General features: G+C 35.8%; 5 protein-coding genes across 11 annotated transcripts; 1 reads left to right on the top strand and 4 right to left on the bottom strand.

The window, feature by feature from the left end:
• The first annotated feature begins 16,772 nt into the window (after nucleotides 1-16,772).
• LOC133312097 (jasmonate-induced oxygenase 2-like) lies at nucleotides 16,773-20,359 on the top strand. Its single transcript, XM_061513246.1, has 3 exons — nucleotides 16,773-17,375; nucleotides 19,089-19,422; nucleotides 19,795-20,359. Exons 1-3 carry the CDS (start codon nucleotides 16,825-16,827, stop codon nucleotides 20,041-20,043), a joined length of 1,134 nt encoding a protein of 377 aa, XP_061369230.1. The 5' UTR covers nucleotides 16,773-16,824; the 3' UTR covers nucleotides 20,044-20,359.
• Nucleotides 20,360-38,914: 18,555 nt separating this feature from the next.
• LOC133312106 (PHD finger protein ALFIN-LIKE 1-like) lies at nucleotides 38,915-42,847 on the bottom strand. 2 transcript variants are annotated; one of them, XM_061513257.1, is made up of 5 exons: nucleotides 42,553-42,847; nucleotides 42,433-42,465; nucleotides 41,451-41,673; nucleotides 40,094-40,214; nucleotides 38,915-39,384 (listed from the first exon to the last, which is right to left on the bottom strand). In XM_061513257.1, the coding sequence occupies exons 1-5, from the start codon at nucleotides 42,641-42,643 to the stop codon at nucleotides 39,133-39,135; spliced, it is 720 nt and encodes a 239-aa protein (XP_061369241.1). In that variant the 5' UTR covers nucleotides 42,644-42,847; the 3' UTR covers nucleotides 38,915-39,132. The 2 variants fall into 2 exon arrangements, with proteins under 2 accessions (XP_061369241.1, XP_061369240.1); XM_061513256.1 differs by having other exon boundaries at nucleotides 40,088-40,214; nucleotides 42,553-42,776.
• A 9,879-nt stretch (nucleotides 42,848-52,726) lies between these two features.
• Nucleotides 52,727-57,737, bottom strand: LOC133312086 (uncharacterized). 5 transcript variants are annotated; one of them, XM_061513233.1, is made up of 4 exons: nucleotides 57,414-57,737; nucleotides 56,467-56,714; nucleotides 53,413-53,497; nucleotides 52,727-53,295 (listed from the first exon to the last, which is right to left on the bottom strand). In XM_061513233.1, the coding sequence occupies exons 1-4, from the start codon at nucleotides 57,576-57,578 to the stop codon at nucleotides 53,056-53,058; spliced, it is 738 nt and encodes a 245-aa protein (XP_061369217.1). In that variant the 5' UTR covers nucleotides 57,579-57,737; the 3' UTR covers nucleotides 52,727-53,055. The 5 variants fall into 5 exon arrangements, with proteins under 5 accessions (XP_061369217.1, XP_061369215.1, XP_061369216.1 ...); XM_061513231.1 differs by having other exon boundaries at nucleotides 52,734-53,483; nucleotides 56,414-56,714; nucleotides 57,414-57,734; XM_061513232.1 differs by having other exon boundaries at nucleotides 52,734-53,497; nucleotides 57,414-57,733.
• A 3,318-nt stretch (nucleotides 57,738-61,055) lies between these two features.
• LOC133312088 (uncharacterized) lies at nucleotides 61,056-111,860 on the bottom strand. Of its 2 annotated transcripts, none has more exons than XM_061513234.1 (27): nucleotides 111,544-111,860; nucleotides 111,296-111,455; nucleotides 107,889-107,981; nucleotides 107,701-107,806; nucleotides 107,410-107,596; nucleotides 106,550-106,724; nucleotides 102,486-102,614; nucleotides 93,864-94,418; nucleotides 93,093-93,707; nucleotides 86,074-86,142; nucleotides 85,708-85,824; nucleotides 85,374-85,625; nucleotides 85,060-85,107; nucleotides 84,839-84,976; nucleotides 84,548-84,709; nucleotides 84,397-84,459; nucleotides 84,199-84,306; nucleotides 84,029-84,112; nucleotides 83,905-83,952; nucleotides 83,604-83,678; nucleotides 77,402-77,497; nucleotides 77,240-77,320; nucleotides 77,084-77,155; nucleotides 76,745-76,789; nucleotides 76,580-76,663; nucleotides 61,778-61,881; nucleotides 61,056-61,686 (listed from the first exon to the last, which is right to left on the bottom strand). In XM_061513234.1, the coding sequence occupies exons 1-27, from the start codon at nucleotides 111,759-111,761 to the stop codon at nucleotides 61,542-61,544; spliced, it is 4,029 nt and encodes a 1,342-aa protein (XP_061369218.1). In that variant the 5' UTR covers nucleotides 111,762-111,860; the 3' UTR covers nucleotides 61,056-61,541. The 2 variants fall into 2 exon arrangements, with proteins under 2 accessions (XP_061369218.1, XP_061369219.1); XM_061513235.1 differs by having other exon boundaries at nucleotides 77,402-77,476.
• Nucleotides 111,861-116,229: 4,369 nt separating this feature from the next.
• On the bottom strand, nucleotides 116,230-117,606 carry LOC133312082 (uncharacterized). The gene has a single exon (XM_061513225.1). The coding sequence runs from the start codon at nucleotides 117,604-117,606 to the stop codon at nucleotides 116,230-116,232; it is 1,377 nt and encodes a 458-aa protein (XP_061369209.1).
• Between the last annotated feature and the right edge of the window lie 8,789 nt (nucleotides 117,607-126,395).

The following is a 126,395-nucleotide window of genomic DNA, read 5'->3' as shown; positions in this document are numbered from 1 at the left end:
TAGCCCATGTTATTTCCAGAGTATTCACCATCTTCAGATGTTCACACACATATCCCTGATTATTGCTTATCGGACTTTTGGTAGGAGAGACTGGACCATACCTTGCCAGTTACCTCTGCGATTATTTCGTAGATATAATTACTATCTCTTTAGCTAGACACCTTTATTCAACATTTGAATTAATTGAATGTAGAAAGATTGAAGAACTTCATTGGGAAGAGGAGAGTGAATTTTCTTCTTTGTATCGTGCATACCATTACAGATGAGGACTAGAGGAGATACAACTCCTAAGCAATTTTATAAAAAATCGGACCAATCCGGTTGGGTTGACTCAGAAATCAGTCAACTAGTTTTATAATCAGTTCGGTTTTCATATTGAATCGGCCATGTAATGAAATCGGTGCGACCCTGTCATTTTTTGTAAAAAACCAGTGACACCCGGTCGGTTCCACTGGTAACCTAACTCAGTTCATAAAAAAAGCTTCTTATTCTTATCAATTGATGCCTTTTTTTTCACTCTCTCACACAAATGGTTGTTTTCTTTTGAAATATTTGAGTAATCTATGATTTATTGAATTATATAGGTTATGTACCTACAACACTAATTATTATCTTGGTTGTTTTCAATAAATAAATAAATTATTATCTTGGTTATGTAATATGCAGCGAATTTTGATTTGATTTATAGTTAGAGATATCGTCTACTGAACCTGAAACACCAGTATCACAAGTATTATATGTTTGATTGATTTTTTGTTAGATAATAATGTGTAATTTATTGTTTTTCATATTAAAATATTTGGAATTAGTATCATTTTTAATAGGTATTTGAATATATTTATATTTTTAATATATATATATATATATATATATATATATATATATATATATATATATTTACATGTACTTATCATGTCATGCGATTGAACCATTAATTCACTAATTGAATCAGTAATTCACTAATTGAATCAGTAATCCCACACCTCAATCTTATCAATAAACGAGTCAGGTTTAATAACATTGACCCTAAGTGAAGTATGTGACACTTGAACATTGACATCAAATCAAATTAGAGTGGTTTGTATTGACTGAAGACGAATATTCGTATGAATATTTATTTAAGGTTTATTTTTTTGGAAAACAATATTTATTTAAGTTTAAACAAGATAAATATGGCTTCAAAATAAAGAAAGATTATATTTATAATTTTTTTTCGTTTATAAACTCTTACCATCAAATCTTAATCGTTGATTTCGATCAATTTAATGATTATAATTTATTGAGTTAACTTATTAATTAATTTTTAATTCTCAATAAATTATAATCATCAAATTAACATAAATCAATGATTAAGAATTTACTATAAAAATTTATACAGAATTTTTTTTTATAAATATAACATTTCTGTTCTAAACATAAATTTTAATTTAAGAGGTGATTACGTACGAAAAGATAATTTTCATTAAATGGACAAAAAGTGACATCAACGTTTCATTGACTTGATATATAGCCAATAAAGTTTTTGTAGTCACATAAATGGAAGAACTGATGCTTGTTACAAGTGTCTGGTTTAGAACTGCTAGATGAAGATAACTAAGGTGAGACTTTTATCAGTCCAATTGCATTTTATTTGTGCGTTAAGTCCGTTACACTTTTATCAACTTTTTTTTTTATCAGTTTAACTGTAAATTTAATTTAAAAAATTCAAGTATATTTTATATGGGTCTAATAAAGACATAACTTACTTGGTTGAGGAAGGATATTTCTATAATTTTAATTTATTATGGGCTATAATACTAGTTTTTATTTTTATAAAAAAGAAATTCTCCCAAATTCAAAACGAACCAATTTGAAAAAGTAATTATGTCTCAATAGGAGAAATATTAAACTCAGTTTATAATATGACATAAATGTTTCAAATAACCTCATGATCTTTCAAATTGAGGATATTTTTTTTTTTGGATATTAACTCTTCGTGTTAATGAGAATTTCGGGACTATATCAAATTATAACTTAAAGAAGAACACCAAAAGATTTAAAATGTTTTACAATAAACCAAAGAAGATTGTATTAATTAGATGATATTAAAAGGTAGCTTATTCTATCTATGATCTGATGCCGAATCTATTATATATACCTTATTTGTTTGATGCATTAAATAAGGCATAAATGACATTTTGACGAAAACAATAAAATACAAAAACTATTATTTTTTTTCTATTTTTTTGAACAAGAAGTAGCATATTAAGAGTTTCATCATATGCCTTCATCTTTTTAATTCATCTCGTACGCTTCAATTAATATCTATACTATTATAGAAGCCACTAATAAACAAATAATCTGAAATATTAATACATAGTTGATTTTAATTTATTTTTTAAAAAATACATTTTTAATAATATTTTAATCATATAAAAAATAATTTAATTAAAATACACTAACATTAATCGGTTTTAGCAAGTGTGATATCCTCCATATTGAAATTCTATATTAAAAAGAAAAAAAGTGAATAAAGGACCAAGTTAAAATACTTTTTACAAAAAATAAAATAAAATAAAAAGATATTATATCTTCTTTTGATCTAGTTCACTAACCACTCTATTATACAATGAAGTTAATAGTGATAAATTGGCTCCCCTTTTTAACATACCAACTGATGTTTGAAATCTTAGTGGACTTGATTAATCTTATTTTAGATTTGAGCCTCTTCAACTTATTTAGAAATTATGACTTTCATGAATCAAATTCATTATCCTTTGAATAGGTCGAATCCTAGAGTTTAGCTAGCGGAGTTGTCACTAAACCAACAACTCTGGAATAATTGGCCCCTTTTTTATGCTAAATGAATAATGGGTTTATCATTTCTTCTAATATTTTCCATATTTCAAATTTTTTTTGATTGTTTCTAATAAATATTTCTTCCCCTCATTTTTATTGTATCCTTAATCTTTATCAAGTTTATTCGTATTATCAGATGAAGAGGGAAGAGAAACTTGTAATCAAGATCATCATAGTGGAAAAACTATACAAGTTACTTGTAGTACTTGTTCACAACTGCAGAAATGTGCCCAGACTTTTTGCTTTTGGTGGCAGACATGTGAACTGACTTTTTGTTTTGGTAAACTACACATGCTTATTAACTTCATTGAGAAATTTCAAATCAAAACAAGAAACTTGGATACCTATCATGTGTTACCTGTCCTCATCATCAAATGCATTAAGTTTTGGATAAGTAAGGGGCTGCATACATTTCAAATTGCATCTCAAGGTCTTCACTTCACAAATTGTATCGATATATATGACCAATAAATTTTTGCAAAAACATGTCTTAGAGACCAGAATTGATGGCTAAAACATATTAAACCATTTATATGGTAACAGCTTGCATTGTGTCTGGAGGTTAGACAACAATATTTGGTGCTATCCAATTTTTATGTCTATAGCTAGATAATGTCATTTCATTATATTGGATAAGCTCTTAAATTAGCCAAAATAGACAAGTACTATATGAAATAAAACATTTTATTGAAGCGGCGCCTCTAAACCTACAGTGTTTTAAAAATAAAATAGCATGTGCTAGAAATAATAACCTCTTAAGGTAGGGGGAAAAGTCCTTCGATTTTAGCTTTCTCCCAAGGAGAAATTCCTTTCCCCATCAATCACCAACTTGCAGTACTAATTGACCTAGGCCTAGGAAATGGTCTCGGTTCTAGGCTCGTGGAATTTGACCTCCCAACCATTCTAGAAAATGCAGAATAGAGATGTTCGTCACACATTTTTTCAAACAATTGTACTACGTTTCTCAACTTAGATAACCCAAAAACTTGGAGACGAAGAAATAAAAAATGCAAAACCTAGAAACCCGAGAATATCCAACACTACTTCATGCAGAAATAAAAAAAAGCAAACAATGAAAGACTCAAACACTCAACTAACAGAATATTACCAAAAATGCAAAGCGAATAAAGGTAAAAGTGAAAGTTTATACCTGATATTTATACTGGAGCTTTTGTTGAAATTCAACAAAGTTCTTCAGGGAACACGAATGCAAGAGTAGCTTACAACATGTCAATCGAATGAATCAAAAGATGAAGGAAAAGCGAAGAATGGAGGCAAGTGAGTTTTCTCAAAACATGACTCAAAGTATAAACATTTTCCTCCAAAGTCTTCGGTAATAAGAATACGAAAAGCAACTGAAAGGCATATGCATAAAAGCATGGCTAAGGTGAAACAATTTGAGTATCAAGTGGGATGAGTGTTGAGTAGAGGCCAACAGATTATTACATTAACCCACACGTAATAAGACTCATATTTAACGCTCCTGAAAGTTAAAATCACATCAAGTGCAAAAATTATGAGGACGTGGCAAGTATTTCACCAAAAGTGAAGACAAAAGAACTTCAAGTGAATAAGGATCTTGCATGAGGAAAGGCATTTCGCGATAAGAGTATTTCGCATAGAGAATGTATCTCACATAAAGACTACTTCTCGATCATCATGCTTACAGCATAAGCAGCAAGCTGGGGGACTTCTGATTCGAACCTATTATACACGAGATTGAGGCCTAATTCTAAACAAGGCCCAATTCACCTCTGTGACATAGCCTAAAAAGCAGACCATCTCACCGAAAAGGCATGCATCTCGCTAAAGTACTTGGCCACCAAGTCAACATAACTTAACCTAAAAGCAAAGGGCAGACCAAAGGGGGGCTAGGGTGGGACGCCCTCCCCCCTAAAAATAAAATAAAAATGTAATAAGTAATGGGTTGATGCCTGACTTAGATTTGTTTCTAGCTTAATCTTTTACCATCACTTTTCTAGCTTAGTTTCATGAAGTTTAGGCTTTTGGTTGAGTTCACAGTTTACACTTGTTACTTCTCTTATCATGGCAAAATTGAGACTTTTGTTTACTCAGAGTTGCGTCAATTCATTGGAATTACCATTAGCCATCACTTTTTTTTTTCTGGAAGCAGTTTTCTTACTTATTATAGTCATCATGCACAATTACATCCTTAACTTTTTAAATTAGTGGAGTTAAAATTTAATCTATGCACTAACGATTTAAACATTGGTTTATCCCTTCAGGGATTTATTTCTAAATTTAAAATATTTTTATCATATGATAGATGAATTGGTGCTATTTGATTGGTTGATCCTGCGACCAAAGTGCCAACAAAGGTTGCAAACAATATGATCTATTATATATGTAACCACATAAAAATTATAGGATATGTATTTTAATTTTTTTTAATTATGAGCAAAGCATGTCTTAAATTAGCTACATATAACAAAGTTAAAGAAATATATGAAAAAGATTAGTGCACATAACAGATTATTCAAACCATTCAAACTTAGGACAACTTCATGAAGGAATTGAAAATAAATCAAGTGGATCCACATCAAAGTAATATGAACCCAAATTTGTTCATTGACTCTAACCACACTGAGTCACCAATCCTCCAATGGCATGATTCTCCAGTATAAGAAGTTGCGGTGCTAACCCCATATTAGATAACCTTTATTGCTTGCTTTCTCTCTCTTCTCAAATTCTTCTAGAAAACCACCCCATCTCCATTTTCTTCATTTTTCCTAACCACCCAAATGAAATAATGAACCTAATCTTCAAGTGCTTATGCAATTTCAACAAGCTGAGAATAAGGGAACTTGTTCATGCTCTCAAAACTCACATAAAGAACAAAGCTCTCTGGTTTTTCGACCCCCATAGGAAAAAATCCTGGGTCCACCGGTGCCTGAAAGAAACCATTATTGTCGAGGTCAGCAACTCAGGCAAGTTGGCCACCACCAAGAACCAGTGAAAAGATGGCAGCTCTTGCTTGCCACCATGTCTATAGGATCTACTTAAACTTCATTGGATATTAAAACTGACTTGAGCGTTGGAGTGCCTTTATAGGTATCCCCTAATTGCTCTCATACTACCCAGAGAAGCACAAGCACTACCCAATCATGTGGCGTATGCATTCAGGCAACAACTCGTTAATCTTTCCTTCTCTTCATCAACATCCTCTACCTTCAATCGTGTGTGGTTAAGCCCAGACCAATTGGTTTTGGAATGATCAGTAGTATTAAAATTAACTTCATATATAGGTGATATGGTAGGGGGTAGGGGTGTAAATGGGCTAGGCTGACCTACAGGGGCCTAGCCTATATTAGGCCAGACTTGGCCTATTATAAGTAGTAAAATAGAATAGACCTAGGTTTTTAAAAAAACCTATTTAGAAAACAGGCCATAGACTTTTTTGTACATGTCGGGCCTATAAGCCTACAGGCCGGCCTATATCATATTATTTATTTAAAATATAATAAATAAAATTATTATTAAATAATTTTGAATAATAAAATAATATTATTTTAGTTATTCATTTAATTGTTGAATGTTTAATAGCTTAAACAGGCTAACAGGCCTATATGCCAAGGCTTTTATTTTTTGATTATAGGTCAGACCAGACTTTTAATTTGGAGTCTACACAGGCTAATAGGCCAGGCCATACCCAACATTTTTTACACAGCCTCGGCCTATTCAAGCCAAAGCCCAGCCCCCAGCCCATTTACACCCCTAATAGGGAGCCATTATCAATGAGTTAAGTTAGATGAATCACATTAAATGAGTCTGACACCATGTCTCAATCCAAAACTTTAAGACTATTGATCTAAGGGTCTCTTGCATTTATATTATCCTTATTTTATTCATTTTTAATCAATACGAGACTTTACCACTATTCATACTTGAACATTTCAAGAGAAAGTAAAAGTGAAAGAAATTTCTCGAATAGAATTATTACCCATTTAACTTAAAGAGGGTGATTACCCATTTAGAGAATTGGTACAATTTGTTATTAACAGAACGTCTAGAAATTGACATAAACTGTAAAATTGCATAGATTTGTTCTTGTTATCTTTTTGGTTGGGCTTTAAAAGGAAAAAGTTCCACCTATAGTTACTGCTACTTAAGAGCCCCTAGGCCTCTGTGTATGGCCTCTGTGTATGGTTGTGGCACACAGTCATGCTGGGACCAGTGATGTAAACCATGCACATGGATGGCCTATAGGCTGTGGAGTTTGAAGTGATGTAAACATATCACTCTTTTAAATGTAATTTGAGTTTTCTGAAAGTATTCAAAAACAACTTTTTTCATAAATTCACTTTCAAACTGGAAGCTCAAAAGATGATATCAACCAATCAACCAGAAAAATTCATGTTGGAAACATTATCATCTGATCTAAGAAATAAAATAATTAATGAATAATTATTAACTCAAATGACAAGAAAAATATCAATATTCTGACTCAAATTAAATTAAATTGAATATTTATTTATTCAAATGACAAGAAAAATATAAAGTCTAAATTAAAGCGGTTCGTATTAAAAATTATTTGGTTGCTATCATATCCATGCATCTATGATTTAAATAATATTTTTTTTAAATAAATCACATGTATATTTCATTAGAGACAATTCTATTTTTTAGCGGATCAAAGATTAAGATTTTAAACCTTTTTCAAATATGATACTGAAAAAATTGAATATATACTTTCATCCTCACATACTCAACTTTCACGTATAAACTGAGTAACTATTATTTGACAACTCAAATAATATCCCCTGTCGGATAAGTAAGAAATCCAAGAGAAAGAAAATTGGGGGGAATAATAAACTTTAAGGTGGTGTTTGGTTGGGGGTATTCTTGAGAATGTCTATGCAAGTGAAAGTGGGAAAGCAAAACAGCCATGTTTGGTTCATGGTTTTCTTCAATTTCCCCATCTAAGTGATTTGCATAGATTTCAGCATTTTGTGGTAGATAGCTAGGAAAATCTACTGTTAAGAATGCCAATTTGTATGTGGTTTTTCAAAGATAGCTAGGAAAATGAAGCAAAACACTCAGTAAAGTTTTTCCCCACCAAACAACTTTTTTTAACATTTTCCTGTCTATCTCACTTTATCTAACTTTTTTACCATTTCCCTATCATCCCTAGTATGCAAAAAATTTCTCCTCAACCAAACACCCCTAAAGGAGTGCAGCATTTAGTAGATGGTTAACAGCTATGATGCACGGACACGGACACAGGACACGACACGACACGCCGACACGTTAATTCTAAAAATGTCATATTTCGACACGTTGGGACACATTTTGATATTAAATAAAATTTTTAATATATATAATATAATTTATATTTAATACATTAAAGTCCATAATAAGTCATATAACCAATCAAATATTTAAATTTCATAACATAAATATAAATAATTTTTCGTACTTTGTTAATTTTTCATGTCAAATTTTATAAGAGAAAAAAATTAATTTACAAATTATTTCTTTTATATTTAGTTAACAAAATAAAATTAAGATTTCTTTTAAAAAAAAAAAAATGTGTCCGAGCGTGTCCCAGTGTATCCCAGCGTTGACCGCGTGTTGGAAAAAGTTGACTGCGTGTCAAAAAAATGTGTCGGAACGTGTCGGAGAGTTGACCACGTGTCCCCAAATATTGACCGCGTGTCAGACGCGTGTCCGACACGCAATTTTTTTTGAAAGGGACGTGTCCGTGCTTTGGAGGTTAACAGTAAAAGTCATCTCATATAACTGTTGTTAATAATTTTGGTCCTTTTCATTAATTTGATGCCTTTTTTGGAAATATCTGTGATACTATACATCAATGTTATTAAATTCGGCCCGGTTATCGAACCGGTCGAGGTATTGGGTCACTGGTTCAATCGCATAACCCGATAAAATATATGTAAATTTATAATTTATATTAAAAAAATTATAAATATACTTAAATACCTAAAAAAATACATTAATTTTAAATATTTTAATATGAAAAATAAGGGAAATGTTATACTTGCTACCTCTTTTTCTTACTACCTATTACTACCAAATCTTAACCGTTGATTTCTGCCAATCCAACGGTTATAATTTATTGGAAATTAATAATTAATTAATAAGTATGACTTAATAAATTATAACCGTTAGATTAACGGAAATCAATGATTAAGATTTGGTAGTAAGAGGTAGTAATTATAACATCTCCCGAAAAATAATAAATTACATATCATTGTCCAACAAAAAAGTAATCAAACATATAATATTTGTTATATTAATGTTTCAGGTTCAGTAAATGATATTTCTAACTATAAATCAAATTAAAATTCCCTACATATTGCATAACCAAGATAATATAGTGTTGTAAGTAGGGGTGTAAATGGGCTCAGCCTACAGCTCAGCCTATATTAAGCTTGGCTTGGCCCGACCTTTCAGAAAATTAGAGTAGGCTTAGGCTTTTAAGAAAATTTTTTTAACAAATAGGCCGTAGGCCATTTTGTCAAGTCTGGCCCAAAGCCTTGTAGGCTGACCTATTTAATTTATTAAAAATAAAATAATAAAATAATATTTATTGTATGTGGCATGACAAAGTACCAATACCAACCCTAATTTTTAGATGAATGACATTCTCTTGTAGAGTTTATTTCATCACTCAATAATTGTATTTTTCTTATTTTTCCCATTTCTTTGACTCTATTCCTCTATGATATACATTCTAAAGCTGGGGTATTATGTTGTCTCTTTCTTGTTTGTTATTTTTTTCTTATGAGAAGTACTAGTGTATTCATGAATGAAACTTTCTTTGCTTTATACAATTATTTTCTTTGCTTAGTATTTACAGTGGTAGGCCTACAAGCCATGTCGGCCTTTCTTATTTTTAAAAATAGGCAGGGCTTGGCCTACAAATAAAGCCTTTGATAGGCCAGTAGACCAGATAGGCTGAATTTTTTTTTACATGGGCTTGGACCAGGAAGGTCAAAGCCCAGCCCAGCCCAGCCCATTTACACCCCTAGTTGTAAGTACATAATCTATGTAAATTAATAAGCTACAAATCGCTCAAATATTTCAAAAGAAAACAAATCATTTGTGTTTGAGAGTTAAAAAAAGGAAGAAATCAATTGATGAGAATAAATTAGTTTTTTTTTTTTTTTTCAAACCGGGCCGGGTCTCTGGTTGAACCGACCGGGTCATCGATTTTTGCAAAAACCGGCCGGGTCGCACCGGTTCTGTAACATGGCTGGTCCAATATGAAAACCGGACCGGTTACATGACCGGTTCATCGATTTCCGGGTCGACCCGGCCGGGTCGGTCCAATTTTTATAACATTGCTATACATCATATACACCCTTTAGCTTTCTTCACATGTGCTCAATCACAACTCTACTTTTTAGAGTACTTTTTTAGTGTTACTTACAAGAACGTTTTGGGCTCATTTGGATGAATTTTTTTTTTTCAAAAGTCATTTTTTTAAAAGAAAAAACACTTCTTACTTTAAGTTCATTTAGATGTCTATTCTTAAAAAAAGCAAAAATCACAAAAAAAATTAAAAATCTACTTTTTTTAGAAGCTAAATATTTTAACTTCTAAAAAAAGCTGAAGTCAAAAGTCAATTTTTTTTTCAAAAATTAAATATTTTTATAAAAATATAAATAACTTTCGCTTTTATAAAAAGTATTTCTGAAATATGAAAGAGATAAAAATTACTTTTTCTAAAAAGTAAACAAACGGCTCTTACTCTATTATAAAAGGAAAAGGAAATAAAATATGATTAAAAATAACCACAAAAATAAAAATAGTATAAATATATAATTTTTTGTCATATTTAATAAATGGGGTTATATTTATAATTTTTTTTTTACAAATTATACTATATACTTTATGTAACTCTGAGAATACATATATAATATAATTTATAAAAATTTATAAAAAAAAATAACTGTAAACAGATACTGCCTTTTTGAGAAATAATATACTATAACACTGAAAATATTTTTATATTTTTCTAGCTCAATTCCCTTTCTACGTGCTTACGTCAGTATGTGCTTAATTTCACTCTTTCGGTTCCATTTCATTTTAATTTTTTGTTCCCGCGCGTGTGTTGTCACATAATCATGCTGTAAAAGAAAAAAAAAACTGCATTGGTTGTTCAATAGTAACTTGTAGTTTTTCAATCATATTGTTAAATTATAATGGATAGACTATACTAATTAATCATTACAATTAACAAAATGTTGAACTTCAACGTAAACTTTCCATTTTCGTCCTTAAGGAATTATATTAGAACATTAATTTATTTTTATTTTTATCATACAAGTAAAAATTAAACACATAATCTAATACAAATTACTTAAGTCCCCAGCACTATACCAAACCTAGTGACTTTTTAGAACATTAATTTAGTATTCGAAAGATTAGTATATTAATTTAATGTTAAATTATAATTTTTTTTACATCAAAATGTAGTCTAAAAGCACTGGTTTATTCTAAAATTTATAAAACCTAATTATTATATTAACATAACGTATATAATTTTATTAAAAACACCTGTGCTCGGAGCCACGTTATCATAAGTCCGATACAAAATTAATTTCATATTTTAAAAATATCAAGACCCCTAACGAGATAGAAAATTATAATAAAAGCCATAACATGTATATATAGGGAAATTCTCCTAATTTATATTACTAAATACCTGAACATAAAGAACTTCTACACAAAATTATGCTTCTTATCCACATTTTATTAAAAGTAGACCATGATAAACAACTAATAGCGAAAACGAAAAAATATATCCGCAAATAATGATATAAAAGTAATCCATTAATATAGAAAAAAATGCAGTAATAAAAATTAAAATAAATCCTAAATTAAGAATATCAAATTTAATGCGAGAAAAACTTTTCAATATAAGAAAAAAAAATAAGACGATAAAATTTCCATAATAAAAAAAATAAAGGTACAAGGAATTTTACTAGTAACAGATACAGATAATCCTTCCACAATATCAAATGGTCACTCACAAGAGACCAAAGACATCAACAAGAAGAAATCATCAAAGAGTTAAAAAAATATCGCTAGAATAAAACAACCTCTATTCACAAATTTTCTAGAAATTTTAGAGTGATTATATCGCAAATTGCACCATCCACTTAAAAGAATTATGAATTGGGAACAAACCGTAAAATTTTAAGCTCAATCAAACATCATTTGACCATCCAATATTCGTTTCATGAAAAATGTCCTGTGCTATGATATTGTGCCCCCTATTTCTTTCTCTTCCTTCAATTTTGCCAACATTCACTCTTAAATGTTTTAATTTTAATCTCTGTAAGAATATATCAAATCAAAATGTTATAATGTTGATGCATGGAAGGAATGTGTTTTTCAAAAGTAATTTTAGGTTTAAAATTAAGCTTACAAATGCATGAATTGTGTATATTAAATTGATAAAAAAAATTGCATAAATAAAAGCACTCAAACTTAAGTTGTTAAGAATAGACTATTAGACTAATGGCAAAGAGACTTTGAAAATTTTACATGAAATTATGAATTCGTACCTTAATGTCATTATTGTGCTAAAAGGAAAAAAGCACTCACATTTATTTAAGTGAAATGTGAATAGTATCTTGACCAAAAAGAAGTGGTGAGAAATATAATTCTTGCTAATTTTTTTGTTACATATATTTTTTGTTGTTTTAATTATATTATTATCTCTGTATGTATTCTCTGGTCAATTAGGCTTGGGTTTGGATTTGGGTTTCCCTTGTTCCCGTAATAATTTTATTAGAGTCAATGGTGGTTAACTGGGTGTTTAGCTAGGTTGAGTATATTGATATGATGGTTGGTGTTTGGGTTTGTGTCTTTCTCGACTCATGTTGTGAAACTAAAACTTGATTATTCTTGGTTGGTAATCTCATAAATATTCAAAGAATTAGTTTCCATTTGAAGGGAAACAAATGTTGAGACTGAAACTTATACCGGAGGGAAAGAATGTTGGGAGTTTAAGTATGAGTGATGAACTTTATTGATTGATGATGGACTAAGTGAGGATCATATAAGTGAAATGACTCATAAACATAATAGGTTAAGGGTTTGAGATAAAATGTGACGTGGAATCTATTTTGTTGGGGTGGATTATCATTTAGCCCATTGATAATAGCTTCCCAACCATGGGCTTCCATTGGCCACATAAGAGACTTTCCGTTATAGGAGAAAAAAGTGTTGCCTGATCATTTTTGTTATTGTCACGACCTAATTCCGTGTCAATTCAATCCTAAGTTGTGGCTAGAACACATGTTAAATTAACTGAAACACCAATTAGTAAGGCAGCCAATCTAATATATTTATACATTTTGCAAATAAAATCTCAAATCAAATTCTATAAACTTATCAATAAGATACCTGTAGAAATAATGGGGCGACTCTTAAGAATTTACAACTTTTATGATTCCATACGAATAATAATCAATTGATAATTAAACTTTGCCTACATGAACTATGTTTCAAGTTCACCAATGGTAAGTTACCCTCTTCACCAAATTGGAATGGTGAAATTAAATGTTATTTGTCTGCCTCTATATTAAAAATATGTTATAACCACAATTTGTGTGTTTACAACTCAGTAATAATTATGGTGAATATAACGAGTGGACTTGGTATCATAGCATAAAAACTATGTTTAAATCAAACGGAAAAGCTGAAAGAATCTAAATTCCTCAGTTGAATCGATATTATAGTTTTATATTGCTAAAGCAGAAAATAATACTATATTAAAACAAGGGTTCATTTAATCTTATGTTACATGAGAGATCTTCTCTCATGTTGTAGAGATACATATGGTGGGATCCGTCATTTAAAGAAAATAGAAAAAGAAAAAAAAAAGTGTCACGATTTTCGATGAGTGTGTAGAAGATAAAACTACTCTTATGTTGCATAAGAGTAGTTTTTTTCCTTAAAACAATATGTATAATGAAGTGGGGGTAACTCAAACAAGACTATGAAATGGGCTCCTTGCGTGAAGGGTTTTCTCACATATGTCAACATGAGGCTCTCCGACCTGGAATATTTTAACAATAGGCTTTCTGCATTTAATAAGTCATAGTACACTAAGATGAACATCTGTTGTTATTAATTACAATATTTTGACGAAGTCCTTTCCCCAAAACAATTCTTAAACATACTTCACTTATAACTAGTAGAGAGTTTAAGCTTGAGATTTCAATTTCACTAGCATGATCTCCTTATATTTCCCTTTTTAAAGTTAATTTAGGAATCTACAAATTACCTTCTAGGTTTAAGATTGTAACTTTATTGACTTGATCATTATCCCAACTTCTAAGGTATTTAAAAGCATATTTTTATGTAGTTACATCTATTTATTCACGTGTTCATTGCATGTCTCAAATCAATACTCACTAAATAAACACATGAAGGTTTGTTTGGTGGTCAAGATAGAAAGGATAGGATAAGATAGATTATTATGTCGTACTTTATCTATTGTTTGTTGAATTAACAGGAGATAATAAACTTACCATGTTGACTTATTTTATACTGTTTATAACAGGATAAACTATTCTAAGGGGGACTCGGGTTAGGAATGGGCAAAATATGATAGAAAATGTCACATCTCTATCATTCTAAATATGCACCTATGCTCATTTTCTACGAACTTTGTTAAGTATCTGAGGGTCAGCCCCACCCCTAGCAGCAATCGGCCACCTCTACCACCCACTGTCGCCATTGTCCATCACCATGAACTACTAGCCACCACCATTATCACTAGTTGCCTCCAACACCATCATTGATCAACCCCCATAATTATCGTCAGTCATCGTCGATGCCGCCATCATCACCAATTCAATCGACCACCAGACGTCAACCATCACTGCCACCTTTAACCACCAGACACCAACCATCATTGTCATTGCTGCCGCCATTAGTCAGCCACCATAATTATCACTATCAATGTCGTCACCAACAACCATTGCCCCCCCAGCCCTCACAATCGTCGCCACTACCTACTGCACCAGCTACCATCACCACCAATAGCCATTATCATTAGCCACTAGCCATCAATATTGATATTCAATTTAAAACATTTAAAAAAAAAAAATTGGTTAGGATATAATTTTTTTAATTTTAAGCTTTGATCCTCTCAACAAAACAATTAAAATTTTGAAAAATTACTGTAATATCTTATTGAAGAGGTTATATTTACAATATTTTTTCTCTTACAACCTCTTATAATTACTTTTATGGTTGTTGGATTAAAATCAAATTAACGGTTATAAAATGATATTAAATAAGAGTGGTTGATTTGATTTTGATCCAACAACTATAAAGTGGTTATAAGAAGCTGTAAGGGAAAAAAAATATAAATATAACCTCTCTTGTATTTTATTTACAGAAAGATTTTATTAATTTTGAACACCATAATCCAAATTTTGAAATTTTTAATTCCGTATTGATAAAGGAAGAAACAAATGTTATCAATACTTATATTAGAAAAATTTAATTTTATAAGAAAACACACTCCCTCTTTTTCTCTGGTATAATGATTATTTCCAATTGAGAGAGATAATCAAAATCCCTTTAATCGTGGGTGCATTAATTAATATAATCTTCCCCATTTTTTTAGTAGATATAATCTTTTCAATTTTTTGTTTAGGTGGATATAATCTTTTTAATTATTATTATAGTGAGAGACGTGGGAATAGGTTTTGACTTCACATAGCACACACTCTTAGTCACTGCCATATATATAGAATTAACATGCCCCATTTACAACCGATGCATTGAAATTTATTTATTTTAGTATACATAGGTAAATTTTGGAATTTTAAAAAGGATGTAAGGTTTGTCATTTTAAATGACACACCTTACATCCTCTCACTCTCACAAAAAGATTGGACCTGCATCTTTAAAACTTTTTCTCTTCATTTTTTCTTCCATGATTTATCTATTTCTTTTACTTAAAATGACACAATTTTACGTACTTTTTAAATCATACACACTTTTTCCTTTTAAAAATTTGTACAAAATTCGCCTGCGGTATACTATAATAAATAAACTACCAATGCACTCCACAGGTGAATTCTGTAATTTTAGAAATTTGCACAAAATTCGATTACATATCTTAGAATACAAGGTTTTTCCTAGTGGACCCTCTATGGTATTTTGTCAGTACCCCCTCTTCATTCGGGGCAAGTTAACACACATTGCGGGAGTCGGAACACTCACTAAAGTGTTACTGTTGGATAAAAAAAATACTAAAATGTCACGCTAACAGTTTATTTTGTCAAAATGCCACGTAACATATTTCGCTACACTGTGTAGCGAAATAGATGTGCAAATAATTCGCTACACGATATAGCGAAATATGCCGCATCAGAATGCACAGAACTAAAAATGCCACGTGTCAGACAGGGAGAATTTCGCTACACTGTGTAGCGAAATTCTCCCTGTTTGACACGTGGCATTTTTGGTTCTGACGTGGCATATTTCGCTACACCTTGTAGCGAATATTTGCACACATATTTCACTACACAGTGTAACAAAATATGCCACGTGACATTTTGGCAAAATTTACTGTTGGCGTGGCATTTTGATATTTTTTTTTGCCAGTAGTGGCACTTTGGCCACTGTTCCACACATTGCTGCGTCCATTTCACTTCCAACAAAACCAACCGAAGCTCACACCCTCATATCATGGAGCCACAAATTCTATGTTGTTTGAGTTTATCAATTTGATTCCTTTTGATAATATAGAATATCTATTAATATTAATGCCATGAGCAAATCAATTTTATCACGGCGCCGAATTCATGGCCATTTGATGTACCCAAAAATAAATAAAGTATATGACATCTCATGCTATTGCTATCTATATATAGCCCTCTCTTTGTTGCTCTCAATCCCACAATAACAAGCCACAAATCACACTCACACTAGCTAGTAGAGTTCCCTCTTATACTTCTTTTTTCTTTCATGTGCTTCTTCTCTCTAAAACCTAAAACCCAAAACACACGCACAAAAAATATTAAGATGGCATGCCAAGATTGGCCAGAGCCAGTGGTTCGAGTCCAAGCCTTAGCTGAAAGTGGCTTAAGTTCAATCCCTGAACGTTTCATCAAGCCTATGTCACAAAGATCTCCAAACCAAGGTTCCAACACTGAGAACATCAATATCCCAGTCATTGATCTTCAACACCTTTATGGTGAGGACCAGAGGCTTAGAGAGGAGACACTCAAGCTTGTTTCTGAGGCTTGTAGAGAATGGGGGTTCTTTCAGGTGCTGAACCATGGTGTTAGCCATGATTTGATGAAGCGTGCGAGGGAGGTTTGGCGTGAGTTTTTTCACCAACCAGTTGAGGTAAAGGAGAAGTATGCTAATTCACCAATTACTTATGAGGGTTATGGAAGTCGTTTGGGCGTGAAAAAAGGTGCCATTTTGGATTGGAGTGACTATTTCTTTCTCCATTACATGCCATGTTCTCTTAGGAACCAAGAAAAGTGGCCTTCCCTTCCAACATCTTTGAGGTACCATATCCATCCTACCTATGTAGATATGATACCCCTTTTACTCTCTCTTTTGATATGCTCTAAAAACTAGGACAGATTTGGTTGCTTAAAATTTTTTATTCTCTCTCTTTGTCTCGTTAAGTCAAAGCTTCTTTTCAGATTTTGTCTCGTTCGGTAAGATATGGATGTGTATTTACTTATTATTTTCTGCTAAGGGGGTTAACTAAAGAGATCATTTTGTTTATTAGTTAAGGTGATATAAAGGGGAGTGATGACTCTATGATATGGGATAGTTGTTAATAGACAAATTAACAATTATTTCTTTTTTACTTTTTGTTCTAATATACTATCCATAACCGTTAATTTATTTATGGACTGCTCCTTATCACTAGAAGGTCATGATTCGGGTACGGGAAATAATATTCTTATTATAAAAATGTAAGAATAAGATTGCATACAATTGATTTTTATCCTTATTCTCACAAATCGAGAAACGTTATCCGGTGAGATTTACCCTTTATCTCATATCACATAAAAGGATCTATTTTCTTTTCTTTGTAAGGGGTTGAACGAGGGCTTTAGGCACAAAAGTGAAATTTTGAGATGCTTGGATTGGACCCATCAAGTTGGAGGGTGCCTCAAAAAGCCGTGTTGAACATGAAGATGATCTTCAATTTTTTAGTATAGATTTGCTCATATAAAGAGTAAAGGGTTATGAGTTTCAGCCATGCGATAACCCACCAGTGGGGTAGTGCCATTTCATGTGGTTGGGTAATCAACACTTCTTTGAAGGATAAACAAGAAGTAGCAACGTAAACCCATATTTAAAACGTGACGGTATCTTTTGTCAAAGCCAGATGTCAACATAATATTAAAAAATTATTAAAATAATGGAGGAGAAAAGTGAATTCAGATAATAGGCCATGTGGAAATAAAATACTAGTAAATGGATGATGGCATAGTAGGAGCATATTTGTGTGCTACCGGCCCAAAATTTTTTTTGATAGGACGGAAGGGAGAGAAAAAGAGAAAAAATTGAGGAGATAGAAGAGAGGAGAGAGAAAAAAAAAATTAATAAATTTAATTCAGGTGTCAATTTTTTAGTGAAAAGATCACGATACTCCTAAATCATATTAAACAAATTCCTCATATTAGATTATAATCTTTCCATCAATTCACCTAATCTTAACGCACTTTCTGCATATTTATATTTTAGCCAAAGCTCATTCAAACCTTATTGCCTCATAAGTATGATCATTAGGAAATATTTCATATCTGAGTTGTTTCAGGTCTTCGTGGTGATAAATGTATGGAGGACTTTTGCTTGTGTGTCGTTTCTTCGTGTAATTTTATCTTTGGAGGGCACAACCTTATCACTATCTAAAATGCATAATGTGTACAAACAGTGTCCACATAAAGAATGTAAATAATACATGCATGAACTTGACTATGGTCAAAAGCATATCGGGTGTAAAACAACTATTTTTATATTTCTCTAATACACCTCTCACACAAGAGCTTGGTCACAAAGACTTTAATATCATATAAAACAATTGATTCAATCCAATAGCTTAAGTTATTAAGTGATTGATTTTTCATAATTTTATGTTATATCTTTCTAAAATAAGGTTCTACTCTCCTTTTTCTTTCTTACTTTTTTTTTTTTTTTCGTTTTGCCCCAAGTTTAAAACAATGAAAACCTTATTACCTAAGTTTCTTTTGTGATAATAGGGATGTGATTGCTGAATATGGTGAGCAAGTTGTTAAACTAGGAGGAAGGGTACTTCAATTATTGTCAATAAATCTTGGCCTAAGAGAGGATTTCCTTCTAAATGAATTTGGTGGAGAAAATGATGTTGGTGCTTGCTTAAGGGTGAATTTCTATCCAAAGTGCCCTCAACCTGATCTCACTCTTGGCCTCTCCTCTCATTCAGACCCTGGTGGCATGACCATTCTTCTCCCTGATGATTATGTTTCTGGACTTCAAGTACGCAGGGGAGAAGATTGGATCACTGTTAAGCCTGTCCCAAATGCTTTCATTATCAACATTGGAGACCAAATTCAGGTCTATATCTAGAATATTCAATCATTTTAATTAGTCAAGTTTTTATATCATGATTTCTTATTTACTTATTTTTTAATGATTTTGTACATAGTCTTTTTTTCTAAAAAAAATACAAAATAAAGAGGGCGAGGTTGGAGTAGAAAAGCTACTCTTTTGCAACTAAAAGATCATATGATCAAATTCGAAAAATAACCTCTTTATGTATATACAGGAATGAGGATTGTCCTCACCCTATCCTTGTTAGTTAGAGTTTAATACAGAGTAAAATCTTGTACATAGTCTTTTTTTTAATGAGGCACAAAATTCAACAATTAATGATTGTTAATTATGCTACTCAATATCTGATGTGAAGTGCCTTGTTTATCTTTTTAGGTGCTGAGTAATGCAATATACAAGAGTATAGAACACAGGGTGATTGTGAATTCAAACAAAGATCGAGTTTCATTGGCTTTCTTTTATAACCCCAGGAGTGATTTACTTATTAAACCTGCTAAGGAGCTTGTGACTAAGGATAGACCAGCACTCTACCCACCAATGACATTTGATGAATACAGACTTTATATTAGGACAAAAGGACCCAGTGGAAAAGCTCAAGTTGAATCTTTGACTCCCCAAACGTGATTAATTCCACTTGTGTCATTTGCAATGGACACTTGATCACTCTTCATGAAATATATTTACAATTATTGGAATGTTAATTAAAGCTCTTCATCTTTTTTCTCTTTTTTTTGGTGCAATAGTTGAAGTTTAGAAAAAAGAAAAAAAAGAAGCTTGACTCACATGTCAGACTTCCCCTTTTATGTATTTTCTTATCTCAAAATGAGTTATTGCCTCAGTCAATTCAAGAAAGAAAATGAATAATGGGGAGTGGTAGGGTTGTAACTTTCTATCTAGTTGCCCTAGTGGGATGCTAACTAAAGCTCACCGCAGCTTATGCTTAAGGAAAAAAGATATAACCATGTGCCATGAATTTCATGAGCTATTAATATGACACCACTTTTATCTTATTCGCCTTTACTTGTTGCAACCAACTTGTATAGTTGTTGTCTCGTGTCATATGTGGAAACAATGAGTACTAGTACTGTGCAATTTCCTTTTCTTTTCTTTTCTTTCATCCAACTTTTTTTAATATGGGAGTTAGTGCTTGACCCGTGTGCACCATTGTCCCCAAGGTTGCTATTCTCCATTAATGGGTTCTGTTTGCATGCCTTTCTTTCTTTTTCTTTTTCTTTTTATAAATCTCATGTATCCTTCGTTTAAAGCAATTTTTTTTCGAATTGAGAATATGATAGGACTAACCTTTTTTTAAAAAAAAATGTTATATTCATAAAAATATGGACTCAAGACTTTACTTAGTCGAAATCGATCAAACATGTATCACTTGAATTAATCATCTTTAGTTGTTTGCATGCCTTTCTAACAATCGAAGTACCAAATAGAGTGACTGAAATATTACAAAGCAATCCGAGGATAGGCCAAGTGATAATATGAATCCCGAGACGAACAAATTATAAAAAGGATAGGGATTCACATTTTAGAGAGATAATTACCATGTGAGGGTTAGATAATTATCATATCTATACAGCCCTTTTCTATCTCAGACGAATATTAGACCGTAAAAAATCGTGACTTTTCTAATAATACCTGCTGGAGTCATGAAAATACCAAAAAACTTGACTTACCCAAAAAAATAATAATTATAGAATAATTATCTTTTTCGGTCCTCAGCAAATTTTACGATGCTCGTTTTAGTCCCTAGCAAATAAAAAAATTATTCGTGGTCTCTGAGAAATTCAAAGTGGATCTATGTTAGTCCTTTTAAGGGACTAACATGTGTCTTATTTGAATTTGTGAAGGACCACGATTTTAACTAAATGAATCCATTTTAAATTTCTTAGGATCACGAATAACTTTTTTATTTGCTAGAGATTAAAGTGGACATTGTAAAATTTACTAAGTACCAAAAATAATATTTATTCAAAATTATATTACAAGTGCTTCCCTCACCCACTATCATTAGTCTTGTGGGGAATAAAAACGTGGCCGAAGACTTCATTGATATTTTATTTCCCTATTCAAGCCACCATAGCTTGATAAAACGCACGTTTTTAATGCATCTTGTCAAATATTATTTTATGTAACTAAACAATTTCAATTCAATCACGTCACCAATTGATAAATGCATGACAGGACAATCAATTGTCATTTCAGGGAAAGACCTTACACATTACGCGTTTATGGGGTGTAACTATCAACTTGTAGGAAAAATTTAATAAGCTTGATGCCCACCATTTATTCAATAGTTTCTTTTTATAAATAGATTTTTTTTTATTTCTACCTTTTTTTTAATTTTTTTTTCCTCCGTTCCTTTTTTTTTTTTGTCATTTTGAGAAGCGATCACCATGATCCCGGCTCATAAAAAATCTTCTCCACCTTGTAATTGAGACAGCCATACAATTCAATGGATGAAAGTAAAAATCATGTTTTATTTCATTTTTTCTAAAAGGAAAAAAAAAACCTATATTAAGAAGGCCACACCAAAGAAATTTTGGGATTTGAAACTTCAAAGCGTTCGATCTTATGATAACTTTTACAAATTTATCGACTCCTTCTGTCAATAAACAAATAGTACATTTTTTTAACCAAAAGTAAGCGTTAATCACGGTTTATTTTATTAATTAGGTCTCAAACATAAATATCATCAATCAAATGGACTTTATGATATTCCGGTAAAGTGAAGAACTTGTAGCGTCACATGTTGATTAGTTTATTTTTACAGTCTTATTGTAAAGAGGCTACTTTTGCTTATACAGAGTTTTGTAAAGATATTTGTTTCTCAATTTTTTGGCATAATTATTATTTAAACAAGTATGTGTATAACTACTCACAAATCACACATACGTACTTATTTACTAATAAACCTATCTTTGGAGTTATACGTTTAATTAGTTACAAAATTGTTTCAGTAAACCGATTGAATTAGAAAGACAGAAATCATAATATGATTAAATAAATCTATATTCGTATGTGGATATTTTTCAACAAAAACAAATGGAATTTTATTCGATGGGAACAACCTTTATGTTTAATATATTAACAAAAAGTTTTTAAAATACTCATGATTCAAATAAATGATTTAACTAGATGTTAATAGTATCAAACTATTAATAGGAGGATACTAAAGGGAGAAATTATTCTCATGCTACATGAGATAAGTTTTTCCTCCTACACATTCTTCGATAATTGTGTCATCTTTTTTTTTTCAGGTGGTGGAGTCCACGAGTTTATTTCTATGACATGAAATAACTTATCTCTTTTAACATTAAGAGATTAATAAAACACATACTTAAATTACATAAACAGAGTAATATATATAAGAAAATTGTCAGGCGGGTCCAGGAGAAGCCCGTGGCGAGTGGCCACCACCAATGAGCTAAGTTACTCCAAGTACACCAAGTGGATCCGACACCATGTCTCAACCCAAAACCTTAAGGCATTGGGTTCATGGGTCCTTCCACTTTTATACTCTTCACTTAGCTCATTACCAACCAATGTGAGACTCATCACACTTGAATATTCCAACAATCTCCCCCTCAAGTGTGAAACCCACCATTGGTATGCTTCCCCTCAACCGAGTACCCGAAGCGCAAAGTACTCGATCCGCCTCCTAGCCAATCACATGGCTAGCTCGAGCATAACCCGGCTCTGATACCACTGTCAGGCGGGTCCAGGGGAAAGCCCGTGGCGGGGAGCCACCACCAATGAGCTAAGCTAAACCAGCCATATCAAGTGAGTTCGACACCACATCTCATCCCAAAACCTTAAGGCATTGGGTTCATGGGTCCTTCCACTTATATAATCTTCACTTAGCCCACTACCAACCAATGTGGGACTCATCACAGATGAATATCCCAACAATCTCCCCTTCAAGTGTGAAACCCACCATTGGTATGCCCACCCTTAACCAAGTACCCCAAGCGCAAAGTACTGACCTGCCTCCTAACCAATCACCAGGCTAGCTCGAGCCCAACCCGGCTCTGATACCACTGTCAGGCGGATCCAGGGGAAGCCCGTGACGGGGGGTCACCACCAATGAGCTAAGTTACTCCAAGTACACCAAGTAGATCCGACACCATGTCTCAACCCAAAACCTTAAGGCATTGCGTTCATGGGTCTCTTCCACTTATATACTCTTCACTTAGCTCATTACCAACCAATGTTGGACTCATCACACTTGAATATCCCAACAATCTCCCCCTCAAGTGTGAAACCCACTATTGGTATGCTCCGCCTCAACCGAGTACCCGAAGCGCAAAGTACTCGACTCGCCTCCTAGCCAATTACCAGGCTAGCTCGAGTCCAACTCGGCTCTGATACTAATGTCAGGCGGGTCCAGGGGAAGCCTGTGGCCTACAAAAATTAGTTAATGATAATCTATTAAAACGCAAGTTGTGTAATACTAAAAATTTCTTATTTTCCAGATACATTATTAATATTATAAGTCAGTTATAAAAATGTTTTTAAACAGACTGAAAAGTGTTAAACATCAATAGTATTGATAAATCTGGATCGGACGGTCAGGTTGATCCGGTAACCAATAAACCGGTATGGGTTGAGTAGTGGATCCGCTAAGCATTATAACAGGTGCGAGCTGGTGCAACTCGATTTTGGTAAAAGTTGTTGACCCAGTCGGTTCAACTGTTGACTCGACCCAGTTATAAAAGAAAATAAAATAAAAAAACATAAAGGATATAATTTTTTAAAAATTCACATTCTCTTGAAATATTTGAGTGATTTATTGTTTATTGACTTACATAGGTTATATACCTATAACACTAATAGAATCTTGGTTATGCACTGTGTAGGATATTTTGATTTAATTTATAACTAGAGATGTCGTCTACTAAACATGAAGCATCAGTACCACAAGCATTATATGTTTGTTTGATCCATAATAATGTGTGATTGATTATTATTCATATTAAAATATTTGAAATTGATATTATTTTTTTACATGTATTTGAGTATGTTTATAACTTTTTTAATATAAATTATACTTATCGGGTCATATAGTTGAACCAGTGATTTACTAGTTAAATCAGTGACTCAGTATCTCGACCGAGTTAGATTTAATAATATTAATGAGATAAAAAAAACGTGTCTTCTGGTCGAGTGCAATTATTTGAGAACCTGAATTATGTAAGAAAATAATTAAAGGAATAATTTTTTAGTTTTACTAATTAATAAAAGGGATTTGCATTCATCATGCAACATGACAACAAAAAGTTTTCTACACACACAATATTTTGTGAGGCTCGCGTTTTTTAAAGCAAAAAAAAAACTATGACACGAAAAACAAATCTCTATAATATAACACAATCACTTTTCCTACAACATAATTTTTATATAACCCTTAATAAAATTACGAAAAAGACAAAATATCCAACTTTATATATGAAAGTAATATAAAATATGAAGAGAAAAAAACGCATGATATATATGCCTTAATTTTTTTTCAATTGACTAATATTATTAAAATAGTTTATTAAATTTTGGGTCCTTAATTTAACTGACAAGTTTTAAAATTAAGAACTTTAATAAGTTATCAGAATAAAATTACGGCCATTTACAATCTGAAGTGGCATTACCATTAAAATTAGCGATATGGGAACATTGAATGTACTGTTCTCTTTCTTAGCATAATATATCTTAATGTCATAGAGTGCAAATTTTTTTTCAAACTGCGATGATATCATAGTTGCTGAGGTACTTATCTATTATGGACGGAACACGTGTCACACTCCCAATGGCTAAAAAGCTTTGGAGGCTTGTTGCATCATAATCGTTGAGGTACTCAGCTACTTTTCCAACCACTGGAAATGTGGCACGTGTCCCATCCATAGTAGCTAAGTACCTCAGGGACTATGATACTTTGGTAGTTTGAAAAAAAAATTATACTCCGTAACATTCAGATATATTATATTGAAAAGAAGGCAGAACGGTCAATGTCCCTATTATATGCTCCACATAAATAGTACTACACAATCACAACATTTCACACCAAATTTGAATAGAATCCACCACAGTTTAAGGATGGTTATTACATATATGATATAAATGATGGGTTTTATAAGAGTTATGTTGTAGGAAAAATGATTGAGTAATGTTATAGAGATTCGTTTTACGTGCCGTAGTTTTTTTTTTTTTTTGCTTGAAAAAGTGTGGGTCCCACAAAATATTGTGTGTGTAAGAAATTTTTTTGTATCATATTAAATGATAGATGCAAACCTCATAAATTATTGTATATATATCTAAAGGAGTGTAGACTGTGTAGTTCAGTTGGCAATTCAAGTTGAGTAGGTGGAGAAGAGAATCTAGATTCGATTCCCTTCAAATACATCTTTGAAAAAGGATAAAAATACCAACTCAAGATTAATCTGATAGCTAATTCAAAGAATTAGAATTTATAAAAATATCACGAAACTGACTCACTTAAAGGAATAATTAAGATCGTCTTCCACAATGTCACTCTATTAATGATATATATATTTTTTTAGTAGACAATTAATGATGTTTTTAACTAAAGGAATTTTACCTTGTCCGAATGTTGAAAAGCCAAAACCTTTTGGCTAAAGTGAAAAAGCACTACGAGAGAGAGAGAGAGAGAGAGAGAGAGAAGTTCTATTAAATCTTTAGGTAATGCAGGTGATTTGCCTGATCCAAATTCCCTTCTTGACCTTATGCAAAAAAAAAAAAAAAAAAATTCCCTTCTTGACTTAATTATGATAAAGACGGTAAATCCGTTGAATAAGGAGGAAAAGGTGGCATTCTCACCAATCACCATAGTATATTACGAAGAAAAAGGTAGAAAAGGAAGTTCAAAGATTAGCAACAATAGTAAACCATGAATGGTTCAGAGGCTATAGAAGGCACAATTAGATTCTTCTATTGATGCATTGAAGCTATACTTTCAATTTAAAGATAATTTTTCATTAAAATATTCATTAGTTTCATACCCTTTTTGTCTTGTATGGTTTTTGTGGCATAAATAGTTCTGTTTTGATTCCTAAATGGACAACATTACTAACACATTTCTTTCATTTGCATTTGTTAACAATGTTATAAAATGAGATTAATATCTCTTATGTAATAAGAGATAAAAAAAAATTTACATATAATAAAAATATATGAGATACATATTTTTTTTTCAATTTTTTTATATGATCCTACATAAATTTCATATATATATATATAGGAGTAAACATTTCTATAGCAATTTTAGATAAGTTTATCTACAGTTACCATTTATAATTATGTTCTCCCAGAAAAACATAGTTATAACATTAAACTTACTTTTTTTCTCTGTTCTCCACATCATACAGGTTATAAAATAGAATACATTTATCCACATTCGTCTATTTTTATATTATTTTTGTTGTCAATATCAGCAGTGCCCCACTTATAGTTACAGTACAAATAGCCTTCTACATATATATGCCAAAGATGTGTCGTGTCAGCTGATGTCGGCAAGCAGATTCTGGAATTTCACGAGAGAGTTTTCATTTCCACTTACCTAACCCACGTGTATTATTTTGTTTATTCTTATCTGAACAACCGAAAACATATATTAAAAAAAGAAAAAATATTTTCATATTTAAGAGATAAGTTTTTTTTCCAATGCACACTTTGATAATTGTATTATATTTGTTTCTTTTTATTTTTTTAGACAGTGGAGTTCACAAATTTATCTTTATGACATAAGATAACTTATCTCCTTTAATTTAAAATTAATAAAATCCATTAAAAAATTAGTGACATATTACTCATATTTTGTATTCAATTAATAATTTTTATTGGCGGAATAAGTTGAGAGTCAATTAAAATCCCACAGCGATCTAGTATTATTATGAGCACGCTAATTTATTATAATTTTTCTTTTAGTAGTTTGAGTTTGGGTCTATAAATAATTGGCGTTAGAATTTTTTAAATTTTATTTATATTTTCTTCTAAATTGAGTAACTTATAACAAGTTATGGTAAAGTGAATATAATATAACAAGCTAGATGTAACTTATATTAGATCAACCAACATAAACTTTTTGTGTGAATTTCTCTTCTCCTTTCTCTTCTCTGTTTTTTAATTTGTGCAATTTATGTGTAGTTTTCCAACAACACTTTTTTTGTGTGTGTGGAAATAATATGAATTTTCCAACAACACTTACATAGTATATATGTTGTATTATAAATTTTTTAAAAAACTGATTAGTGATATTTATTTAATGGGATAGTATTATTTTAACCAATGTAAATTATATTTTAAATTTTAATTATTAATCTCACTCGTATATGGTAATTCATGTCCGAAAAACTAAGGTAACTACTGCGAGTATGACTCTCTAGTTTAATTTTTTAGTTTATCTATTTTTATAAGGGAAACGAATTGTCATGTTACAGGAGAATTCTTTCTCCTACTAATGATACATCGAAATATGTGTAATAATTTTTTTTTTTTTTAAGAAGAGGTGGGATCCATTACATTTTGTGTCTATAGTAGGAGAAAGAATTCTCCTACAACATAAGAAAAGAAAGACATTTTTTATAAAGGAGTCTATGACATAGTATAGTAAAAAAAAAAACAGATTATTTACAGAAAGAAAAAAACAAGTATATTAAATTTTAGACAAATTAAAGCGTCACAGTTTGAACCCATAAAAATTGGACCAGATATATTTTATCGAACTAAATGAAAAATTATCATAACCAAACATGAATACATGATACACTTAAAATCTTAATATTAAATTTGAGTGTTATTACTTGATCTTTTATTTAGTTGAAATTTTTCTTTTACCATTACTTAAAGGATTTTTTTTAATTAACTTGACAAGGAAAAGAATTACATTCTGTAGTTGATGCTTCCAGATGAAATTCTTCCATTACTAATAATATAGATTTACTATTATTTGTACAAATTCATTGTAAGGGATAAAGTGAGTACCCACCGATCACTAACTTTTATATTATCTATAATTATTGGGCATTGATGCTTCCTTCAGTCAAATCCTTACTGTTATTGATAACCAACCTGATACTGCTGTTATGGAACAAATTCATTTTTGAAGAATAATAACTTCATTTAAGATCACGATCAGGAACAAATTTTCAGTGGAACGGATGTACGATACATCTGTTCAAAAAGAAGGAAGGTTTTTAGGATTTAGATGGTAATATAAATTAAAAGTTGGGTTCAAATGAATTCTTTTTTTCACTTTTAGAAAAAATGAGTACCTAAGTGGGTACTCTAGCTGCACCAAAAATTTATTCCACGTGAGATTAAAGTAATTATGAGGTCATCCTCCACCTGAATTATCCTGATAACTTTTAGTTGGGACGATTCTCACTATTAGTGTAGAAACAAACAGACATTAACTTGGTACTTGTAAGATCAATTTATTATCTACAGGTTGACTGTTGCGACTTCGACAAATGTACCGGTCGTACAAGTAATAAAGGATAAAATAAAGTTGTCGATTCCACGAGATTTGATGACCAATCACTAGTTTATCTATTTAATTAAAGTTGGATTGATCGTGAAAGGTTTCAATGAGAATATTTTAATTTAATCAGAACATAATTTTTAAACTTATTTTTAGTTTTCAATATTTAAGAAATTAAATTCAGAATTAAAAATGCTAGAAAATTGGTTTTAAGTTTTAATAAAAGACGTAGCTATGACTCAACTTCTCCATTGTTTTCAGTATACCTATTCTTATAATTATATTCAAGATCAAGTTATTAAAAGTTCTTTCTATATTTGATTAGACCTAAATCCCTTGCTAATCTGATCCTTTATTTCACTCAAAAGATCCCTCAGTATTTTTTCATAAAATAAGCATTAACGCAAGAACCTATAGTTATAGAATTCATAAGTCTATCCCTAGATCATACAAACTCTAGCAATCAACCAATCAGAAACAATACACCAACATCTCTATTGTCATACACGACTCTAATGCCCATTCAGGATTGGCCAGATCATACACGAGACTAAGAATTTAAAACAGATTAATTGCATAACTTTAAATCAAGAATATAAATCATAAGAAAGGTAAACAGCGTTTAAGAACCCATTGGTTCCGTCTCACTCTAACTACTTAAATAAATTTAACTTTGCATAATCATAATAACAGAATTAAGAGATAAAAAGAAACTAAAATTCATAAAAAGGAAAATAAAACTCGATCTCCACGGTAAAGCTTTGACCGTTCCTCCACTCCTCTGCCTTCTGAAAGCGCTCCTCTGCCTCATCTTCCCAATGTATGAGTCCTAATGTGTGTTTTTATAGAAATAAATTGGGCTTTTTAATATTTGGACCAGCTCGTTGAACAAGAATTAATATTGATCAATTCTTTATTTTTCTTGATCTTTATCATTTGCAACTGCCTTTATCCCTTAGAATTGGTGATTTGTTATTTTAAACATGAAACAACCTAAAAAAATATGAAAAAAGATTATAATCTTATCCAGTTGTTGTTATTTTAATATCTTTTAGATTTATTAATTAACACTATATTAATAAGGGTTCGCTTTCTCTACAGTCAATGTAGATAACTTAACTAAATTAAGCCCAAAACGACGTCGTTTTGAGGCAGAAATCAAGGTATTTTTGTAATTATAATTTATTTCAGGGTTATAATAGTATTTTTCATTTAATTTTTTTAATTTTTCAATCCAAAACGACGTCGTTTTGGGAGCGAATGTAGATAACTTATCTACATTCACTTTAGAAACGTTAAAGCCTATTAATAATCATATTATTCATTATTTAAAGTAATTTTAATATTAAAAACATAGTGTCTTTTACACTTATCATTGACCCAATAATGCAGTAGCACAAAAATACAAAAAATGACAAATGGAGAGAAAAGAAAAATAAATACACAATGTTTTTAATGTGGTGAACCTCTCGTAATGCACAAGAGTACAAATCACATTACCTAATACAACAAAAAAAAACTTTCACTATACGAAATGATGGGATTACAAGAGATTCCTTCCCTAGTACACACTCGAGATACACCCAATTTCTTAACCTCACAAAGGGCAATACAAATTTCTTCTCTGAAAGAGTTCAACAACTCTTGAATTCTTACTAACTATCTAACCTTTCATTATTGATTTTTATCCCACTCTATAGATAGGGTAAAACAAGCCACTAGAATTGGTCTAGTGGTGAGGGGTTTAGGTAGATTATATTAGGATATGTGTTCAATTACCACAATCGTATCCAAAAAAAAAAAAGATGGGGTAAAACTCTTCTCCTCCTTCTAGAATCTTCTCATTAATGGGGAGTAGTTACATTTATAGGAAAGGTTGTTCAAACATTGAGTCATGCACTACTAAGTGCCTTGCATGCTCAACCACCAGTTTACTAATTTTTTTCCTTTACGATTTTCCCTTTTACTATTTTTTGACTTTATTATTTTTTTTTGTATTTTTCCTTTTAAGTTTTTGTTTATTTATTTTCCCTTTCTTTTCTCATAATCTTTTCATTTAGGTTCATTAACAACCTGTTAGAAATGTGGCTTTCAAACAATTATAGAACATATATTAGCAAATACAAGATATCAAAGGAACAATCAAAGTGCTATAAATAAAGAGTTTAGAGAATTGCAAACACAAACTTGTGACCTACATCTAGAATAAAGCCGATCGATTGATTCTTGCAATATCTATCAAGCCTCGCGAATGCTTAACAAATCATTACAACCTCTAAGCTTTACGAGTTCTTGAGACCTACAACAACCTCCAAGCTTTTGGGTGCTTGGAAATCTTATAACCTTTCCCAAATTTCTCTAGGAAATGGGCAACCTCTTAATCTCTTAGGGTCTCACAATCTTTTAACTCAATAATATATTGGGGAATTGTTTGAATACAGATTTACACTCTCAAAGTGTAGACAATACAAGTTGAAGCACTATACATATATGGTTTTTCAAAAAAATGAACTCAAACATGGATGATCTTTGGAAATTAATGCACAAATATAAAATATAGTGCAAATACTCTCAATGTATCCTTACGATGTGTAATAATGATGATCAAATGGTTTTAGAGTCTTTGGAAATGCATATATAGTGATTCTATTAAAAACTAGTCGTTTATAACCATTATTTTATTTTTGGTGAAGGGAGGAATCGATTCATAACCAAGAGGAACTATTCCTAACCTTCCTAGTATTAAGGGATCTATTCCCATCAAGAGGGAATCAATTCTCTTCAAGGAGGGAATTTGTTCCTAACATGTGAGAATCGACTCACAACCTTACTGAAAGTTAAGAACTTTGGCCAAACTCAATTTTGTCCATCCAACTATGTTTCTAACACATAAAAATATAAAAATGGCTCTTACAAAGAAATTTATATAATTAAAACATGTTAAACATATTTCTTCTATGCTAGAGAGTTATTTCCAAAACTTTCATGCAGTTTGAAATATATAACTTTAAAAGTGATTTGATCTTATGAATGACAATCTACCATATATCCTTACAATCATATGCAAGTTCTAAAATCCTAAAAGTATTTTCTAATAGGGAATTGAACTTAGGTTGTTGCATTAAATATTGGATATTGATTCTTCATTTGAGTTTAATATTTACACTTTGTTGAATAGCTTTTGCATTGATTCTTGGTTAGATCACTTCATCAAAACATTTGGATTGGCTTTCATAACCCGATACACATGGTTCGACCTGTAAAGGCCTATTAAGGGGTCACTCACATGCCTCCTCATAGTGAGCACATGAATCTCATCTTAGAGGATCAATCATTCCCTTTCATAGCATACCACAATACAGAACTAGAGGTGTGCTACCTCACTGCAATAGTGAGGAATTGGTTAAACGATTAAGCTCACATTCTCTCTCATATCAGTAGGAAATATTTATCACACATATGTATACTCATTCTCCATTTGAAGAAACATCTTGCATCCATACATTTTATAAGTTGTTACTCTATAAAAATCTAGAGTCACTAAGCCTTTACACATTTCCCCTCTTTTAGCTTTACCCGAGATAACACCCATGGTGACTCTTCTATAACTTTGCTCCATACCATTGTCTCTTTGAGCACCCATATATAGAAATATTTTCCCCCATGGGGATACAAATCTAGCTATGACTGCACAACAGCTCACCTTGTATCTACATCACTAACACTAACTAGTTTGAAATAAATGTATTGTTGATATTAATATCCAATTACTTTGATCCAATTAGAGATTTGTCGAACTCATATGAACCAATAGTTGTTGGTTAAAGGTGTAATTTTCTTCGTAAGCTGACATATGTAGCATAATTGCATTCTATGACCGTGGGGTAAGAGATTACGAAGATCAAACTAAGCAATCTTATTTTTGAAATGAGAAAATAACAATGTGTATATGTATTGTGATCTCAACTTACTAAAACTTATGGGCGAATACACACTTATTTGTTTGTTTGTTTTTAAAAAAAAAATGCTTATTTTGAGAATTGGTGATTAATTTGTCCTTGACACATACATTTTAATTACTTTTAATTATACTGTATTTTTATATACATTTAATATTTATATTTTTTTCTTCAGCAAATATTATAAATGTTGAAAATAAAATTATCTTCCCACAAAAGAAAAAAATTAAAATTATTCTTTTGTTTAAAATTTCATTTATTTTACCACGTTACTATTAAAGTGCAATTGTTTCCTCACCAAAAATAAAAGTGCAATTGTTTTAGGGTTTGTTTTTTCTGATGTTACTTTAGATAATTTTATCTAATGTTCATCAAAACGACGTCGTTTTGGGACGGAAATCATGGTATTTTTGTAATTTTAATTTATTTCAGGGTTATAATTGTCTTGATCACTCTAATTTTTTAATTTTTCAACCCCAAAACGACGTCGTTTCGATGAACATTAGATAAAGTTATCTAAAGTAACATCGGGAACTTTTTTCCCATTGTTTTATTAGGAAACATTTTCAATTGCTTTATTAGGAAAAACTTTCATTTGTAGAGCCTTTGAGGGAAAGAGTTAGAGATATGAATAGGATTTTTTTATATAAAAACATAGACAGAGGCTTTAAAAATATTATAAAAATTGGACCGGACCAACGATTCACCCAAAAATCAAAATCTTAATTGATTTGATCCAGGTACTCGATCGATTCTGCTTGATACACAAGATTACACCAACATTACTTATTAATTGAAATATTTCTAAATTTATATTTATTAAATATTAGTATATAAATTCAAATCAACATGTTGAATTAGTGACTTATTAACCCAAAATCCCAAGTGAATCGTTAACTGATCTGAATTTAATAACATTATCTTTAGGATACCAAAATAAAAAATAACATTATTTTTAAAAGTTAGATGTATAAGCAAATGAGGGGGAGCGTGCATGGTAGGCAAGCCCATGATCCAGAATGTTCATGCATAGTTATATAAAATGGTCCCTTTATATGGGGTTGGGTTTTCACAATTTCCAATATTTATTAGAAGGCCAAAATGAATAGAGGCCCAATCTTTTTTCCCTTCCATTGCCCAACAAGCTTCAATTCCACAGTTAACCTCTCTTTACATCACTATTCATTCATGATTCCATTTGTACTCATGTTACTTTAGCAATATACATATTTTTTTTTTTGGGATTGCGATATGGACTAATTTACACATAGATTAAGAAATGTTTTTTGTATTGTTAGAAATATGCCCTTCAATATGAGATTAGAAAATACACAAGAAAATGTTTTGTAGCTTGGTTCAAAATTGACAAAGATTGGGATGTGAGCTATATGAAAATTGACACTGCATCTGACCACTTAACTTTACTAAGGTGACCCTCAATGTATTTGATGCATATATTTGGTGCAAAAAACACAATATATGATTTCATTTTTAATTTTTTTTTTGGGTAATGCCAAGGTCAGGCAAAAAAAAAGAAACAGAAATACAAAGCAAAGTTCAAGGAGTATAAAAGATGAATGGCAACAACATATTTTTTTCCTTCTTAAAGGAGTGTTTGGTAGGTGGGAAAAAAATTTCCCAGAAAAGTCACCCTGACAATATGATTATCCCATGTTTGGTAGAAAGAAGTCAAAAATTTATCCTGAGAAAATTACATTCCCAGAATTTTTGTTTACACATACTTTTTCCATTTCAGAATATCATTGATAAGGTGGTATTTTACAAATCCGACGCTATGGGAAAATAGACACAAAATTCTCAGCCAAAAATACTCATGTTTGAATATCCAAAACATGTTCAACTCTTGAGGCTGAGCTTTGGGGTTGTCTGTCAAGGTTGCAGTTCACTTGGAGCTTGAATATTAAGAACCTTGTCCTATTGTGTGATTCCACAAAAGCATGCTCGTGTGCCAATGCACTCATTGAGTATGTTGACCGCTTGCATCTAGTAAGAAGCATTTGGGGTCTCTTGAGGAACCAATGGCGGGTCCGTATTGTGCATGTTCCTCAAGATGCAAATGAGTGTGCTGATATAATGGCTAAGATAGGGTTCAATCTCCGTAACCAAAAGATGGAAGTCTTCATAGTCCCTCCTTCTGAAGTTGCATCTTTGCTTGAATATGAGTTCTCTAGATTAGAGAATTTGCAGGTTGTTACTAGCTTGCATAGGCATGTTGTTTTATTCTTGTAGCTTCCTTTGTTTTTGTTCTGGGCTTGAAGCCCTCCTCTTATACCAAAAAATAAAATAAAATACCCTTAGCCCTAGCTTGAAACAAAATCAATTTTCTCTTAAACTTGTGTGCCTTTGAATCAAAATCAATGACCCAGATATGAACATTTCTGTAACAAAAGTTGAAAATCAGTTTCTTCTGAAACTTGAGTTGGTTGAATGTTAAACCCAGAAGGAGAAAATTTGTTAAAGGAGTTATTTTTTTAAGCCTAAATATCAGATTTTGTTTGTGGTGAATGTTAAAAGGGTAATTTTGTAAAATTACCCCACATTTCCAGTAATATTTGATAATTAACCAAATATAGCATCAATAAATTTGAGTCAATATTTCTGGTTATATTTTGATATACCTAACAATTTTTTTGTCTCATTCCCAGAAAACTCAATTTCTCACCATATTCTCAATAATCGTAATTCCCAGTTAAAAAAAAAAAAGTTTTTCTCATATCAAACATCTCCTAAGTTTTTATAGAATATTTGAAAACACACCCCACCCACCCCCCCCAAAAAAAACCCAATAATAATAATAATAATAAATAAATAAAAACTTCAAGTACCTTTTTGATAAGTTTAGTAACATATTTATAACCTTTAATTTATCTTTCAAACAATCTCTTTTTTTCAGTGAAATAACTACAATAAATCTGACTATTTGATTGAAAAATATGAATAGAAAAAATAATAAATATACAAAAAAAAAAAATGAACGCGAATTTTAATTATTTTGTTATTTATTTATTTTTATCTAGTGTCATAACATTTTTTTTTTTGGGCTGAGATACACATAAAATTAAAAAATCCAACGCATGATAAACAAAGTTATCAGAACTGTAAAATTATCCCAAAGTTTATTTACGAAAATTGTATCAGTACCTGTAATTGATCACTCAATAGCTTTCGTGCTTCCATCTGCATTTGTAGGGTTACCTTAAACTGAAGAGCACGGCTTATATACATTTAACAAGAATAATAGAAAAAATATATATACTTAAAAAACTAAATTGAAAAAAAAAAAATGGTTAAGAGGTGTTGAAGGAATTTTTTACTCAACTTGTTTTCGATTTGAGACAAATTGAATACTGTTAGTTTTAAATGAATCAATGTTTAAATAAAAAGATCAATAATTTCTAAAATCAAATATTTAAATTTGCTGTTGAAGACTATAATGAATTTTTAAGTATATGTGGGTATTAAATAAATAAAAATATTGATGAACTTGTGTTATCGTGTAGAGAGGCCAAGTTCATATTTTTATGAGGTATGTTTTTTTATGTTACATGAGATAATATATATTTTTTACTTATACATCAAAAATTGTGCCAATATTTATTTATTTATTTTTAAAGTGAGTTGCACATATATTATATCTATGGTATAAGATAACAAGTCTCTTACAAAATAAGACTTGCATTCCCTATTTTTATTTGTTTGTGGAAGATAAACTTTGAAGATGGACCCTAACTGAATATGATTTTAGCCATTAAGCCTAAGGTTGATCCTATGTTGGGCTTAACCGAAACGAATAGGTCCATTTTTATGAACGACCTGGACCCTCATTTATTTTTTCTTTTTTGTACAATTTTTATGCCCATTAATATGAGAATTAAATGATAGATTAGATTAGATATATGTGGGGTATTCTTTTATTCAACTTAATTGTTTTTGGAGATATATACGTTGCTTTTCAATATCCATTTGGGTAAAGTAAAAACTAAAGGTTTATTTTCAAGAGAACTTTTTCAAACATGGAACTTTTAACTTCGGTTCAAACATTCACTTTTAAGCACAGCCACTAACACTTACGGGCTACTCAACTTAATAGTTGATATATAACCTTGTTTTGCTAGATTTTCAAAAGTACAAAATAGATTATGAGAAGTTAGAAACCTGCAAATGGCTTTTGACTTATAAATAGTTTTTTTTTCAAAGCTTTTTTTTTAAAAAAAATTCTTCTTACTATAAATTACTGTTTAGACGTCTGCTTTAAAATAAGAAGTCACAAAAAAGTCAAAAACTTGCTTTTTGTAAAAGCTACAAATTTTAACTTCCAAAAAAACAAAAGTCAAAGCTAACTATTTTTTTTCAAAAGATATATATTTTTTCAAAATTTAAACAAATTTAAATTTTATAAAAGAAATTCTAAAATAAACAAGTCATAAAAAATTATTTTTCAAAAAACTCGTCCAAACAAGTCTTTTGACTTGATAAATAGTTAATCCAGAGACACCCATAGCCATCATTTCTTTCAATAATACCTTTTGGCGTTTCACCTGACAAGCTAAGCAAAAGCATGATGATTCCAATAACTCTTACAACTTGTATGACAAGTTATTTTAACTTTACTCCCCAAGACTTCATTTCAAGAATGAACCAAGGTCGGAAAAAAAAAAAAAACTCTAAGCGGTGGCATAACTGGTAACGGTAAGTGAGCTATGCCTAAGAAACAGATTGTTGGGGCTTAAAGTCTTTTGCCCCCGGGCATAAGCGTAGTGGAAAGGGTCGAAGCCTAGGGTCTTGTGGCAGAAATGCACTAAAGCACCGGGTTCAATTCCTGCCTCGACGTGCACATCCCGTGATTTACATCTTCCCAAGGTTCCCAAGAGCGTGGGCTTGAGTGGCGGCGGTGATGGGCCGTAATCCAAAAAGAAGAAGAAGAATGAACCAAGGTCGCCCCCGGGGCATAAGCGTAGTGGAAAGGGTCGAAGCCTAGGGTCTTGTGGCAGAAATGCACCAACGCACCGGGTTCGATTCCTGCCTCGACGTGCACATCCCGCGATTTACATCCCGCGATTTACATCTTCCCAAGGTTCCCTGCTTGAGGGGCAGCAGTGATGGGCCGTAATCCAAAAAAAATAAAAATGAACCAAGGTCGCCCCCGGGGCATAAACGTAGTGGAAAGGGTCGAAGCTTAGGGTCTTGTGGCAGAAATGCACCAAAGCACTGGGTTCGATTCCTGACTCGACGTGTACATCCCGCGATTTACATCCTCTCAAGGTTCCCAAGGGCGTGAGCTTGAAGGGCGGCAGTGATGGGCCGTAATCCAAAAAAAAAGAAAAAAAAGAGAATGAACCAAGGTGGGGATGATCACTAAGGTACATGGACATGACTGGGTGAGATTCTGCTGAGTATATGTATATATTCAAAATAAACCAAGAATATGCCTATTTTTGAAAATACGTTGTTTTGTTTTCAGCTCTTTCTTTTGTATTCGTCTATCTTTTTTAAGGTACAGATTCATTTGGCGAAGATGCATAGGAAATAGGATTAGTCAACGCCACGAGATTAAAAAACAGTGTTATGGTCATTTTATATCATTATTTGCTACACAATATAGGGTTTAGATCCCTATGAAGTTTTAGGGTGGTAGATAATTGAAATGATGTGTTACCTTCAAGTTTCGGAGTGTTACGAAATTGATAATTAAGATCCACTTTGACTAATCTCTAAAACCTGTCATTTACATGTCATTTACATATTAAATTAAGCCTTATTCTAGAAACAGCAAAACAAGAAGTAGCCATGATCTATATGATGGATAGTCATGGACACATGATGCAACACAAGAAGATATATATAAAGCACGTTAAAAAAAAAAAAATCAAAGTTTCACGTCATGCGTGACATGATCATTGAAGAAAACCATACCATACAGAAAAACACTCTCATTGATAACTACATTTCATGTCAGAATTCAGATACAGGGTAAAATAACCATATACCACGCATGTTCAAGCAAAATATGGACTAATTGACAAATTAGAATGTATGGTATTCTATTCTATAAATTATATAACATACATTTAGGATTCATCTTGGTAGAAGAAATTAACTTAATCTCTGAAAGATAACCCACTAGACATAGATACTATACCCATTACAAGATCTTCTAAAAGAGATGTAACAATATTAAGGTATCTTGTCAGCCACGACACAGTATTATTATTCAGTGACATATTGCCTTTGGCTTTAGGGCCTGGCACGCTTCATGCTGCATGATGGGCACTTGTATTGCTTTATGCTCTCAGCCTTTGCAGGAGTAATCTTCACGCATTTCCCATGGAACCACCTCTCACATATGTCACAGCCAATCCAAAACTCATCTGCATTGTAATTTCCCCCACAGCTCCCACAAAGGGTTTCACTATGCTCATCCTCCTCCTCCTCGAAACCTTCTTCTACGAACTTTGGATTGCTTTTAACTTGCCCATCACTTGATCTCTGCAGATAAATGAACGACCATGCATCATATAGCAGTATGGCAAGGTTTAGCAAACACTATGAAACCTATAATTCATATAGTATTTGTAGTGCAATCACATCACATGAAACAAACATCATAATCAGAGTTTCTAACATGCAGTCCAGTTATACCCCCCTCTGATTGCAATTTTCATGATCATATACATAAGCAAAGAGAAAAGTAGAAGAGTAAGTATAACAGTGTGATAGATTATGTAGCTCAATAACCACATCAAGATTAAGATCCACAAAGTCTAAGGCCTAGTGTGGTTTTTGCCTGTACTCAGCTGCTTCTGCAAGTTAACCGTGAAAACTACAACAAACAAACAAGTGAATGGCATTTTATTGTAGTTCTATGATAATGGTTAAATTTTTTCTGTGTTTGGTTTAGGAGATAAACACCGAAAAAAGACAGAATAGTATAATAACTTCAAAAGATATAATGATATTGATATCTCTACTCTCATTACAGACTTTCGGAAAGCACAAGCATTACCTAATCGAGTCCTTGAGTACGAATCAACGAATTTCTGATGATCCAGCAAAAAGAGACAAGTACCACACAGATACAAAAGGGCCGACCCAGTTCAAATACTCACTTCATGAGTGTCTGGGGAAGAAGTACCACACAGATACACACACACACACAAAAAAAAACAATGCACACAAAAAAAAAAAAAACACTAACCTTGGTGCTGCCCCGAGATTTGCTTCCACTATCTGCAGTGGGCTTATCCTTTATTGGCTTCCTCTCAGTCACAACTTCAAAAACGGTAGGAAGATCATTGATCAAGCTAAATAAACGTTTCCTGCCATAAAGAATCAGTTGAACCATCAATAGAAAGAGTCATATGCCCATTTCAGAGCAAATGTTGAGGAAAAATGATACAACAAAGAAACCCATGAGAATGGGAAAGCTATAAGGGTGCGTATGGTTTACGGATTCTTGGAGAAAGATGGGAAAATGAAAGCAAGGCATCTAACTTGCTCACGTTTGGTTGGACTATTTTTCTTACTATGCCAGCTAAATCAGTTGTGTAGATAACCAAAAAGCATAGACTTCCAACACCATTTAGCCAGCGAAAGTTGCCCCATGGCCGAGTGGTATTCTGGAAAAGCAGCCTTATTTGGTCACTGTTCAGACTAACAAAAGACCAGCCCACCCTCATTGTTTACAAAAGGGTACGATGCCCACATTGTTTAATTCAATAAAAGAAGGTTATTTTCGTAACTGTGCACTGAGTTCCCCATCTATATTTTATCATCAGCCAAATGTAGACTTTACAAAAGTTACCTAATTTTCTTACTAAAATATTTTTCAACCAAACAACTATTTTTACATTTTCCCACCAAACTCACTTTCCACCCATTTCCCCACTAATCACATTTGCCTATGATTCATAAAAATTTCTCCCAAACCAAACGCCCCCTAAAGGAAAAACTACTTATTCAACAATCCAAATGATAAATTGAACTCAATAGTAAAATATGTTACACTCAAGTATCTTTGGGGCCTAAAATCCCCTTTGCTCACATAATAGTAAGGAGGGGAAAAAGTAAGAATGGGAATAGAGCACTTAAGAATTGATTCGACATAATGCTCGGTAAAAAATTAAAGCTAAGATTACAGAGTCAGCTTCCACACAAGCTATTGGGCAATGGGCATGGACCAGTCACCATGGCACCACAGCACCATGGCTACCCTTGTCATAAATAAACCTCAAGTTTATGATTTAGTTTTTTTCAATTGTTAATTTTTTTGATGAGAAGGGAACCTCTGCTGATGTTGCTGGGAAGATAAAATTTCCTTAAGACACCTTTTACTGCCCATCAAATGAATGCATGAATAAACTTATCCAGAATCACAACAGACCACAGAAATTACAGTCATTGCCAATTAGAAAAAGCCATTATCCCTTTAACAAGTACAATTACAAGGCCCAGTTTTCAACATTTCACATGGTGCTTAAGCATTAAAGATAGAGAGCCACAACTAACTAAAATTATCACCACATGCTTACATCCCAACCAAAGCTAGATAGTACCTTTCATTGCGGTTAAGACGAGCTCCAAGATAAAAGGCCACAGAAAGCAACCACGAATCACTATGCACAGCAACCAGAGAAAGCCAGTCCCTGCGGTTCATGCCATCCCTTGCAAAATTGATTCCAAGAGCCGGCTCTGGAAGCTCCGGGGGAACTTCTTCTGCTGGCAGAGTCACTTCCCATGTTTCATTTGGATGTCCATAGAGGCACAAGTTCTCCTTATCTTAAAACATACACACGAGATAAACTTAGAACTCAATGCAACAATTCAGAGATTAATAATTATTATTATAAAAATCATAAAAACTAGGATATCATTTCCAGCATGAATCTAATTCAACCAGTTACATGTCTGTCAAATATCATGTTCAAATCAAAATACAGAAACTGGATGTATCTCAGAAGAACAAACCCAATCCTAGTCAAGTTTAACGTTTTTTTCTTGACCTATACACAAAAAACAGCTATGTTATTTGCACAATAAATCACACTACTTTCACACGGGTAGCAATGACTCAATTATTGGTTAGAGTATGTAGATCAATTAATGAGAGCCATTTTTTTGTATGTAGATTGATTAACAAACTAAAAAACCATTACCAGCTTGTTAAATAACAGATCATTAGTTTGTTAATCAATTCATACATTTTGACAACTAATAACTGAGTTATAGCTTAAAAGGAGTGTGTATCTAATATTAATAAATAAATAGATAAATAAATAAATATATTATTTAGTGTGTGAAAATCATTTTTTTTTTTAAAAAAACACATGGGACAAGCTGAACTTTGACTTTTTTCTCCATTATTTACCTCAAATTCTCCGAAAAAAAGAAAGTCAACTTGCACAACTCTCACAAACATACACAAATCACACAGAAACAACAAAACATAATTGGGAAATAAAAAAAAGAAAAAAAGAAATATTTTTTTTTACGTAAAGTAAAAAATAATAAAAATTCAGATCCGCGATTACCCATTACCTGGATCACAGAGTCCATAGAATTCATCAACATCTGAGAGAAGAAAAGCGAGTAAAATTAGAAAATTTTCCAAATGGGTCTGTGAAATCCGAAAAGAGAGAGTGGAAATAATAACAATACCTTGAGATAAAGCACGAACGATAGCAACTCTTCGAGCACTGTAATCTTTGAAGATCTCTTCAACGGTGCGGGGGCTGGAAGCCATTTCCATGAAACCCAATTGAGATCTAAGCGATTGGGTTGGTTGGGTTCGAGAAGGTTCTAGAAAGCGCGGTGAGGGTGCACGGAGGAGACCATGGGAAGGGATCGTAGAGATAGCAGATGCATGTGAAGGAAAAAGGAAAAGGAACAAATGAGAGAGAAAAAAATACAAAATGATAGAAATGGAAAATAAATACAAGTGAAGGAGTAAGTGAGTCTGTGTTTGTGTATGTGTGTGTGTGTAAATAAGGCTAGTATTTTTTATTTTTTAAAATAATAATAAATTCGTTGCTTGCTCAATATTTGTTTTTTGGCACCATGTTACATGTTGTTGCTTTTGATGCTTTCAAAGCCTTTTAATTGTATTTGAAAAAAATATTTTGTAAGGGTTGAATAAGCCAACGCTTTGTTAGTCACTTTTCTCTTTTTCTACTTTTTAAAATAAAATAAAATTGAAGAGGATAAACAAAGAAGTTGTTCCTCTCCGAGTTGGTGGACAACTCAAAAAGGTTACGAAGAAGATGACTATTAATGTATTCGGATTTATATAAATTTTAGGGAAATTTTTTTAAAAGTATTACTAATAAATTTTATATTTATATTTATTTATTTATTTAAATATTAAAAATAGAATATATATATATATATATATATATATATATATATATAAATATGGAGAAGGATCCGTTTACAATTTTTTTTTTACAAACTTACAAATTACATTATGTTTGAACGGTAATGGCAAAAAAATTAAAATAATGTATTTAAATTAAATAATTACGCATTTAATGCTGTTTTGTAAAAAATTACACATCTACTGCACAATGTGACGCCAGTTTTGGGCGTCTCTCCCATGGATAAGACGCCCCAATGGGGCGTCACATGTGACGCCCAAAACTGGCGTCACATGTGTGCTCTATATATTTCCTTACCCCCTCCATTCAATTCACACATCTTCTCTCACTCTTCATATCTCTCTTCTCCACCAACATTCCTTTATCTTTAATTTAGTATTTGAATTTTAGTTGTAATTCTATTTAAAAATGAGCTCAAATCCTGATTCTGTTCGTGTTGTGTTATATTACAATGGTAGGAAGGTAGAAGGTCGACGAGGTGTCATATTCGAAGGTGAAAAAAGGCCGACACGTATCCAACGCAACACAACCATTGGCGAACTGCATCAGAGAATTCGGCAGAAGTTAAGTCTTCAAGACAACCAATGTATCACTGAGATCACGACAAGGGTGTGGCAAAGTGATAAATACATTAGTTTGAAAGTGCTTGACGATGAAGACTTGGAGATGACAATGGAAGAATTTTGCAACCAGTCAAGGACAGATTTTCTAGAGTTGTATGTCGACATCGTCGCAACGGAGAATGCTCCCATACCGGTGAGGTCAGTTTATTTAAATTATCCCCGTCTTCCAGCTTCTCCTGCCGCTCATGCGTCTCTAGTTGGTAACTTTTCTGAGGGAGATGAAAATGATCCGACTTGGGAAATGCACGACGAAGATGACGATGAAAATATGGCAATGGAAGAACATCTTCTGGCGGAGGATGCTAGTGCTTCAGAAGGAGATGAATCTCGTGAGATGGGTGCGTCTAAAATCCCAATATTCCATCAACCAGTCGTTGCGCAAATGCCGCAGTTGAATGACGTTGCGTCTGCTCCGTTTGGTATTCCACAAGAAGGTAATTGTTCCCATTTGTATACTGCGTGAATAAATAACTGATTTAATACCTGAATTAGTATGATCATGTATTCCTCTCAATTTTCTAAATTTTTTCGGGATGGGTTGATTAAGACCGAACTGTCGCATGCACCTATCCGGTTGACATGCCTCCACTGTGTGGAAGTAGATAATAGGTGTGGGAGCAAGCCACAGATACTGCTGCTCTGGAGTCACGTCAAGCCACTCATATTCTATATATGGCTGCCACACCACCTACAAACAAAATGTGAAACAATATATAGAGTTACAAAAAAAAATTAAACCCATAGAAAAATAACAACACCGTAAGTATCTAACACCAAACCTCATCTCTACAGAGTGTGTCCAATGTTGCCCGATAATGGGTGACCTCATGAGGTTTAAACTTTTGTACAGCATTAAACCTGTCAATCAGAAACATTATCAACCATACATAATCGTCCAAAGTCAAGAAGTATACAGTTAGTATATACATTATCGAAATCAAATGAAGTAAATAAATCATATCGGCATCCATAATGTGTGCCCGGCTCTGGATGAGGAGGAAGGGGTGGAGCAATGGGTGGGAATCGTATCCATGCCCAAATTTGAAGGAGAATATGGCAACCACCCATGTCGCTTCGACGGGCATCTGTCACTTCACACAAATTCCTGAACAAGTGTGTCAAAACTGCAGATCCCCAGCTGAATCGGCCAATGTCCTCATATCCTCCACCTAGCAACGGGACAAGCCGGCAACCAAAATTGCTACCTCCAGACTTGTCCGCCAGCAACCAAGTCCCCAACATCCGGGCAATGTGGGCTTTTGTGAAGTAGATCTCGGCAACATGATTCCCCTCATGATCAGTCCACCGGGTATAATGTCGATCCAAGAATGAGATGCGGAGGTCGCCGGAATGATGGAACTCACCGGCCTCTGGAACATGTCCAAAAACAGCAGCACAAGCAGCTTGCCAATCCTCAGAGGTCGATCCGATGACGACAGTACCGTCAGTCGGCAAGTCCAAGATGCCTGCCACATCTTGTAAGGTGATCGTCATCTCACCTTGGGTCATATGAAAGGTATGTGTCTCTGGTCTCCACCTCTTGACCAGAGCACTAATTAAAAATGTATCTATGTGTGATAAATTACGCAGTTATCACGTGTTAACAAATTTTATTAAATAATTACAAAATACAAAACGACATAAATAACATACCTGGATATGTTGCATCCTGGCAACATGTATGAAACCCGCCTGTCTGAGGTACTCTTCCACAACCTGTGGAATAGCACCGGTAGGTGGGGCCCCCTTGTGGCTTCCCACGCCTAGTCTTAATCTTTCTTACATGCTCAGTATTCCACACTCGCTGTGAAATATGACCTTTCTGCGTCCTCTGACGAAGGACCTCCCACCTGTAGGGCCCAGGTATGATCCACATGCTGGGATCGGTGGGCTCTACATCCGAATCAGATCCCGAAGAAGATGATGACTCAGCCATTATCCTCAACTAACTACAAAGTTATGCACTCCCGCATTAATAACATCATACATACGAAATTTACAAAGTCTCTAACACTATTTATAAATCACTAATTAATATGCTAAACCCGAATACATAATTAAAAATCGGTAATAATAATTACTACGTAATAATAATATTACTATATCATTACAACATTCATAGCATGACACTAAATTTCTAAGTGACTATCCTAATGTTCCAAGTCTCTAATATACAATCAATCCTAACATGTATTACTAACTAGCACTGTAATTTAAATGTATACATATGAGGTATTATGACCTTACCTACGTTGGCAGAGCTTCGCTACGAACCGCGGTTAGAGAGAGGTTGGAGAGAGGTTAGAGAGGTAAATGAGTAAGGAGTGAAAAAAGGAAAGTGGGGTATATATAGGTTGCACATGAGACGCCCCAGCGGGGCGTCTTCTCTAGGAGAGAGACGCCCCGCTGGGGCGTCACATGTGACGCCCAAAGAGGGCGTCTCATTGTGCAACAAATGTGTAATTTTTAACAAAACAGCATTAAATGCGTAATTATTTTAATTAATTACATTATTTTAATTTTTTTTCCGAACGGTAATACTCTACTTAAGAGTGTATTACCGGTCAGAGATAGTGTAGTTTGTAAATAAAAAATTTGTGAATATAATATTCTCATATATATATGGGTCAGGATCTTTTGACACCAGTGTCAAATTTTGAAATTTGACACCAAATCCTAACTGTTGATTATCATTTATTGGAATTAGGGTTAGGATTGGCAGAAATCAACGGTTAGGATTTGGTGTCAAATTTCAAAATTTGACATCGGTGTCAAAGAATCATATCCCTATATCCCTATATATATATATATATATATATATATATATATATATATATAAGATTTATATTTCATTTATATTTCTGCAGCTGCTGTACAGCAATCAAATACTTACCGTATATATACTTGAAAACATTAAATGCGAGGAATCATAACCATACAAAGGATGAAAGCAGTAAATGTGGGGAATCATAACCATACACTTGTCGTTGTTGTACGTAAAGCGGCTGCAGAAATAATTTTACCTATATATATATATGTATATGTGTATAGAATATATAGGCTTACAATAAACAAGAAGCAATAAGCTAATGGAAGTGTGTATGTGCACAATGATTCTTGAAATGTAAATGAAAGCTCATTGTATTTGTTAGAAGTAAACACGAATGTCTAGCGTAAAGGCTAGTGATTGTATCTACAGAGCAAGTGGAAGAAATAACTGATAATGATGGTCCGACACCACTAACCAAAGTCCCATGGGTACACAACAAAGAGGGGTGTGTGTGTGTGTGTAGGGGATGGTGATAGCTCTATAGCACAAGATTGCAACGGTGAGCAATGTGGACTGTTCTGACTCTCCAGGAGTACTATAGCAGTATATATACAGCCTCTATGAGCAGTTATGGTGGTGTGGAGTAGTCTTAGAGTAGATACCAAGAGTGTGATCGTGTTGTTCTGGAGGGCTGGGTTATGGGTACAGTTCTGTGTCCCGGGCTGCCGAGTTTAACCCCTGGCCATCGCGGTCCGATTAAGTGGGAAGATCAAAGTCGTTCCTCTGGTCGAAGTAGGATCTAAGGTAATCCCGGAACAATATTGAATGAATGTGAAAGTTACATCAAATATTGATATATGTATCAGTTTACAGAAATGGGAAATAACAAAGTTAAGATAACAAACTTGCTAACTAACTATCTGAAGAGACTATGTGTACATTCTCATAACTGCATCAGGTATCTTAAAATAAACATGTGATATTATATTTGTAATAGCCCCTCAAGTTGGAGGTGAATATCTTTTCACCCCAACTTGGACAACAAGGAAGCAAAGGGAGTGAAAGTTTTTGTAAGTAGGTCAACAAGTTGTGAAGCACACCTGATTGGAAACATATGAATAAGTCTAGAATTAACCCTTTTCCCTTAATACATGACAATCAATTTCAATGTGTTTGTTGCATTCATGAAAGGCTGGGTTGTGAGCCAAATAAATGGTTGATCAGTTATCGCAAAAAAATGAAATAGGTTGCAAGATGGGATATGTAAAAAGATATGATATCCATTATAACTCACAAGAAATTGCAACTAATGCACAATATTCAGACTCGGAAAAGGATCATGATACAATGTGCTGTTTCTTGGATTTCCAGAAACTAAAGCATCATCGAAAAAGATACCAAAATCGGTGATTGGTCGTTTAAAATTTGGGCAGCTAGCCCAGTTTACATTTGCAAATCCTGATGGAGTAAGCGTGTTGTTGTTGGAAAAAAAGCCTTTTGAAGGAGATCCTTTTATGTACTTTAAAACCCTTGTTGTAGCTTTATAATGAGTATCCATTGGTTAAGCCATGAATTGGCTAAGTTGTTGTACGGAAAGGAAAGATCAAGTCACATAGTTGTGAGATACAACAAACAACCAACTAAGTGTTTGTACTCTGCAAAGTCTAAATATGGAGCTCTTTCTTGTTTTTATAACCTAGTGGAAGAATCCATAGAAGCCGTATGTAAGGACCCGCACCGTTAATTAAGGAAGTTAATTAATTAATTATGAGAAATTAGAAAATAATTCCATAATTGACCCTAATAATTATTATGAGGCTTAAATAAATATAAAAAGTGATTGAGAATGCTGAAAGTCGCTTTTCGGACAAAAAGTACGGATACCGGTTCTGCTACTCGGTGTAATTGTGTACCGATGAAGTATCCCGAAAAATTATAAAAAGCTTGTATATGTCACTAGAATAATATATAGGACTTGTAAAACAAGTTTCAAGTTAAAATAATGAGAACTGGTGCCAGAACTGATACTGGCTATGGAAGAGCGCGTACCAGAAGGGTGCTGCGAAAAAAAAATGATAAATCTTAAAAAAATGAGTAGGTTCAGAATTCTAAGTTTGAGATTAAAATACTAAGCGTAGAAATTAATGATAATACTGTGTGTTTAATTCTTAAGTGGCTATATATATGACTTTTGGGCCCAAAACCCTAGGCACCTTGTTATTTCCTATGTGAATGGAGGCTGACCAGTTGCTCTAAACACTGTTCCATTGCCTACTTGCTTCATTTTGTGAGCTTTGAAGCCATTTCCTTCTACCATCTTCATCAACTACACTAGTGCGAGTGTGCTTGTGTCTTGGGAGTGTGGAGAGAAGTCATTTTTCTGAGTTTGGGTTCTGTTTATTGTGGGTTTTGTGGCTGAGTTCTTGGGTTGGGGTGTTGGAGCCTTTATCTTGGTAGTGGAAGCTCCAAGTGTCAACCTTTGTGAAGAAAAACCAAGTCTTGTGTGCCATTTTCGTACTCCATTGAAGTCGGAAATTGTAGACTGACTTGGGAGCTCCAAGACCACTTGTGACTCTGTTTTGAGGCTTTTGGGTAAGCACCATAACCTTGATCATGAGTTTTGATGGTTAAAAATGGAACCTTGATGCATGTAATGGATTAAAGTTCATAACTTAAGGTTGGGTAATGTTAAACACACCTTAAATCGCATGTTTGAGCTTCTGTATGCATGAAATGAACCACCTTTGGGAAGGATATCTCGCGAAATGCAAAACTTCATTCTGTTGTGAAATATCCGGATATCGAGATCCAGATATTAATATCCGCATATGGGGATATGAATATCCGGATAATGATATCCGGATATTCGAAGAGAGATATCCGGATATTGATATCCAGATATGCCCCCGACATATATCCAGATATTCTGGGTTTTCGAAGAACAGTAGCTGCACTGTTCATACAGAATGATGTTTGGGGTTTGTGAACCCTAGATTGGTTAAGTTGAACCTCTGTAATAATTGAACTAAGTCAGAATCAAGTGATTAAGGGCTTGTGGCTTTGTGAGAAGCCTAAAGACATGAAATGTAAAGAAAATGTGTTGTCCTTATAATGTATGCTTGTAGAGTTGAATATTGATATGTTAATTGTCCAAAACAGATTGTGATTCTGCTGTGTTTGGGCTTTGAGATTGGTTGGACTCCTTGCAGTGGATAGTTAGCTTGCAAGGTAAGCTTTCGTGTCCTCGGTTTAGCCATTGTTGGTTCCACCATGTCCCATGGGGGTATGGTTATATGCATGATGTTGTTTTCATGATATATTGATTTGTGAAATGCCGTTGAGCTGTTATATGCGAGTGCCTTTATGATATTCATGTGGTGTTCCACCTATACGATAAGCCTGAGTATGTGGTACAAACAAGAGGGTGAAGTTGTGGGTGAGGTGCAAGCGATGTTCCTTGTACTTATTGTGGGGTTGTAGACGTACGTCCTGCATTTCTATGGCCAGTAGAATAGTTAAAACACACATGGCATGAATATCTGTTGCACTGCATAGTTTTGGAACTTATACTGTTAAATGCTTTTGAACTTATATTGCTCGTGTAAGTGAGCTTGGGGTGGAAGATCCTTGAGGACCCCTTGTCTTACTGAGATTTCTTTCTAGAGATCTCACCCCACGTTTGGGGCGCATATTTCAGGTTCAGGTAATGCGGGGGTTGAGACCTCTGGCGGCAGGAGGCCGGAGCTTAGCTGATTATATATGATGTATGCTGACATGACTGGATATTGGATGCTGTTTATATTTTCTGTCTTTATATTGATATTTGAGTTGAGACTCTTTTGTGGGCTTTGTTGCCTTATTTGGTGAGCATGAGGTTTGTCCATGCCACATTGATGTTAGTACTTTTAGCTTGAGTTGTATAAACTATCAGGATTGTCCGGTCTACGTGTGGTAGTTCCGTGATTAGGTACACACTTATGTTATTTATGTTATGAGGTATTTCAGTTAGCTGTCTTTTGCAATTTTCATATAGGCGATGTTTTATGAAATGAATTAAGTAAATCAACTTGGTAAATGATAATGACGTCATAATTGAAAAGAAAAAGATATTCCGCATTTTTAAATTAAGCATGGCTTAATACGATGATATGATAACAAACTGGATATATACGAGGTGTTACACCGTACATGGTTTAGCTGCAAGTAAACCAACGTCTGAGATCATCTCCAAAGAATACTTGTGTTGATTTAAGATGAAACCATCCTTTGATCTTGATACTTCCTAGCCCATAAAAAAAGACACAGTGGTCCTAAGTCTTTTATTTTTAATTCTTTATCCAAAAGCTGCTTAACACAATGAATCTTATTGTTATCGGTATTAGTAAGAACAATGTCATCCACGAAAATTAGTAGGCAGTAAAGGATATGTCAGATTTACGGAGGAGAAAAGAATGGTCTGCTGTGAATAACCAATAGAGAACAGAAACATTGTAAGTGTTGAGATATATAGTCCCACATTGATTGTTTGGGCAACTAATGTGGCCTTTATAAGGCCTTGAGCACTCCCACCCTTTGAGCTAGCTTTTGGGGTGGTATATCCCAAAGTTCTTTAAATGGTATCAGAGCCTGAGGTTCGATCCTCACCGCCCCCTACTTTAAAGTGGAAGCACAAAAGGTAAACCAAAGATTGGGCCTGTTGCATAATCCACGCTTCAAGCCAAGAGGGCTTTTGCGTGAGGGGGCGTGTTGAGATATATAGTCTCACATTGGTTGAAGAGCAACTAATGTGGAGTTTATAAGGCCTTGGGCACTCCCACCCTTTGAGCTAGCTTTTGGGGTGGTGACCTCAAGGTTCTTAACATGGTATCAGAGTCTCGCCGTCCCCCACTTTCTCTTGTGGAGTTTCTTAGCACAGGTAGGTTGGGCCTGTTGCATTGTCCACTCTTCAAGCCCAATGGGCTCTTGTGTGAGGGGACGTGTTGAGATATATAGTCCCACACTGATTGTGTGGGCAACTAATGTGGCCTTTATAAGGCCTTGAGCACTCCCACCTTTTGAGCTAGCTTTTGGGGTGGTGTATCCCAAGGTTCTTTAACATGGTATCAGAGCGTTCGAAATCTCACCGCCTCCCACTTTCTTTGTAGTGGAATTTCCACATGTAGGTGGGCTTGTATGTTGTCCACCCTTCAAGCCCAGTAGGCTCTCGTGAGAGGGGGCGTGTTGAGAAATATAGTCCCACATTGGTTGTATGGGCAACTAATGTGAGGTTTATAAGGCCTTGGGCACTCCCACCCTTTGAGCTAGCTTTTGGAGTGGTGACCTCAAGGCTCTTTACATGGTATCAGAGCCTCGTGTCCCAGATTCGATCCTCACCGCCCTCCACTTTCTTTCCAGTGGAATTTCTTTGTTCGCACATGTAGGTGGGCCTGTGCATTGTCCACCCTTCAAGCCTAGTGGACTCTCGTGTGAAGGGGCGTGTTGAGATATATAAAATCATTAATATAGCCTCACCCAATAACTTAAGCTTTTGGGTTAAATTGGTTTGTATCCCAAGGTTCTTTACAGTAAGCTTGGCATGCTATTGCTTATTGGCTTACTTAAGACCATAAAGAGATCATTGGAGTTTAATACTTGATTCAGTTTGGCAGAATCAATTCCTAGGGGAAGGACCATGTAAATATCTTCATGCATATCCCAGTGGAAAAATGCATTATTGACATTTAATTGTTCAAGAGCCCACATTTTAGCAATAGCATTTTAAATTTGCCGTTTGATGAGGAATCAGAACACGAATGTGTTTTAAGACTCTTGCTCCCTCTTAGTAGCATTTTAAATTTGACATCAATTTTAACAGCTCAATCATATTTAGATTTTGATTTTCTCCAATATCCAGAGTTCCTTCATTGAGAAACTAACATCCAATTTCCCTTTTTCTATTTCTTTATTCGAGATAAGGATTATAAGTGCTAAAACCTCTTGGATTCACCAACAAACAGTTAATCACCAAACTTTTGTAAACTCATTATCAAGTCATTAAGTAGTTTCAACAGTCCCCATAAAACACAGGTGAATTGCTCAAATGATTAACAAAGCTATACAATGATAAACTAGGACAAAAAATAAATAAAGACCCTAATCTGCAAGTACACATAATGTGAATTCTGCCAAAACTTTTAATAGAAACTAGTAGGCAAGTGGTTAAGAGGATTTTTCAATCAGAACCAAAAACTAAACAACACATGAAACAGAAAACAAATATCAAACTTCTAACAAACTGTTCTAATATAAAACCAGTTCACAAAGGCAAGAATTTTCATTTGTAAATCGAAAACCGAGATTAAAAACAATTCCAATCTTACACGGTTCAAAATACGGTAGGGAGAGAAACCAGTGTTTATGAAGATGTAAGTAATCGCTTAATGCCAGTTTTCTGCTCTGATGTAAGTCTGGAGGGAAACTTGATATTGAACTTGACTTTCAAGTTTCCCTTTTTTGAAGGTTCCTTGGGAATAGGCATACCCTCTCCTTTAATAACTTCTTCATATGTTGGACTAATGATGGAGTTGATCGAAACCGAAAGATTCCTTCCGTCGAGGGTTGTCAGTTGCACCGTATAACCTGTCAGAGCTTCTACAAGAGATATCTTCTGGGTGACAACAAGATCATTGCCATCCCTTTTGAAGACACTATGAGGCTTCTCATCAATAATGAAAACAAGGTCTGCTGGTATTATTCCTCTCTGTTCATTTCCCTTCTCTGGAAATGTTATTTTTGTCCCTTTCTTCCATCCTGGCTTGATCTCAATAGTTAGAATTTCCTCTACTGTGGTGGATCTCCTTCACAATAAGAAAACATACAGTAGATTAGTTCCTCCTTCCTTGGTAAATCAATTTACTATTCTAATTTGCTGTCATACTTTTAAGTACATCATATGTCAACAAAATAAAACAAAAAACAAGTGATTGATATACATAAAAACATATCCTTGAAGGTGCCATGGGCAATGGTTTTGGTTCCTTGTCTGCATAAATAAGTTAGAGATAGGTTATACTTACCACCATTTTTTTCGTACCACCAATCTTGTTATTGTTGGATCAAAATCAAATCAATGGCTCTCATTTGATGCCATTTTATAACCGTTAATTTGATTTTGATCCAATGATAAGAAGATTGGTAGTAAGAGGTGGCAAGAAAAAAAATATGGTAAGTATAACATCCCTCAATAAGTTAATCAACAATAAAATAATTTTGCATTTAACTGGCTCAAATTATTTTCTGACACATGGATTAGTTAATGACATGAAGTGAATACCTTCCATTTTCTAGCATGGACTAATCAAAGACATGAAGAAATTTTTTAATGAAATGGGAACCATTTATGATGAACATGTATTATCTGTTTACGCAACCAAAGTGGTATTTGATTTCTTAGTTATGTTTGCATACCATGCCCAATTTCTATAAATTCAACTATGTTTCAATTCATTCACGGTCCAAAATGCATTTTTCAATCATTTGGATATAAATATTCTTCTATCATGCCTTAACAAAAAGTCCAAAGGTTTGATGGATATAAACTCTAAGTCCACCAGCAAGATACTATCATTAAGTGGCCTCTTCTTTTACCAAAATGGACATACATGGCTAATTTCCCCTAATATTTCTTCAATGCCAGTAGACAAATCATCTATCCCTGTCCCGAGCTTCGCTGGCTTGTTAACATCCACATTTTAGTCGTAGATTAATTAAAACCACACCCCTTAAATCTCGACTTGCGAGAGTAGGGTGAAGACAATTCTTGCATGTAGCCTTACCCTTGCATATTTGCAAAGAGACAGTTTCCTGGATTTGAACCCGTGACCTTTCAGTCACAAAGGAGCAACTTTACCACTATACCTGACTCATCCTCAAAATATTGGGCATTGAAACAACTAACACAAAGTGGTATTGTCCCCTACAGGTAACAAGTCCCTGTAGATTAGAACAGCACAAAGATGCATCTTCTAACTAAACTAAGGGGAGGGCAACTTTATCTCCTCAAGTTTTGCATTCATGGAACACAAATGACATTACTTTTGTCCTGATATACGTACCAAAGGTTACAATGCACATGATCAAGAAAAATAATAATAATAATAAATACAAAGCACATATTGAGTCACAATTCCAGCCAATTGAACAGAAAATAATAAAATATGAAAGAAAAATAATCTACATCTGTTAGAAGCCAATAAAATCCCATGATTTTTGTATGAAAAATGAAAGTGACATGAACCATTAGATAAAACATGGCCTAGAGTTACACATTCTATCTTCTTTTAATAGCACCCTTAGTAGTCACGCATCACAACTAGCTAATTTGAATGAATAAGGCAAACTGCAAATATGCAATTAATTTTTTTTATTAATGTTGGATGAAATTATAAACACAACGACAAGCATAAGTCCACAATAACTGGGAGAAAGATTCAGATCCTAGCAAAATTCTGTGCTCATATTTGCATTAGAAAATTAAGAAAAATTATTCAAGGAAACAACATATAGCAATGTAACGTGCAAAGCCACTGAAGGACTACGAGTATCAAAACTGCATATACATCAAGGATCTCATGTCTCAACTCATCTCAAATCCACCACTTTATTAGTGGAAAGTTGATTACTCTGAGCAAAATTGTCAAACTCAAGATTTTACTTAGGATCAGAAGGGAGAGAGTAACTTATAAAATCGACACGGATTGTAAAATCTTACTTAATATATAAATTTATATTCAAAATACACACACACACTGACAAAAAAATAATATTTAAATCAGTATTAAATTCAATTAAAAATTTCAAATTATAAAGAGTAATTTAACATTCAGTATTTATTAATTATATAAAAAATTTAATCTGCTAATTTAAATAAATGAAAAATAGTGGAAAGAAGTGAAAGTAAAAAATTGCAAATTTAAATAATAAAAAAAAAATTGAAAAGGAATGAGAAAAGAAATATATAGCTGAACTACACAACAATTATGTCTCTCTTTTTCTCTCTCTTTAATGGCCTAAGTGAAGAAGATGCTTTTCACTCTCTCTATTCAGTGGCCGATTGCAGCTGGAGCACTTCACGTCTCGCACTGCCCACTTCATCGTCGATCTGGTCTCCGATGACAACCAATCAATCATCTCAGACACTTTCCCCCCTTCTCTGTCTCTCTCTCACTCACTTTCTGAGATACAAGGGTATTTTTGTGAATCATCCAGAACAGAGGGATCGCACCATTCCACATTTTTACAATTTCAATCAACGATCCAGTGCAATCCCATTCATTCACGATCTTGCAACCGAGTTACTGTGTTTAAGCAGAAAACTCGTAGGATTGTATGATCCTACGAGTTGAAACACGATGTTGACAATCATGACTCTGAGCATATACGACTGCAAATGTATAGTTCAATTTCAAATCTACCAAAATGATCAAGACAACTAATCATCAAACAACAACACAACAAATGTGAATCATCAAACCTGACCTTGGAATGTAATAACTCAAATCCATCCAATAACAATTACTACAAGTAACTTCAAATTTTCTTCATGAAAGTCAAAATGCAAGCAAAAGATGCTAATAAGTTAAACTAGACAGCTTACCCACTGGCATCAGTAACCTCCCTGGAAATCTTCATTTTTTTGGTAGTGCCTTTGTACAAATCTTCCAAACTGCATTGCAATGTTCTCTCTATGGGTGCACTTTTCCTTGGCACATTACCAGAGCCTTCTCCAGCCCCACTCCTAAAAGAAGTGAAAATGTCATCCCCAAACATGCCCCTGGGAAAGCCAGATACACCAGCACGACCACCACCCATATCACCCATTCCACCAAAGGGGCTTGAAAACCCGAAGAACTCCGAAAATATATCATCTGCACTTCTGGGGTTGAACCGGAACGTCGTTGGTCCGCCATCACTTCCACCAGAAAATCCACCGGCGCCAGGGGGCGGCACCTGCCCTTTCAATCCCTCCTCACCATACTGATCATACACAGCTCGCTTTTGTGGATCACTCAAAACCTATCAAGAATCAAATCACTAAGAGAACCCATGATTTTTTTTTTTTTGGTAAAAGAGAACCCATGATTTAAATCACAAGAAAAATTGAAAATACGACACCCAATAGTTCAAATTGAAGGGGGAAAAAAATGGAAACTTCGCTAAAAGTCTCAGCTTGTTTGCACAACCCAATCCACATTACATTAAACCACTAGGAGAACCCACGATCCCAATGATTCAAATCACAAGAAAAATGGAAAATTTGACACCCAATAGTTCAAATTGTAAGAAAAATATTGGAAACTTTTCAAAACGGCAATTCACGTTACATTAATTTACTCGGAGAACCTACGATTCCAATGATTTAAATCACAAGAAAAATTCCTACCATAAAAATATCAATATAAAAGTGGCAAATTTGACACCCAATAGCTCAAATTGTAAGAGAAAAAAAGAAAAAGAAAGGGAAACTATGCTAAAAGTCTCGGCTTGTTTTCACAACCCAATTCACACTACATTAAATAACTAAGAGAACCCATAATTGCAATTATTCAAATCACAATAAAAATGGAAAAATTTGATACCCAAACAGTTCAAATTGTAATAAATGCAACCAAAAAATAAAAATGGAAACTTTGCCAAAAGTCTTTGTTTTCACAACCCATTTCACATTACATTAAGTGAATTGAGAGAGAAAATTTGTGTGACACAAAAACATACATCATAGGCTTCTGAGATTTGCTTGAATTTGGCTTCAGCTTCTTTTTTGTTGTTAGGGTTCTTATCAGGATGCCACTTCATGGCAAGCTTGCGATAAGCTTTCTTGAGATCGTCATCTTTGGCACTTCGATCTACCTGAAGGACTTTATAGTAGTCTACCCCCATTCCTTCTCCTTTTCCGATTCGCCGGAGGAGCAATTAGTACTGTTGTATAGTCACAGGTGGAGATGAGAGAGACAAGGAACTCATCCACATGGACACACACACACACAAACACATCTGGGCTCAACAAAATGCACTTGTTTAGGATTACGTTGCCATGTTGATACTAGGCCCAACTCTGTCAAGTTCAAGCATATGTGTGTGTGCTCTTTTTTTTTTTTGGTTTGGAATTGAGGTAAGGTTGGTCAGTTTTTTGGTGCCAACTGAATATTATCATGATTTGGTTATAAAAATTTATGGGTTTGGTGTTTGTCATTTTAAATGACATAAGTTATGTCATTTTAGGAGAGAGATAGACACAGAAAAACGGAAATCATGGGAGAGAGAAAGTGGGTGTTTTTTTTAATTTAAAATTCAAATTTTCTGTGTCTGTATCTCTCTTAAAATGACATAACTTTCTGTCATTTAAAATGACAAACATTTTTCCCAAAATTTATTCTAACATATGCCCAAAACTTTCATTGAATATAACATTTATAACCAAGGGATATGTTATTATGTCTACTCTTGTTTTGCCTACATTTGTTTATCCCTTTTAATAATGTTAGATTACAATCTCATCAAATGATGAAGATTTACTATATAAAATAAATTTTTTGACACCTTTTTCTCTTCCACCGCCTCATATTCTTTCTCTCTCCTCCCCTGGTTCGCTGCTGTCTCAAAAGGATGGCAGTTCGAACCCGGCTGGCCGATGTGAGGTGATATGTAATCTCTCCCAGAAATCCTCAAAGAGGTTGGGGGGTCTTCCCCGACCCTGGTGGGATACCGGTGCCTACCCCCACCTAAACTTTTTTGTATTAAAAAAAAAGTGCAAGCTTTTTTTCTCAATTCATCTAACCCAACCATTGTTATAAGCATTTACATTTTACATAAAAAATTGAAAAAGGGTGTTAAGAAGAAACAAACCCAGATGCCTTATGTTATGGAATCAGGTAGGCTTGTTATTGGGCGTAACATAGAGAGAACAAAAATTATTTCCTCATTTCAAGGTGAAAAACAAGATAAGAAGGAGATAAATTGATTCGATTTCAAATTTCAACAACAAAGTAGAAACGTTACGCTAATCGTGGATTAATTCAAAGGAAGAGATTATTCGTGGTTTTCATTTTTTTGTAATTTTGTGGTTTCTGCCATGTTCAATTATATCATATTCAAGAAATTTTAAAAATTATACTCATCCAACAAAACTATCATGTCATTAATCATTGTATGGATTTAGATTCAAATATAAACTCAGGTTGTAAATCATGCAAATCAATAGAGAGAAAGAAGAGGAAAGAGAAAGAGTGTGAGATGTAGTAAGGAGAAAAAAAAAAGGAAAAAATGGTTTATTTTATTCCACAAATCTCCACCTTGGATGAGATTGTAATCTAACGATGTTGAAAAAGGTAGGTCACTGTAGGCAAAATAAGAGTAGGCAGAATAACGTATCCCTATAGCCAAATGGTAATAAAATTCGACGTAAATATAAAAATCCTATTAAATGCAAAATCTTAAGGAGATATTAATTTCTTAAAATATCTTATCAAGGTTAAAATAAAATCATTAACAATGAGTTAAGATCACAGAGATTGGGACAAAAAGCACGATTTCTTACTATTTGAAAACCAAATAGTTAATATGTTTTGCATTTTTGATCTAAAAAGCAAGATCATTTTACATATTCCACAATTTGAAGAAGTTCCACAATCCACAGTAAACCTGATGGATAAAATAACTCGCGTGCTTGATTGAAAAAAAAGTTGCAGCTATTCTGACACTTTAATATTAAGGTTCCACCAATTTTTTTTTTAAAGTAACTAAATATTTCTATTTATCAAATTCACGAAACGGAACAGTTATCGTGCCTGTTTTCTACATATAATTACATCTTTTGTGAGGCTTACATAAGAATATAGAAGTTCTATTTGTTCCAAACATTTTCTTAATTTGTTTCCAATTTTTAATTTTTTTGAACTCTCAATTCAGTTTAATAGTAATCAATATATTATCATTTCACAGCTTGTTAGATGAATATGAGAATCAATTATTGATTTTTTCCCTTACAGATACTATGTTGTTAATCTTCTTCCACTGTCTAAAGTTTATTTTAACCATTTAATCATTTGAGTTCCACCAACCAACAAATTAATTTCGAATTAATAATTCGTAACTAGATTAAACCATTCGACTTCTAACCAATCATTTTCGTCTTGAATAGAATTTTACAAAAATTAGAAGCTAAAAACAGCTTTAGTATCATGCAATTATCGTAAACTCAACTTAATCTTACGACAGAATAAATTCAATACGAACATATATGCACATATTTTAAAATAAATGCTAATAAAATAATTATACTTTTCGGGCAAATTTTCTTTCGTACTTCTAGATAATGGAGAAATTAATAAATTAACAAAGATATCTTACCTTCGTACAAATAAAAAAATTTGAAGAAGCTTCAATCGTACAAAAAAGACCACTATAAATATTCTTAGGGCCTGTTTGGTAAATAGATATTTGTAAAAATATCAAGAAAGTTAAAATGAGTTTTGTACTTGGTCACGTTTGGTAGGAGTTTTGATATGAGTTGCCTGAATATTCAGTTTGCCATGAAATTGCTCTTATGACCAAACTGTGATCCAGTTAACCTCCACAAATTACCACCAAAAGGGTGGTATTTGTGAAATACTCGATCAAAGAAAATGTTGTCTGATATTTTGGGACAATTGTACCCTTCTCTCTTTCTTCATCAGTAAAGGTCATGGATCTTCTTATGAGGACTTGCTGTTGAAAAAAGCACTGCTACTCACCTCATTCGAAATCGGAAGCCATTTTCATCGAAACGCCATTTTCATCGAAACGTGAGTTTTCTTGTCTAAGGCACCGCAAGGTCTCCATTATTTGTGTTAGTGATTTATGTGGATTATTTTTGCAATATGGCATTTTGTGCTCTTTTTATCAAAATGGGAATGGCTTCTTCCCATGAGTTTCTGAATTCTGAGTTCTCGCGCTACTGCACTCGTTCCCGGGGCAAAAAAATTCGTCTTTCAAACGAAGGTGGATCTAACAACCCAGATGTAGTGGACGGTCAAATATCTTCATGTTCATAGGGAAAAGAATAATTGCGCATATTGATTGGCTAAAAAAGCTGTCCATTAATGACATCTGTGTTTATCCGCAACCGCAAGCACCTCAAGCCTTGATAGCCTTGCTCAATGAAGACGATAGGAGGGCCTTTGGCTCTGAATTTGTGGTGTAATTGTTTTGTTTTTGGGTATAGCCCCTCTTTATTTATTAAAAAAAAAAATCTTGCAAAAGAAATAGTGCAATGAGGGTTAGTTTTGTAAAATAACACAATCCCAGTGGCATTTCACAATCAACCAAATATGGAATCAGTAATCTTTATCTAATATTCTCAGTAATATTTTCACCAACCAAACAACTTTTTAGTAATATTCTCGTAAAACTCAATTCCTGACAATATTCTCAATAATCATGATTCCAGAATAAAAAAAAAAAATTCTCCTGTACTAAACACCCCTTTAAGATGAAAGAAATACACTACGGGATCAAAGTATGTATATACAAATTCGAAATAGGAACACAATACAGCAAAACCAAAATTGGGACCAATTTGAGGAAATATGATACTACATATTCCATTCCAATATACACTATTCCAACTATATATTTACACGCCAGTTTATTGCCCAATGCGAAGGTACATAGAATGGGGGGCAATCCTTGGCACATGGCCCAACTATCTAGCTATCTCAATGGGGCCAATTCATCAATCCTGGCTCTTCATTCCCTAGACTAGGGAGAGTCGTAGCAATTAATCTAAGTTAAGTCTAAGCTAATTTAAGTCTAGTCTCGCAGTTGACTAGTAGATTCCACCACTCAATCATGCTTGCTTACAGTTTAGCTCGCTGTAGATGATTCTTTGGATTTTTCTGTTACAGTGTCCTTGTCTGAGTTGCTTGTCTCCCCAGCCTGTGTTTGACTAGTTTGTGCCTGACTTGAAACTTGAGAATCGGATGCAAGTCCCAGAACAACGAGCACAGACCTGAACACATTCAAAAATTCAGAATCAACATTGCCAAACAGGATAAACACAGTGACTCCACAGAATTGTTGTGCCGAGTGAATTCAAGAACCTGGGAAGTGAAGCTTGTATATCTGGCTGGCTAGCATGAGCAATCAATGGAACCTTCAGTGCTGGAGTTCTATTTAATGCAATTTCCAATTGTGCTGGAGGTAGCTGCTTGCAAGCATACATCACCAGAAAACGCATTAGAACAAATATGTTTTATTTTTTGGGGATAGTTGGTTCATGATAATTTTAAAATTTGAAAAGCTTTCAGAAAGACCATCCAAAAATGAGGAAATGGCAAAGAGAAAAATAAGAATAGAATGGTATATCAAAAGCATACATTTTCTTTATTTACTTCTGGTTTCCCTCGACCACAAATATTCCCACCAAAAAAATAGCAAATTATTCAAAGTTGAATTGAGGTGAAAAAGAAAAATAAATGAAAGCTCAATGGCATCACTTAAGATGATAATAAAATGGGAGGCAATATAATTATTTAAAATGGAAATAAAAATGAATTGCCTTTTTCATTTTATATTAATCCATTCTCAAACCCCTTTTTTCTATACAGAAGTCAGGCTTCTCTTAACAGGCAGAGAATCAAGCTCTGACGAAGAATGCCATCTAAATTATCTTTACAGACCACGCAATCTTTCTCACTTCAAGAGAAAAAAATACTAATCTAACTACTGCAGTCATATTTCTATTTATTGTACAATTAATCTAGCATCCATGAAGTTCTCCTAATAATTGGCAAGGAAATGTACAAACATCTTATAAAACAAAGTACAATTTGAGAAGGGATGGGCAAAATATGATCTCACTAGATTGTTTTTTGTCCAGTGCTTATGGTATGTAATAGAATACTAATTAGTAATTACAACGAACACAGTCCTATAAATTCTGAAACAATATACGTACGTTGTTTTATCCTCAAAACTAGTAATTATTAGCATATGTTATGCTTTCGCGTGTGTATCTCTTACTTTTACTCATACAAGTACTGAATACTTTCTGTTAATCATTTTACATCAGAACACTTGAATTTTCTCCATCACTCTCTCTCTCTCTCTCTCCCCCTTTTCCTGCACTTTTCATTTTCTCACCCAACTCTAATATGAAGGCCTGAACCATTTCTTATTCTCTATCCATGGCTTCTGCAACATCATCTACACAAAACAACCGAACCAGTAACGAAAACAACCGCGACTGTGTGTGACAACAAAGCTGCGCTCTTCAATTATCAAATTTCAGTGCAGCTCACTAAAGGCAAGTATCGCTTTTCGAACCAGATAGTAGAACTGATCATCACTTCACATCAACTCCATAGATTCCTCATGAATCAAAAAATTCCGTAGAATTTATTGTCAGAAGATTGTGAGAACCAAAACGCCAAGTAAGAGTATGTTGATAGGTTAACTTGGGACTAGCACGATTTCCAAATCAGTTGTGAATGATATTGTTAAGAGTGTTAGTGTTAATAGTTTAGAAGTCCCACATTGAGTGTGTCTCTTTGTATTCTTCAATTGGTTTGCTATATAATAGCACCAATGTTATATAGTTTAATACAACAAGGATTACTATTATTTCCTCTTGTATCTATGATATTCAACATGGTATCTAGAGCCTAACAAGAGGAATCTTAATCCGTTTAACTTAGTTCTATTTTCCATAATTTCAATATGGTTATAGAGAGATATCACCCTCCTTGAGGGATTCCCGTTGCTATTTCTTTTTCGGGTTTTTTCTTTGTATGCTCTGTGACTGCAGCTTAGACTGATTTGTCACATCAGAAAAGAATGATCCTTGGGAAGTTGTTGGGTTGACCACCGTTGTCGTTGACCGACCACCGTTGACCGCGTCGTCCACCGTTGACAGCCGTCTCCGGCGACTTTTCCGGTGATCCACCATCGTCTCCGACGACTTTTCCGACGACCCACCGCCGTCTCCGGCGAATTTTCCGATTCCGCGAAGCTTTGTTTTTCTTTAATCTTCTTTCTTCCCAAGATGGAGTATTTATACGATTCATCATCCATCTTGAGGGGGAGCACTGTCCAAGTTGCTGATGTTGTCTCCGCTGATGTTAATTCCGACACTGAAGTTCCTCTTGAGGGGGAGCACTGTCCATGTTGCTGATGGTCATTCCAACACAATTGTCTTTGCCGATGATAATTCCGGCACTGTTTAGAAGTTCCTCTTGAGGGGGAGCACTGTCCATGTTGCTGATGGTCATTCCAGCACAATTGTCTTTGCCGATGATAATTCCGGCACTGTTTAGAAGTTCCTCTTGAGGGGGAGCACTGTCCATGTTGCTGATGGTCATTTCAGCACAATTGTCTTTGCCGATGATAATTCCGGCACTGTTTAAAAGTTCCTCTTGAGGGGGAGCACCGTCCATGTTGCTGATGGTCATTCCAGCACAATTGTCTTTGCCGATGATCATTCCGGCATCTTCCATGTTGATGTTCATTTCGACGCCATTTTTAGCACATTGTTGATTTTTGGTTTCTCATTTAGGAGATTTATTTTGATGTTATAATTGAATCTGAAATATATTGTATATTCAAGTGTGTAAGTCTGTACAAGGAGGCTCTCTATTTATAGAGGCTAAAAGACCTAATGGGCCAAGCCCACAATCTAGACTATTCTAATAATAATAAATTAATATTATTTCTTACACTCCCCCTCAAGCTGGTGCGTATATATAAAAAGCTCAGCTTGTTACAAATATGATCTATTCGGGGACCTCTAAGAGCTTTAGTGAATACATCCGCAAGTTGATCATTGGAATTGACAAATGCTGTCTCGATCTCCCTTAACTGGATCTTTTCTCTAACAAAATGACAGTCAATTTCTATATGCTTGGTCCTCTCATGAAAGACTGGGTTAGAGGATATATGCAAAGCGGCTTGGTTGTCACAAATGAGCTTCATAGGCCTTTGTTCACAGAGATGGAGTTCCTTCAGCAATTGACTCAGCCAGATGAGCTCACAGGTTGCATTTGCCATTGCCCGATATTCTGCCTTCGCACTGGATCTGGCGACCACAGTTTGCTTCTTACTCTTCCAAGAGATCAAATTTCCTCCGAAGAGAACACAATACCCCGAGGTGGATCGTCTATCTGAAGGAGAACCTGCCCAGTCAGCATCTGAATAACTAGAGATCTCTGAACTCCCTTTATTTGTATATAATAAACCTCTTCCTGGCGCCTTTTTAATATATCGGAGAATTCTAATAACTGCATCCCAATGGGAGTCACAGGGAGAATCAAGAAATTGACTTGCAACACTCACTGCGAAGGAGATATCTGGCCTTGTCACAGTAAGATAATTCAATTTTCCAACTAGTCGGCGATAGCGACTAGGATCTGGCAGTGGCTCCCCCTGTCCTGGTAATAACTTAACATTGGGGTCCATAGGTGTATCAATGGGTTTACAGCCTAACATGCCAGTCTCATCTAGGATATCCAGTGCATACTTCCTCTGACAGATGGAAATGCCCCGCCTAGACTGTGCAACTTCGATCCCCAAGAAATATCGAAGTCTGCCAAGATCTTTGGTCTGAAATTGATTGAATAAATGCTCTTTCAACTGATCAATCCCGATCTGATCACTGCCTGTAATGATAATGTCATCAACCTAGATCAGGAGATAAACGCACTGGCCAGAAGAGCTATGCCGGTAAAAGACAGAATGATCGGCTTTGCTTCTGATTAATCCAAAGGATTCAACAACTGAACTAAAGCGGCTAAACCAGGCCCGAGGAGATTGCTTCAGGCCATATAAAGATTTCCGAAGTTTACATATCATTCCAGAATTCTCCCCCTGAGCAACAAAACCTGGTGGTTGCTCCATATAAACTTCCTCCTGCAAGTCACCATGTAGAAAAGCATTCTTAATATCAAGTTGGAGAAGGGGCCAGTGATGAATGGCGGCAAGGGCAAGAAACAGGCGAACAGAAGCCATCTTAGCAACAGGAGAAAAGGTATCCCCATAATCAAGACCAAAGATCTGTGTGTATCCCTTGGCCACTAAGCGAGCTTTAAGGCGATCAACAGTGCCATCAGGACCAATTTTAACTGTGAACACCCATCGACAACCAACAACAGACTTCCCGGGAGGAGCACGAACAAGATCCCAAGTGCCATTGGAGTGAAGTGCCTGCATTTCATCAAGCATCGCCTGGCGCCACCCTGGATGAGATAGTGCTTCACCTGTGGTTTTAGGGATGGAAACAGAAGAGAGACTAGAAACAAAAGTAAAATGTTGTGAAGAAAGTCTGTCATAACTCAAGAAAGAATAAAGGGGATGAGGATTTCGAGTGGATCGAATACCTTTCCGAAGGGCAATGGGAGGAGTCTCTGATGGAGGATCCGGAGGAGAAGAGCCGACGGGAAAGGGCGATGAGTCATCAAGAGGCAAAGTCGAAGGAGGTGCAGGCTGACGACGCTGGTATGTGAGGAGAGGACGATCTGCAGGTATTGAGGTAATTGGTTGCTCCTTTGGAATAGGGTCACCTGCAGCTGGTAAAGACAAGTCAAGAAAAGGAACAGGAAGGACCTGATCAACTTGGGACACTGGAGACGGAGTAGAGTGAAAAGGCTGCTGATCAAGGAAAGTGACATCAGCAGAAACGATATAACGCTCGAGATCAGGAGAATAGCAACGATACCCTTTTTGAAAACGTGTATACCCAAGGAAAATACATTTGAAGGCCTTGGATGTCAACTTGTCTTTACCTGGAGTAAGATCATGAACAAAACAAGTACAGCCAAAAATATGTAAAGGCAGAGGATAAGATGGTGCTCCGGAAAACAAAATATTGTGGGGAACATCATTATTTAGCACAGAAGAGGGCATACGGTTGATAAGGAAACATGAGGTGATAATAGCATCTGCCCAAAAACGGAGTGGGACGTTCATATGAATGAGAAGGGTACGTGTAGTTTCAACTAGATGTCTATTTTTACGTTCAGCGACTCCATTTTGTTGTGGAGTGTGGGGACAGGTAGTCTGGTGTATCGTCCCGTGTGTATCCAGAAATTTAGAAAATTCAAGAGACACATACTCTTTTGCATTATCACGGCGCAAGATTTGAATAGAAGCACCAAATTGAGTTTTTATTTCTGCAAAAAACTTTTGATAAATTGAAAATAACTCAGAACGATTTTTCATTAAATAAACCCAAGTGCAACGGGAGAAATCATCAATAAAGGTGACAAAATACTGAAAACCCAAAACAGACGTTGTTCGACTCGGACCCCAAATATCAGAATGAACAATAGAAAAAGGAGCATCAGCTCTTTTATTGACTCTATTAGCAAAGGAAGAGCGAGTGTGTTTTCCTTGCTGACAAGAATGACAGTTTAAAGACTTAAGATTGGATAAAAAAGGAACCATATGCTGAAGCTTGGAGAGGTTTGGATGACCCAGACGGCTGTGAATTAGCTCAGGAGACTCTGTGAGAGAACAGGCTACTGGAGAAGGTGGTGCAATTAGATAGTAGAGACCTCGTGACTCAACGCCTGCACCAATCGTCTTCCCCGTACCCGAATCCTGCATAGAAAAGGATTGTTTAGAGAAGGTAATAGTACATGAAAGAGAATGAATCAACTGGCTAACAGAGATTAAATTAAAAGGAATGCCAGGTATATAATAAACAGAACTCAAAGTTAAAAGAGGAGTTGGGTTGGCTTCCCCAATTCCACGAGCAGGAGCCTTAGTGCCATCAGCAAGAGCGACAGGGGGTAGGTTATTAGAATAAGAAAGTGAAGTGAAGAGATCTTTATTACCACAAAGATGATGAGTAGCACCTGAGTTTATTATCCAGGGTCCAAGAGATGATTGATAAAAACAAGCAACATGATTACCAGTGTCTTGAGTAAGATGCTGAGAAGAAACCTTCTTGAGAAGTGCCTCATAGTCGGCACTTGAAAGAGATACTAATCCAGTTGAAGGTGGCGTAACATCAGTTTGAGCAAATTTGGCAGACGGTGGCTTCAAATGAGGGTACTTCCTATAGCAGCGTTCTTCAAAATGCGCAAGATTCTGGCAATAATTGCAACGAGGCCTCTGTCTGCGGCCACGTCTGCGACCGCGTCCACTGTTCCAATTGGAATCACTGACCCAAGAAAAGAATGGAGATGGGGTAGTACCGGAGATGATGCCAGTCGTGTTTTTGGACGCATTATTTGAGCCCTCCATCACAAAATAAAAGGAGATGACCAGAAAATAGCAAAGAACTACAAGAAAGCAAGAAATCGCGCAAAAACGTTGCACAAAAGTGTCCAAACAGCGGGTTTTTCACTGATATCTTTCAAACGGATGGGACCCACAACGAGCGGAGACCAGATCTGGAAAGAGGGTGAGGAGGCGAGCAAGATGGTGGTGGTCCGGCCTGGAACGGTGGCCGGACGGTGGCTCACGCGCCGGAGAATTCCACCGGCGCGTGGCGGCGCGTGGATGCTCCGATCAACACGCGGCTTGGACAGACAGGGTCGCCTCCCTGAGCCGCTCCTGATCGCGTGGTGGTTGGACGGAAAAGTCGCCGGAAAAGCAGTCTGACGGCGGTGAACAGTGGCGGACGGTGGTTTTGTGGCGGTTTCTGGCGATGAACGGAGGCTGACGATCTTTTTCCTAATGATACGAGGTTGAGGACAAGAAATTTGTGACTAAATAAGGGTTAGGTGTGAAAGGATGGTTGCCGGTATGATGCACGACAGTAAAAAGAAAGGAAAAGATATATATGCGGAAGCAGAGCCCTCAGATCGAGAGCTCTGCTACCAAATTGAATCTGAAATATATTGTATATTCAAGTGTGTAAGTCTGTACAAGGAGGCTCTCTATTTATAGAGGCTAAAAGACCTAATGGGCCAAGCCCACAATCTAGACTATTCTAATAATAATAAATTAATATTATTTCTAACAGTTATGTTACTTGGTCTTTCTTGTAAAGAGCTTGTAGCATAGTCAAGGGGAAACCACGGCTGCTCACCAACTGTTAAATGAAATGTCTGAGAGGGATCTTGATGCTGATGTCCTGGTCAGCTCAGTTGTCTTTGCCGATGATTCCGGCACCATCCATGCTCTGATGTCCATTCCAGCACTGTCTCTTTATCAGCTCTTCAGACTGATGGTCATTCCAGTTGATTTGTTGTACTTAGTCATTTCATTTCGTTGATGTAGCATTGTTGTTTTTTGGTTCCTAATAGGAGTATTATTTATGTATCAAGCTTGTAGCATATGATCTATATGCTACAGCTTGAGGGGGAGTGTTAAGAGTGTTCGTGTTAATAGAGTAGAAGTCCCACATTGAGTGTGTCTCTTTGTATTCTTCAATTGGTTTGCTATATAATAGCACCAATGTTGTGTAGTTAAATACAACAAGGATTACTATCATTTCCTCTTGTATCTATGATATTCAACAGATATTTTGGGCATTCGACATACACATGAAGCATGGGAGAAAATTCACAAATAGTTCCATGGTATGATGAGATCAAAGGCCAGGCAACACAGGTCTGGAATTCATTCAATTAAACAATTCACGAATACTTGTTGCGTATAATCATTGTGCAACTCACTCAAGGCTATTCAAAATCTAGTATACGAAAATGAACAAATTGAGCACATTTTAGAAGGTTTACCTAATCCTTTTGTTCTTACCGTCCACGAATGCAAGAATCAGTACACTCTACATGATTTGACAATAGAGCTTATGGCACATAAGCAACTACTGTCAAAATTGTTAGAGAAATAAAATATAAAACACCTTCACCTAACAATTTAAGCTTTTAAGTTTAATCGGTTGCTTTACATGATACTAGAGACTTTGTGATCAAGTGGTCACGAGTATCGACTCACCGTCCCATTCTTTTAATAAACAATTGAATATTGTGGAGCTACTTAGCACAAGTAGGTAAGGAGGCAGAATGTGTGAGGAAGCATGTTAGAGAAATAAAATAAAAAATCATTAATGTGACATTCACTTAACAGTTTAAGCATTTGGGTTGAATGAGTTCTTTGTAGAAGCAGAATGAAGCTCTTCTTGGAGAATCAGCCACTGTTAATGTGATGCAGCATACTCAATGATTAAGCAATTCACAAAACCAGGATGCTCTGCTCGTCCCTATTTTGTAATGCAGAATAGAGCACTGATCAGAGAGGTGCTCACCACAATTATGGAGGTCCCAAAACTTCAAACTCGTCAAGCAGAGACAAAGACGAAACTTCTGGATGAGGAAATCGACGAAGAGGTTGTAGTAATTGCGCCAATGTGCTCCGTCAACTATGCTATAAATATGGACATCATGTTCACTCATGTTGGTTTCGGTTTGATGAAGGATTTGTGCCTAATCTCCTCCTCCAGCTAATCCAGCTCAGTACTTTACTTCTGAGCCTCAAATTTGCCTCTCAGCCTCGACAATGACTGGCCCTAAATCCAAATTGAAATAGAATGTCCTTGTTTTTATCAAACCAGGCCCTTGGTGCTTGGTTTAGGCCATAAAGAGCATTGTGCAATTTACAAACAAGAGACTTGTCATGGGATTCAAAACCAGGAGGCTAATGCATGTATACTTCTTCCAGTAAAACTCTATTGAGGAAGGCATTATTTACATCAAGCTGCCTAAGAGTGCAGCCGAAAGAAAGAGTGATGGTTAGTATTATTCGAATAGTTATTGGCTTTAGAAGAGGAAAAAAAGGTTTCACTATAATCAAAACCAGGCTGTGATGAAAGTCCTTAGCTATAAGACGAGCTTCATACTTGTTAACTAAACCACTTGGGCTTTCTTTTATGTGAAAAACCCATTTACAACCTATTGCTTTTTGACTAGGTGGCAGGGAAACTAAAGACCAAATAACATTAGTGTTAAGAGCATTAATTTCATCTGGCATAGTCGTAAGCCACTTAGGATGAGTTATGGCTTGTTTAACAAATGTAGGTTTCAAGAAAGTAAGAACAACAATAGGTTGGGAAGCTGTTTTTGATAGAGTGGTGATGGATGGCTGGAGAAGGAGTCCCGAGTGAAGATGAAGGTAAATATTCTGATGGCGAGGAAGATGTAGAAGAGAAGGAGACCTTGGAGAAGAACTAGGTGAAGAAACAATAGCAAGAGGAAAGGAATTAAGATGAGTTGAAGAACTTGCGGAATCTGAGGTGGAAGAGGGATCATGAGACGGAATAGAATAGAAGGAGAAAATTTGATTTTGAGACAGCATGTTGGTTGCCAATTGAAGACTAGTGACATGGAGAAGAGCTGCTAGGAGATGAACCACAGGATGAGGAGTTGTTGAATGGTGTTTGTGCAACTGATAGATGTCTTATTGGCATAGAAAGACGAAACTCAAGTACTAACTTTTAATCATGTAAAGAACCAATTCAACCTGTAAAGAACCAATTCAACCCAAAAACTTAAGCTGTTGGGTGAGGCTACATTAATGGTTTTATATATCTCAACACGCCCCCTCACACGAGAGCCCACTGGACTTGAAAGGTGGATAATGCACAGGCCCACCTACCTATGCGAGCTAAGAAATTCCACAAGAGAAAGTGGGGGGCGACGATGTTTGAACCCGGGACACGAGGCTCTGATACCATGTAAAGAACAAATTCAACCCAAAAGCTTAAGCTGTTGGGTGAGGTTACATTAATGGTTTTATATATCTCAACACAACCCAAAAGCTTAAGTTGTTGGGTGAGGCTACAGTAATGGTTTTATATATCTCAACACGCCCCCTCACACGAGAGCCCACTGGGCTTGAAGGGTGGACAATGCACAGGCCCACCTACCTGTGCGAACAAAGAAATTCCACTTGAAAGAAAGTGGGGGGCGGCGAGGATCGAACCCGGGACACGAAGCTCTGATACCATGTAAAGAACCAATTCAACCCAAAAGCTTAAGCTGTTGGGTGAAGCTACAGTAATGGTTTATATATCTCAACAAATCAGAAATGTCTTTGGTAAATACGGCTGAATATGGGAAGTAATTTTCATGGAAAAGAACATCCTTAAAGATATACAATCTGCCATCAGCACTTAAACATTTATATCCCTTGGAGATTAGGAGAGTAACCAAGTAATAAACTGATGCAACCAGAAAAATAACATTGAAATTATAGAGATAATGGAGGCCATGCCTCTTGTACATACACTAATATGCAGAAAATAAACCCCAAGAAAGCCTCAACTCCCCCTCAAACCAAACACCTAGGCTCAAGAGTTCCCTAGAGGTCTCTCATTTCCCCACTAACCAATTATGAATACATGCCTAACAGAAACATCACCCTAAACTTCTATATATACTAATTCTAAAATACTAATGGGCTTGGATTATTTATTATAGGCCCATCAATACTCCCCTTTCAAAATTCACCTAGAGAGGAGATAGGTGGTGTGAACAAACTCCCACCAGGATCCCATATTTTGAAGCCTCTTGACCCCAATGTCAGCTGCAATTCTTGAACCAAATGAATTTTCAAAAAATGTCATTGTCTTCCATTGTCGAATTTCTTCTTCCTCCTCCTTGTTTATCATCGTCTTCTCCCCTGCACCTGCGCGTAACTGCAGTTCAGAAATATTGGGCCTTCTCTGGTTCACATGAGGCCCAAAATGGGTTTCCCCACACAACCCATTATTTTCCTTCATGAAAATTCCCATTTTGCCTCCCTAAGTGGGCAAGTTTCTTGTTCCCGTAAACATTGGCCCATGTCTTCCATTGCTGATTAATGGGCCTTGCCCATAGCTTCCCTCACCAGAAGCCCAATTAGTAAGTGCAAGCCTAGTGTGGAAGCTAACCCCAAACCCTGACCCGTAACTTGAAGGACTCAACGATACTCCGATCCGTTCTCTTCTCTTCTCCCTTTCTTCCTCCTTGGTCAGTGATCTTCTCCGATGAGCAGCAAAGTCGATGGCCTGAGCTCCTTGTGCCACTGTCCTTGCAACCGTTCGTGATCGTTGTCACTGTTCGTGCTCAGTCTCCATGCTGTTTCCAGATATGTGTGCGCGTCGTCTCCCTATTCCAGATCTGACTTGGTCTTCTTCAACCTCTGATCTTTCCTCTTCATGCGATTCTCCTGTGCTAGTTCCAGATCTGTGTGATTCTTCTTCTTCCTCTTCGCCTGTTGATTTTTTTGTCTTCTACATCGCTGATCTGTTTTTCTTCTTTTCCTTCGTTTTTTTTAGTTCTTCTTGTTTCATTTTCTTCTGCCTCTTCGTTTTCGTCATCCCTTTTTTTTTTCTGCTATGTCATTGACATCCTCTTCTGCTTCGATTTTTTCCACTTTAATTTCTGTTTTGTCTTTATCGATTTTTTTTTCGATTTTTTTTGTTCTTTTTCTTCTTATTTGGCTGATGCTACTGTTTCTTCGATTGCTTCTTCTTCTACTGTGCTTCCATCTTCTTCTGTGTTTTCGTTCTTTGTTTCTTCCTTTTTTTGTTTCGTTTTTTTTTGTTCGCTTTTGCTTCTTTGATTTTCACTTTTTTTCCTTCTGCAAAACAAGGATCCATGCGCTCTATTAATGTCCACATTGTTTTTTGAAGTTGATGAACAACATCTTCAACTCGATCCATTCCTTCTTCCACTCGATCCAAGCTCCTCTCCAGTCTGTTGTTTTCCATTTTGTTTTTGTTTTTGTTTTTGTAGATATGGACCAAAAGCACTCCCTAGATCGGAAATGCTCTGATACCAAATTGATGGAACCAGAAAAATAACATTGAAATTATAGAGATAATGGAGGCCATGCCTCTTTTACATACACTAATATGCAGAAAATAAACCCCAAGAAAGCCTCAACTCCCCCTCAAACCAAACACCTAGACTCAAGAGTTCCCTAGAGGTCTCCCATTTCCCCACTAACCAACTCTGAATACATGCCTAACAGAAACATCACCCTAAACTTCTATATATACTAATTCTAAAGTACTAATGAGCTTGGATTATTTATTATAGGCCCATCATAAACACACTCGAGACCTAAATTGTAGCTTATGTTGATTGTAGGGTCTTAGATGAGGACGGCGGGCACACCCAAAGACCTTGATGAAAGAAAAGACAGATTGTATTTTGTATTGCTTTGTGAAAGGAACTTCAAAATCCAAGGTTGCAGTAGGCATTCTGTTAATAAGGTAAATAGCTGAAAGAAAAGCATGGTCCCAAAATTCACAAGATAAGGAAGGAAGCATGAGCTAACATAGTCAAATCCATATCAACAGTTTGTCTATGCTTGCGTTCAACAAGTCCATTTTGATGATGGGTATATGGAGAAATGAGTCCCAGAAAACCAAATGAATTTAGATATTTAGTGAAGGGTCTAAAATTCACCTCCCCAATCTGTCTGAAACTTTGATGGGAACCTTGAATTGAGTTTCAATTAGAGAAGAGGATGAACCAATCTATTATGACATACAATACACTGGACAGATTTCAAAAGAAGTATTATTACTTAACCGAATATTACAAGACTTCAAGTCAAATTTTAAAACCTTGGGATGAGGATGAACTAATCTATTATCACAGCATAAGTGGAAGAAGTGTCTATATCTTGAATATCAGTTGATAATTCAGTAAAAGAACAAGAAGTATAACTTGGAGATAAAGTAGTTGCTGGACAGGTAGTAGTGAGACAAGAAGAAACACAAGAAGGATATTGTTGAGGAGAGGTGTACTTGAACTGATACAAGCCACTACTACCAAGAACACCTTCAAGAAGAATTTGGTGAGAGTCCTGGATTCCACAAAAAACAATGACAACGAAACTCAGAATAGACAAAATTATCTTAGCAAACTTACTAACACTGACTAGATTCTTTGTAATAGAACGAACTAGTAGATGATTAAGAAAAAAGGTAGTGTGTAGTTGAGAAGGTAAGAGAATTGGAAAGAGCCTGCAGCTGTTAGTGCCAAATCTTGACCATTCTCTAACATGACTTGTTCAGCTCTAGTCAGCTGTGTGCTCTGATAGAAGGTCCATGGGTCTAACGCCAGATGATGGGAAGCACCGGAATCCAGGAACCATTCCAGATTTTGTGATTAACTGGATGGAGTAGGAAGCAAGCCTACATTATTAGGTGAAAGTGACTTGAGTTGTCAGCAACGCTTGAGATTGATTTTGATGTGTTCCTAGTTGATAATGTGGCTGATGATTGTTGAGAGAGAAGGAATTCTGGAGCCGATTAACATTCTGCTTTGTTTGAGGAGTTGCAAAGAAAAAAGGGTGCTGATTAGGTAGGGTGTTTTGTTATGAAGTTAAAGCCATTAATGGACCGAAGAATTGAGGATTAGGTGGAGGTGGCTGAGTGGGAACAAAACTTGGGTCAAATTGGTACCAACATGTGTGTACTTTATGGCCAAATTTATAACAGAGTTGACATTGCAGATCATGTCTTCCTTTTCCCCTACCTCTGTTTCTTCTGTCATTGACACGGCCACGACCTCTTCTACAGTCAAACATGCCTCCAAACCGCTGCTACTGCATACTCTGTTCAGGAGAATGAAAAACAGGGATATTGGGTTGTACAAGAGTTGGTGGGCTTCGGAGAAGAAGTATCAGGTTGATGGGTTACATTGACAGCCATTGAGTCAGTAATCAGAGATCTGTTATGTTTAATGAACTTGGAATCATGAGCAAGAAGTTCAATCTCATGGTCATCATCATGTGCATGTATCGTGGTCATGGAGTCATACTCCTGTGGAAGTCCAACTTCGAGAATGAGTTTCACTTGCTCTTCCTTAGAAATTGGAGACCCAATAGCCCATGGGTCCATAAGCGAGAGATTCTACTCAAGCAAGATCCTCACTCATGAATAGTTCTTCCACAACTTTTATCCTTAGTTGAGCTCATAGCTGTCGTGCCATTGATTTCATGAGCCCATGAAAATATTTGTGTATTTTCTCCCAGACTTGCCAATAATGAACGAGACCAAGGACTTTGTTCACAATTGGTTTTGTCAGAGTAGTCATTAGCCATGAAAGTACGATTTGATCTTGGGTTTCCCACTCAATGTAATCTGGGTTGATCTGATCTATAGCAGGATCCTCTTCAGAAATGTATCAAGGCGGTATCATGTGTTTTCAGTGAGCTTCACTGTTACATGATGAGCAATGAACCCAAATTTGAATTCGCCAGAAGCCATTGGGTAGGGAAGAATTTTGGTTTAGGCCCTCAGAGAGCTCTGATCCCATCAAATAAGAAAGGAAAGAAGAAGAAGAGAGAGAGAGAGAGCAGCGGTAAAATGTAAATGTTATATATATTTTCTAATTGATAATTGTAGAATATGTAGAATATTCTAGATGGTATTTATTGATGTAGTTAGTAGTTGTATATTTATTGATGTAGTTAGTAGTTGTATATTTATTGATGTAGTTGGTGGTTGTATATTTATTAAAGTAGTTGAGGTAGTTGGATGTACTCAATATAAAAAGGACCCATTGGATCTCTCAATGAATCAAGAAAGTATTATTCAGACAAAACACTTCTTCCACTTCTTCTTTTCTTCAATAATAAAGCATGAACAATACAATATGTAATACAGTGGAGCTGCATGTTGACAGCTCAGCTAGAAAGATAAATTCTAAAATAAGTACACCTAACCTATTCTAGGAAAAATATCTATACAAGCAATAAAACAGTAAAAAGAATAGAATAAGAAAATCCCAAATATAAAAGATTATAATATCCTTAATAATACTAATGATTGATATTTCAATTATACTTCCATCATATAAAATAGGTATGTAAGGGTATGGCGATGAACAAATATAATGAAAACCTTTTGAGAATGTTACGTGATGGAGATTAGAGTATAGACTGTTCAACAAGTTACGAATGAAAATTAGTTCTTGACAAGAGGAGTAAACAGACAATATTACCTGAAGCAAAATGCCAAATGATTGAGGATTCGTCAATTGCACACACTTCAAGAATCCCACCCACAACTTTGGGTATTTCCATATCTACAGCAATTCATTTAGTCATGCATAAGTACTCTGAACAACTGAATGAATTGACAAAAATGAAATTAATAAAACAAGCACCTGCTTCCTCACAAGGCGAGAAAGAATCCCCATTATAAAGTCAACCTATAAAAAAGTAAAAAAGTCAATAATTTTTGTAAAAATATATAAAATTCAAAAGAAACAATAACAGCAGATAACATGGGAAGTTTTTTAATTTAGAAAAGGAATTAAATCAATCGAAGGTAGCATCTTAATGGGGCATCTAGGGAAAAGATAAGCAGCTTTGTTTGATGAATCTATATCGGATTTCAAAACTAGATGATAGCTCTAAACAATCAATTACTGGTCGGATTCCTGAATTCTGGTACACAATAAACTTTGCATTATTACATTTCCTTGAATAAGTAAGCTTCTTACCAGTGTTGGAAAAGCACCAATTGCTTGTAATACGGTTCGCATGAACAGTAAAGGAAGAGGAATTTGCTCAACCTGCAGGGAAAAGCATTTGCCATAAAAGATCAACAAAGTCGAATATGCATTCCAAATATGTAAAACAATTCCCATAAAACACACCAATTGATTCAAAACTTTGGCAAGAACTTCTTGAGTGAAAATTTTCCGCTGCTCAAAGCAAGCATTGCATGCATCTGTGACCTGCATATAAACACTTCAGTTATTCAAAATGTATCTTGATTGAGCTTTGATGCATTAAACCAATAATCATAAGAGACCTACTCTTTTTAAGCGAATTCCATCTCTTTCAGGGTCAATTCCATGAATAGCAATCAAAACTTCAGCCGGAGTAAGCACCTGACCAGATTGTGATGATCCCTGTATAAGAACTCTGAAATTAATTCAATTGCTAAAATGCACTCAAAATTCAGAACAACTTTTTCTTGTTAAAATTTAGAACACTGGAGTGCACTTACTGCAGACTTTGTTGATCATGCAAGTTAAATCCCAAATACTACAAGTGCTAAATTTCATGAGGGCATAGAGCTAATCCAAACAAATGAGATCTTGTTTACCAGATTGTTATAAAAATTCGATTAAAAACAGTTATTATTTAAAATTGTAACCAATAATGTGCCTCAAGCTGCGATTGTTTTCCTTATTACTTCAACCCCAAATCATCTTGGTCTCCCTAGGGAAATCCTTTCATTACCATAATCGATTGCCACTTTTACCTTGGCATAGCATAACTGGCAAACTTTTATATAGCACAATTTATCCAACATCACATTGTGCACACCACAAACATCTAATCAACTTGTAAATTACTAATAACCAATTCTCTTCATTGCAAAGCATGACAAACCACACAAAATGGACTATGGGTATAACGTTTTCATTATACAATAAAATGGCACTGCAGTTGCTCCTCTTGAACTCATCCACTATCTTCTTCAAATCTAATCATCCTCCTCAATTTCATTAGGTCCAAAACTTTACCAAGATGTATGAACCACAAAGTAGTTACTTACCAAAACGTTTCACTCAATTCTTTCCTCTGCCAATTTTGAGAAGTTACAATGAATGATACAAACTGCAAAGAACCAATTCAACTTAAAAGTTTAAGCTATTAGATGAGGCTACATTAATGGTTTTATATATATCTAACACGCTCCCTCACACGAGAGCCCATTGGGCTTGAATGGTGGATGATGCATCAGGTCCAGCCTACCTGTGCTAAGAAACTCCACGAGACTTAATTAAAACTCCACGAGACTTAATTAATTATTTAATATGGAGGTGGTGAGGATCGAACCCGTGACACTGAGGCTTCGATATTATGTAAAGAACCAATTCAACCCAAAAGCTTAAGCTATTAGGTGAGGTTACATTAATGGTTTTTGTTAGAATATATTAGATGTGATTAGATATGATTAGATTTGATTAGATATGATTAGATTACGTCCTATCCGTAAATATTCTGATTGTATTAGGTCTGGGCCTTTCACTTAAGCCCATTAGGGTCTCTATATATTGTAACTCTCTGAATTAGATCAATACACAACATATTATTTTATATTCAAGTAGGTACCAGAGCTCTTTGTTTTGGGAATTTTCGCTTCCGCTAAAACTCTAAGCCCACTACTTAGGCGTTCTCTCCTTCCTCTAACGCCGTGCGTCCCTCCGGCTTAGTTCTACACTGTTCATGCGATTTTCAAAAAAAAAATAAAAAAAATATTGTTCACCTCGTCCGTACAGTTTATTGTTCACCGTCCCATACGATTTCACTGTTCATCGCGGCCGTACCGTACTGTTCACCGTCCGCACAAACACTGTTCATCCCGTCCGTACAGGCACTGTTCACCCTGTCCGTACAGGTACTGTTCACGAAAAAAAAAATCTTTTGTTTCAGAATTGATCATCTCCTATATAATATTATGGCAGCAAATGATTCTGATCATTCGGAAGTCAATTCTCAACCTCCTCCTGTCAAAAATTCTCCCAATATCATCTCTACCAATGTTGGGTCCATTACCTCTTCAAAATTAAAGGGTTCTGTTAATTACAAGAATTGGGCCACCTCTCTTGCTGCGAATATAGCTCAGCTATCAAACAATGCATCATTTGGTTCAGTTTCTCTCTCACTTGCGGACTATGCTGCGCTCCACACTCTTCTCAAGAAGGCTTCTCCTCAGTCTCAGCCCTCCGCTCCATATACTGGTAATCCCGTTGCTTGTGTTTCTCAATCTACATCACTTGGCACTTGGATATTTGACTCAGGTGCTACCGATCATCTCTGTGGTAATAAGGAACTCTTTACATCTCTTACATATTCTGATCATTTACCTTCATTTACCCTTGCTGATGGAACCAAAGCTCCAGTTCATGGGATTGGACAAGCTCGTCTGACCTCTACCTTGGCCTTGACATCTGTTTATTACATTCCTGGCATCCCTTATAACTTAATTTCTATTAGTAAATTGATCTACTCCCTCACTTGCACCATTACTTTTTCTAACCATTCTGTTTCTGTGCTGGATCCGGGTACGGGGAAGATGATTGGAGTGGGTCGTGAGTCACGGGGGCTTTACTATCTGGAGGTGCCTCGTCCTTCAGTGGCATGCTCTCTCACAGAATCTCCACAACTTATCCACAGTCGCCTTGGTCATCCAATTCTTTCAAAGTTGCAGAAGATGGTTCCTCTTTTATCCGGTCTTCAGTCTTTAGATTGTGTGTCATGTCAACAAGAGAAGCATACACGCTCCTCTTTTGCCAGTCGAGTCAATAAACAAGCTGATGCCCTTTTCTCTCTTGTTCATTCAGATATCTGGGGTCCAAGTCGTACCATGTCTGTTTTAGGTTTTTGGTATTTCGTTACCTTTATTAATGATTTCTCCCGTTGCACTTGGATTTATTTAATGAAAAACCGTTCTGAGTTGTTTTCTATTTATCAAAAAATTTCTACTGAAATTCATACTCAATTTGGTGCCTCTATTCATATTTTACGTAGTGATAATGCTAAGGAATATGTTTCTGTGGACTTTTTTAATTTCTTAGCCAAACAAGGTACTTTACACCAAACTACTTGTCCTCACACTCCACAACAAAATGGAGTAGCTGAACGTAAGAATAGACATCTCATTGAGACTGCACGGACTCTTCTTATTCACATGCATGTTCCTCTTCACTTTTGTGCCGATGCAGTCCTTGCCTCTTGTTTTCTCATCAACCTATGCCTTCATCTGTGCTTAATAATGACATTCCTTATAACTTATTGCTTCCAGATGTTCCTCTCTATCCTCTATCCCCACATGTCTTTGGTTGTACTTGTTTTGTTCATGATCTCACCCCTGGTAAGGACAAGTTAACATCTAAAGCCTTTAAATGTATTTTTCTTGGTTATTCTCGTCTTCAAAAGGGTTATCGTTGTTATTCTCCCGATCTTAAGCGTTACTTAGTTTCCGCTGATGTCACTTTTCTTGATCAACAACCCTTTAATTCTATCTCATCTCCGTTGTCACAGGTTGATCATGTTCTTCCTGTCCCTTTTCTTAACTTGTCTTTGCCAGCTGCAGGTGCTTCTATTCCAGATGAGCAACCTATTGCTTCTATACCTGCGGACCGTCCACTTCTCACCTATCAGCGTCGTAAAACTGTGCCTCCTGTCGACTCGACTCTTGCTGACTCATCACCCACTGTTGTTGATTCTTCCTCTCCGGATCCTTCACCAGAGGCTCTTCCCATTGCTCAAAGAAAAGGTACACGTACTACTCGTAATCCTTATCCTCTTTATACCTTTTTGAGCTATGACCGTCTTTCTTCACCTCATTTCACCTTTGTTTCTAGTCTTTCTTCTGTTTCTATTCCTAAGACCACAGGTGAAGCACTTTCCCATCTAGGGTGGCGCCAAGCGATGCTTGATGAGATGACTGCACTTCATTCCAATGGCACTTGGGACCTTGTTTCTGCTCCTCCAGAGAAGTCTATAGTTGGTTGTCGCTGGGTGTTTACTGTGAAAGTTGGACCTGATGGCCATGTTGATTGACTCAAGGCACGCCTAGTTGCAAAGGGTTTTATTCAAATCTTCGGCCTTGATTATACCGATACATTCTCTCCGGTCGCTAAGATGGCGTCAGTTCGCCTATTTCTTGCTCTTGTTGCTGTTCGTCATTGGCCACTCCTTCAACTTGACATCAAAAATGCCTTTCTTCATGGTGATTTACAAGAAGAAATCTACATGGAGCAACCACCTAGTTTTGTTGCTCAGGGGGAGTCTGGGAAGGTGTGTCGTCTTCGAAAATCCTTATATGGTCTCAAGCAGTCTCCTCGAGCATGGTTCAGTCGCTTCAGTTCTGCTGTTCAGGCGTTTGGCTTAATTCGCAGTAAAGCTGACCATTTTGTATTTTATAGGATTACATCTCTTGACAAGTGCATCTATTTGTTAGTCTATGTTGACGACATCATTCTCATCGGAAGTGATCAAGACAGAATTCGTCAGTTAAAACAGCATTTATTCAGTGCATTTCAAACAAAGGACCTTGGGAAGCTGCGTTACTTCTTGGGAATTGAGATGGCGCAATCTAGACAGGGCATTTCTATTTGTCAAAGGAAGTATGCCTTGGATATCTTAGAAGAAACTGGTATGTTGGGGAGTAAACCAGTTGATGCACCCATGGATCCTAATGTCAAGTTATTGCCCGGACAGGGGGAGCCGTTGTCTGATCCTGGACGTTATCGGAGGCTAATTGGGAAGCTCAATTATCTTACTGTGACTAGGCCAGATATTTCTTTTGCAGATATCTCTTTTGCTATTAGTACGGCTAGTCAGTTCCTCGATTCCCCTTGTGATTCACATTGGGATGCTGCTGTGAGGATCCTCCGATACATCAAAGAAGCACCAGGAAAAGGTTTGTTGTATTCGGATCAGGGAAATACAGAAATTTGTGGTTATTCAGATGCTGATTGGGCAGGATCACCCTCGGACAGACGCTCTACTTCTGGTTATTGTGTCTTCTTTGGAGGAAACTTAATTTTGTGGAAGAGCAAGAAACAACTTGTTGTTGCTCGATCTAGTGCAGAAGCTGAGTATCGTGCAATGGCAAATACTACCTGTGAGTTAATCTGGTTAAAGCAGTTGATTCAGGAGCTTCATCTTTGTGAACAAAAACAACCCATGACACTCATCTGTGATAATCAAGCTACGCTACATATATCCTCTAATCCTGTATTTCATGAGAGGACCAAACATATAGAGATTGATTGTCACTTCATTCGAGAAAAGATTCAGTCAGGAGAAATCAAGACAGCGTTCGTCAGCTCTCCTGATCAACTAGCGGATGTCTTCACTAAAGCTCTTAGAGGTCCTCGGGTTGAATACATTTGTAACAAGCTTGGAGCTCACAATATATACGCACCAGCTTAAGGGGGAGTGTTAGAATATATTAGATGTGATTAGATATGATTAGATTTGATTAGATATGATTAGATTATTTCCTATCCGTAAATATTCTGATTGTATTAGGTCTGGGCCTTTCACTTAAGCCCATTAGGGTCTCTATATATTGTAACTCTCTGAATTAGATCAATACACAACATATTATTTTATATTCGAGTGTTTTATATATCTCTAGCACGCCCCCTCACACAAGAGCCCACTAGGCTTGAAGGGTAGAAAATGCACAGGTCCACCTACCTATGCTAAAAAACTCCACAAGACATAATCAATTATTAATTAAACGGGGGGTGGTGAGGATCGAACCCGTGACACTAAGATTTTGCTACTATGTAAAGAACTAATTTAACCCAAAAGCATAAACTATTAGGTGAGGCTACATTAATGGTTTTATATATCTCTAACACGAACTGAACAAAAAGAAGAAGGGAAAAGACTGAAATTATATTGATACAGTTGAATCTAGACCAAACCCAACGTTTTCAATACACCAGTATCTAAAGCACAAAAGGAAAATTACAGTAATAAGAAAATGTAAATGAACAGAAAATGAAGGAGGAAACAAAAAAGCCAGAGCAAATTAGAAAATGCTCTGACACTCTCCCAAGTCCAAAGTCAAAGTTCCTAGATACCCTTCTGTGATGCCATTCTCTCCTATATATATTTACATGATAAATCCCCTAACAGAATCCCCCTCATCAGATTCTAGCAAATTCCACCATATCTTTCTTCTAACAAATTAGTTATGCCACTAAGGCCCCTCCTACAGCACACCTTCATGACCACATTTCTATCATACAACCTCAAAATGTGCCCCACCTTAAACATGAAGTGGTTACTTATCACAATTTATTCACTTAATTTGTGCCTTTTGTCAATGTTTAACTTTGATTTATAACTCCAGATGCTCCAAATCATACATTGCATATACTTGGCTCTAACTCTAATTAAGCTTTAAGAAGTTACATGTCTACTTGAGTCCAACGAAGAATTAGCAACTCTGACTAATGACTGTAAAGGAATGAAGCATACCTTCAATATGCGACCAAGTGCTGCTTGGAACTTCTCCAAAGGAAGATTCACAATGTGAGGAAAAACCGGCATTACCTATCAAAAGAATTGTTAAAACATGTTTACCAAATGAAAGACGGTGTCATTCGAGATAACTAGAAAGTAAAAGAAAGAAGATACATCTAACATCAACAATTCTTACATAAAATCCATTAATGATAGATACTTCACATCAAATTTTACTTGATGTAAATTCAAATAATGACTTCACTAAAAAAGCAACAGTAAAATTTACATCCAATTAAACAGTAAAAGGGAGAACCTCATCTTTTGGTAGGAATGGTAATATTGGAATAAGAACCTCTGCATCCTGTAAAGAATCAACCATGTATTAGGCAGAATCCTGAATTTCACTGCAAAACTGATATGGCAACATTTTAACATACCTTAAGTTTTGAATCATATAACCTTTTCACAGTATATATTAAATCCTTAGATGGGATCGTACCATCTGTAAGTATATGCAACACCTGACATGATCAACGTAGAATTATCAATATTCAAATATTACTAAAATTTCAACACATGTTAAAAGTTATAAGGTAAAACAGAAAACCGGCATTAGGAGGTCCTCGCTTCCATTTGGGGGATCCAAAATAATTTCAAGGAGATCTGAAGATGAGCCTATAGTGCGCACTAGTATAGGAATTTGATGATGAACTGCCTGCACCATACAATCAATGACATAAACCTAGTGACTGAATAGCTACAGTTGACAATATTCACCACAATCCTGTATGTCAACAACTGAAACCTGCTTCACTGCCTTTGACGTGCTTCTATAAATGACAAATACTTGGCGAAAGAGAGAGTGCTTCTGTCATCATAAAGCATTAATATATATTACTTTTAGTCAAAGAACATGAGAAATATAGGAGGATCTATACTAGAGAATAAAACAATACCTTTGTACACAAAGCAAAATACAATGACATGCACCTCTGAGCCTCAGAAAATGCCGCCAAGTAGTTCTCAGATGTGCATGATTGACGATTATCTGAGGAGACATCCTTAGTGCTGCCACTCAATGACGATGGTTCATTTTGAAGCTTATCAATATCAGGTCCCTGAAAAGTAAAAGGATAAAAATAAAGAATAAACAAACTACAATAATTATCCAACAACATAAATGGCACAAACTTGCTGTCAACAGAACTCCAATCACAAAAGAAGTTAATTCATAAATATGCAAATACTTTTTGTGAATCAGCAATAGACCCTTCAGCATCAGTTGCTTCAGATGCATCACCACTCGTCACTGAGAACAGCATTTCTTTTGCAAAGTCTTCTATTTGCTGAGAAATGTATGATAAAGGATAAAGCTTATTTGCCACCTGCAAGAAGAGCTCAAATTGTAAGACAGATGCTGTTATGCAGTCAACTAAATGTTTTCAAAGGAAGTTATGCTTAAATGTACCAGACGTATGGCCTTCATACGCACTTCTTCCAAGTGATGCACTGCACTCTTTCAATGGAAAAGAAGAAAATCGAAATTAAAGAAGAGATTGGAAGTAACACAGAAAATTACAATTACTAAGCGAAGCAAGGATTGAAAATTCAGATCTCACATGATTCAAGAACAGGAGATAATATCACTATGCCTCCTACTTAAAGTTCAATTTAAACATATAAGGAAAGAAAAGGTTCGGGGGAAGAAGTATTATGACCAATAACCACAATTAAACAAATGAAGCACAACTAAAGTTCATAAATAAAAAGTAGGAGAAAAACCTGTAAAGCAATTTTTAAACAAGTATCTCGAAAGGAAGGCCTCAAAAGAATCAAACTCCATACAGCACTTAGACCTTGAGTAACTCTATCCGCATTCAGTGAGTGAGACTCCTTTTCAACTTTATCCCCATTTCCAGGAGAACACATGTTTTCTAAAATTTTTAAAACTGATTTTGGCAAGTACGGAGATTCACCAAGCAATTTACTTAATGATTTATCTGAAGGAGGAAAGGAATCTCTAAGTGCTTCTGCCTGCATTAGAAGTGAACCAAAAGCTCAACTCTTGCCTTGCAAAAGGACAAAAAAGAAAAGAGGGAAAAACAAAAGCACAGACCACTGCTAGGAGGAATGTTTCATATTCAGAAGCAGCAGTTGTGGAAGAAAAGAAGTCAGTCTCCACTTCAGCCACACCATATAACCTGTTGAGGACACACACTGTCAAGTTGTGTCCCTGAGACATTAGGTAATAAATGTCAGCACATATAGATTATTAACGAATGCAGTCGTACATAATAGCTGCTAACTTGAATAATTTATTTAAAACAAACAGAAGTGTCCATAATGTCAATATCATATTAGCTGTCCAACACAACACAGCAGAAAGAGTTTCATTCACTATATTACTCACAAGTCACATCAAAGCTAAGAGTAAAAGAAATTGCCACAGAAGCAGTAACCAACACTAGGCACCAGAGCTTACCTCATGACTAGTGTAATCCATCAAAATATGCTTCTTTAATAATTTCCATGGGTCTAATTCCAAGGGAATCTGCATGAAGATAAAAAAAAAGTGCAACATAACAATTACAAAGTGGCTGTAAGCAAAAAAAAGTATATATAATTTTACAGACTTTAAGATCCTAACATGAACGTTAACATCAACAATACATTTATCCCATCCCAATAGGGGTCGGCGATCAATGAACCCATGAAAAATAAAAAATAATATAAAAATATAGAAGTATAAAACAAATAAAATATAAATAAAAGATTGAGAAAAAAGATCCTAAGCATGTCTAAATTACATTAGAGTTAAAAGCATTTATGAACAGAGAGAAAACAGGGAGTAATTGATATTAAGCAACAAGAAAAGTCAAATACGAACAATAACTATGCATTAGACTAACGATGAATATTTACATCCTAATTGCTTCAAATTAAAAAATATAAAACAGGTAATAATACAGCATTTAATATTGAAATTAATGCTTACTGTAGACACTATACAGTTAAAGCTTGAGGCAATCATAAATCATGATTAATAGAATTTGTAGAAAAAAAGAGATATTAGTGGGGGGGAAAATCTGAAGAACATCACATGTTCTCATTCTTTAACCTAGGATAGGAGAAATTTTCAAGACTACTGTAAGTGTGTAACGGAAAGAGGGGAAAAGAAAAAGCCTAAATTATACCGATCTCCACAGAAGTTTGCAGAAATTTCACTCACCTGTATTAGCGTAGCTAGCCTTGTAGTAGATTATTTTCTTTGTACCAGTTGTAGCTGATTAATTTCTCTTGTATTAAGTCTGTTATAGTTTGCTAGTTTGTTGCTTTTCTGTTGTATGATCTGTTAGTATGCTGACTCATCATTGAATCAGCCTCAGCTCTATATATAGATCTCGTTATCTCTCTCTGTGTATCAATTCATTCACTCAGATTCAATAACAAAAATGTCTCTTCTTCATATGCTTCTCTCTCAACATTCTCTCTCATTTTCCTTCACTTTCTTGTGTTTTCGTCCAAGGGCCTGATCCATACACTAGCTCACAACTATGTCTTCCGCATCCAATTCAGACAATAGTGCAACTCAACAAAACAGATCTACTTCCAGATCTACTACAATTGAACCTAAAAATCCTTCGTCACCTTTCAACTTTCAAGTTTCAGCAAAGTTAACAGAAGATAATTATCACTTCTGGAACCAGATCATAGAGCCACTCATCACATCTCATCAACTGCAACGTTTCCTGGTGAATCCGAAGATTCCTCTGAAGTTCGAATCTGATGAGGATCAAGAAAACAACACTTTCAGCCTAGCTTACACTGATTGGTTAATGCAAGATCAGATGTTACTAACGTGGTTATTATCCACCATTTCGGAGCAAGTGGCAAACAACATTCTTCCAGTCAAACACTCATGGGAGAATGTACACAAGCTATTTCATGGTTTAATGAATTCTCGAGCCAGACAACTAAGATCTGAGCTAAAGACGATGAAGAAAGGAACAAAAACAGCGAAGGAATATCTCGCTAGAATAAAGACGATTTGTGATTCACTTAAATCGATTGGAAGTCTAGTGTCTGTTGATGAATATGTAGAGATTGTAAAGAACCAATCCAACCCAAAAGCTCAAGTTATTGGATAAGGGCTTTTTTAATGGTGTTTATGTTATACTCCAACATGCCCCCTCCACGAGAGTCATTTGGCATGAAGGGTGGATAATGCACAGGCCCACCTACCAGTGCTAAGAAATTCCACAAGAGAAAGTGGGGGGCGGTGAGAATCGAACATGTGACACCGAGGCTCTGATACCATGTAAAAAACCAATTCAATCAAAAAGCTTAAGTTGTCGGGAAATGAGCTTTTTAATGATATTTAAATTATACTCCAACAAAGACTATACTCAAAGGATTACCTTCTAATTACAATCCATTTGTCATGATGGTTCACAGACAAGACAGAGCATATTCCGTTGCAGATCTTGGAGTAGAACTTATGGCTCACAAACAGCTTCTAATCAAACAGAATGATCAGCTATTGGCTGAAGGAGCTTCGGTGAACTTGACCCAACGTGTTTAGATACCACAAAAGATTGGATCTGACGAAGAAGATGACTACGTTTCTGGAACCAGAAAACAAAGTCGAATAGAGCAACAGAATTTTAATCAGTTCAACAATTCGAGTGGGCAAAACAAAGGAAGAGCAAGATCTGGTGTGAAATTTCGTGGAAGGGGATGAGGAAATAGAACAAACGTCCATTGTCAATTTTGCTACAAGTTTAGTCATAATGTGAGAGATTGCTGGCATAGGTTTGAGGAGATTTTCACTCCGAACCTACCTCCACCACAAAATATGTTCTATCCTCAATTCTTCGTCCAGCAACATCCTCAATCAGCAAGGTCTTTTCAGTACACAATCCACAAGCTTACATCACAGCTCAATCCAGTCTTCCATCCACATCTAACTCTGCTCCACTGGTTGAATGGCTGCCTGACTCTGGAGCGACGAGCCATGTTACTGCATTATCTCAGAACTTAACACAAGGACATGGACATCAGCTCTGTGGTACAGACCAAATTTTAAATGGAAATGGCCAAGGTCTGCCTATAACAACTATTGGTTTTCCGTCTTTCTTATCTCCATTTGATTCTAATACTCGTTTACATCTTAAGAACTTTCCTTCAATCACTAAAAACCTTATCAATGTTAGCAAATTTACTAAAGACAAATCTGTCTTCTTTGAATTTCATTCTGATGTTTGTTTTGTGAAATGTTAGGATTCACATAAGATCCTTCTTCAAGGTGCAGTTGGTACTGATGGATTATACCATTTTCCAGACCTCAAGCTTTCAAAAGGTCAAACTTCAAAGACAAGTAACACCTGTTTCAGCTCCTCTTTTACAAGAAATTCTGTCAATCTTGTTAGTAGTCCTAGTGCTAATACAAATGTTCATTTCTAATTCCTTGTATTCTCTGTGGCAGAGCCGTTTGGGCATCCACATTTAGATTCTCTCAAAAGTGTACTCAAATCTTGTAACATACACATTAGCAATAAAATGGCAAAATTTTGTTCTTGTTGTTGTGCTAAGTCTCATAGACAACACTCCTTACCCTCCAATACAGAATATAAAGAACTATTCAATCTTGTTTACAGTGACCTATGGGGACCTTCACCCGTAAAATCATCTCTTGGTAACAGCTACTACATCTCATTTGTTGATGCTCACACTCGATACACATGGCTCTATCCAATAAAACAAAAATCAGATGCCATAGATGTTTTTAAACAATTTCATGCCATGGTCACAAATCAGTTTCAACTACCCTAAAAGCACTTCAAACAGATTGGGGGTGGTGAGTTTAGAATCTTTACCCAATACCTTAACTTGCATGGGATAGCTCATCGTGTTACTTGTCCTCACACACATCACCAAAATGGTGTTGCAGAAAGAAAGCACTGTCACATAATGGAGATTGGTCTAGCACTCCTAAGACATTCATCCCTTCCAATGCAATATTGGGATTATGCCTTCACAACTGCACTTTACCTTATAAACAGACTTCCTACATCTGCCATCAATCTTGATGTTCCTCACACTAAGAAACCTGATTACAATTTCCTTAGAACTTTTGGGTGTGCATGTTTTCCCTTTCTTAGACCATATAACAGGCATAAACTTGAGTTCAGGTCAAGAGAGTGCATTTTTCTTGGTTATTCACCAAACCACAACGGGTACATCTGTTTGAGGCCAGAAGATAGGATTTTCATATACAAAGATGTGCTATTTAATGAGTATAGATTTCCTTACAAGGAATGGCATACCAACAAGACTCATTCCACTCCACAAATATCTGCCTCTACATCTGTTCGCTTGCCTATTCTGTCTCAATTTGTTCCCTCAACAGCTCTCCAATATCTCCTCGTACTGATGAGTTCCCTACTGTTCCTCATATTGACATGTCCACCTCTGTCAGCACTTCAATTTATGTCAATGGTAATCAATAGTCTAGTAACTCATCTTATTCTAAAGCTTATTCTCCTTCTACTCCTGTTGTGTCTCCATCTAATTCACTGTCTTCATCATCTTCTCAAAGTGTCCAGCACTCCAATACCTCCAGTCCCATTTCCAGTTCTAATCCTTTGGCCAGAAATCTTGTATTACTCACTCATACTAAACCTACATCTGTTAAACAGGCCTTGGCCAGTCCCCACTGGCTCAAGGCAATGGAATTAGAGTATGTTGCCTTACAAAATAACAAAGCATGGTCTCTTGTCTCTTGTCTCTTTACCTCATGGCAAGGTTATTGGATGTAAACGGGAGTTCAAAGTGAAGGAAAATCCTGATGGGAGTATTAACAAGTACAAGGCATGGTTGGTGACCAAGGGCTTTCATCAAAGACCAAGTTTTGCTTATAATGAAACATTTTCTCCGGTTGTTAAACTTGTTACAATTCGTATTGTGCTGTCTATTGCTCTTACATATGGTTGGCTATTAAGGCAACTTGATATTAATACTGCTTTTCTAATGGAAACCTAGAGGAGGAAGTATATATGGAGTAGCCATCTGGTTTTGAGTCAGAAGACAAATCCCTGTTTGTAAACTCAACAAGTATCTTTATGGACTTAAATAGGCACCTTTGTATTGTGTTGTCTATTGCTCTTACATATGGTTGGCCATTAAGGCAACTTGATATTAATAATGCTTTTCTTATGGGGACCAAAAGGAGGAAGTATACATGGATGGAGTAGCCATCTGGTTTTGAGTCAGAAGACAAATCCCTGATTTGTAAACTCAACAAGTATCTTTATGGGCTTAAACAGGCACCTAAGGCCTGGTTTGACAAACTAAAAGGGTCTATTCTGTCTCTTGGTTTTCAAGCTAGTATATGTGATTTATTCATCTATAAGACTAGTAACATGCTGGTTTATTTGCTGGTGTACGTTGATGATATCATCATTACAGGAAATAATGTTCCGTTTATTCATAACTTTATCTCACAGCTTCACTCCACTTTTGCACAAAAGGATCTTGTTAGAATATTAGATATGATATGATTAGATATGATTGGATTCCGTCTTATCCGTAAATATTCTGACTTATCCTAAGGTTCTTTACGTGGTATCAGAGCCTCGCCGCCCCCAACTTTCTCTTGCGGAATTTCTTAGCACAGGTAGGCTGAGCCTGTTGCATCATCCACTCTTCAAGCCCAATGGGCTCTCGTGTGAGGGGGCGTGTTGAGATATATAGTCCTACATTGGTTGTATGTGCAACTAATGTGGAGTTTATAAGACCTTGGGCACTCTCACCCTTTGAGCTAGCTTTTGGGGTGGTGTATCCCAAGGTTCTTTACGGATCTTAAAGAATTGGATTATTTTTTAGCCATTGAACTAAAAGGCAATCCTCTAGTTCCTTATTTCTCAATTAGTCCAAGTACATCAAGGATCTTCTCACTCGGGTTAACATGCTTGAAGCTAAACCCATCTCCACTCTTATGCAGTCCAGTTGTAAATTGTCGATGTTTAGCAATAATTCTTTTGAAGATCCTCATTTATACAGATCTGTGGTTGGTGCACTCCAGTATGCAACAATTACCATACCTGAAATTGCTTTCTCCGCGAATAAAGTGTCAGTTTATGAGTCCGCCTCTTTTGGAGAATTGGAAGGCTGTTAAACGCATTTTGAAATACCTTCAAGGCACCATCACCTTTGGACTTCGTTTTCAGTCAGTTACATCAGCCACTGGTTCCTTTGCCCTTCAAGCCTTTTGTGATGCTGATTGGGGAAGTGATCCCGATGACAAAAGATCAATCTCTGGTGCCTACATCTTCCTTGGACCAAATTTCATTTCTTAGAAGTCAAAGAAGCAATTCCTTGTAGCGCGCTCTACTGCTGAAACTGAATATGGCACTTGTTTGTGCTGAAATATTGTGGATTAGGAGGTCCTTGTTTCAAGAGTTGCAACTTTCTGTATCTGTTCCTCGAATATTCTGTGATAATCTTAGTGAGGTTGCTATAGCTCAGAAACCCATCTTACATGCCCGCCCCAAACACCTAGAATTAGATCTACATATTCTTCGTGAAAAGGTTGTTGCCAAGGATATGAAAGTGTCACACATTCCTGCAGCAGATCATCTTGCTGACACGTTTACCAAACCTTTGCCTCTTGTCTCCTTTGCTTATTTCAGAACCAAGCTCAGAGTTTTGGACTCAGCCTTGCCTCACCAACATTGCTGAGCTTGAGGGGGAGTATTAGCGTAACTAGCCTTGAAGTAGATTATTTTCTTTGTACCAGTTGTAGCTGATTAATTTCTCTTGTATTAAGTCTGTTATAGTTTGTTAGTTTGTTGCTTTTCTGTTGTATGATCTGTTAGTATGCTGACTCATCATTGAATCAGCCTCAGCTCTATATATAGAGCTCGTTATCTCTCTCTGTGTATCAATTCATTCACTCAGATTCAATAACAAAAATGTCTTCTTCATATGCTTCTCTCAACATTCTCTCTCACTTTCTTGTGTTTTCCTCTAATGGTGAAAATATAATAACCTGCCCATCTAGTTTCAGAAGTAAGGAAGGTCATAATACCACACCAAAAAAAAAAAAAGGTAATAATAAGGGGGCAGGTATGTATGTTTGAAAAAAAAAATTATTTGTCTGATAAATATGAAAAGTAAGACAGGTTAGTGTAATTTCTGAAACTAAAAAGCAGGTCAATGTCATATCAGTAAACTTCAGTGAGGTCAATGTAGTTTCCTCTGAATACAACTAAGAGTATATACAACAAAGGGAGCATCAGAAGTTAAAGGACAGTGTAAATTTTATTAACAGACCAAAGACAGTTACAATATACAACAAAGAATAAATTGAGTGTGATCTTCAATGCTTTTAAGAAAAAAGAGTCTTAAATAAACCAGATCCTATATTAAGCACTTAACATAATCTGTAATTATACAACTATAAAAAAGAAACAAAAAATTTTGAGAAGCTGGAATTTTCACCTCAACTCCTGCATAACAAAGTATTGAAAATCGATCATTTGAGCCTCCAGCAACAGCTACTTGCTTATATGCATCAATGATACGCATAAAACATGACTTTTGCAAATAATCCTTTTGGTCATCTGCAAGTTCAACAACAGGAGCAATCATCTTTGGCAGGACTAAATGGGAAGGGAACATGACTGAAGTAGCTGTCGAGGACACCAAGCTATTGACATCTGTAACAGCTGCTTTTGGGCTCAGCTCCTCAGATCTATCTGTTGATATTGATGGAACTAAGTTCAAGGGTGACCTTCGATCCAAACTCGTAACTTGCTCTTGACTGGCATCTTCTTGTTGTATCTCAGTGGAAGCCAATGAGGAAGCAGCCAAAGTTTCTGAAAATACATCACTTCGACCAAAAGAATCAAGGCCAGGGATTCCACTGTCTAAGTTTCCAACATCATGGATGTCAGAAGGCATAGTTGTGCAGCCATTCTCCACTCCAGGTATACTGACATCAGAAGATGGAAAAATGGTAGGCAATGGTGCATTTTCAGACGAAAGGATCATGCCAGAATGCACAGCAGCACTATCTACTCCAGTTGTAGAAATTTCTTCCTCCCCTTGAAACTTCTGCAATATTTGTGTACATCAAAGTTTTAGTCAGAAGAAAGATTTAAAAAAGGACAGGATAAATCAATACAAGTGAAAGGGATTAGAGGTAAAATGTAAAATAAAAAAGTATGGCCCAAAAACAAAAAATACCAGATGAATAAAATATGCCATTACCTCATTGGACACTGATTGCTGAGCATTGAGAAGTGAAGCTATTGGTGGGAAAGTACTAGAAAGTGACATAACACCAGCTACAAATGATGGTGGATATTTAGCCTTGTCATCAGAACCAATTAAACTAATGTCATGTAGCTGTTCATCATCTCCTTCAGCATTAGAGTAATTTGGAGGTAGGTAACGCATATTTGCCATTACCACCTCAGCTAGCAAGTCAGCAGAAATACTTGAGATAAGAATTTCCAAAGATGCAACAGCTTTTTCACCTTGAGCAACCAAAGCACCAAACATGGCAACAAGTTGCTGTACAGGCCCATTATCCACATCACCTTTTGAAGATGTTGGTACAGTTGAAGGAGTGTCATCTTCAGAAATAGCGATACCTTCATCTAACTCTTTCTTAGGTTCTTTCGAGCCAATGTTTGTTTTTCTGACACGTTTTCCAGGCACATCTTCATCTTCAGCTAAATCACCTCCATTTTGTGATCCTGATCGTTTTCTTGCAAATTTACTTTCCGCTGAATCACATAAATTTATTGCAGGTTTTTCTTCCTGTAAAATGATCATCAAGAATTGAAGAGCAATGCCTGATTTTTTAGTGTATAATAGTATATCTACCACGATGTCCTGCTGTAATTAGATTATGTTGATAGAGACTTCTGATATAAAAAAATTTGTACAGCTTCCCCAAAAATATCCCAATTATAACTAGTACACTAAAGATAAATAATAAATTTCAAAGTCGTAAAGTTGATTAATAATCCATGAAGATACATTTCTACTGCTACAACCACAACTCCAAATTACTCCTTCGGTTTCAAAATATCTATTGTTTAAGGTGATTGAATAAGGATTAAGAAAGGCGTTAAATAGCCCCAATTATAAGGAAAAATAACCATATTTGACTAAATTACCCTCTATTGAAAATATTACACTCATTCAACATCAACATCAACAACACCTTTATCTCAAATAAAATATTACACTCATTAATTACAAGAAAATAATTAATGCTCTCAATTATAAGAATATATCACACTTCTTTAATACTCTTTCTCGTTACATTTAGGTGATACTGAGTGATCAAAATAAATATCAACGTCACATTTATCCCAAACTAATTGAAGTCAATGGTTGATGAACCCAAATAAAAACCAAGAAAAAATAGAGGGAAAATAAAAAAAAAATATGAGAAGAAATAAATAAATAAATAAAATAAGGAAAAAACTATTAAAAAGGATAGTCACGAACATAGGAAATAACTGATCTACCACTCCACAATGGTAACCAAGCGACAAGAATAAAGTTGCAAAAAATAATTAATGTCATCTTGATTTTCAAAAGCAGAGAATAAAATGAAACAAAGCTCATTCTAAAACAACAGATATTTTGAGATGGATATCCCTACTGAAAATAAAACAATTTTCACCTATCAATTCAATTGTCTGGATCCAGGCATGTAGTTTATATTTGTCCAGCTTATACACGCCCTTCATATATACATAATTACATGTACATAGCTCAAATAAGAATATATATCAACATCAACATTGTAAAGAACCAATTCAACCAAAAAGCTTAAGCTGGTCAGTGAGTGCCTCTTTAATGGTTTATACTATACTCTAACATGCCCCCCACACGAGAGTCCATTGAGCTTGAAAGGTGGACAATGCACAGACCCAACTTACCTGTGCTAAGAAATTCCAAAAAGAAAATAGGGAACAGCTAGGACCTAATCCGAGACACTGAGGCCCTGACACCATGTAAAAAATCAATTCAACTGAAAAACTTAAGCTGATAGATGAGTCTTTCTTTAATGGTTTATGTTAGAGTAGTTGTTAGAATAGTTCAGTGTATATAGACCCACATCTTGTGGACTTAACCCATTAGGTCTTTTAGGCTCTTTAAATAGAGAGCTCTTGTACATTGTAACACACAATTATTCTTTAATCTCAAGTTGATACCAGAGCTTTTTCGTTCTGGGGATCTGCTTCCGCTAAAACCCTAAGCCCATTGTTTAGGTGTTCTCTTCTACTTTGCCATGCGATCTTCCGACAAGGTTTTCAACAGCCATGTGTCCCTCCGACAAGTTCTCTACACCATGCGCCTCTATGGCTTGTTTCTTCAACCGTCAGAACCACTATCCGCCGCCAACAAAACCACTGAGGCACTTTTCCGACGTCGATTTCAACCGAAAAGCCTGCAATCAGAGCCTTCTCTCTCCGGTGCCCAAGTCTGTGGAAGACCCATCATCAGAGGAATCCCCATGCGCTCTCACGCGTGGCTCCTTCTCCTTGCGCGTGGTGCTCACACGCCACCCTTCCCCAGCGCGCGTGCATTGTTTCGGCGTCCTTTTCCGATCGTTCCTGGACAGACTACCTCGATTTTTCCTCCTCTATCCAGATCTGGGCTTGGTTCTTTGCGGGTCTCACTTTCGATGCGTGTTTTTTCTTGATTGGCTATTGTTTGCCTTCGTTTACGGCTTTTATATTTTGTCTTTAAATGGCAGCAGCGTCCCCTGATCTTTCGGAGGTTAACTCTCCTTCTCTTGCCAAAACTTCCTCAGAAATCATCTCTACTAATGTTGGGCCCATTACCTATTCCAAACTAAAGGGTTCTGATAATTACAAGAATTAGGCCACCTCTGTTCGTGTCTGGTTCTTTGGACAGGGTCATGGGCGTCATCTCACTGTTCCATCTACTGATATCCTTAAGGCTGAGAAATCTGAATGGGAAAGGATTAATAATCAACTTCTGGGTATTCTTTGGCAGTCAATTGATCCAGTTGTCTTGGATATTTTCTACTATTTTCAAACATGTTATAAAGTGTGGGAGGAAGCCAAACACCTCTACACTAATGATACCCAGGAGCTCTATTCTATCATGTCTCAACTCATGACGTTGCACAAATCATCTGATATTCAGATGGAAACATATATTGGAAAAGTTGATCTTTGATGCAGGCGTACTTGGACACGATGCCATACCCTTCTGATGCTTCTGTATATCGAAAACAATATGGTTACCACTCTTTTTGGTCTTCCCAAAGTGTATGATGTTGTCCATAACACTATCCTGACTAGTGGGGATACTAGTCTATCACTGATCTACCAACGCCTCTTGAATCTCAACAAGAAATCAATTTCTGCTCCTGATTCATCTTCTGTTGTTGATTCCACTGCTCTTATTTCCCATATTGACACTCGCGGGAACAGTGGATGTAATCGTGGTCGTGGCCCAGGTGAATGTGGTCAGAGACCTCGATGTATTTATTGTACGCAACTTGGTCATTTTGAAGATCGTTGTTACACGAAGTATCCTCACCTGCAACCATCGTTTGCTGCGAATATAGCTCAGTCAGACACTGCATCCTCTGGTTCAGTTTCTCTCTCACCTATGGACTATGTTGCACTCCAGACTCTTCTCGGGAAGGCTTCTTCTCAATCTCAACCTTCTGCACCAGATACTGGGAATCCCGATGCTTGTGCTTCTCATTCTACATCACTTGGCTCTTGGATATTTGACTCAGGTGCTACCAATCATCTTTGTGGTTATAAAGAACTCTTTACATCTTTTACTTATTTTGATCATTGTTAGAGTATAATATAAGGGTTTTATATTAGTCCACTCCTTTACTTGCACCATTACTTTCTTTAACCATTTTATTTCTGTGCAGGATCCGGGTACGGGAAAGATGATTGGAGAGGGTCGTGAATCATGAGGGCTATATTATTTGGTTGTGCCTTGTCCTTCAGTGACATACTCTCTTAAAGAATCTCCACAACTTATCCACAGTCGCCTCGGTCATTCAAGTCTTTCGAAGTTGCAGAAGATGGTTCCTCTTTTATCAGGTCTTCATTTAGATTGTGTGTCGTGTCAGCAAGGAAAGCATACATGCTCCTCCTTTGCAAGTCGCAAGTCGAGTCAATAAACAAGTTGATGCTCCTTTCTCTCTTGTTCATTCAAATATTTGGGGTCCAAGTCGTGCTTTGTCTGTTTTAGGTTTTTGGTATTTTGTTACCTTTATTGACGATTATTCCCGTTATACTTGAATTTATTTAATGAAAAATCGTTCTAAGTTATTTTCCATATATAAAAAGTTTTCTGCTGAGATGCATACTCAATTTGGTGTTTCTATTCATATTCTACGTAGTGATAATGCTAACGAACATGTTTCTATTGATTTTTCTAATTTCTAGGCTACACAAGGTACTTTACGTCAAACCACTTGTCCTCACACTCCACAACAAAATGGGATGGCTAAAAGTAAAAATAGACATCTCATTGAAACTGCTCGTACCTTTCTTATTCATATGCAGGTTCCCCTTCACTTCTGGACGGATGTCGTACTCATCTCTTGTTTTCCCATCAATTGCATGCCTTCACTATGTTCAACAATGACATTCCTCATAATCTATTGATTCCAGATGCTCGTCTTTATCCTCTAACTTCACATGTCTTTGGTTGTACTTGTTTTGTTCATGATCTCACTCCTGGTAAGGACAAGTTAACATCCAAAGGCTTTAAGTGTATCTTTCTTGATTATTCTAGTATTCAAAATGGTTATCGTTGTTATTCTCCTGACCTTAAGCGTTATATTGTTTCCGCTGATGTCACTTTCCTTGATCAACAACCCTTTCATTCTATCCCATCTTAGTTATCACATGTTGATCACGTTCTTCCTGTTCCTTTTCTTGACTTGTCTTTACTAGTTGCAGGTGACTCTCTCCTAGAGGAAAGACCTCTTGCCACCATCCCTGTAGACCGCCCTTTTCTCACCTACCAGCGTCGTCAGAAAGTGCCTCTTGTAGACTTGGCCCTGGGTGACTCATCACTTTCTCCAGTCATCTCTTCCCCTCTGGCTCCTTCACCAAAGGCTCTTCCCATTGCCCAAAGAAAAGGTATACATGCTACTCGAACCCTTATCCTCTTTATACCTTTTTAAGCTATGATTGTCTTTCTACTTCTCATTACATCTTTGTTTCTAGTCTTTCTTCTATTTCTATTCCTAAGACCACAAGTGAAGCATTTTCCCATCCGGGAGGCTCCAAGCGATGCTTGATGAGATGACTGCTCCTCTAGAGAAGTCTATTGTTGGTTGTCGGTGGGTCTTTAATGTCCAGGTTAGACCAGATGGCCATGTTGACCGTCTCAAGGCCCTCTTAGTCGCCAAAGGTTTTACTTAGATCTTCGGACTTGATTATAGTGACACGTTCTCTCCTGTTAATAAGATGGCGTTTGTCCGAATGTTTCATGCTCTAGCTACTGTTCGTCACTAGCCACTCCTTCAATTAGACATTAAAAATGCTTTTCTTCATGGTGATTTACAAGAAGACTTTTGCATGGAGCAACCACCTGGGTTTGTTGCTCAGGGCGAGTCTGGGATGGTGTGCAGACTTCGTAAGTCCTCATATGGCCTCAAGCAGTCTCCTCGGGCTTAGTTCAGCTGTTTCAGTTCTGTCGTTCAGACTTTTGGCTTAATCCGCAATAAGGTCGATCATTCTGTGTTTTATAGGTTCACATCTCCTGACAAATGCATCTATCTGATAGTCTATGTCAATGACATTATTCTCACTGGAAGTGATCAAGCTGGGATTCACCAATTAAAACAGTATTTGTTCAGTCAGTTTCAAAAAAAGGATCTTGGTAAGCTTTATTACTTCTTAAGGATTGAAGTAGCATAGTCTAGACCGGACATTTCTATTTGTCAATGGAAATATGCCTTGGATATCCTAGAGGAGACTGGTATGTTGAGGCGTAAGCCAGTTGATACATCCATGGATCCTACTGTCAAATTACTACCCGGACAGGGAGAGCCATTATCTGATCCTGGACATAATCGAAGGTTGATTGGGAAGCTCAATTATCTCACTGTGACTAGGCTGGACATTTCTTTTGTTGTTAGTGTCGCTAGTCAATTCCTTGATTCTCATTGGGATGCTGCTATAAGAATTCTCCGGTACATCAAAGGAGCACCAGGGAAAGGTTTATTATATTCAGATCAGGGAAATACAGAAATTTGTGATTATTCAGATGCTGAATAGCCAAGATTACCCTCTGTAAATAACCAATTCAACCCAAAAGCTTAAGTCGATGGGTGAGACTACATTAATGGTTTTTATATAACTCAACATGCCTCCTCACACGAGAGCCCACTGAGCTTGAAGGGTGGACAATACACAGGCCCACCTACCTGTGCGAACAAAGAATTTCCACTTGAAAGAAAGTGGGAGGCGGCGAGAATCGAACCCGAGACACGAGGCTCTGATACCATGCAAAGAACCAATTCAACCCAAAAGCTTAAGTTGTTGGGTGAGGCTACATTAATGGTTTTTATATATCTCAACACCCTCGGATAGGCTCTCTACTTCGGGCTATTGTGTCTTCTTTGGAGGAAACTTGATTTCTTGGAAAAGTAAGAAACAAACTGTTGTTGCCCGATGTATTGCAAAAGCCAAGTATCATGCAATAGGAGTTGCTACCTTCGAGCTAATCTGGTTAAAGCAGTTGATTCAGGAGCTTCATCTTTGTGAACAAAAAGAGCCCATGACTCTCATTAGTGACAATCAAGTTGTGCTATATATATATCCTTTAATCTTGTATTTCATAAAAGAACCAAAAATATAGAGATCGATTGTCATTACATTCGAGAAAAGATTCAGACAGGAGAAATCAAAACGGCATTTGTCAACTCCATTGATCAACTCGCGGATATCTTCACTAAAACTCTTAAGGGTGAGTGTTAGAATAATTCAGTGTATATAGACACACATCTTGTATACAGACACACATTGTGACACACAATTATTCAATATACAATTGTTTATATTATACTCTAACAAACATCAACAACACCTTTATCCCAAATTAATTGGGTTCAGTGGTAGATGAACCCAAAAAAAGATATGAAGGGATTGAAAAAAGATAAAAATAAATAAAATAATAATAAAATATATGGAAAAAACTATTCTCATGTTGTTGGAGAGTAGCTCTTTCCTACACACCCATCGATTTCCGTGTAGCTCAATTTTTAATTTTTATAAGTGAGTGAGCCCCATCTATAATTGTATCTATGGTAGAAGAAAACTACTCCCCTACAACATGAGATTAATAAAGCCCAAAATATATAAATATATATATATAAAAGTAAAAATAAAAAGGTGTAGGAAAATATATAAATAAGTAGGAGGAAAAGAGATGGGGAAGGGGAAAAGAGATAAAGGAAAAGAAGGGGAAAAGAATAATATATATAATAAACAAAAATTAGACACCCTTTTGCTATAAAGCCCTGTGTATGCACAGAGACCATGGAGGGGTCAGACACATTGTATGGATCTACAATAGGCAACCTTACCTTGCATTTGCAAAAGGATTAATAGTTCCTGTAACCTTCAGGTCACGACAACAATACCGACCGTTGTGTTAAGGTTCCTCTCATAGATATAAATTGCAGCGCAAAAGCACGCAATTCCACTACAGTAGTGGATTGCGAAGCTCCGCTGCATCAAACAGCACTGCGACACGACAAGTAGGAGATGCAGCCATTGCGCCTGCAATTGCGGGAAAAAAGCGACTATTGCATATGCAATTCCGCCGCAACGGTAAAGCAATGGAAAATTTAAAATTTTGTCCCTACTTTAATTTTAGAAGAGTTATTTTTTTGGGAATCTTTGTCTTTTTAATGGGTTTTAGGAAACCCTAACTCTTCTCTCTCACTCTCTCGGCCTAGAGTTCAGAAACAACTCACGGCACGCATTCTTCTTCTCTTCAAAATTTTTTTCCTTTTTGGTCTCTCACTCTCACGTTTTGACTTGTCTCTCTCGCCTCTCTCTTCTCGGGTCTCTCTCGCATAACAGAGTTACAGCGGTATTCCTCTCTCTTGTATCTCTCTCCCTCACATAATAGAGTTACAGAGGTACTCCTCTCTCTTGTCTCTCTCATCTCTCTCTTGCCTCTTTCTTTTTATTTTTATTTTATTTTTTGTTTCAACTTTCAAATACTAACTACTAAGTAAAATACCCATTATGTTTGTCACTTTGTTGTTAAAAATCATGCCATTCTCTGCTTCTCTCTCATTCGTCTCTCTCGTAACAGGTAAGCTCTCTGCCATTCATTTAAAAAATGTTTTATTATTTATCTTTGTATTTTTTTATTATTTATCTTTTAAGCCCTCTGCGTCTCTCTCTCACATTCTGTCTTTGTATTTTTTATTTTTATTTTGGGTGTCCTTGTTTTTTTAAGAATTTGTTGTGTTACTTGTATTGAAGAATTGTTTAATAATTTTTTTCGGGTGTTATTTTGTGAGATGTTTTGAATTAGTAATGCTTTGGAATATTGACAATATTTAGATCCTTTTAATTGATTATTTGGAATTCTTGTTTGTTTTGGAACAGTTCTTCATTATGAATGAATGTCTTTATTTTTTAGAAAATATGTCTATGGTATATCTAGATTCTATTGATCTATTCCGCTATTTCTGTAACTACAATCCACTATAGCGTTTTTTTGGGTTGACAACAATAAGCTGCAATCCACATTTGATAACTTTGCATTCAATATATATGAAACAGGGTGATAAAAAATAAATAAACAAACATCCCTGGAAGAGAGGGTGGCTACCTTGATAATTGGTTGATCATCCTTCACTCTCTCTATACTTCCATTACTTGGAGAGACTAGGTGGAACACCCGATCCTCCTTCCCTTCTGACTGCATCTCATTCAAGGCATCTGCCAAACGATCTCTCCACTGCCAAAACTTAAGTAATCAGCTTTCCATAAAGCCATATCAAAACAAACCTCTGGAATATGAAGTACGCACTTGATTAATCATAAGACTCATTTTAAGGAAAATGTATTCAAAGAAGCAATATTGATATTTTCAGCTCTCCCCTTTTATAGACGATCGGTTTTAGAGTCCAAACAAGGAAAGGAACATAAACAATTTCAATCACAACTAATATTGGCTACAACTATCATAAGTTTCAATTTGCTACAATTTCCTAAATATTTGATTTCCATGAAAATTAAAGCATTGTTACAAAAAATTTACAAATAAAATAACTGGTTGTCCAACTGCCAAGTACCAAGGTAAAGTTATTAAAAAAAATCACCATCTTAATGGGAACAGTGACCAAAATGCCACGTTTTGTCAAATTGCTTACTCAAATGCCACGCGAACAGTATTTTTTACCAGACTGCCACGTGTCATAATTCGCTACCACCGGTAGCGAATTTCGTAGCCAATAATTTCGCTACCAGACTGCCACGTGTCACTTTTACTCAGGCCATGTATGAAACTTTATCCAAATAAGCTTGTGTTATAAAGTGGCAGGCATTTAAATATGGGCTCGGCTCAACATTTAAGACCACATGAAAGCCCATGGTGTGACTCGTGTGACTCGACAATGATTTTTCAAGGAAATTTGTGGTGGAAAAGGACAAACATAGCCAAAATGCAACACCCCACCCCCAAACAAAAAAAAAGTATGGAATATTGATCTGTAGAAAAAGAAAGTAGTTTGTTCGTAGATTGAATTAAATGTCAGCAACAATGAGGATTTGTTGTGTTGGGATTAGAGTTTGAGGAATTTAAGGCTACTCCTCGCAATCTTCATTGATCATATACCTGATGCTTATCCCGCTTTCTATCTAAAATTCATGTTAAAGATTACTTTTTTTCTCTCTCATAATTCCCTCTTTCTCTAAAATGGGAATGGATCCTCTCATGTCTCATTTAATTAGACCAGATAATGTAAGCCAATCTTACCCGTCCAGAGACAAATCAACCGTTATCATTTCCTCACTCTCTATCCTAATGAACTATTTCTCTCATTTCTTGTCACCATTAATTTGTCTATGGATGACTGAAATCATCTCTCATGACCTGATCATGTCAAGTGAGATATAAAAGAATATTCCCCCGTAGAATTCACCATCTCTTTCGCTCTAAATTTCACACACTCTTCCTATAATTCACTGACAGACTATCTCAAATTCAGATTGTAAAGAACCAATTCAACCCAATAGCTTAAGATGATGGGTGAGGCTACATTAATGGTTTTATATATCTCAACACGCTCCCTCATACGAGAGCCCACTGGGCTTGAAGGATGGATAATGCACAAGCCCACCTACCTATGCTAAGAAATTCCACAAGAGAAAGTGGGGGGCGGTGAGGATCGAACCCGGGACACGAGGCTCTGATACCATGTAAAGAACCAATCCAACCCAATAGCTTAAGCTGATGGGTGAGGCTACATTAATGGTTTTATATATCTCAACACAGATCACACTGCATCATAGACACTCAAATCAACATTTAATGTTATCGAAGTTCTTAGGCACCGCAGTGGGATCAGATCATTTAATGCTCAACTTCAGTGTCCAAATATGCTCTACATCATAGATGCTTTATAAGCACCGATTCAAACCTATAATGCTCAACTCAAATTAAAATCTTTCAGACTTCACCCAAAGCAAAACAACACCGACAATTGGTACTGAAAGCAAATGTGCTAGGTACAAAGATATTGGTGGTCCTAAGCCTTTCAAAGTGTATATTTGAAGGCGGACTAAGATGATGGGTAGTTAATATATTGGATAAGCAGTTATAATTAGGATATTATGTAAATAAATAACCACAAGGGCTGGTTATTGTAGGGTGTACGGTGGTATAATGACCCTCACATTCACTACCAAACTTTGCACACTAGTCCAAAATATTTTTATGGTAATATTTATAATTTTACTTTTTACTTTCAAGTAACTTTATTTACCCGTATTTTTACTCCTTAACTGTCATTTTAACTCCTTTTTCACCAAAGGTGACTTTATTTCTTTTTCTTTGTAATTATCCTTCAATATTAAATCCATAATAAATGTGAGGGTCATTATAGGTGGTTACTATGTCACGTAGACAGTTTATTACAAAATCAATTCTGCCTTGGTAGTTGTGGACTCTTACCGATTGCAATGAGGAGACAAGTCCTCCATGGAGAAGAGTTAGCAAGTTACGAAGAAATAAAACTGAAAATAGATTCTCAGAGAAGGAGTTACTCATTGAAGAGGAAAGCCGCTTGTACTCATAGTTATCAAATGCGGATTGCGGCATGTCGCGGAAAACCCCGAAAAACGCTATAGCGGGTTGCGGTTGCGGAAATAGCAGAATAAATACATGTGACAAAAAGAAACATTTTTTAAAGGCAGAGATAGTAGAAGTCACATACAGACTCGGATACCCTAAAAAACCCTTAAATTTTTTATGTTACACATTTAAATTTAGGACAAAGTTGGCATTTTGCCTTATGACAACAATATGGCCGCAAATGCGATGGCAATGGTCGCTACTGCGTTCCAGTGTGGCGCGGCGCAATTAACTACTATGCTTGTACTCCATGGTGTAGGGTGGTTACTATGTCATGTAGACAGTTTATTACAAAACCAGTTCTTCCTTGGTAGTTATGGACTGTTACCGATTACAATGAGGAGACAAGTCCTCCATGGAGAAGAGTTAGTAAGTTAGTTATGAAGAAATACAGCTGAAAATAGATTCTCAGAGATGGAGAGTTACTCCTTGAAGAGGAAAGCCCCTTGTACTCTTGCTATCCAATGAAATTGTCTATTTAATACTAAAGAGATTTCCCTATGTGTATTCTACTTTTTCTGTAATTAATTCTGTGAGGAATCCAAGGTTGTAACAAAAAGTGGGAACACCACCCATGATTTGATTTGACATACCTCTACCTCTCCACAATTACAGCCGCAACAGCAAGAGAGCTATGGGCAATGCCAAATTTAGGGATTCCGTGTTTTTTGAATAATTTTGATGTTGGGCTTTAGACTTAGGTAGAAAATGTTGGGAGCAACAGAAAATAGGTCAATTCCTTTTTGTTCTAGGGAATCAAGAGTTGGATGGCCTATTAACCATCAACTGACCCAACCTATCCAATCAATGTTTTTTTAATTTAGTAGATTGGGTTTATATCTGCATATGGATGGGTTAGATGGATGGACGGATGGTGGATTAATGGATAAAATTGCCAACCCTAATTTCACTCATTCATGTAGGCCTATAGTATGTTGTGGGTCAAACTACACGAAATTCCATTTCTATTTTTCCTCACTACTTTCTGTTGCACCTGGTTCCAACAGCTTGCAAGAAGCCTCTCAATTAACAAGACAATCCCTCCTTGAATCTCCAAGTTCCAAGTCATGACCACAATATTTTTCATGATTTTTCTCAATCTTTTGAGAAAGCCGCATTGGAATGATAAAGTGACAGTGTATATCAGGACACACGCCAAACAAGCTGTGATTAAGGCGATCCAGATTCCAGACTGAAGACAAAAGAAAGCTCCCTTCCAATTATCAAGTTGTCTGCAAAATTACTGCTAAATGCCAGAAAATCCCCCTTAACCTATTGGACACCCAATAAACCTTCAATCAGCCTATTTTCTACCATTGATCCACCAAGAATACTCTAAGTCTACCCTATTAATTCCTATCACTTCCACTTTCCTTCAAATGGTTTATATGACATGCAAAATATGAACCTGTTCATGATGTTAACGTGAAGAACTTTGTAATCGTTGGCATAGACCAAAGAATAGAAATAATAACTAAAACTTCACATTAAGATTAAGCAATCAAGATGTCAAGCACATATTAGTCTGAAAGAAATACCGGAGCAGCACTTGGATGTGTACATTTCGAGCAGGCAAGAAAGGCATTCTTCAAAGCAAGATGTGCAGCTGATACACAGACCCCATTAACAACAGAGCTTGAGGGTTCCAAACTGAGCAAAACTGGCAAGATACGGCCATAGAATGCAGGCCTGTTTATTGCAATGGCTGAAAGGCTGGGAATAGAAAAATAAGGAAGTCAAGAGTAAGAAAGTAAAATCCAGAGCAATGAATTTTACAAGCAATGTTAACAGCTATCAGAAATTGCAGTTAATAAAAATAAGTTAATTAAAGTCATAGAAGAATCCTCAATTTGAATGTCAAAACATTGCAAAATGAAATGCAAGTTTTCTTCCAAACAAAATCTAGTCAAATAAGATTTTATTGGAGTGCTAAAAGTCCTATCTCTCACACACACACATGTGCGTGAGAGGAAGAGAAGTTTGCAAATATTGACCACATCTAATCGTCATGCATATGTTGTAGGAAGTTTTAACAAAATAAACGCATCATGCGCATGTGTGTATGAGAAAGAATATTTGAGGAATTATTGGCCATTTGATAGTCAAACATTTGTCATCAGGATTGGACTAGAATATAAAGTCATGTGACTTTTTAAGCAGTCACATTAGGCAGAAAATTAAAGGGCATAAAAGAATAGATCAAATACCTTTGGTTACCACAATAATCAGTGTGTGTGAGAGAGTGTTAGTGTTTGTGTGCATGTGAGAGAGAGAAAGAAGAGCAAGCAAATACTTACCATCTGATCATCATGCATGTCGTTTGACTTAGAACATAAAGTCATGTGACTTTCCAAGAGGTCATATTGATTCAAAAGGCATAAAAGGAAAGATCAAATACCTTTTAATTAGCACAATGATCACTGAGTTACTAAGAGACTTCACAGTTGGAAACCGGAGTTGATCAAGTAAGAGACCCAAACTACGACTGGCTTCAATTGACAAATCTCCAACTTTAAGTACAGGATGACCCCGCCTCAGCCATGATATATTAAATTCCATGGGCCTTCCTATAAAAAAGTACGAAGCTGCATAAGCAAGTAATTTGAGGATTATGATAACAGCAACAGATTGGCACAACCATCTATTTAAAGCCTTATGATACTGTTAAGCCAAACTCAAAATGGAATACCTTGATGAGAATTTGGCTCCGACGAACCATTAGGATCAGGTGTGTAAAGATGAATAACTGTTTCAACAAATTTCAGTGCCAGCAGCTTTGCACCACCACTTCCATGCTTTTAAGAATGTTAAGAGTACAAACATCAGACCATATACCAAAACAAGTAAATTCACATTTTGAAGAGAGCAATTACTTACTTGAAAAGCTATTGAGTGTACTTTGTCTTTGAATTTAACCATCCATGTCCATGCAGATTGAAGTGCACTGTCTAAATCACTAGAATATAGACCCTAGAAAAAAATAAAATCAGAACGTTAATGTTCATATCTTAACATGTATACCTAGAATACACGAAAGCATGAGCTATGAGATATGAGAGAACACTGCTATAAGATATTAAAAAGTTTACATGTAAATTCTTGCTGGCATTTTCTAATTCATTTCCTGATATTTTTTGGTGGTGATACATTGGTGGTGACTGCCATATATTTACACCTCCTGGCTTTGAAGCCAAGGACAAGTCATTAATGTGGCGCTTGCATAAATCTCTTTATGGACTAAAACAACTCCCAAGGGCTTGGTTTGACAAGCTCCAACAATCCCTGGTGTCTCTTGGATTTAAGTCCAGTTCTTGTGATCGTTTTTTATTCATCTACAAAACTGATCTTAAATGTATCCACATGTTGGTTTATGTAGATGTTATCATTGTTACTGGCAATGACTCAGCTCTTATACAACACTTGATCTCTCATCTCAATTCTGCCTTTGCACTCAAAGATCTTGGGGAGCTTGATTACTTTCTTGGAATTGAAGTGAAATGCAGATCCTTGGCTCTTTATTCCTCACCCAGACTAAATATGTAAGAGATCTTCTCACCAAGGCTGAAATGCATGAAGCAAAGTCCATTTCAACTCCCATGCCTTCTAACTATAAACTATCATAGAAGTTAAAAGCGGTGCTACTCGCTCCGTTCGCGGGTTGTGGTGGTCAGCCGCGAGAAACCACTCCGCACTGCGCCGGAAAGTGATAGTGTCTGTAGCGGCCGAAATAGCGGAGGAATCGCGGCTGTATCGGCGAAAAATCGCGGCTGAAAGAGGTTCAAAATGAAATCGGAGGTTTCTCTCTCTTATGCGTTAAAAAATGGAGTTCTCTCTCTCTTCTACGTTATAAATTTGAAGACGTCGAAACAAACCCACAAACCCACATGACTTCTATTGGGTTTCGATATATTTTAATATATTTTTTCCCACATGAGTCACGAGCAATAGTTACAAAAGCTAATGACTTATTTTTTATGGGTAAAGAAATATATCAAAAGCTATTATTCAAATTTTAAATAGTTATTTTAAAAAAAAAAAATTAAACAATCAAGCTATATAAAAGAATTAGTAAATTATGTTTTGTCCTAGTGAGCCACATATTTTTTTATCCTTTAAGATATATATATAATTTTATACATACAAAATTCAGAGTCATAAATTTACTGTTACAATCACTTTGAACAAAATGAATATTATCTCAATTGACGTCTTCTATTCTCTCTCTCTATCTCTTGACTCATCTGAACAACATTGGCAGTGGGCTGCTTCTCCTATTTTCCCTCTTGACTCATCATCTCTCCTCTCTTCATTTAGGTAATGATTTTGACTTCTTTTTCTAGCCTCTTATTTTGTTTTTGTTTTCTGGGTTATTATTTTTGAACTTTTTTTTTCTGGTTTGTTTTTTCTGACCTCTAACTTCTTTTTTCTGACCTCCTATTTTTTCTTTTCTGGTCTCCGATTTTTTTTTGTCAATAAAAAAAAAAGATCAATACTGATCTGGTCTCCTAATATTATTGATTTTTATTGTTTAGCATATACATGTGTGGTATATATAGGTTCTATTAATCCATTCCGCAATTTCCGCAACCGCAATCCGCTTTTAACTACTATGTAAACTATCTAAGTTTGGTTCCAATTAATTCTCTGATCCTCATTTCTACGGATCCATTGTTGGGACTCTCCAATATGCAACAATCACAAGGCCTAAAATTAGTTTCGCAGTCAACAACGTCTGCCAATTCATGAGCCAACTCTTAGATGATCATTGGAAGGTGATTAAACATATATTGAGGTATCTTCAAGGAACTAGAACTTTTGGCTTATCACTTTGTGCTACCAATTCAAAGCGGCATTTATCTCTTACTGCCTTTTGTGATGTGGACTGGGCAAGTGACCTAGATGACCGCAGGTCCACATGTGGTTCTTGCATCTTTTTCTTTTTGGTAACAGGTTCCTGCATCTTTATGGGTCCCACTGTGATATCTTGGTGGTCCAAGAAACAAACCTTGGTTGCTAGATCCACAGTTGCTAGATTCACGGTTGAAGCAAGGTACTGAAGTTTGGCTCTCACTTGTGTTGAAATATTATTGATCAAATCCCTCCTTCATGAGTAACAAATCCCATTGCTCACTCCCCATGTATTTTGTGATGATCTTAGTGCAATTTCCCTATCACAACCCTGCACTTCATGCATTCACTAAGCAGTTGGAGCTAGATATTCATATTGTCATAGGAAGAGCTTTAGATAAGGAGATAATTGTCTCTCATGTCCCTGCAGCAGATCAAGTTCCTAACACACTCACCAAAGCCCTCTCTCCTGCCCGTTTCTCTGAGATTAGATGCAAACTCAAAGTCTTTGACTCTGCATTGCAGCTCAACCCTCCTGAGTTTGATGGGGAATATTAGTGAATTAGGAGTTTCCCTTCTGTTAATATTCAGTTCCCCACTGTAATTTCTTTAGATGATGTGTATAATAGTTATTATAGTCTTGGGATCACTTGATAGTGATCCTTAACCCATGCGTTTTGTATAACTAGTTTCAGTTTAGGTTTTGTCATGATGAGTCATCAGCTTAAACTAGTATTTGTATCATAGAGGTATCTGATCTCTATAACTTGACTTCATTTTTACGCATGCAATACAATGGCTGAGTTCCAGAATGTTCTCTTTGTCTCTCCCTCAGATTTTCTCTTTCTTTCTCTCATTTTCTCTCAAGAAATGTAATAGCTTTATGTAAGATGTTCTAGTTACAATGTTGTACCAAGAAGACCGGGGAATAAAGTTCAAAGAAATCAAACACTTTCCAAAGAAATGAAGATTAGAACCAGATTTGGATGGTTGGCTGCGGCCAAATCATAAAGCCAATAAAAACCATGTTTTTATCAATGCTACCTTCCCTCACTTTTTCGTATTTCTTTGATTCATAAATAAATCTTAATCTCACTAATCAACGTTGCACTCACCTCATGAACACCCTCATTCTCTACCAGAAGGTAGAATGTTAACTTCTGAAGAAATCAGAATAACATCTATCCCAGTGTGTGAAAAAAAAAAAATGTCTAAATTCTTGAATTATTTTTCAGTTGTATGAATTTCAGAATAAAATTCACACAACACGCAACACCATAACACTGACAGAACAAAATCTACCCCAACAAGCAAACATTCAGGAGACAGCCGAACACAATAACAACTTATATCATTAATTCATCAGATACATTATTAATTTTGTTACAAGAACGATTAACCGAACTAAAGCTCACGGTTAAAAACAGAACACACACCTGAATCGCGATTTTCTCAAGCGTGGAGCGAAACAAATCGATTCCACACAGTATCGTTTGTCGAACAACAGGTGGCATTTCATCATCCAAGACGGCAATCAGCTCAGGCACAATTTCAGCCAAGAACTCGGTGTTCTTCAATCCAATCTCACCAAGCATCCTGCAACAACCTCAAATTTCAATTCCACACGCCAATTTGATCATCAAAGTTCAAAAGTGATGGGGGAAAAGGTGAGAATGAAGCGTACTCGGTGACGAATTTGCGAACGGGACTGAAGCGATCAGAGAGGAACTCGAAGAGGGAAGGGAGGAACTCGGTGAGAATAACGGGGTCTTCCTGAGGAAACTCGTACCTCAGTTGACGCAACGATTCGAGCTTGGAGGGAATGTCGATGGCCAACTTGGCAGAGTTCAAGAGACTCGCGAGCTTTTCGCGCGATGTCGCGGCCATGGTTTTTCCGACCATTGGTCAAAGAGAATAAGAAGAAGAAGAAGAATAAACCCTAGTTTCGAAGAAATTGCATTGTAATCACGAGCGCGAGAGTATCAGTGTTTCATTTTTCTAGGGTTTGGGAAAAGAGGGAGAAGGAGGTTTGTTTGAAAATGCAATAACGCAGAAGAATGTATGGGACAATTCACGCATGTGCACGGATTTGATTCGGACGCTCTCGTGTAAGAAATGTTGATGGAAATTTCGTCATAAGTACTCATTTTAGGGTACGGTTATATTTATTATTTATCATCAAGTAAATTTATCATCTTACAAGTTATAATTAATCTCAGAACTGTTAAATTGGAGTTAAATCTAACAGTTTATAATTATTTTTTATAATTCAAATTTTTACTCTCTCATTTCCTCGTTGTCTCTCTCTAGGTTTGAGATCTGCATATTTTTTCCTCCAAATTTGTTCTGGATTCAAGTTTATATTCCTTATTTCAGTTTACTCAAAAAAATTCCATGACCTATCTTCTTAGTCAACCTAGTTTTCTATTATGTCTATCAAATCGTAATCGCAATTTGAAGGGAAAGAAGGGCAGAAATCTCGTTCTAATCCATCGCGAGATTTTTGTTTTATAAAGTAATGAATTATATATGTTAACCAAATTGTTTATAGTATGCTGAATTGTTTATACAGCAATTCATTATATATGTTTACCAAATTGTTTATAGTATGATGAATTGTATATATAATGAATGGCTTTAATGTTTCTAAAGTAAATGTATATAAGTTATCTATATTTGCTTCTAAAACGACGTCGTTTTGGATTAAAAAATTATAATGAAAAAGACTATTATAATCCTAAAATAAATTATAATTACAAAAATATCTTGATTTCTGCCTCAAAACTACGTCGTTTTAGGCTCAATATAAACAATTTATGAAATAATTACAATTAGTGTTTAGGCTAAATAATAAATATAATTTTTGAAAGTGTTTTTTTTGTTTTTTGGTAAACTGAATTTTGAAATGAGGAATTAGTATAAGAATGATTACATGTGACAGGATGAAATAATAAATTCTTATAGTAAACTGAATTACTTAGTATAGTAATGAAATAAGAAATTATGAAAGTACTTTTCCTTTGGGTCCTGTCAACTATGTTGACAAGAATGGCCTATGTGGCTTCTAGTCCCGTCAACTATTGTGACAAGACTCAACGAAGGTCAACTACTATGACAAGACTCAACGAATATTTGACACGTGGCTCGAATTGGTGCAGATTGCTGACATGGAAACAAATCCTGTCAACAATACTGACGGAACTGAATGCGTCAAGTAAAGTGACGGGACTGACTGCTCTACTTTGGCCAAATATTCTACATGTGCTTTGAACAGGAGATATTTTTGCTTAATATTAGCAATACGGTGTTTTTGCCTCACTTTATGACTTCATCAATTGTACTTTGGCACCTTAAAATGGAGCAGCCTCAAGCTTCATTCACGTGAATACGGACACTCTGAGCTTCACCAAAGCCTCATTGTCCTTAACTCCATCAAGGATAATGCTAGTACTTGGCAACAAAAAATGGAAGAACAAACAAATAGCAATTTCACATGATTCAAAAACAGTAAAAAAAACATCATTAAGCTCCATTGACAAGGACTTGTATAGAAAAATGGATTCTTGAAGACCAAGAGCCTGTTTGACACATTTTTTTTTAAGCTAAAAGTTACTTTTAAGCTAAATTTAAAAATTAGAGATTAAAAAATAAGCTAAAAGCTTTTGATGATTGTATAAAGTTGCTATCAAAGTTTTGAAAGGAGTGAGATGAAATAATTTATTATTAGGGTAAATTATTATGTAAATGATAAAATTTATAATATAAGTTTAGATTGAGGATATAATTGGAAAATAAATATGAGAACTCCAAACAGCTGACATACATCTTAAAAAAAGTTCCTCATAGTAGCTTTTAGTAATGAAATTAATAACTCCAACCTCAAGCTGACAAAAATTGATAACTCAAAAAAGCTTTTTTCTTCTTTATAAAAAAAGTACTTTTATGATAAGAGTTTTTGCAAAAGTATGTTTGGATAAATTATTTATAAGGAAAAGAGAAGTTAAAAATAAAAGCTCCAAAATAGGCACCAAGAGGAAAAGAACTTTAACCTTTATATATCATGTGCTATGCCCCGTTTGGAATACAAGTCTCAACATATACTCCTTTGATTTTCTCTTCCTTGAAAATGAATAAAATGGCGAGAATTCTCTAGTTGAACTTGTCATCTTCTTCTAGCTTTACAGAGGCTATGGAATTAGAAAAAATGAACATGGGCACTTGCATTCTACATGAGCTTGATCTCCTCAACACTAGAGTTAACAAAATAGCCATGGTTAAATGCCTCAACAACTTCCTTGGTCTAAAGCCTAAGCCATCATACTCGTTATTTTCTAGCCAACTTCAGTGGACCAAGCTAGGAGTCAACACTCTAGTCCAATACGTTGTACAATAATGACAAAAGTTAAGGTCCAAAATCATCCCAAATTGTTGTTGACATAGTAGAAGAAGTGACTTGGGGTTTTCCTTAAATGGCGCTATTATTTCTTTATACACTTGGCATGAAAGAAACTCATAGTTTTCCAATAAAGTTTTTTAGGTGAAGGATTAACAAATGGCACCATTAAGCATAGATATGGCATCATTGTCAACTACTTTTGCAGTATTTTGGTTTCCTAGGGTGTCCTCACCCATTTGGATGAGATTAATCCCCTTCGTGGTATAGAGCGTGAAGATTTTTTCCATTGGCCCCAAGTAGTTTTGCTTAGGATTCAAAACAGAAACTTTACAAGCCCAACAATTTGCTCCTTTGACACAATTCACTTACCAGTTGAGCCACCCTTTAGGGGTTTTTGTCATGTCATTCTTGTTACTATTGCTCATTGGCAAAAGATTGCTTCTTCACATTTACTATTGCTCAGCGTTTCCTGTGTAACCGGAGCAATGGCTACCTCAAGTAAGTTATCGATGTGGGGAATCCATTTATCATACCAGAACATGGTCCCATGCCCGTCCCCAATCGCTATTCTAGATCCTTTTCTCACATCAGCCCAACAGTTAACAATCCCCTTCCAGAAATTAGAGATTCCCTTACCTCTACTAATCTTGGGGATTAGGTCATCTCCCACATTGTATTTCCCTCTCAGAACTTTACTCCACAGGATATCTTTTTCTACCAGCAGTCTATGTCCTACTTTAATCATTAGAGCATTATTAGCCACTCTAGCTTGTCTGAATCCTAAACCACCTGTTGCTTTAGGATTGCACAGCTTCTCCCAGTTAATTAAGTGGATCTTTCTTTGGGATAGCGATGAGCCCCAAATGAAGCTTCGAGTGTATCTGTCAATATCCTTTCACAACGAGGTTGGAAGAGCAGTCGTTTGCATACTGTAGGAGGGGAGAGCACTCAACACAGATTTAGCAAGGGTGATTCTCCCAGCCAAAGATAAGGCATTATGATTCCAAGAGTTCAAGCGATCCTTCATTTTCCTCAGGATATACTCGCAGGAATCCTTGGATACTCTCTTGTGGTGCAAGGGGATTCCCAGATATTTACCTAGGTCTCCTATTATCCCAAAATCAATACATCCGTTGATCTGTTTAGCTCCAGGGAAGCAAACATTCTTGGAGAAGTAGACTTTTGATTTAGCATTGCTTATCCGCTGACCGGAAGCACTATAGAAGGTACGAAGGATTTGATTAACCAAATGGGCTTGGTCCATCGAAGCCTCACAAAACAGGAAAATGTCATCCGCAAACATCAAATGGGATTTGGTGAACCATTCTTACTTAAGGTCACTAGTTTCCACGCCTTAGTCTGCATGGCCATCTGGATTAGGTGAGCCAACCTCTCAACACACATTACAAAGAGGTAAGGAGAGATAGGATCTCCTTGACGGATCTCGTGCTTAGGTTTAAAGTACCTAGTTCCCTTACCATTCAAAATAATATTCATAGTTGGGGTTTAAATGCAAGCATCTTTAAGCTTAATCAGGTTTGGTGGCAAGCCCACATCAACCATAGTGTCACGGATGAAGTGTCACGGATGAAGTCCCAATCCAACCTATCGTAAGCTTTATCAAGATCCAGCTTAATTGCCATCCAACCAACCTTCCTTTTCTTCTTTCTCATGGAGTGGATAATTTCCTGCGCTACCACCACATTATTCGCACCAATCCTCCCTTTTAATGAAGCTGCATTGGTTTGGAGATATAATTCTTGGAAGGAAAAATTTAAGGCGGTTAGCAAGGATTCTAGTAATGGCTTTGTATGAAATGTTACATAGACTGAAAGGCCTAAAATGGTTGAAGGATTCTGGATTGTCCACTTTTGGGATCAAGTAAATAGAGGTAAGATTGATATTCTGGACCAAGGAGGGGTTCTGAAAGATGGATTTGATCAGAGAACAGAAGGAATTTCCCACCACACTCCATTAGGATTGATAGAACAACATATTTAGCCCATCAGGGCCTGGGGATTTAAATTTCCCCATATTAAAGATAGACTGCTTAATCTCCGAGTTGGAAGGGACATTCCCAAGACTTTCCAAGCCATTGCCAATCCTAGGGAAGCCACCATTGAAAGGCAAGGGTTCGCAGCTGTCTTCCGAATCACCAAAGAGCCTTTCGAAGAAGTTAACAGCATATTCTTCAATTCTTCTAGCATCCTCCAACCAGACACCATTATCATCTTTTAAAGTAAGAATCTTATTCCTACGACGTTTGGCCACTGATATAGCATGAAAATATCTGGTGTTTCTCTCACCCAGTTCTAACCAATTGCATTTAGCTCGCTGGAACCACGAAATTTCTTCACGGACTAGGATCACTTCGAGCTCATACCAAAGAGACTTTTTTAAGAGCTCCAAGTTTTCATCCGGATGCAGATCAAGCCTCACGTCAATACCTCTCAGTCTGGCTTGGATCCTGCTCTTCTGTTTTTGCAGCATACTGAACGTGGTTTCAAGCCAATGTGAAGCTTCTGCCTTGAACTTGTCAGATCTAGAGAACCAGACATTGTCATCGCTCCAACAATTCTTCACTACATTCCCAAAGCTGTCATCCGTGAGCCAAGCCGCCAGAAATTTGAAGCTCATGTCACCATTGGACCTGTTTCTGGCTCCTTCATCCATGACAAGAATCAGTCTATGGTCGGAGTTATAGAAGGGGAGATTAAGGACGAAATGATTCGGCCAAAGAGTGCTCCAAGCCTCAGTTACACACACACGATCCAACCTTTCTTGTAACCCAGCTCTCTTCCACGTGAAGGAAGGTCCATTGCACCCCAAGTCTTGGATATTGCAAGCTCCGAGACACTCCCTAAATTTCAGGGAAGCTCCCCAGCAGAAAAGGCCACCCCCTGATTTCTCAGTGGGGTCCAAAAGGGAGTTAAAGTCGCCCATAACAATCCAAGAGGAAGAGCTATCAACGTTCAGGTCCATCATATCCTTCCATAAGGTTCGTCTCTCATGCCTCTGCGGGCTAGCATACACCATAGTGATGTATTCATCTCTGGTGTGGTTATGGTAACTGATCTTAGAATGGATAAATTGGTGGTTAGACTTGAGAACCTGCAGAGAAAACTCCACCTCATCCCACATCAGCCAAATACCCCCAGAAAATCCAATGGGGTCTTGTCGGTGGACTTTACTAAAACCAAACTTGGAGCTAATCTTAGAAGCCTTATCATCGCTGATTTTAGTCTCCAAAAGGGCCAATAAACTAATATTAAAACGAGACTTAAGGTCTCGAATGGGTGCCAAGAAGCCTTTCTTAGCTACCCCTCTGCAATTCCAGCTGCACTTAATCATAGAAACCCTAACAATGGAGGGGAGCCGACGGACAAGACGAAGGGCTACGTTGGTCCCATAGCAGTATTAGCTGCTACTAGGTTTCGGTCTAGTATCATGTTATCCTGATGTCTATCTGATCTTCTCATCAGTTCAAGGATTTCTCTTTCTTTCCTTTATTCTTCATTCTTCTGCTGAGATAGGTCAGGTCCTAATTTAGGAAATTCATCGGAGGGAGGGATTCTTACGGTGTTAGGCCCCAGGGAACTACTCCCAACCTCCTGTCTTTTTAAAATTATCAACCCTTGCTGCAAAGCTCTTTTCTCCTTACGTTGTTTTGGTTGGATGGGAGAGGGATCCACATTCCTATTCTTAGCTTTCTTGGAGGGAAGTGTTTCATGCCTACCTTTTGATAGTCCCATCCCATGAAAGGGTTCTTTCACTTTATCAGATAACCTTGGACCTTTTATCTCTGATCCACTATCCTTAGTATTCCTCTTGACATAGGATACTGCATTGTTTAGTTCCTCTAAGGCAGTGACAATTTTAATAGGGACGCTGGTTGTAGCTGACACACCGCAGTCTAACTTCGCGTTGGCTCGGTTTGTGTGTCCTCTTGGTATACTAGGTTGCTTACCCTCTCCACCATTCATCGTCGCCGGTGTAGGCTTTAGCCGACGGTTCTTGCCGGTTCTTTGGACCACCATCCAGTCCCCAAAGGCCTCGACTCCCTTTAGTTGCTCCTTACAAGCTTCTTCCACTTCCATATTCCCAGGCCTCGGATTCTCCAGGATCCTCGTGGATACATGCTCTTTCACCTGGTTCCTTTCTTCACTCTGCTTGCACTAGTCTTGTTTGTGGCCATATTTCCCACAGGAAAAATATATCATATGCAAGCCCTCGTAACCAACCTAATAGGCATCTTCTCCCAGCTTGAAAGAAGGAACTAGGGTCTTCCTTAAATCCACCTCAATACATATCCTAGCGAACCTAGCTTTATCAATAATTTCTCCACTCCCATCATCATTCCTCCTGACCGACTTCTTGTCTACCTTCAGTGTCCTCCCTAGGAGGTTTCCAACCCGCCACAAATGGTAAGATGAGTAGAACTCCTTGGGTAGACCTCCAATTCAAGCCCAGACCATAAGCTTCCTGGTAGAATCATTATACGGATTGAATAGAGACCTCCACCTCTACACCACCAAATAGTGGTCAAAAATGATCCAAGGTCCGTCCTGAAGGACATGACGATAGTCCCTCTCATCAAAGAACTTCAGCAGGATGTGACCATTGTCCAAGAAATATTGTTCATAGGTTCCAACTAAACCCCATATCTTCTGCAGTCTTCCCATAAGGTAGCTCGCATCTATCCTTTTCCCCAACAATTTTATGATAAGGGCTTTACTCCACTGCTCACAATCTTTCTTATGCCTACTTTTAGAAAACCTATAGGTAGGACACAGAGGATCGTTCTCTGTGGCAACATCTTCCATATCATCCTCTTCCTCTTCTCTTCTTTGTCTCTCCATCCAGTCCTCCTCCTCAGAGTTCGATTCCCCACCTTGACCATTTAAGGACAACACTTTATCTTTATAGGACAGCACCTTACGTCCTGCAGTAATATACACAGTTCCATTATTCCGACCAACCATCTCTCCAGTGCCATCTTTCGGATCCTCTAGACCAACTTTTTATGTCATGGCATCATCCATAGGTAGGTCTTCTGTCATGGATTCCTTCAGACGTTTCACACTCATTTCCAGTTGATCGGTATCCTCCTCCTCTGCGGTCTTCCTCTCTTCCTCCTTGGCAGAATCCATGGCTTTCTTGTACGAAAACATCTTTCTTGAGACCTCTATGAGAACTTGCTCCACAACACCAAAATTATTAAGATCCTAATCCATCAATGATTCAAGTAACCCGATACACCGAAGACAAAAATAATAGAGGAGAACCAGATATCGATCTTCGATTGTAATCTTCTTTACTTGTACTTGAGGGATCCATCTGTCTTATCTTGATTTGTCTATCGGTTGTGACATCTAGTTCATTATTATGTAAGATGGATTAGTAAAAAGAGACACTTGCTCTTGATACGAATATGAAATAGTAATGTGTTTGAATTATGTTTAGTTTCTTATTAATAGACTTTGACTTATTAAGCTTAAGAACTTATATAACATTGTTTTTAGTGGGGAGGCTTGATATTGTTCTTAAATTTAGAAATGGTTATTTTACACCTAAAATTTTTAACAATAATAAATGAAATTTTTCTTGGGATTAGAATTATTCATGATCACTAAGGATAAGATTGAAATCAAGAGGTTAATATATACGGAAAATCATATAGGTAAGAAAGTCACGTCTGAATTGAAGTTCTAACATATGAAGTATCGATATATATTTAAGGTTTTGTAAACTCTTTTGAATTCAAGGATGAATTCTTATTTAAGGAGGGGAGTATGTAACACTTATCAAAATTCCAAGATTTATTTTCTTGGTAAATAGATTTTTTGAGCCTATATATAATTGTACAACTATTCTTGTGGGGCTAACTAGATAAAATTTTCATGGCTCTTATTGTTTCTTTGTATTGCATATCCTTGCTATATCATAACTCTTATCTTTATTTATAATTTCCTATGGCCCATATGTGTAGCTTTATAAACAAGAACATGTTATATTTTAACATAAAGGGAAGACATTCAGACCTTGAAAACATGAATGTTATTCTCAGAGCTTTGTCTTCCCTAATTCTTTACAAATTTCCTCACCATCTTTCTTTTAATTTCAAACTATTCATGAAAGAAATGTGGAATTAGTGTTAATAATAATAAAAAGTTGTGAGTTATTTCATTTTAGTCACCCAAAACATAAGCTCAAGTTTGAGTTTTATTTCCATTGAACCCATCAATTCCAGTCATAACCAAACATGGTTATATTTTTACTCATATCTTGAGCTACAAACCTCAGTTTTGGGAATTCTATATCATTCTGGAAATCTTATAAACAACTCTACAACTTTGATGTAGACATCCAAGCATGATTCTAGAGTTAAGATACCTTAAATTGAGCTCAAAGATACTATAGTTGTGTTGTCGCATAAATCAACATAGTCTCGGTAATATGACTATATCTTGAGCTTTGCTCCAAGAATCTGAATGATCTTTGGCTTGATGAAAAGCTTAGAAGAATATTTACAACTTTCATAGAGGTTTTAGGACCTATTTCTCACTCTAGGGGACCTTAAATGGAGCGTGAAAGTACTACACATGTACTGTTATGGACTCTAAACCACTATTGGAGTTTGGGTCATATCTAGAGTTACAAACATTGGATTTGACCATTCTCTGGTGTTTTAAAAAGGACCCTAAAAGGTGGTCGAAGTTACTACTGCATTGCTATTACAAGATTTGGTTCAATTTTAGTTTTTTAATGTTTTCGTGGGTCTTATGATTTGGTTCCATGATATTGGAATGAGAAGTGATAGAAACATAGAAGTGATGGGAATGAGGTATAGGTGATGGTGTCACACCTCTTACTGGAATAAGCAGTGTTCAACGTATGCAGTCCAAAACTTTAGTAAGTATTGAAAGGAGGTCATTGATATTACTCGCAAGAACCAGTACAGTGTGCAAGATTCAATAGAAGGTCTTAGAATTCCTTTTCGTTGACATCAAATATATGTATAGCTATAGAGTCAACTTTTGATTTTACTCCTCTAGTTTAATCGTGGAAGTTTGTTTGGTTACCAATGGTGAGCCTGACACATCATTTCGCGTGAGCAAGGTTTATATTTTATTTGGTATAGAAGATAGTAGGTTACTATTCTTAGAGTTGCTCCATTAATTCTACAAGCAGGTTAATTGTAAAATTTTGACAAATTTAATAGTATGTTCATAAAAATTAGGCTTGCCATCCTAGCAAATGAAAAAATTTAGTTTACCTTGCACTGGTCATGTACTCAAAGTTAGGTTATGACATTATATATGTATAATATGATGGGTTATAAGTTTCTCCTGTTATATTATATGAGAAACTTATAATTCTACTGCAGACTCGTGAAATCCTGGGACCCGCAATTTAAAAAAAAAAGACTGAAGAGACTTTTTTTGTTTGTGGAGGAGGGGACGAGTTTCTCCTGCATCAGTAGAAACTCATTCCCTTAAAATGATTTGGTACAAACCAAGATTTGAGAACTAATTAATTTTTTTGTTTGGTTTATTTTCTTATGAAATAAAATTATCTCTTATACACATAAAAGTGTGTGAGGTCCATATTTCTTTTCTCTTTGTTCTCTTTACATGGACTCACACACTTTTATGTGTATGTAAGGGATATAATTATCACATACAATATGAGAAATATTAATCTCTAAATATATTTTATATATATTGTCAAGTCCTATTTAATATAATTTTTATTATTTCACTGAGTTGCATTGCAACTCACTCTAATCATGATTATATATTGTTGTGTGTAAAGATAAAGAGTTAACTTCTAATTTCACTCTCGGTTGATTGGCAGAGTTTGTCTTGGTTATCATTTGTAAACCTAACACATAGTTCTGGTATATAGAGATATTTTTCTCTATAATTACAAATAAAGATTTTCTTTTCTTCGAAGAGTACATAAAATCTTAGTCAAAGGAATACTATTTCCTAGAAGAGTATCGTAGGTTCGTTGGTATAATTAGAGGAGAACTCTAGGGTTTTTCACCTTTTTGCCCCTCATTAATTATTTAATAACCATTTTGTCCCTTATTGCAAACTATCTATCAATCTGCCTGTAACATCTCCGTCTCGAGCTGGTTCAATTAACATACATATGATACAAATAGAAACAGCGGAAGACTTAACTTACGAAAATACGAGCTAACTTTTCTTTTTTTTTTCATTAATCTTAATTCACATGACATATCACATTGCATACTTCTTCTAATCTAATTCTTATTGGACGGAGACGAAAATCAGACAGAGTAACCTCTGTAAATCGGACAACTGGGAATTTGCAAATCCCACTCTCAAGGTATCCTGATAGACAATTTCTACAGTATATACTTTCAGACATACCAGATATCCATATAGGATCATATACCCATCCATGGGCGCATGCATAACTTGGCTCCGTGCCACTATGTCTAACAACATGCAATCCAATACATAAACATAAACTGAATACTACATCATCATATCAACATGCCTGAATACTCAAATGTACATGCATCCAACTGAAAGACATGTACAAAACATACACAAGCCATATACAAAATAAAGGATCAGACATCATGATCACCAAATGAATAGAACACCATACAACAGTACATGTTCTCCAAAAATAACATTTATAATAAATAGTAGCCTCCGGCTACCCAGAACTCCATATCCTCATACTAGTACCTCTAGCCACGGGTAGTGTCCTTGTCCCATGAGGGCTCTTCAATTAACTGTGTTCCTGAAATCATATCCCCAAACGGGGTTAGAGACGAATCTCTAGTAAGCTCCAGGTTTATAGAGAACTCTCCATACCCTAGGCTCACTTCCTGCATGACAGTCAGATACATAATATAGAAAACATCATATAAGCAAATATCATAGCTGAACATATCTCATATAACATATCACGTAATCCAATATCATAATTAAACCAAGCATATACACAAATCTTATTAGAGACGTACGCAGTCATTCCCAAGGGATGACCCCAAGCGGAAATCAACGCACATAACAAATATCTTTTACAAAAATCATCAGAATACTCACATTAGAATGAAACATGTTATCTCAGAGACGTACGCAATCATTCCCAAGGGATGACCCCAAGCGAAAATCAACGTACGTAACAAATATCTTTTACAAAACATTACAATAATCAAATCATAACAAAACAAATCATATCAGAGATGTACATAGTAATTCTCAAGGAATGACCCCAAACGGAAATCAACGTATGTGTTCCCAAGGGAGGACCCCAAGCGGAACCAGAACATTTCGGAGGCGTACGTAGTCATTCCCAAGGGAGGAACCCAAGCGGAAATCAACGCACGTGTTCCCAAGGGAGGACCCCAAGCAGAACCAGAACATATCAGAGGCATACAGAGTCATTCCCAAGGGAGGACCCCAAGCAGAAATCAATGCACGTGTTCCCAAAGGAGGACCCCAAGCGGAACCAGAACATATCAGAGGCGTACACCGTCAATCTCAAGGGAACCCAAGAAGACATCAGTGTACCATACAATCCATGGCCAAAGATCAATACAAAAATCATATCAGAACAAGTCATATAACAAATGTGTACACAGTCAATCTCAAGGGAGGACCCCAAGTAGGAATCAGTGTACGTGTTCCCAAGGGTGGACCCAAAGCGGAACTCAACAAAACATATCATATTAACACATATCAAAGTAAACACATCAGAATAAAACATATCATATTATCATATAGCTCTATATGAATGCATCTATATCATATATCTCATACATATCATACAACCTAACCACAGTACGTACACTATGACGGAACACAAAGTAGGAACGAACCCCATAAATATAGAGCTTACCTCTTGGAGCTTTACAATTTGCTTACTTGAAGAACAAGCTACTTGTCTTGCTCCACGAGAATCCAAACGTTCACAATCCCTAGGCACACCTAGAGAAGGAATTCACACAAATATCAATAAAATGGTTCAAAGTCAAGTATTTAACCAGACACACCATTTATTGATTTTATCTTTTACTTACCAAATATTTCTTAACTATTCATACATACGGTACTGTTCATCTCTACAGTACTATTCATGTATACGTCACTATTCACGTATACGGTACTATTCATATACGTCACTATTCAAAAATACGGTATCTCAAATTTTTCCGAATACATTTTCACCATTAAAATCCTCATCTAAACACTTTTCTCATCATGAGCTAAGCCTCAATCAAGCTCTAACATGCTCAATCAAGCCAAACTTTAAAAATGAAAACCTAAATCAATCCTTCTCAAAACTCAAAAGAAACTAGGATTTCTTGACATAGACTTACCTAGAATCACCCAATGAGTGGATTCTCAACCTCAAACGAGATCAAAACGCCTTCTTGGACCTTCAATCAACAAAGGGGTGCCACTTTCCCTTCCATTTTTCTCTCAATACAAGGCTTTTTGATAGATTATGGATTAGGGGTTGTGTTTGTCTCTTAATTCTAAGCAACTTTGGTTTTTACCTCACTTGATTTCATAAAGAAATGGAGAAGTTGGAATTTAAGCTCTCCAACAATGGCTACAGACGACGCACGGAGAAGAAGAGGAACGAGGCACGTGCGTGAGAAAAAAAATAAGGAAATAAGGTTTCTGTTTGCAAACTTAAAGTATTTAAGTTAGTTTAATTGGGTAAAATCTTATCTATCTACGCAAAGTCACATTACGTGTCGTGTCGTGTCATGTCCGACACTTCAAAAATCCTGACGTGTCGTGTCCGACACTCACCGACACTCTGACATTTTCCGACACTCTAATACTCGTTGCAAAGACTCAAAAAATGTTCAAAGTCACATTACGTTGCATTTTGATTTCCAACTATAAGATTCGTTAGATTAGGATTATGATTTTATTGAGTTTAATATAAACATTTGGGATATATTATGTTTCTTTACAAAATTGATGGGTATTATAAGTTTAGCTTTGCTTTATTGTTAAATTATTGAATACTAAATATAATATATACTACATAGATTAAAAATATTATATAATATCAAAATTTGTCCTAACGTGTCGAAATTTAATATTTTTTAGAATTAACGTGTCGGAGTGTCGTGTCGTGTCGTATTCCGTGTCCCGTATCGATGTCGGTGCAACATAGGGCATGAGTAGTCACACCCATTTTGGGCGTGTTTGAGTGCAATTGTAATATCTCAGGAAAATAATAGTAATTTATAATACAATAAATTAATAATAGTAACAAAATATAAATTAGTAGTAGTAATAATAATGTATATATATATATATATATATATATATATATTATTAGGATTAGATGATAAATTATGATTGTTTGAATTATTAATTGATTGGTCATTTATGCATTAATGTTTGATTGGTAATGTGATTAGATTGAGATGAGTCAACAAACTTTATTTCATTAGATATGATAAGTTAATCATGAGTCAGCCTTGAGTCAATCATGAGTCAGCAATATTTTGAGCCATAAGAAATTAAGAAGAAAAGGGAAATAATTGTATGAAGCCCATATCTGAGCCCAGAATTCCAACTATGAATAGAGGCATAGCTTAACAAAACCAAATCACTTCTAATCCTTAGTATTTCTCCTTTCTACTCTTTCTTCTTTCAAATTTCTTTTTATTTTTATTTTATTATTATTATTATATTTCTTTGGTTACCAATTGAACTTCTCTTCCTAAATCGCTTTTTTCTCTCTCTAGAAGTTAGCAAATACAGAGATCAGATAATCCTAATCCCTACAAAAGGAAATAATTGTATAAAGAAATTTGAAAGAAGAAATAGAAGAAAAGGAGAAGATGCTGAGGATCAGGAGTGATTTGGTTTGGTTAGACTAGACCTTTATTTATAGTTTGAGTTTTGGGCTCAAATATGAATTTCATACAATTATTTTTTCTTCTTCTTAATTTCTTATGGCTCAAAATATTGCTGACTCAAGACTGGCTTATAGGCTGACTCATCATATCTAATCAAATAAAGTTTGCTGACTCATCCTAATCCAATCATATTACCAATCAAACATTAATGCATAAATGACCAATCAATTAATAATGCAAAAAATCACAATTTATCATCTAA

The sequence above is a fragment of the Gastrolobium bilobum genome, unplaced genomic scaffold, assembly GCF_033153095.1.
Source record: "Gastrolobium bilobum isolate Gb01-03AN ecotype WA unplaced genomic scaffold, APGP_CSIRO_Gbil_v1 utg33886, whole genome shotgun sequence".
NCBI lineage: Eukaryota > Viridiplantae > Streptophyta > Magnoliopsida > Fabales > Fabaceae > Gastrolobium > Gastrolobium bilobum.
This window is presented reverse-complemented; position numbering and strand designations above follow the sequence as displayed.

Bases quoted from the DNA above. Each gene is read 5' to 3' on its own strand.
- LOC133312097 (XM_061513246.1), top strand. From the start codon at position 16,825: ATGTGCTTCTTCTCTCTAAAACCTAAAACCCAAAACACACGCACAAAA. The intron at 17,376-19,088 runs GTACCATATCCA...TTGTGATAATAG, and splicing joins TCCCTTCCAACATCTTTGAG to GGATGTGATTGCTGAATATG. The intron at 19,423-19,794 runs GTCTATATCTAG...TTATCTTTTTAG, and splicing joins ACATTGGAGACCAAATTCAG to GTGCTGAGTAATGCAATATA.
- LOC133312106 (XM_061513256.1), bottom strand. From the start codon at position 42,643: ATGGAAATGGCTTCCAGCCCCCGCACCGTTGAAGAGATCTTCAAAGAT. The intron at 40,215-41,450 runs GTACTATCTAGC...TCTTTATGGCAG, and splicing joins CGTCTTAACCGCAATGAAAG to GAAACGTTTATTTAGCTTGA. The intron at 39,385-40,087 runs GTTTTTTTTTTT...ATTTATCTGCAG, and splicing joins GGGGCAGCACCAAGGTTAGT to AGATCAAGTGATGGGCAAGT.
- LOC133312086 (XM_061513230.1), bottom strand. From the start codon at position 57,578: ATGGGGGTAGACTACTATAAAGTCCTTCAGGTAGATCGAAGTGCCAAA. The intron at 56,715-57,401 runs GTCACACAAATT...GATTCTTGATAG, and splicing joins CCTATGATGTATGTTTTTGT to GTTTTGAGTGATCCACAAAA. The intron at 53,498-56,295 runs GTAAGCTGTCTA...CTTATTGTGAAG, and splicing joins GAGGTTACTGATGCCAGTGG to GAGATCCACCACAGTAGAGG.
- LOC133312088 (XM_061513234.1), bottom strand. From the start codon at position 111,761: ATGGTCGGAAAAACCATGGCCGCGACATCGCGCGAAAAGCTCGCGAGT. The intron at 107,807-107,888 runs GTAAGTAATTGC...CATTCTTAAAAG, and splicing joins TACACTCAATAGCTTTTCAA to CATGGAAGTGGTGGTGCAAA. The intron at 102,615-106,549 runs GTATTTCTTTCA...AAGTTTTGGCAG, and splicing joins CACATCCAAGTGCTGCTCCG to TGGAGAGATCGTTTGGCAGA.
- LOC133312082 (XM_061513225.1), bottom strand. From the start codon at position 117,606: ATGATTAAGTGCAGCTGGAATTGCAGAGGGGTAGCTAAGAAAGGCTTC.